The sequence below is a fragment of the Stegostoma tigrinum genome, chromosome 15 (genome assembly GCF_030684315.1).
Source record: "Stegostoma tigrinum isolate sSteTig4 chromosome 15, sSteTig4.hap1, whole genome shotgun sequence".
Lineage (NCBI taxonomy): Eukaryota > Metazoa > Chordata > Chondrichthyes > Orectolobiformes > Stegostomatidae > Stegostoma > Stegostoma tigrinum.
Window position 1 is genome coordinate 40,910,543 of NC_081368.1, and position 119,004 is coordinate 41,029,546.

The 119,004-nt window shown below is 41.0% G+C and overlaps 1 protein-coding gene across 2 annotated transcripts; it reads right to left on the reverse strand.

The window, feature by feature from the left end:
- Positions 1–2,149: 2,149 nt before the first annotated feature.
- On the reverse strand, positions 2,150–75,791 carry fhdc2 (FH2 domain containing 2). 2 transcript variants are annotated; one of them, XM_048545023.2, is made up of 13 exons: positions 75,538–75,791; positions 68,723–68,962; positions 64,402–65,037; positions 58,725–58,786; positions 54,211–54,313; positions 47,665–47,750; positions 37,482–37,582; positions 36,824–36,894; positions 33,347–33,454; positions 27,071–27,141; positions 23,842–23,959; positions 13,757–13,918; positions 2,150–4,419 (listed from the first exon to the last, which is right to left on the reverse strand). In XM_048545023.2, the coding sequence occupies exons 3-13, from the start codon at positions 64,837–64,839 to the stop codon at positions 3,118–3,120; spliced, it is 2,622 nt and encodes an 873-aa protein (XP_048400980.1). In that variant the 5' UTR covers positions 64,840–65,037; positions 68,723–68,962; positions 75,538–75,791; the 3' UTR covers positions 2,150–3,117. The 2 variants fall into 2 exon arrangements, with proteins under 2 accessions (XP_048400980.1, XP_048400981.1); XM_048545024.2 differs by lacking the exon at positions 68,723–68,962.
- Between the last annotated feature and the right edge of the window lie 43,213 nt (positions 75,792–119,004).

Genomic DNA, 119,004 nt, shown 5'->3' on the forward strand with positions numbered 1-119,004 from the left:
AATGTGGGGCTGGATGAACACAGCAGGCCAAGCAGCATCTCAGGAGCACAAAAGCTGACGTTTCGGGCCTAGACCCTTCATCAGAGAGGGGGATGGGGGGAGGGAACTGGAATAAATAGGGAGAGAGGGGGAGGCGGACCGAAGATGGAGAGTAAAGAAGATAGGTGGAGAAGGTGTGGGTGGGGAGGTAGGGAGGGGATAGGTCAGTCCAGGGAAGACGGACAGGTCAAGGAGGTGGGATGAGGTTAGTAGGTAGCTGGGGGTGCGGCTTGGGGTGGGAATAGTGTTTGCTTTCAGGGTGACCAGCTCCAGCAGAAAAGTTTTGGAGACACCTTGGCATGCTGATTTCTAAGAGTCAGGACAGGGCATGTCGCCCTGAGCCTGAAGGAATACAGGTGAGGGTGACTGTCGGGCAAATCTTTCAAAAACAAGATGGTTCCAATAAAATCTGAGTGTTGTTCACCCTGTTTATCCCTTTGCTTAAGGTCTTATCGTTGTGTCATCTGCGATAGGGCAAGGGTTAGGAGCATGTTAATCATCTGCACCAGTAAAATAAACTGCAGATTAATGTTAATGGCTTAGTTCAGAGATGTTCACAGTGTTTTATGAGAATTTATTGATATTTATAAATTTAATCCATTCAGCGTTGACTAAATATCTGTGATGATCTTTTACCTAGAAAGTTTCCAGAAAAGATATTTTTAGAAAAAATATCGATGGAATCGTTCATTGTTTTAAAATAACATTTAAAAAGGACTTACAAGAGTTTGCATCAATTGCAAACATATCAATTTTAATTTCTTTCGATAATAATAAATATTGGTCCATGTGACCTAGTGATACTTTATTTACAAGTTGGGCTAACGGGAAGAAGTTGACTTTCCTTTTGGCTTCTCGATAAGCAGAAGATCTGCAGCTAGAAGATAGTCAGCATTCAGTCTAAAAATATTTAAAACTTGAAGGGCTCCAGTGTGGTGAACTAAAGAGTTAGATATTTTACCATAAGCTGTCATCCCTAGATGTTAGTAGTTGATTAGTGAAAAGGAATGCTAGAGACACACAGAACACAGGATTTATAGAAGTGTCTCTTGCTAATGATGTTTGTTCTATGAAATTGAGGTCTGAAAGCTATTTTCAGGTAGGACTCCTGACCTACGCTGTACAAATAAAACACATTATGGAACTGGGCAGAACATAATGCTGAACATGCGAAAAGGAATTCTTATGGTTATGTCAGATGTATCTTTGTTATTATCAACTATTTAAAGTGAAATTTACCTCTCGATTTAAAGTATCATTTTCCCAATAAATCAATTAGTTTGCTTTGGTTCTGATTTATATTAAAGATTAAGTTGCAAAAAGTAATCTTGTTGATCACTTGGAGGGTCACTTCTAAATGCAATTATTTTGGTTTATGGTTCCTCATAAGGATCTATAGCAATAATTCTTTTCAAAAACTTCAGCCCTCACCTTAAATGTCCACTTTATTTCAAAAACAGCTGCTCAAGTGAACCTCTCTGTTATCATTCTTAGTGGTACCCTGTACATGCTGTAGAATACCCATTAAAGATAAAAGCATGTGTAAGGACTGATTGATAGGTTATCCATAAAAACTTATTTTTAAATTTGGGCAATAAAACACTAATTCTTAATACAATTTTTTCTGTTTTTTTTTTAAAGTGCATCTCTAGGTTTTAGAGATGTTTTCAATTTCCATGTCATAAGTCTGACTATGCACACAAGAGTCAGCATATAGCGGATGCCATTTAACTTGCACCACCACTTCAGCACCCTTCTTCCAAACTGCCCTAGATTCTTCCAAGGAGCCTTCTCTTCTTCCAAGGACCCTTTATCCAATCCCAACAAAAATGAAGGCTCTTTTCAATCAGCTCACACATGTAGTCTCATTTTATTCTGTGTCCAGCTGGAATTTTATTTTTTATTTTCTACTTGAAAATTCCATAGCATATTATATGTGCTATAATGTCTTGAACGAATTCTCTGGTCTTCCCAATATTCCAGCAAACAATGCTAATTTAGTGAATTCTTGGAATAAAGAAAATTTTAACAAGTTGTTCTTGTGTAAAAGTGTATGAAATTTTATTATGATTATGTTTTGCATTAACTAGTTGATTTATTGCCACACTGATGTATTGTTGCCTGTAATTTCCATCAGAACAGATCAAGTTCTGACGTTCTGATGAACTGCCGCAGACCTGAAGCATTTGTTTTATTTTTCTCTCCACAAATGCTGCATTGCTTGCAGAATACTTCCTGTCTTTTCTGTTTTTATTCTACAGCTCGATCCTAGCTGTGATAGCAGCTTAAAACAGGAATGTGGAGTATACAGGTTACCATTGTGTAGATTGGTGTGAATTCACTGCTAAAACTTGGTGGATAAAGCTCATTTTGAATTCCACTTCAATGTTTTTTAAAGCACCTGTGCATTCATCTCTGTCATTAAAGAATTCAACATTTAAAATTGGTAATGTCAAGAAATGTTGCAGAAATAGAGAACTGTTTGGGCTTAAAGTTGCATCAAGTTTAAACTGTGTGACTTGATGATCCAACAATTATTGAAATGTTTATGCTTTGTTGTGGTTAATTTCAGATTTAAAGCTTACAAAGCTATTAGACCAAGAGTTCAATCCTGAGAGTCAAAATTTTAAATGAAAACAGGAAGCGCCAGGCAGACTCATTTCCACATGCTCAAGCCAAACAACATTTCCCTTCCGGCTGAACCATTTAAATACATTTAACCTGTTTTTCTAAGATTAGAAAAATATTTACTCAATCCTGATCTGTACAAAGCAAAAGGAAATGAATAAAAGACTTGTTCACAGTTTCTAAAAGAGACCTTTCCTTTTTTTGTGTTCTTTTGAATAACATATCATTTTAATGACTCCCTTTTATTTTATTTCTTTTCTTCATTAAATCTAGTTACAAACAACATTGCGCAAAATCTCGTGACAAACATCACAAATATCCTTTATATCCAGTAAAAATATTTTGGCAGAAAATGTTATTCCTGATAATTGGACTGATTTAAAAGAAACTGCGTATCCATTGGGTCTCAACACTGTAGAACATTATTGCCAAACGAGTTGCCTGCTAGTATCATCGCCACACTGGTTGTCTGTTCAGTTTTAGAGACCTGCTGCGTTGACCCACACCTTTGCTTATGAGGGAATCAGTTTGGTGCTTTACCATAGTGTCTGTACCAGGGTTTGGCTTCTTTTGTTGCAGAGATTGTTTGGCATAAGAAATCCTGGAGCCTGATGTCACAATGTCTGATTTGCTTAAACTCTTGGGGCTGCTGACTGTAGACATTATAGTAAATGTTGACTGAGATGAACTGCACTTCACTTTTTGATTTTGGATAGATTTTCTGCTAGCTTTTGTTACTTGTTCAGATACCATGGGAGTCTCTTTTATCTCCTTTACTTTAGCTATTTGTTTACCTGATGTGATAGATTTCCTTTTTACTGGACTTAGCAAATTCCTATGTATTAAAGTCGGTGAGGGAGAGAGAGGTTTTTCAGATGTATGTGCTTTATGTAAAGATGATGCTGTTCTCTGGCCTTTCAGAGGTTGAATTGTCTGGATCTTTGAAGAGATGCTGCTTATTTTGCTTTTTCTGTTAGTAATTAAGTTCCTGCTTTCAACTTTGCTTAACTCCACAGTAGGTTTCTTGGCAAATTGATTCTTCTGATCAACTCTGGTCTCTCCAACACCAAAAGTCTTTTTAGAATTTGGAGAAGATTGGTTAAGTTGTTTCCTCTTTGAAGCTACATTTTGTTCCCCTCTTTGCTCCTCTCTCTTCCATTTTGAACAGTGAGTAGGAAGTGATTTCTTCAAGGGAAAATTTTCAGAGGACTTTAGGCTTTTGTTTGGAGTTCTGCATTCAGCTGTATGAATCAATTTTGGATATTCTTTGATAAGTGGAAGACTTTGTTGGGATTTTTCAAGTAATTGTGTGGGTTTTGCTGTTTCTTTGATAGTCTCAGCTTCCTGGTTGAGAGTATTTACCCCTTCTTTTAGAATGGGATATCCTACCTGCATAATACAGTGACTCAGCTGTTGCTTCAGAACCTTTTCAGACATATTTTGCATGAGATTTGCCTGTTCTTTTTCACTGAAGTCACTATTTAAATCATTTGTATCACAGTCTCGTTCTACCTCTGAAGGGTATGTTTTCCTTGCGCAATGTTCTTGAGAGAGAAAGTTAGGCTTATACGATCTGCGCACCCATCGTTTCATGTTGTAACTTTGTAGTTTTCTAGCAAGTGATATCTCTAGGTCATCTTGGCCAAGTTCGATTTCGATAGAGGAACAAGTAGCTATCGAATGCCGCTTCTCTACCATTTCCTTTTCTCTTTGTTGCCTCTTCTGTTCCTCAATTTCCCGAGTTGCATTCTCCTGACCAATAGAGAGATAAGGCTGACTGTTAATATGTGATGGACACTCTGTTTTTATTTCACTTTATTCCATGTACTACATTTAAGGTGGTAGCTCCTTCAATCCTCTCCATTTAATTCAAATTATTCCTAGTCACACCAGTGAACCACTCTGTAAGAACTTTGGTGTCAATCCTGTCAAGGCTCAACTCATCCCTTATTTGAATAGATACCACCCTGCCCTAAAACTGATCCCAATGGTCCACAAATCTGAAAGCCTCCCTCCTGCAGCATGCCCAAAGTCTTACAAAGATTCTCCCTATCTTCATTCTCTCTAGTGAGTGACATGGTAACGCCTTGATTAGCAACTTTGAAACTCCACCCTAGACCTATTGAAATGTTACAGCACAGAAAGCCTTACAATGCAGAAGGCCATTTGGCCTGTAGGTCTGTTCTGGCTGTCTGAAGGAGCAATTGACCTTCTATGCCCCAGTCTTCTCCATGTCGCCCTACACATTATTTCTTTTCAGATAATAATCTAACTCCCCATTGAAGTTAGATTGACCCTGTTCCACCACACTCTCAGGCAGTGATTCCTTACATTGTCTCATATTGTCATTGCTTCTTTTGGCAATTACTTTAAATCTGTGTCCTCTGATTCTCAATTGTCTAAATCTCCAATTTACCTGTGTAATTGAAGTTTTGCATTTCTGAAACCATTCTTGGGGGTTTTTTTGCACCTCATCTTGTGCTTTAATATTCTTCTCCAAGTGTGGTTCCCAGAACTGGGTGCAATACGTGGGTTGAGAACAAACCAATGTTTTACACTGGTTTAACATATTTTCTTTGCTCTTGCACTCTTTGCCATTGTCTTACCAGACCTAGGGCTGCCCTTTCATTACAGAGATTTAATCTGAGGCCCACCACAGTTCAGGCGAGGGCAGGTTGAGAAGGAGAGATCTTCATGGTGACCTCCAGTCAGTGTGGGAATTGAACACACACTCTGCATTGCAAATTAGCCATTCTGATTGCAGGATTCCAATGTCTGATTTTTCTATGTACCAATGCATACCACAATATCTGATTGACAGGCTCACTACTGCATCATATCTGCAACTCCTCTATGACGTCCTTCACCATGGCACCAGGGATGCAATAGACCATGTCGGACTCACTTTGACAGTTACAGAAATGTATGTTTCTCCAACAATAGAATCTCCTATAACAACTATATTTGTATGCTTTGATATTCCTCACTGTGCAGTTCCTTGCCCATTGGTGCCATGGCCTGGACCACATGTTTTCCAGTGTCATTACTCCTAGAAATCTCTAGTTACCAGCTTAAGAAATTGTACTCACTCCAAAGATACCCGCATTTCTGTCTCTTCCTACTGTTCCGGATGACAATCTAACTACTGTTCTGAACTCTCTTTGCCTGTGGAGTGATCCCCATCTTAAGTGTGTGGTCCAGGAAATTCTCAGCCATCTTGATGCTCCATAGTGAAACCAGATGCCCCTCATCTTGGAAACCTTAAGCTCAAATTCAAGTAGCTATGTACAGTACCTATGTGCATGAACATCCAAGACACAATTGGTGACCAGGATAACAAAGTGTGGGGCTGGATGAACACAGCAGGCCAAGCAGCATCTTAGGAGCATAAAGCTGACGTTTTGGGCCTAGACCCTTCATCAGACCCTTTCAGATGAAGGGTCTACGCCCGAAACGTCAGCTTTTGCGCTCCTAAGATGCTGCTGGGCCTGCTGTGTTCATCCAATCCCACACTTTGTTATCTTGGATTCTCCAGCATCTGCAGTTCTCATCATCTCTGATCACAATTGGTGACCAGAATTGCTTGCACTGCACAAATTGATCTTCTTTTTTCCTATCCAAGCAATTGGTAGTGAAGTCCAAGGTCTCCACAGTTGATGTTAGTTCTAACCTATTTCCAAGCTTCCCCAACACCCCCTCACCCTCTACTAATAACAACATCACACACCCCAGTTAATGCTGTTATCTCCAGCAGTTTATTATAGTATCCCAATTTCTCCTCTCTACCCCTTACATTACATGGAATCCATTCCCACCTAAAATAATTGCTTACACTTTACTTTTTCCTTTGGCATTCACTTAATCTTGGTCCGCTCTTCCGTCTCTACCACCAAAAGACACCAATCTCAACTTCCAATTGTTCTCAAGGAAAATGTTGCTTAGCCTTTACTCTTCTGTTATTGGGCTATACCTCTTCTGCAGCTCCACTTTCCATTCTAGAATTCCTATAGAAAGAGCCTATTGTTTTAAATTAATTTTTCTCAACTGTATAATGTGAGTAGGAAGTATTTATCTAGGAAGTATTTAGCTTCGTCGGAGGCTCACTGATGATGTTACCTAGAATGGTGACGAAACATCTGAAAACTAACCTTCCAGCTCAGCGAGCAAACTCACATCCAGTATTTATCTTAGTATAATTATTATCCATTGTTTGCGATGCAGGTCCAAACTGTAGCAGCAACAGGAGTTTATAATCTGCCATATGTTGACTTTTATCCGTAAATACGGGAACATGACCAGTCTGCAAAACACTAATTCAGGGCAGATCTTTGTTCCGAATAAATGTAACTTGAATTAGTATATTTTTCATCTTGGCAGATATGTCTCATTTTAAAGGGCATCATTAAACTCACATTTCGTACCAGGGAGGTAGGCTTGGGATAGAGTCAGGCTGACTAGAAGCAGACTGGTTGTGGCCATGGGAACAAATGAGTGCTGAGGCAGCTGTTTAGAAGCCCTGGCTCAGTCTGTGGCTCTTCATCATGATTGCTTTTGAGGCCACCAAGTTTTGAGGCTCTGTAGTCGTGTCCCTCCAAAACAGGTATACTGTTTTGGATACTGTTGGAGGAGATGGCTCACCAGGATAAGGAAGCAGCAGCCAGGTTCATGGTGCTGTGGCTAGCTCTGCTGCACAGCAGGCCAGGAAAAACAGTGGCAGATAGGGGATTAGGGGATGAGGCAATAGTGATAGGGGATTCAATTGTAAAGGGAATAGATAGTCATTTCTGTGGCTGTGAACAAAAGTCGAGGATGGTATGTTGCCTCCCTGGTGCAAGAATCATGGATGTCATTGAGCAGCTGCAGGACATTTTGGAGGGAGAGGGTGTGCAGCCATGTTGTGGTGCATACAGGCACCAATGATATAGGTAAAGAATGGGATGAGGTCCTACAAGCTGAATTTAGGGAGTGTGAAGTTAAAATAAAAAGTAGGACCTCAAAGGTAGTAATCTCAAGATAGCTATCAGCGACACGTGCTAGTTAAAATAGGAATAGCAGGACGGTAAGATGAATACATGGCTTGAAGGATAGTACAAGTGGGAGGGACACTGGGACACAGGCACCATTTCTTGGGGAGGTGGGACCAGTATAAACTGGACGGCCTGCACCTGGGCAGGACTGGAACCAATGTCTGAGGGGTCTGTTTGGTAGTGCTGTTGGGGCGGATTTAAACCAATATGGCACAGGGATGGGAAACAGGCAGGAAATAGGGGGGAAGTAAAGTGGGGCCAGAAACAAGAGACAGTAAAGGAAAAAAGTGAAAGTGGAAGGCAGAGAAACCAAAGACAAAAATCAAAAAGGGCCACATCACACCATGATTCTAAAAGGGCAATAAATGTCAAAAAAAAAAGGAGCCAAAGGCCCTTTGTCTTAATGCAAGGAGCATTTGTAATAAGGTGGTTTAATTAACTGCACAGACAGTTATGAATGGATAGGATGTAATTAGGACCATAGAAGCCTGGCTCTAGGGTGACCAAGGATGGAAACTCAATGTCCAGAATTATTCAATTTTCAGGAAAGGTTGACATAAAGGAAAGGGAGGTGGTACTGTTGCTGTTTAAGGAGGCAATTTACACAATATTAAGGGAGGATATTAGCCTGGATGATGTGGAATCTGTATAAGTGGAGCTGTAGAACACCAAAGGGAAAAAGACATTAGTGTGAGTTGTGTACAGACCACCAAACAGTAGTTGTGAGGTTGGCGATTGTCTCACACAGGAAATTAGAAATGCATGCAGTAAGGGTACAGCATTTATTATGGGTGACTTCAATTTACATATTGGTAGCAAATTGGTAGCATTGGAGGAGGATTTCTGGGAATGTATGAGGGATGGTTTCCTCAACGAATATGTTAAGGAACCAACTAGAGCGCAGGCCATCCTAGTCTGGGTATTGTGTAATAAGAGAGGATTAATTAGCAACTTTGTGGTGCGAGATCCTTTGGGGATGAGTGACCATAATATGGTAGAATACTTCATTAAGATGTAGAGTGACATGGTTATGTCTGAAACTAGGGTCCTGAACTTAAAGAGAGCTAACTTTGATGGTATCAGGCATGGATTGGCTAGGATAAGCTAGCCAAGGATGGCTTGGGGGTTGACAGTAGATAGGCAATGGCAGATATCTAAAGAACACATGGAGGAACTTCAAAAATTGTACATCCCTATCTTGCATAAGAGTAAAACAGGGAAGGTGGTTCAACCTTGGCTAACACGGGAAATCAGGGATTGTGTTAAGGCCAAAGAGGAGGTATATAAATCGGCCAGAAAAAGCAGCAAACCTGATGACTGGGAGAAATTTAAAACTCAGCAGTGGAGGGCAAAGGGTTTAATTTGGAAGGGGACAAATAGAATATGACAGTAAGCTTTCAGAAAACATAAAAAGCTGACTGCAAAATTTCTATCGATATGTGAAAAGAAAAGGACTGGTGAAGACAAATGTAGGTCCCTTGCAGTTAGCATCAGGTGAATTCAAAATGGACAACAAAGAGATGGCAAGCCAGTTGAACAAATACTTTGGATCTGTCTTTACTAAGGAGGACACAAAAAGCCTCAGAAAATGCTCGGGGATAGAGGGTCAAGCATGAAGGAGGAACTGAAGGAAATCCCTATTAGTCAAGAAATGTTACTGGGGAAATTGATGGGATTAAAACCCAGTAAGTTCCCAGGGCCTAATGCTCTGCATCCCAGAGTACTTAAGGAAGGCGCCTAGAAATAATGATGCTTTGGTGATCAATTTCTAGTATTCTGTAGTGTCTGGAAGAGCTCCAATGGACTGGAGGGTAGCTAATGTAATCTCACTCTTTAAAAATGGAGGAAGAGAGAAATTGGGGAATTACAGGCCGGTTAGCCTGACATCAGTGGTAGGGAAATACTGGAATTAATTATTAAGGATGTAATGACTGAATGTTTGGAAAGCAGTGACGGAATCAATCCGAGTCAACTAAAGGAATATCTGCTTGACAAATCTTCTGAAATTTTTTGAGAATGTGACCAGTAGAGTGGACAAAGGTGAATCAATAGATGTTGCACATCTGGACTTTCAAGAGGCTGTTGACAATGTTCCACACAAGAGACTAGTAAGGAAAATTAAAGCTAATGGTATTGGAGGTAATGTATTGATATAGATAGAGAACTGGTTGACAGACAGGAAGCAGAAATTTGGAATATACAGGTCCTTTTCAGAGTGGCAGGCAGTGACAAGTGGGGTACCGCAGGGCTTAGTGTTAGGATCCCAGATATTCACAATAAACATTAACAATTTGGACAAAGGAATTGAATGCAATGTCTCCAAATTCGCAGACAGCACTAAGCTGGGTGGCAGTGTCTGTGTGAGGAGGATTCTAAAAGGCTGAGGGTGATTCGGACAGACTGGCTGAGTGGGCAAATATTTTGCAAATTTGGATAAATGTGAGGTTATCTACTTTGATACTCTGAAAACAGGAAGGCAGATTATTATCTGAATGTTGGCAGTTTAGGAAAAATGAGGTGCAACGAGACCTGGGTGTCATGGTCTTTGAAAGCTGGCAGGCAGGTGCAGCAGGCAGTGAGGAAAGTTAATGGCATGCTGGCCTTCATAGTGAGATGACTTGAGTATCGGATTAAGGATGTCTTGTTGCAGTTATACGGGCCTTAGTGAGGACACACCTTAAGTATTCTGTATAATGTTGGTCTCCTAATCTGAGGAAGGACATTCTTGCTGTTGAGAAAGTCAAGCAAAAGGATTTCCAGGATGGTAGGACTGACATTTGAGGAAAGACTGTACCAACTAGGCTTGTACTTGCTGGAATTTGGAAAAATGAGGGGAGATCTCATAGAAACACATAAAATCCTGATGGGACTGGACAGGCTAAATGTGGGAATAACGTTCCCAATGTTGGGGAAGTCCAGATCTAGGGGTCACAGTCTAAGAATAAGGAGTAATGCCATTCAGGACTGAGATGAGGAGGAAATTCTTCATTCCGAGAGTTGTGAACCTGTTGAATTCTATTCCACAGGAAGCTGTTAGAGTAAGTTCATTAGATACATCCAAGAAGGAGCTGAACGTGACCCTTGTGGCTAAAGGGATCAAGGGATATGGAGAAAGTGAGAACGGGATACTGAGATTGCATGATCAGCCACAATCATATTGAATGGTGATGCAGGCTCAATGGGCAGAATGGTCTACTCATGCATTTGTTTTATATGTTTCTCTATTTTTCACACCTCTTCAGCTCCCCCTCCTACTCTCCATATCCCCATGCCAACTCAGGCTTCCTCATGCCCCTCGACATCATCTCCATTTCAACTCATACCTCTTGCAGGACACATCATACCCTCATGACACCTCAATAGCCAATTTCCTATCATCCACCACAGGCAGACTTCAGAAACTGTATGGTGACAAGAAAGAGACCTTCTAACAGTCTAATTCATTCTATTTTATACACATTTGAAACTGGAAAAATAAACACCCTGTCATATAAAAATATCAAAGGTTTTAAATCTTGTCAAATAATCTGTTGTTAAAAAAAACAAAGTTCTATTTCGCGACCATGTTAAAGACAGTTAATCTTTTAAACAAAATAAAAAGCAAAGAACTCCAAATGCTGTAAATCAAGAGCAAAAACAGAAGTTGCTGGAAAAGCTCAGCAGGTCTGGCAGCATCCATGAGGAGTAATCTGAGTTAACATTTCGAGTCCACAGTTCTGACGAAGTGTCACCGGACCTAAAACATTAACTGTGATTTCTCTTCACAGATGTTGCCAGACCTGCAATCTTTTAAATAGACTCTTTAAAGTGTCAATCAAAAACTGAACTCAGTCCCTCCCCACCAAGGTAGGTACATGACAATGCAGTACCCCCACCACACATACACACGCATAAACACACAACCATAATCACACATTGCAGACTGAGATAAGTGCTTCTGTTCTTTTTGAAATGCAAGCAAGCTGTGGTATCAGTCTTTGGGAAATGTCAAGAAGGAAAACTATTTAAATTGCAGGAACAGATGGCAATGGCAATGCCTGTGAATCACAGAAGTTCACAGAGGTTATTTTTAACATTCTGACAGCTTTAGCCTATTGTCTTCATTTTAAAGAGGTGGGGATTTATAGAAGCTTCAGATTACGAAATTTAAACAGACCTTATCTACACACATGCTTCTTTATAAATTCGTAATCAAGGCTGTAGATTAAGTTCTTGGAACAGTAAACTGGTCTATTTGAATTCCACAATAATTTCAAATGGTTCCTCTGAGTTTAGATTTCCTGCTTAGGTGACTCATTCTCCAACCTCTCCCTCAGCCATCAAAAATGGGATCTGTTGGTAACAGGAGCAGAACATCCACGCCTGGGTCTTGCCCACCATTTTTTAAAAGTCTTTTGGGTTTCACAAAAATATATTTCTCATAACATTATCCCTGAATTTGCTTGTACTACTACTCCAACTCAAGGCACTGCCATCGTGCCTGAAAACACTGTCAAATCATCAATGTTCTCCTCAGGAACAGAGAAGAGAAAGCCATGGCAGGTATTGGCTGTGGATATCGAACTTACATTTGGTCATTATTGAAGTCAAATGTATACCTGCATGTTCGTATGGAATTTCTATACCATGTAGTTAGTAGAGACAATGTCCCATTTAAAAAAGACACAATAAAGCTTGCTTTAAAATAGTGTATGGAAGAATACCAAACCTGCATGTGTTTGTGAATACGAGACAATAAAATGTGAGGCTGGATGAACACAGCAGGCCCAGCAGCATCTCAGGAGCACAAAAGCTGACGTTTCGGGCCTAGACCCTTCATCAGAGGTCTGATGAAGGGTCTAGGCCCAAAACGTCAGCTTTTGTGCTCCTGAGATGCTGCTGGGCCTTCTGTGTTCATCCAGCCTCACATTTTATTGTCTTGGATTCTCCAGCATCTGCAGTTCCCATTATCACTGTGTTTGTGAATATCACCAGTAAGGTATTATCAAGAAGGTAAAGAGATTTAATCAATACTGATAAGTACAAGGCCATGAATATACTTTGTCAACGTTTTTATTTCATGGAAAAATCACACTCCGGTCTGCTTTATTTTTATGTACATGTGCATTCAAGTTTACATATTAAAATTTTAAAACTTGTGTGGCAAAGGAAGATCGTTTGCTCATTAAACAGCAATTAGTCCCCAGCATTGTTATTAATCACTATCACTGGGTCTAAATTCTGGAACCCAACAGCACTGTGGGTCTATCTACACCAGTGGTTCAAGATGGCAGATCAAAATCAGATTCTCAAGGACAGCTACGCTTGCACAATAAATACTGGCAGAGCCAGAGCCATCCATATCCCAAGGCAGACATACAAATGTGCCAGAAGCCAATGCAATCAGTTCAACTTGTTTGGGACCAAACTTCCTTGTGTTGGATTGGAGGAAGTTTTGCTTCATTTCTCAGGTGGAATGTTAGTTCACACTCTACAAGGCAAGTGACAGCCAAAGGAGAAAACTCTTGATCAACATACTTATATTCTTAAATTAGTGGAAAGGTGATTTGTTTAAATATACAATCCTTTAAATCATTATATACAGCTGCATACAGTTTACAGTATCCTCGAGGAGACAATATGTACATGATCTCTGCAGGAACTTTCAGGTACATTTAGCTAAATAGAACATTACTCTCAAAATGGTGGATCTTAAATAGAACAGTCTCCACAAAAGACCGCACTAAATCCCCAGAAACATATTTTTAAGAACAAAATCATCCTTGTTCAAGAATGGAAGGGGTTGCTGGAGGTTCCAACAGATACTGGTAACTAGGCGCTGAAGAAATACCCACTATGCACTTGTAACAACCTGGTTTATGCATATGAGGCACTACCCCACTAACAGCACAAATTCTAATGGGGCCAACACTGGAGGGTGTCATCGTATAATCCTGGGGTGTCTCAGTTCACAGCAAAAAAGCCTTGTGTTCAAGAATATTGCTAATGATAAATATTGTCTGGCCAAGCTAGCACCAGAAATTAAATCTTGTCCCGAAAATATTTGGAATACTTCACTTTACCTGAATTGCTTTGAGGAATTTTTCACAGAAACTTTTGAGAACAGTGCAATATTCTTCCAGCTTAAGCTTTTCATCCTCACAGAAATATTCTACCAAAGACTGTCTCATTCTCTGGAAGAATTCCATTGTTTTCCATATTTCTTTCAGTTTTTCCTTTGCAGTCTATAAAGGGAAGGAAAAGACAAGATGTATCATAGAAAACTTCAACAGATTAACTATTTGCAACATCCAGTTTTTAATATTTTATTCTCATCCATTAACTTGCGCCTATTCTTTCCTATCTCCTGTAACTAATATGCATTGAGTGTATAGAGACTGCATCTGAGTATAAGTCAAGCTGAAATTTAGTTATTAAGGATGAAGTTACAGAGGTATATTTGTAACTTCAGAATTATGCATGAGCCCGATCTTTACTCACTCAAAACTGATTCAACTACAGAGTTTAAATTAGTATTCTGTTTTGACAGCAATCAGATACAGAATTAAGAGTCATTCAATAAACTGAATGGAGATGAAAAACCAACAAGGGGCAGATCTAAAACCAGACAGCAAAATTTAAAATAAGGGGGTTGCCACTTAGGTCAAAGGTAAGGAGAAATTATCTTACTGGAATTCTTTACCAGAGGGCTGTGGACGTTCAATCTTTTGAGTATGTTTAAGGTAGACAGTAATAGATTTTGATTGCCAGTGCTGCTCAGGGTTATGGAGATGGGGTGAGTAAAAGGAAATGCAGTGTTAAATCAGCCATGATTGTATTAAATGACAGGACAGGCAAGACAGGCTGAATGGCCTATTTCTGTTCTGATATTAATGTTCCTAAATCCATTAATCAATAGCATTATACAGCTTCAGGAGTTGTTATCCTTGACATTCCTTTTAATGTCTAAAATCAAGATTATTCATTTAGCTGTTAAGTCCCCACTGAGCCATCTAGCCATCAACCTCTCTCCCCAAAATCAACAGCCTTCCTGCCAAAGTATATACAAGTACACAAGATGGGGTCAACAGAATCTACAAAAATTGTTTAAATAGTTGAGGGCAGAGATGCAAGATACATAATAATGTACTCAGTGTTAATGGGAGCAATTAGTGCTGTGAAGCAGTCAAAGCTCAAATGGTAGAATACAAGTCAGGGTAAGTGCATCAAATTGTACAGCATTCATTTTTAAATGTGAGTGCTCTGCTTATTTCTGGTTGCCAGGAAACAAGATAGATATTCAGGCATGGTACTGAGAAGGACCATAAATTAAGTTAAATTCAAGCAGCAAAAGCCTGAAATAAAACAAAGAAGTATAGATGCTGGAGATCTGAAACAAGCAAAAACAGAAATCGCTGGAGAAACTCAGCAGGTCTGAAGTAATGTATGAAGAGAAAACAGCATTAATGTTTTGATTCCAGTCACCCTGTTTCAGTTTGATCCACTCCCACACTTCTGTCCTCACTTCTGCTCTCTCTTCCACAATCATAGGGTCTTCCTGGTCCTCACTTTCTACCCATCAGTCTCCACATCCAAAGGATCACAAGCCACCATTTTCGCCACCTCCAGTGGAATGCCACCACAAGATGCATATTCCGCTCTCCTCACTTGTTCGCATTTCACAAGCACTTTTCCTTTCAGGGCACCCTAATTAACTCCTCCAACACTCCCAGTATCTCTCCACACACCCAAGGCATCTTCCCATGCAATCACAGAAGGTGCAACACTAGCCCATTTACCTCCTCACTGCTCACTATCCCAAGTCCCAGAAGTACCTTCCAGTTGCAGTGATTTATCTGCAGTTCACTCAATCTGATCTACATTATTCATTGCTCATGTTATGGTCTCCTCTACACTTGGAGATGAAATGCAGACTCAGTGACCACTTTGCAGAACACCTACGTTCTGTATATAAAAATGACCCCAAGCTTCATTTGCCTGCCAATTCAATGTACCACTTTGTTCCCATGCCAATATCACCATCTTGGGCTTACTGCAATGGTCCAGCAAAGATCAATTCTTGAAGGAATAACACCTCATCTTCAGCTTGGGGACTTTCTAGCCTTCAGGTCTCAATATTATGTTTAACAATTTTAGAACATGACCACCTTATTCTATGTCCCTTACCCATGCCCACACCCCAGGTCCTGTCATGATGTGGATTGTTTTGAGTACATTCAACGCATTTTCACCTCCTCATAGCCCCCATTATCATGTATCTAGCTTCTTTTCTCCTCTGGCTTACTATCAACAACCCCTTTGTCTGCCCACCTTGTTTTAACTCTCTCTTTCTCTGGGGTCTATCTTCACCTATTTGCTCACATAGAACATAGAAAAGTACAGCACGGTACAGGACCTTCGGCCCACGATGTTGTGCCATGGAATAATCCTAATCCAAAAATTAAATAACCTAACCTACATTCCCCTCAATTCACTGCTGTCCATGTGCATGTCCAGCAGTTGCTTAAATGTCACTAATGACTCCGCTTCCATGACTACCACTGGCAAACTATTCCATGCGCTCACAACTCTCTGGGTGAAGAACCTCCCTCTGACGTCTCCTCTATACCTTGCTCCTAACACCTTAAAACTATGACCCCCTCATGGCAGTCAATCCTGCCCTGGGGAAAAGTCTCTGGCTATCGACTCTATCCATGCCTCTCATTACCTTGTACAGCTCGATCAGGTCACCTCTCTTCCTCCTTCTCTCCAGAGAGAAAAGTCCGAGCTCAGTCAACCTCTCCTCGTAAGACAAGCCCTCCAGTTCAGGCAGCATCCTGGTAAACCTCCTTTGCACCCTCTCCAAAGCCTCCACATCTTTCCTATAATAGGGCGACCAGAACTGGACACAATATTCCAAGGGTGGTGTCACCAGGGTTTTGTTGAGTTGCAGCATAACCTCGCGGCTCTTAAACTCGATCCCCCTGTTAATGAAAGCCAAAACACCATATGTTTTCTTAACAACCTTACCCACCTGGGTGGCAACTTTGAGGGAGCTATGCACTTGAACACCAAGATCCCACTGTTCCTCCACACTGCCGAGAATCCTGCCTTTAATCCTATATTCAGCATGTAAGTTCACCCTTCCAAAATGCATCACTTCACATTTTTCCAGGTTGAACTCCATGTGCCATTTCTCAGCCCAGCTCTGCATTCTGTCAATGTCTCACTGAAGCCTGCAATAGCCCTCGATACTATCAACGGCACCTCCAACCTTTGTGTCATCAGCAAACATACTAACCCAGCCCTCAACCTCCTCATCCAAGTCATTTATAAAAACTACAAAGAGCAGAGGCCCAAGAACAGAGCCCTGCGGGACACCACTCAGCACTGACCTCCAGGCAGAATACTTACCATCTACAACCACTCTCTGCCTCCTGTCTGCCAACCAATTCTGAATCCAGACAGCCAAATCACCCTGTATCCCATACCTCATGTGAATGAGCCTGCCGTGGGGAACCTTATCAAATGCCTTGCTGAAGTCCATGTACACCACATCCACTGCTCAACCCTCGTCAACCTGTCTCGTGACTTCCTCAAAGAGCTCAATAAGATTTGTAAGGCATGACCTGCCCCTCTCAAAGCCATGCAGACTCCCTTTAATCACGCTATGCTTTTCCAAATAGTCATAAATCCCATTCCTCAGAATTCTTTCCAAAACCTCACAGCTCTCATCATCAGCATAAATAATAAATACTACCACTTCCAAGCTACAAACTGTTCTGATGAATGGTCAATGGACTTGGAACATTAACTTTGTTAACTCTTCACAGCTGCTGCCAGATCTGCTGAGTTTCATCAGCAATGTCTGTGTTTGAGCAAAGGTCTGAGTTTTGAGGAAAGCTTCAAGAAACTTAGGCTTTTCAGCCTTGAAAGGAGGATTCTGAGTGCAGCATTGGTGCGCAAAATGGATTGTGTCTGATTAGGTGTTATTACACACAACTTCTGATAGTTTATTCCATTGATGGAAATACAGCTGTTTATCAGGCACTACCCACAGCAAACATCTATCACCAGATTTTTGAGGGGTATAAGGAATGTTGAAGGGAACTGAAAAGATGAGTTTGAAATATTGTCTGAAATTGAATTGTGGAGGGAGGAATCAGCAATGTAGGTCCAAATTAAAAAATGAGAAATTCCATACAAAGTGTTAAAAAAAATCTTTTGGATAAATTAATGTTGTCAAGAACCCTGGAATTATTTGAGAAGTAAATAGAGGCCTCAGGAGAGGAACAGTAAAGTTTATCCTCAATTGCAAACTAAGATGAGTACAACTGGGCTCAGCCTGAAATGTCAGCTTTCCTGCTCCTCTGATGCTGCTTGGCCTGCTGTGTTCATCCAGCGATACACCTTGCTATCTCATGAGTACAATTGTCTTTTGTTACTCATTTGTGAACTGTGTTCTCAAATTGCCCTATTCTATACTGATTCCCTTTGTCCACAACATTCTCATTTCTTTTAAATGACATAAATAACATGTAGCATTTATATTTAAGCTAAGACGCAAATTTAATCACAAGTAGAGTGAGACTCAGCAGTACTTAAAATACAATGGCTTGAATTTAAGCAAAAGCGTGAGAGAAGAGAGAAATAGAACCAAAAATATCAGGGATGAGAAATTCCACAGTTATAGGGCTCAAAACTTGATGTCAGATATTAAATCGTGGGATCAGCACAATAGATGGATTTCATTGGCTATCAACCTGCTGCTATGGTGATACAAGTCTTTTCTGATCTTAAAGGGGCTGTTTGGTATGCTGTCAGCTCTGTTGACAGCCTGCAAACAAGCAGGATTGCAAAACCCTAGGATGGTGGAAGTTAGGAGTAACAACATATGTTTCGAATCGTTTTGGCTATTTGCACGTTTACTTTGCCAGGATGATGTGGTAGTCAGTGTTCAATGGCCATCCCACGTTAAAATAATCCATAGAGAGACACGTTCCACCCCTCAAAATGAAGTTTGGGACTTGGGAACATCAGGACACTCTGGATGATCCCAGCAGCATCAGTCCTCAGCAGTGACATCAGAAGCATTGCCACACACAATTCTTTGTCAATGGACTCAAGGACTGTGAGGAAAGACCAACACAGTCAGTGCCTCACAGCCAGTCTAGTGATGCCCAACAAACAGGAACCACAGAATGTTTGTGTGCCTTGTCTGTTATTAAATCTATAATAAATTATACAGTCATAGAGTCACCAAGTTGTACAATATGGAAACAGACCCTTCAGTCCTACTTGTCCATGCCAACTAGCAATCCCAAATTAATCTAGTCCCATTTGCCAGCATTTGGCCCATACCTCTCTAAACCCTTCCTATTCAATATACCCACCAAGATGCATTTTAAATGTGGTAATTGTACCAATCGCCATCACTTCCAGGGTAGCTCATTCCATACATGCACCATCCTCTGCATGAAAATGTTGCCCTTAGGTCCCTTTTAAATCTTTCCCCTCTCACTTTAAACCTATGTCCTCGAGTTTTGCATTTCCCTACCTTCGGAAAAAGACCTTGATTATTCACCCTATTCATGCCCCTCATGATTTTATAAACTTCTACAAGGTCACCTCTCAGCCTCCAATGTGCCAAGGAAAATAACTCCAGCCTAATTAGCCTCTCACCAGAGATCACATCCTCCAACCCCAGATACATCCTTATCAATCTTTTCTGAACTCTTCCAAGTTTAACAATATCTTTTCTATAGCAAGGAGACCAGAATTGAATATGTGTATCCCAAAAGTGGCCTAAGCTATGTACTGTATAGCCATGACATCCCAACTCCTATATTCAATGCATTGCCCAGTAAAGGCAAGCATACTAAATATCATCTTCATTACCCTGTCTACCTGTTATTCCACTTTCAAGGAAGTATGAACCTGCACCCCAAGATCTCTTTGTTTGGCAACGTTCCCCAGAAACTTAACATTAAGGGTCCTAACTTGCCTTGCCAAAATGCAACAGCTCACATTTATCTAAATTAATGCAAAGGTAGTAGGAACTGCCGATGCTGGAGAATCTGAGATAACACGGTGTAGAGCTGGATGAACACAGCAGGCCAAGCAGAAGAAGGGTCTCGACCAGAAACGTCAGATTTCCTGCTCCTCTGATGCTGTTTGGCCTGCTGTGTTCATCCAGCTCTACACCTTGTCATCTAAATTAAACTCTGTCTGCCACTCCTTGGCCCATTAGACCATTTGTACTCTGAGATAACCTCCTTCACAGTCCGCTACTCCATCAATTTTGGCGTCATCTACCAATTTACAAACTATTCCTCCTACATTCGCATCCAAATCATTTATATGTGTGACAACAAGCAGTAGAGATCCAGCACCAATTCTTGCAGAACACTGCTGGTCACAGGCCTCCAGTTCGAAAAACATCCTTCTGCTACCATCCTCTGTCTTATACCTTCAAGCCAATTTGGTGCCCAAATGGCTATCTCTCCTTGGATTCCATGTGATCTAAACTTGCTAACCAGTCTAAAATATGTAACCTTATTGAATGCCTTGCTAAAGTCCATTTGGACAACGTCGGCTGTTCTGGCTGCATCAATCATTTTGTCACTTCTTCAGAAAAACTCAGTCAAGATGGTGTGACAATTTCCCATGCACAAGGCCACGCTGACTATCCCTAATCAGTCCTTGCCTTTCCAAATACATGTAAATCCTGCCTCTCAGAATGCTGTCCAACAACTTATCCACCACTGACATCAGGCTCACCAGTCTATAGTTCTCTGGCTTTATCTTACCACCTTTCTTAAATCATGGAAAAACATTAGCCACCCTTCAGTCTCTGGCACCTCACCTGTGGCTCAACAAGAGGCCCAGCAATCACTTCTTTAGCTTCTCACAAAATTCCAGCATACACCTGATCATGTCCCGGGATTTATCCACCTTTATGTATTTTGAAACGTCCGGTACCTCCTCCTCTGTAATATGGACACTTTTCAAGGTATCACTATTTTTTTCTCTCCAAGTTCCCTTACTTCCTTACCTTTCTCCACAATAAATACTGATATGAAATACTCATTTACTATCCCACCCATTTCCTGTAGTTCCATAAATGGACAACCTTGTTGATCTTTAAGGGGCCCTATTCTCTCCCTGCTGACTCCTTTGTGCTCAATGTATTTGTAGACTCTCTTTGGATTCTCCTTAAATCTACTTGCCAAAGCTACTTTATGTCCCTTTTTGCCCTCCTGATTTCCCTCTTGAGTATACTCTTAGTGCCCTGATAGTCCTCAAGGGAGTCACATAATCCCAGATGTCAATACCTGCCATTTGCCTCGTTTTTTTTGACCAGTGCTTCAATTTCTCTAGCCATCGTGCATTCCCTACACCTACCAGCCTTGTCCGACACACTAAGACGAATGTACTTACTCTGGACTCTCATTATCTCATTTCTGAAGGCCCCCCAACTTTACAACCATTCTTTTACCTGCGAATAGCCTCTCCCAACCAACTTTTGCAAGTTCCTGTCTAATACCATCAGAATTGGCCTTCCTTCAATTTATAACTAACTTTTGGATGAGGTCTATCCTTTTCCATAACTATTTCAACACTAAAAGAATTGCCATCACTGGCTCTAAAGTGCTCCCTCACTGAGCCCCAGTTATGGTGTGAAAACTATTTGTTCTCTATCAGGGAACAACATGGATGGTTTGATCAGAACTACCAGGAGATCAAGGACTTACTAAATCACAAGTGTAACGTGTTTTTGAACTGGAAACACCACCAATATTTAATTAAGGGAAAGAAAGTGGATCTACAAACGAATTAAGGCCCATGTCCAATCTGTGACCTAAAGAATGGGGTTGGGTGGAAAGAGTCTAGGAAATCCAATGACTCATCAGCCGCCGTCACATGGATTCATGTGTGGATTCATCAGTGCAATCAAAACTATTGATGGTTCAAGCATCCAAAGCCCTATTCCAGTGACAGCCAGGAACAAACTGGCGAGCATCAAGGACAGAGAGGCCATCAGTTTTGCTGAAAGAAGTGCTTAACTAACTTATGAGATCTCTTATGTGATTTAGATCTAGTGGGACTCTTTCACTGTCTCAAGTCTACATACCAGCAGCAACTACAGTGGCTTGGTGGCCCAGGTTCTAAAGAAAATTTTAACCAGTTGGCCAAGGCTTGCCTTTGTTTTGGGGTTTTGTAGTGGACTTCGAGTCCCTTTGTTCAGGATATGTCCTGCTTGAGGCTATGTATTTGAATTCACCCAAGTGGTGTTCCCAAGCTCAGATGGACTGACGAGAGTGTCCACTTCCATTGGCATACCCCATAACTGATACATGCCACATGCTGCATTTCCCAATGATAAAGCCAGTTTTAGTGCCTGCTTGAGGTCCACTTGGGTTTCAGCTAATAGCCAGCCTTGCATTGTTACATCATTAATTCCACATGCCAAACGGCCTCTCAGCATCTCATTAACTGGTAAACCAAAGTCACATTACCTCTGCCAGTCATCTTTAACTAATCAAAAATCCCAATATGGATTCCCCTGGTTTTCGAATTGCAAAGTAAAACTAATAGCATCTCAGAATTAGGGAGACTTGGGGACTGGAAAAAAGAGCAGTCCCAACTTTGAAGGAAGGCTTAAAAAAACAGCCTGCTCCTTCACTAGATTCCAACCTGTCCCGGTTCCTATTTGATTACAGGACCACTCTCACGTAACTATAGGGACAGATCCAGCAGAGTTGCTAACAGGGAGAAGACTCTGCTTCAGGTTAGATTTGATCTTCCTGGACTTGGGGTGGAGGGTGAAATGGCATCAGGGATGTCAATGCCGGACGTAAATCTCCACGAAGGGAGACAGGAAGTTTACTTGAGTGGATGACATTTGGTGTAGAAACCACAGGAATAGCCCTACACAGATTACAGACATGGTCAATGTGAGGTCAGGTCCTCAATGTATAAGATTCAAGTAGGTGTCGTGGTCATGAATAGGCATGTGGACCACATGAAAGCTGCAAACTTGTAAATGGTGCGAGAGTAAAACATGCTCAGCTCGTTGACTGCCTTTCCAACTGTTCCAGAACCAGTGGATTCTTCCTCTGTATCAAATGTTGAAGATACCTCAGAATCTGAAATGGACTTGACAGATGTTGCCAACCTTTTTGATGCTTTTGCTGCCTGAAGCAGGCACAAGTGGTGAGCTACCGTGCGTTACATGCTGCCTTCGTCAGAGGCAGAGTTGGAGGAACCTGACCCAATACGAAAATATCCCAAGAGGAGCTACAAAAAAAGAACTGGCCTATGCTCTTGGACTCAGGAGGGGAGGGATGTAATGATTGTAACGAAGTCAGCCAGGTGAACTTATAGAATGTGAGTTCCCTGATTGGGGTTGTCAAACTGGTCCAGTCAGGGACCCCTGGCTGACAGATATAAACAGGAGTTTCAGAGGTTCTGCTCACTCTGAGAGCAGGCTCTGAGGACGTTGGATCAGTGTCAAGGACTTTCCACATGTAAATAAAGGATGACTTAGTGACAGGATACCAGCCTCTGTGAAGTCATTTTAATAACCTTACCTTGTCCGGCCCATACACGGTTACAATCTCACAGTACGTTGGTTGATTTTTAATGCTCTAAAGATAAGGATTAGCAATAAATGCAAGCTACATCTCAAGACCAAATGAAAGAGGAAAAGAAAATCCATACCTATATAGTTGGGCAGGACTGGACCAGAATCTGTAACCAAATTTCTGGGGACATCTCAGACCTGTTAGAACAGGTTAAAATTGCTATGCTACTGAATTTAACGGCAGAAATCAACTTGTGAACCTGGATTGTTTACAGACTCTGGGACCCAATTGTTTCACTGTTTTAATCAAGAGCTTCTTCATATTCTGTTCAATATAAGCAAGTTAGAAATGAGAAAGGATAGCAAACACAGAGGTGCATCTCTCTGTCAAAAGTGATATCTTCATAATCTTAAATATTTTATTCATTAAGTGCTATAGAGCTATCAAGTCTTTGGTAAGGAGGCTTCTTTGCTCTCAATTTCAGCAATCTTCTGTTTTTAATGTCAACAATCCTTATGGAATTGAATGCAAGGGCTACAGCATTTACATCAAGTTGTACTAAAATCTTTAACCACTTTTACCTGTAAAAAGCGAGCCAACTGTGCTTCAAGCTCTGGATCTTCATTTAAATCTGTCTGCAGAGAGGCCACTCTTTTTGACAGCTTATTTAGTTCTTCCATTATACCATCTTCAGATAACCTGAGAGGTCAACAGTCAGAAATTACTTGATGAATGTCACTGATTATCCTCAGTTCCAAATTTGACTGTGCAATCAGTCATCTCAATCAATCCTGTAATATCTTCCAATCAAAGACAATACTAAATGTCGACATATCAATCATCATTTAATTAAAATTGTGCTGCAATATCTTTTAAAATGGAAGTGTTAACAAAGCTTCAAAATTTAAATAGTTTTGACAGCTAACCAGTTACATAGCACAATGATCATCTCTGCAATCACTAAACCAGTTTGAACCTGGATATAAATAATCTTTTTTTTTCATGCCTATTATCATCTTATAGAATTCACAGTCATAATTTATAGCTATAGTTTCCTCTGTTTACCTTTTTATTTAACAGTGCACTAATAAAAATTGTAGAGAAGTGTATTTTTTAAAAATATGGGAATATAATTTCATTAAAGCAGATTTTTGAAACTAATGGTCAATTATAAGATACTTACAATGGAGACTATTAAATGCTTCTTAATCCAGCATAAATATGCAAAAGTAAGTAAATCCAACTGTGAATTGCATTACCTAACATGAGGGATGGTCAAATTGCACAAGAACGTTTGATTATAATCTGTTTTACCAACGAGGTTGTAAACTGAGAGACAGGAAATAGGGGTAGAGAAAAGTATATGGTGGTTCTCCAGCAGTCAGCACGAGGACCACTGTTCTTCTTGATGTAAAATAATAATGTGGGCATACAGTGGTGAATTAAAAAAATTATTGTTAATACTCAACTTTGAAGTATTGTGAATACTGAGGAGGATAATGATCAAGCCTTCATGAAGAGGACTTTGAAAAGCCAGTGGAAAGGCATGTGGCACATGCAATTTAAGGTACAGCAATGTCACATGACACATTTTGGTATATAAGGGAGTCAATATAAATTACAAGGTATAATTCTGAAAGGGATGTAAAAGCTGAAAGACCTGGGGTATATGTGGACTCATGAAGACTGGGAAAATGGTGAACAGACCGTACAGATCTTGGATTTCACAAATATAAGAATTGGTGCATGGTTCACTGCTTTTTGTCATTTATACAAATGATTTGGATGTGAATACAAGCGGAATGGTTAGTAAGTTTGTGAATGACTGGAAAATAGGTGGTGAAGTGGGCAGTGAAGAAGGTTATCTCAAATGGCAAATGGACCTTGATCAGATGGGCCAATGGGCTGAGAACTGAGTAATGGAGTTTAATGTAGGTAAATATGAGGTGTTGCATTTTGGAAAGGCAAACCACGGCAGGACTTATTCACTTAATGGTAGGGTCCTGAGAACAAAGAGACCTTGGGGTGCAGGTTCATAGTTTCTTAAAGGTGGAGTCACAGGTAGACAGTGCAGTGAAAATGGCTTTTCGTACACTTTTCTTTCTTGGTTGGTGCATTGAGTATAGACTTGGGATGTCACGTTGTGGCTATACAGGACATTGGTTAGGCCACTTTTGCACTACTGAATTCAATTGTGGTCTCCCTGTTACAGAAATTTGACGTTAAATTTGAAAGGGTTCAGAAATGATTGATAAAGATGTTTCTGGGATTGGAGGATTTGAGCTCTAGAGAGAGGTTCATGAGGCTGGGCAAGGGGCACTGGACCTGAAATAGTAAATCTGATCTCTTCATAGGTGCTGGCAGACCTGTTGAGCTTTTCCAGAAATTTCTGTTGTTGTTTCTGATTTAAAGCATCCACAATTCTTTTGGTTTCTACTTAGGTTGAGGTTATTTTCCCTCATGTATTGGAGACTGAGAGGGGCCCTTATAGAGATTTATAAAATCATGAGGGGTGTGGATAGGGTGAACAGCCAGGGTCATTTGCCCAAGGTACGGAATCCAAAACGAGAAGGCATAGGTTTAAGGTGAGAAGGAAAAGTTTAGAAGGAACTTAACGAGGAACTTTTCCATGCAGAGATTGGTGTGTAAATGGAGTAAGCTTCCAGAGGAAGTGGGGGAGGCTGGTCCAATTATGATACTAAAAAGGCATCTTGATGGGTATCAGAATAGGAAGGGATTAGAGAGATATGGTCCAAATGGGGCTCAATTAATTTAGGATATCTGGTCAGCATGGACAGGTTAGACTGAAGGGTCTGTTTCTGTGCTGTACTACTCTATGACTCAATGACTTTATAAGCATTGCATACAAGGACAAGTTATAATGAACTATTGTGATCTACTAATTTGGCCTTTTGCAAAATATTGTGTGAAGTGTTGGGTGGCACGCTTTAGGAAAGACTTGAAGGTGTCAGAGATGGTACAGTAAAGAACTAGGAGAATGATTTTACAGACTATGGATTTCAGGTATGAGGATAGATTGGAGAAGGCAGAGCTGTTGTCCTTGTAGAAGAATGAGGGGAAATTTAATAGGAGGTGTTCCAAATTTTAAGGGATCTAGACAGTGTAGATAGAGAGAAACTATTCCTTTTGGTGATGGCTTGATAACTAGAATTAAAGTAATTTGGAAGAACAAACAAAGGTGAGAAGAAGAAATACTGAGTGGTTAGGGTTTGGAAATACTGTCAATGAGGGCAGGGGTTAAAATTAATTATGTTTTTCAAAAGGAAATTTAATAAACTGCAGACATGGAAATGACAGTGAAGTAAGGTTAACTGAATTTTTTTTGAAGACAGCCATGAGGACCAGCTGGGCTGAGTGACCTCCTTCTGTCCTTAACCCTTCGGTTTTTTTTGCACTGAACTTGTTCAAAATTCTGCTCTAAAGAAGCTTGGCCAAGATGCTATTGTGCTACATCCCTGAATATCCAAAGAAGACAACAATTGTGATGATATGCATAAAGACTTAACAGAATTAATGGAATCTTGTCATGAGGGCAAAAGAACGTTGAAATGACAAACAGCATGCAAACCATTCATATTCATATAAATGCCCATTTGTTGTTAATAAATGTAAGGTATTCCTTACTGTAAAGTAGGAACAAAAAGTCCTTTATAAACTTGAAGGTAACTAGTAGCTGTTAAAATATATGTTGGCATAGACAGACAGATGTTTGCAAGTATGTAAAAATTAATACTTGTCATAATTGTAGGGTTTTCTGCAGCGTGGAGAGGGAGAGACATATTATCCTACCTGGCAGCTGCTCCAATGTGTTCTAGTTTATCTGGGAAGGAAAGAAGCTTTTTATCCCTTTTTTCTGCTTCCTGTTAATAACATAAATACTAGTTTCAAACAATTAAATAAATTAGTTGCAATGGATTTATTTAAAGACAAATCTCAAATGTGCCGATGACCAAAATGACATACTCCTGCAAAATGCGATACCATAAAATGCTCATAAAGTTGATCAGCAAATTAACAACTGGTGTCAAATGATATTCACATCTAATAAAGGGATGACATTTCAGACTTGCTAAATCATGTAAAATCTAGGAGCTGCTTTCAGTACATTACTTGGATTTTTGCCTTTCAAAATAATTGGTACGTTATGCATTTTATCACATATGTATAGAAGGAGTTTTTTTTCTCTGACCTGGAATAACTTCTCACCACCAATATTTGGATCATAGTATGGAGATGAGCATGGAAAAGACTGCATTAAGAACTAAGTGAGGAGGAATGTTGCAATGGCAACTGAAAATGAAATTCTATGACAGCAAAGCATGGTGACATTGGCCAGCAGGGTATGAAAGGTAAAAAAGTACCAAACTTAATTTTAAAATTTATTTCCAGCTCTGTTCAGAACCTCTTGAGGAGACAGAAAGTGTAAATTATTTAAGATAGTGCTAACAACACCAATAATGTAGCATTACTATAAAGCTTTTAACATGCTCAGGTCTTAATTTACCCATCTGAAAAAGAAAACATTTCAAACAGATGTTAGAGTCAATCAAATTTATGCACCATCAAGGGGAATTTAAATAACGTATGCAAAAAGACAAAAAGGAGAGGAAAGTAGCCACTTGGATGGCACTTCTTCCAGAGATTTTTTTCACTATTTCATAAAAATATGCGAAACATTGAACAATATTGTTATCGGAACAACAACTTTTCCACAACTAAACATTGTCAAATGACATGAAACATCACGGAGGCCTGTACAAGTCACCCAGGGCTGTAAACAATTGCAGTAAAACGGTCAGGCATTAAAACATGATTTTTTTTTTGTTTATGATAACATCCTGCAATATCAGAGTTCAAACCTTAAAGTATATTTCTTCAGTATGAGCAAGTCAGTGACAGCTGCTTTTGATCAATTGTGAGTTTTTTTGTCAGTTTTAGCTGCAAATGAATATCATTGCGATGGCAATAATTTATTTTATTAATGGGAACGAGGTCTATAAAATATTCCCAATATAGCCCATTAATAAATTTATTGACATAAATTTATACAGATTAAAAGCTGGCAGCATTCTAAATATACCTGCTCACATGCCTTTTTACAGTTCTGAATTGCTTCCTCCCCCATCTGACACACAGCTCTGTCTGACTTCTTGCAACTTTTCCTGAAACTGGAATAGGATTTAAGAGATAAAGATGTTGAACGTAAATTGGAGGAAGTATTGAGGGTGGCATGGTTGCAGCATGTACTCTGGGTGGAGGATTTCAATGTCCACCACCAGGCATGACTTGGCGTAAAATTACCAATTGTGTTCTAAAGGTCCCAGCTACTAGACTGGCTATGTGACAGGTGCTGATGAACGAACAAGAGGGAAAAACATACATGACCTCATTTTCACCAATCTGCCAGTTTCAGGTGCATCTGTCCATGACAGTGTTGTTAAGAGTAACCATGGCATAGTCCTAAATTAAAATCCTGGAAGTCCCTCCATAATGGAATTGTGAGTCTGCTTATAGCACATGGACTGCAGTGGTTCAAGAAGGCAGCTCACCATCACCTTTTCAAGGCCGACTAGGGATGGGCAAGAAATGTTAGCCCAGCCAGTGACACTCACGTCCCATGAGTAAATAAATAAATAAAAATCACTGCCATGACTATGTAGCCTGTTAAGGAAGAGATATTACAGGTCAGAGAACTGCTGTCATGACCCCCTCCAACAGTACCCTTTGTACTCACGTATTTATCATCTCCCACTCTTATATGTGAATTGGGCCCCTTCACAATTATTATGCCCTCTTCATCCACAGCATCCAATCCTCACAGTTGACTTCCCTAGTATCCCTAACACAGCACACACTTCACCTTATGAAGGAGTAGTGCTTGGAAAGTTTGTGATTTCAGCCAGGACTATAACCTGGTATCATGTGACTTCTGACCTTGTCCAGCCCGGTCCAACACCACCACCTCCACATCATGAACACAACAGTGGCCCCTGATAACCTCCCTCTAGACTTTCAGTGAACAGAATCCCTGGACTGATATTGGTGCAACCCCTGGCTAACTTGGAAAGGCAGCCCTGACTGGCGAATGACCTGACCCCTTGAGTGATCTTTGTGCAGCATCCCAACCTACTTACTGCAAATCCCTGACTAAATGAATTGGGCCTGCAGGACTGACTATGGCCCATTCCTTGGACTGAAAAGACATAGATCCTTGGAACATGGACACCCAAAAGAAGCAACTAAATATTTCAAGTTCTTGAACTGATCTCATGGAATGTCTTTGTCCTACTATGCCCAAACTTGGCGTCGGAATTCAGTCTCCATTCACCTGGCTGAGGACTACTCCTCTTAGATTTTTAAACATGTCATATAGTTGAAGCACATGCAGTGTGTTTGCTGTGTAAACTGGAGGCATAGCTTGTAGCTGTAACATTGACATAGCATGGTGCATTACAGCAACATATCCACTGCTTGACCAAACACTGCTGGCAAACATGACAAGCTGCTTGATGTTATTTCTGCACTAAAAAGGAAGGCAAGACAGAAGTAACATCAGTCTGTAAGTTCCAAAAGAGATAACAAAGTGTCATAATGCACAGCAAAGCATGACAGCGTTGTTGTGAACATCCAAGCATGCGTAAAGTGAGTGAATAGTAAGAAAGCAAGTCAGGACCATTGAGATGCTCCTGGTTCATGCATGATTGATTGATTTTTTTAATCACGTGTACCTAAATACAATGAAAAGTCTTGTTTATGAGCAGCACTGGCAGATCATAGTTAACACGGGTGTAAGATCATAGGTTGAAAAAAATACTTAGACAGAGATATACAGCTTACATCGCATAGAGTGTGCATTAAGCAAGGTCAGCATTAACAAGATCAGCATAATTTGATGTTGGAGAGTCCATTCATCAGTCTAATAATGACCAGGAAGAAGCTGTTCTTGAATCTGCTGGTGTGTGTGTTCAAGAATCTGTAACTTCTGCCTGATGGAACAGGTTGTTAGGAAAGCATTACCAGGGTGAGATGGGTCTTTGATGATGGACCTTTTTGCAGCAACAAGCCATGTAAATGGAGTCCATAGATGGTGGGTTGGCTTCCATGATGATCTGGGCTGTGCACATAACTTTCTGTAGTTTCTTACGGTCCTGGGCACAGCAGTTGCATTACTAGACTGTTATGCACCCAGACAATAAGCTTTCAATGGTGCATCTATTGAAGTTGGTGGGGACATTGTGGACATGTTAACTTTCCTCAGCCACCCGAAAAAGAAGAGCTGTTGTGCCTTCTTGACTGTCACATCTGTATGGGAAGTCCAGGATAGGTTGTCAGTTATTGTTCATTCTTAGGAACTTGACTCTCTCCACACTCTCAACCTCAGTTCTGTAGCTGGGGGCGTGTTCCCCCCACTTCTTTCTGAAGTCAATGATCAGTTCTTTAGTTCTGCCAACGTTGAGAAAGATGTTGTTCACATTTCACTACATCACCAAGTCTATCTCCTTTCTGTATTCTGACTCACCATTGTTAGATATCTGTCCTACTGTGGTGGTATCATCAGCATTTGTTCAGCATTTGACAACACAGTTATGGGTGTACATGGAGTACAGCAGGGGGCAGACGCCTCAGCTTTGGGGTCTCCAGTGTTAAGTGTTGTCGTGGAGGAGGTGCAGGTGTCTATCTTCACTGATTGCAGTCTGTAGGTCAGAAAGCTGAGGATCCAGTTGAGGTGGAGCTGAGACCAAGATCTCAGAGTTTTGGGATCAAGCTGGTGGTGATAATGGTGTTGGAGGCGGAGCTGTAGTCAATGAGCAGGAATCTAACGTAGGTGTCCTTGTTGTTCAGATATTCCAGGAATGAGTGCAGGTGTTTTGTCTTTGCACAAGAAGTGCCTGGCAGCAGCATTACAATGAAACATGCCATGCATTCCAAAATGCAGCACTGCAGTGCAGAACTGTGCTCTAAGTCAGTTGGAGATTCACCACATGATGATGTGGTAAGTCTGGTGCGTGTCTGAGGCTCAGTTTCATGGTCAGGGAATGGGATGTTGCCTGTTGAGCATAACATGAGATGTTGTGATTGCTGTCCAAGCTGGAAGCCCAGAGGAACAAGCAGTGAGCTGGAGATGCTGGATAATTGCTCTGCTTTGATGTGGGGAGTTATTGTCCAGTTCCTCTCCAGAATGTGGAAGAATGGAAACTGCATGTATAAGAGCTGTGATTAGCTAGTAAGTACGTGTAACCTTTACTTATTCATGGGATGAGAGCCTCACTGTCTAGGCCAACATTAATTGCCCATCCTAAATACTTTCCTTCCGTCAAGGACATAAGCAAACCAGATGGGTTTTTTCAACAATCGACAACAGTTTCATGCTCATCACCAAAGTCTTAATTCCAACGTTGTACTGAATTCAAATTCTACCATCTATTGTGGCGAAATCCGACCCTGGGTCCCTGAATTTTACGTGGGTCTCTGGATTAACAGTCCAGCAATAATACCACTAGGCCATCATCATCCCTCTCTTGCAGATGGGTTTCTTGTACCTCAATAGCAAGGTTTCTATCTTGCCATTCAAAGTGTGGTTATAAAATTGGATTTTTTTCTCTCAATATCAAGAATCCCATTTTGCCAAACTTAGTATAGTTTCCTAACTGCTTCGCCACAGCCCATGTCACCCAGGGGCTAGGAAAATTCAGCCCACTGTTTCTTCGTTTATTGCAAGGAAACATGTTTTTCCTTACTGCAATGAGATGGAGGAAATATAAATGTAAAAGTGAGGGGAGTTAATCTACATAAGGGAAATACGAAGTCAGATAGCCAAGTTTAATGAATTGGGGAAAAAAATGAAATGGTGTGAATATGAAATTATAGCTAGTAGGAAGCAGTCAAGGCAGAAAAAAGTATGTAAATTGTACAATAGTAGACAGAACTTGAATGGTGTAGTATAACCAATAGTGTCTGGAGGGATAGCAAGTGGCAGTGGGAGAAGTGATGGAACAGAACCTCTGAGCAATACTCGCTACATTATCTCTAAAACCTTCACTGCGCAATACAACTTCCAAACAACAGGTATAGCCTTCAGACCAAACCAAATAAAATCTTCCATTCAAAGAAGACAGATACCAAGCAAAAGAGAACACAGAAACAAGCAAGAGTGAAATACATAGACAGAGAAATGGAAGCAAAATGTACAAACGCAAATAAAGAATGGACACTAAAGAATCAACAAGAATAAATGAGAGACATATGACAGCTTCACCTAATTAAGCACAATGATATGGCTAATGTGCTATAAACATATGAAAATTAAATTTGTTTGCAGTAACAAAGATAACTTGTGACTTAAGTCTTCCTAACTACTTAGGAAATGGCAGAGGTATTATCAGATGCCCCCAGTAGTTGGCTTTTGTTCCCTATTAGAAAGGAAGATATACATTTATGCAGTGCCTTTCATGATTTCAGGACCTCCCACAGTACTCTACAACCACTGAAATATTTTTAGAGTAGTCAGTATTTTAGTATAGGAAACAAGAAGACATGTTGCACACAAGAAGTTCACAAATAAAATTAAATAAGCTACTAAAGCATCTGTTTGAGGTTCTGGCTGAGGGATTATTTTTGGCCACACAAAACACAATGGGAGAAAAGCTCCATTAATCATTTTCAAGTCCTGCTATGGGATTTTTATAATTCATCTTCGAAAGCATTTTAGCATCTAAACTGCAAGGTATCACTTCTAACTGTGCAGCATTTCCCTAATATTGGATAGAAATAGCTATTTAACTCACAAGCTTAAGCCTCTCTAATCGACCTTGAAGACTAGGGCACTATCACTAAGTCACAGCTGGAAAAGTCACAAAATATTTATTAATATCATTCTTCTGTGTTACAAAATTAACTGCACCAAGCACAATGAATTTTATTATCCAAAGTGTTGCTTTCATTCCTGCTGTTAAAACTAGAACAGATCTAAACAGTTTCAGCTTATGAGAGAACAGTGAATTGAACAATATCCTGAAAATAGGGTCCAGAGGTCTCTTGACAGTTCCTTATGTTCAAATTACTCACCATTGCTACAAAGTGTATTAAGTTCACACCAGGTTTGTTTGCTTTAATGTCAGCAAGCTTCAATAGTGATGCAATCCGAAATCCTGCAGCATTTCCTGAATATCCTCCCTGCAAATGGAATAGTAACACAAGATAAATTTGCATGCTTATCCAGAGAGGTGTAACATGCTAATGATATTGATATAAATGCAGGTCCCTTCAAAAATCAACCAGAACAGCACCAGAGTTGATTGAGAAGAGATGACGCTCATTGGGCTTTTTATGTGAGAGCAGGGCTTTGAGGGATCTTGAGGTGCAGTGGTAATGTTCCTATCTTTGATCCAGGTGGCTTGGGTTCAAAATTCCACATGCAATAGCATATCAGAACAGGATAAGAAAATGTCTGGTAAGAAAATATGTCTGATGTGGAGGTGCCAGTGTTGGACTGGGGTGAACAAAGTCAGAAGTCACACAATAACAGGTTATAGTCTAATAGGTTTATTTGAATCACATGCTTTTGGAGCGCAGCTCCTTTGTCAGGTGGAGTGAGAAAGAAGAACACACACAGAATTTATAGGCAGAGAGATCAAAAGATCATACAGCTGGTGTGAGTGGAATGTTGAATAGTAAGTTTCTGCAGGTGACCAAGAGCATTAGACAGCGTGAGTAATGTGTGAACAACTGAATAACAAGCAAAGGGATGACTATAATACAATTAAATGAGACAGTGGGATAATTACAAAAAATTAAAAATTAACCAGTGCTGGAGACAAACTAAATGACTGGAAATAACATGGCAGGTAATAACAATTGCATGCTGAAGGTCTAACCAAAGTTATAAGTAATTTAAACTGTACAAACTAATTAAGGTAGAGAGATCATAACAATTTATCAAGGTGATGGTGTCAAAACAGGATAGTAAGGAAGGTTTTACCGATATATAAGTGTGGCTGGATCATATGTAGTGCAACATCAATGCAAGATCACAGTTGAGGTCGTCTCCATGGGTACTGATCTTGGCTATCAGTTTCTGCTCGGTGATTCTGCGTTGTTGTGTATCTTGAAGTCTGCCATGGAGGACATTTGCCCAAAGATCGGAGGCTGAATGTCCTTGACTGCAGAAATGTTCTCCGACTGGGAGGGAACATTGCTGTCTACCTTAATTAATTTGTACAGTTTTGGACTTCATGGTTATTGATGCAAATTACCTTCAATAGAAGATAAGTCTACAGCTCAATACCAAACATGTAAGGACAGGTTACCCCAGTTTTTGGGTACAAGAATTAGAAACATTCTTCAGGAATCAAACCATGGCACATTTTACTTCCTTCCTCATCTTATTTATTCCTGATTACTTACTTTAATTGGTTAATTTAGGGCTGGGCTTTAACAAAAAAACTGGGTATTTGAAACAAAGGCACGGTTTGTGAGGGTTTTTTTGACATGGTGGTTGTGTTGCTATAGGCTGGGTTCAAGTCCTACCCCTTCCAGAGTATCTTAAAACACATCTGAACAGGTTGATTTAAAAACAAACTACATTCTTTACTGCCAGCCCGACTGTTTATTCTGTGGTGTTGAGGTTACTATGAACCTTGTATTCTTTGGTTCTGGGAGATTACACTCCCTGTTCACCTTTTTAAAAATCTGTTGTTGTTCTTTTGGCTGCACTTCAGTCACCCGTTCCAGATCTTTGGTCAGACAGTGTGAAGGTATGTGGGCAATCTGGAGGGCGATTTTCTGCGCCTGCTTCTCAGTCTGGCTAACGTAGCCATCAACAGGCCCAGGCAGTGGGCTGTGGTGAGCTCATTATTCCTGATTGTCTGTCTCTCTTCCAAAGGTATATTTGTGCCTGAGTGTCCTTGAAGAAGAAGCACATGGTGTCTACTAGCTTTTACAGACAGGTGAGTACCATGGGGCCAAAAATGCACTAGTTTTCTGATTTAATTCTCACCATTGTTTTCCACACCTTTCTGTTCCTTTTGTTATTGTGAAACTCTGTGCGTTGGGCAGTGTTTGTAATTTGCTGTTTGTTAATTGGGTGATGAGATACCAGATTCATCAAAATAAAAAAGCTGAGCTCTTGGTGTTTGGAATTTGTAAAATGGTGATTAGAAAAATTGGCAGTGGGCATTTAAAATAAAAACACGAGCTGGCAGTGGCATTGTAGTAATCTCATTAGAAAAGTATTGCACAACTTTACACTAATATTCTGGGTTCTGGCTTCAAATCTCACCATGGGAGATGGTGATTTACCCCGGGACATGGAGGTGTGGTGATAATGTAACTGCAGATCCAGCCAGTGGGCTGTGGAGAAGGTTATAATTCCAGATTGCCAGCCTTTCTTCTGCAACTATGTTTGTACCTGGGTATGTTTGGTAATGGAGTACGCAGTGTCGGAGCAAGCAGTGTCCAAAAGTACCCTTGATGCTATTAGAGAGAAGTGGGCACGACAAGGGTTAGAATGCATTATTACCCGTGGGGAAGGTTACTGGACTCAAAACGTTAACTCTGTTTTCTCCATCACAGATGTTGCCAGACCTGCTGAGCTTTTCCAGAAACTTTGTTTTTGTTCCTGATTTACAGCATCTGCAGTTCTTTTGGTTTCTACTACCCCCTTCAAATCCATTTTGATTTAGATTCTTCCTCACTTTTTAAATTTTTGTTGTTATCACACTGCCCTTAAGTGGTAATGTCTGTAATTTGTAATTTATTAATTAGGAGATTAGATATATTGGTGGTGGGTGTTAAAAATAAAAAAAAATCTGTTCTTTAATTTGCTAATTGGGTTGATAGTTGAATTTCTTAAATATAAAACAAAAGGCTTTTGCTAAAGTTGCCATTAGCATGTTCAGGCAGATGGCCACAGATTTGGTCATAAGTCTCAACCGCCTATGTTCATACCCAGGTCTCCTTGGAGAGGGAGCACATGATGTCTATCAGCACCATGGAAACCTTTAGAAAGAAAAGGGCAGCAAGGAGGATAGGTGTATTATTTCTCTTACCAACTACATTTTGATTTAGCCTCCTCACTTGTGTACTACCCTTCTTGATTTTTAGTTAATGTTACATTGCCTTTGGTAACCAGTGTTCATAAGTTTTATGTTTATTAATTGGTTGATGGGTGATTTGATAGTGGGTTACTAAAACTTTATAGAAAGAGATAGGAGGAACTGCAGATGCTGGAGAATCTGAGATAACAAGGTGTAGAGCTGAATGAATACAGCAGGCCAAGCAGCATCGGAGGAGCAGGAAGGCTGACGTTTCGGGTCTAGATCGGAAGAAGGGTCTAGGCCCGAAACGTCAGCCTTCCTGCTCCTCTGATGCTGCTTGGCCTGCTGTATTCAGCCAGCTCTACACCTTGTTAACTCTTCGTAGAAAGAGCTGGGTTTTGGCTAAAATAATCATCAACAGGTCCAGGCAGCAGCTTGTGACAAAGTCATAAAAAAAACATGATCATGAATACAGTGTCGGTAGGTTTATTCTGTTCAAAATATTTACTGCATTCATGTGGTTTCCAGCTTTCAACACCAGTCTCAAGATAGCATGCAGCTCATCACAGTTCCGCAGTTCTGCAAGACAGCAAAAGATTTATGCACAGTTAAACTGTCTCCCACACTTGCAAAACTTACAGTACACCCACACCAACTTGCAATGGTAGCACATATATACAAATATTTTTGCAATGAGTGAGGAAAATGTCTAATTGGGCAAGACTAGTGCTAGGGATTCTGAAAATTTCAAGAAGGGGACTGATCTTCAAAGTGTAATCTGAGTTCCAAAATGCACAGTGGTAATCAAATTTCAAAATATAGTAAGTGGTTTTAAAGCATTTTGTGAAACCTTGAGGTCATTAAAAACACAATATAAACACAAATATTTTAAAATATTGAAGAATTTTACTTGTTTTACTTTAGTGTTCACTTGCTTTCTGAAGTGTTAGTATTTGTGTCTTAAGAGTTAAACATGTAAAGTCGCTTGGTTCAATGTTGAATTTCAATTGTTTGCATGCAAACTTACACATAAGGTATTAGTGGGTGGCTTACATAGTTCTGAACACAGCAAATGACATGGTAAATGTTGTTTATGATCTAAGTGTAGCTGACTTTGTGTTTACATTCACAGAAACACATCCACTAATTTTGTTTTAGGATCTTACCATGTGCAGCCTTTATCATTGTACAAACAGATGTCATAAGCGATTTTATTTGTGGTTCAAATTCGTCCTTAAGAATCATAGCTTCCAAATGCAAACAATAACTGCAAAATAAAACAATGTTATTCCCATGCATCAGGATCAGCAAAAGCTCCCTGAACAGCTAGCAACATGTCCATATTTTTTGCTTCTAGATACACAAGGAGAAGCATTTGGCAGAGCAATTGTTAAATGTTAGTCTTTGTTGTTAAATCTGTGTCATTATTTCAATAGCAATTGAACTGGTGCAAGTGGAGGGATACCTGACCCATTGACTTTCTTGGAATTGTTAAACCATGGAACAGTGACATGGATCCCACTATATTGATGAACTGCCACTGCTGCATTAAAGACATATGCAAAACTTTGGAACAATATTGCTGGGGATCAATTTCATAAAGCAAATACAGCACTTTGCATCTCTCGGGTTCCAGCTGGAACCGTCCAATAAAGTTAAATCGCCTGGTGCTATCGTGCTAATGACATCAAGTCATACACTCTGCACTAGGTAAAGGACATCAATTATATAATATAGAAATTCGGCGTCAGTTTACTTTTTATCACACTAATATAGAACTAGTTGTCCTCCCATTAGATTTCTTCACTAGACGCAATGAAAATTTTAATCTTAACATCAACATTATTGAATGTGCTCTCATCATACACAGGATTGGATTGTGGATCACAGAAAATATTTTTTAGAGCAACTATATTATGCTACTAAAATAGGTAAAGCGTACACATCCAATCAAAACATCAGACTATTGCCAGTTTCGCTTTTGTTTCTTAAATATTTAACAGTAAATACAGCCAGATGATATTATGACCACAACATTGTGTTCCACTGATACTTTCTGCCTTCTGGGATGGCAGTAAAATGTGGTAAACATTACTCATTAGAAAGTGTTTTTTTTGTCAAATGAGGTTAATCAATTGGTAAAAGGATGTGCAAACTCATAGTTAGCAGCATTTATAAGGAACTCATATTGGTTATGGAAACTACTGTCAAAAAGTTTGAGAAAAAGATATGGGTAAGAGTGTTCTCACATCAAGGATCTTGATGGTGGACTGCAAGGGCATAGTACTTCTGCTCCAAGGTGGAGTAGCTGTAGATGGCTTTATGACCAGGTGAAATAGGTTGAATTGGCCCCTCTTTTTAACTCCCATGATCAGGTGGATCAAATACTTTACTTCATTTTAGCATACAGCTATATCACACTTCAATTAAAAGTAGTACCATTCAAAATTAAGGAACCAATGACAAGGTTTTCTTGAGTGAAAGAACAGGGAATTCTATGTATATAAATCCTGACAAAAACATAATAAAATTCAACACTGAACACATGCAAATATAGGGAAAAATTTTTAAAAGGGATGAAGGTTTCTTCCAATAAGACAGTAAAGAACATGCAGTTTAAAAAGATCTTAGAGTCCCTGAGTTGTTAAAACTGAAATTGAGACCTGGGCAGTTTACTTGATATTCTTGGCAATAGTGAAAATTGCAGAAACTTTGAGTTATCAGTAAATGGGTCTTTTTCCAATTTGCTTTATCATAGGTGCGTATTTTGAGACGAAGACATAGAGAGAGAGAAAGATAATCTTGCAGGTCTTGCTGTTACAAATCAATTTTCCTTCTCCCTCTGCTCAAAATCTGTTTGTGGTAAGCAGTTCATTTGTGTATTCCTGTGTCTGGCATCATATTCATTTCGAGCTGAATAATCTGCACGTGTCTTCCACCCAATAAGTGTAACTTTCAGAAAGAGGTAAGCAGAAAATAGGAGAGAATGGTTCCTTCATGCCTGAATGAGTTTCAGTGCCTTTGGATAAATTGTCAATTTTGACTCAGACTGTGCTTAACTCACTTTAGTTTCATGAGTTCAACTCAACCTGGTCAAGTAACCACTGTTGCCGTCTGTGTTTTCATCATTTTTAAAACCCATTACATTTCATGAAGATCCCAGATATTAAAATCAGACATTGGATGTTGAAAATTGATTGTTCACATTTTACCATGACAAAGGGAAATCACACAGTGGCCGACCAATTAGGTAAGCAGAGGTAACGAACCCAGCAAATCATGAAACAGGGACAGACATAAAATCACCAACCCTGCCATTACCTCACCCGAGGCTGAATGTCTGGACGACATATTTCAGTGTGTGCTATGAACGCCAAAATGTCTCTACATAGATGTCTGCCTGTGCATATGCAGATACCACCACTGACACTTGGCATCTGCAACATTTGCCTAGGCTATGAATAAGCAAGAAGGTTCTGGCAGATTGCAGCAATCACAAGATGAGTTCCCCATGTGGAAAAACTCGATTCCATATTAGGTTCATCATCAGGAGGAAGGTGCATAAGACCATAACACCATAAGGCATAGGACCAGAAATTAGGCCATTTGGCCCATCAAGTCTGCTCTGCCATTCAATCATGGCTGATAAGTTTCCCAGATAATAAAATGTGAGGCTGGATGAACACAGTAGGCCAAGCAGCATCTCAGGAGCACAAAAGCTGACGTTTCGGGCCTAGACCCTTCATCAGAGAGGGGGATGGGGGGAGGGAACTGGAATAAATAGGGAGAGAGGGGGAGGCGGACCGAAGATGGAGAGTAAAGAAGATAGGTGGAGAGAGTGTAGGTGGGGAGGTAGGGAGGGGATAGGTCAGTCCAGGGAAGACGGACAGGTCAAGGAGGTGGGATGAGGTTAGTAGGTAGATGGGGGTGTGGCTTGGGGTGGGAGGAAGGGATGGGTGAGAGGAAGAACCGGTTAGGGAGGCAGAGACAGGTTGGACTGGTTTTGGGATGCAGTAGGTGGGGGGGAAGAGCTGGGCTGGTTGTGTAGTGCAGTGGGGGGAGGGGATGAACTGGGCTGGTTTAGGGATGCAGTAGGGGAAGGGGAGATTTTGAAACTGGTGAAGTCCACATTGATACCATATGGCTGCAGGGTTCCCAGGCGGAATATGAGTTGCTGTTCCTGCAACCTTCGGGTGGCATCATTGTGGCAGTGCAGGAGGCCCATGATGGACATGTCCTCTAGAGAATGGGAGGGGGAGTGGAAATGGTTTGCGACTGGGAGGTGCAGTTGTTTGTTGCGAACTGAGCGGAGGTGTTCTGCAAAGCGGTCCCCAAGCCTCCGCTTGGTTTCCCCAATGTAGAGGAAGCCGCACCGGGTACAGTGGATGCAGTATACCAGGGAACCCTATTGCATCTCCCTATTTATTCCAGTTCCCTCCCCCCATCCCCCTCTCTGATGAAGGGTCTAGGCCCGAAACGTCAGCTTTTGTGCTCCTGAGATGCTGCTTGGCCTGCTGTGTTCATCCAGCCTCACATTTTATTATCTTGGAATCTCCAGCATCTGCAGTTCCTATTATCTTTGATAAGTTTCCCAACCCATTCTGCTGCTTTCTCCCCCTAATCCTTGATCCCCTTAACAATAAAGAACCTATCTATCTCTATCTTAAATATATTCAATGACCTGACCTCCACCACTATTTGTGGCACTGAATTCCGTGGATTCACCACTCTCTGGCTAAAAAAGTTTCTCCTCATCGCCGATCTAAAAGATCTTTCCTTTACTCTAAGTTTGTACCCTCTGGGTCTCGACTCTCCTATCAATGGAAACATCTCCCCAATATCCACTCTGTCCAGGCTGTTCAGTATTCCAAAAGTTTCAATTAGATCCCCCCCTCACCTTCTAAACTCCATTGAGTATAGAACTGGAGTCCTCAAACGTTCCTCATATGTTAAGCCTTTCATTCATGGAATCATTCTTGTGAACCTCAGCTGGACCCGCTCCAGGGCCAGTACATCCTTCCCGAGATATGGGGCCCAAAATTCCTTACAATACTGTAAATGTGATCTGACCAGAGCTTTAAAAAGCCTCAGTAGTACATCCCTGCTTTTATACTCTAGTTGTCACTAAATAAATGCTAACATTATATTTGCCTTCCTAACTACCAACTCAACCTGCAAGTTTACCTTAACAGAATCATGGACTAGAACTCCTAAGTCTCTTTGCACTTCATATTTCTGAATTTTCTCCCCATTTAGCAAATAGTCCATGCTTCTATTCTTACCACCAAAGTGCATGACCTCACACTTTCCCATGTTGTATTCCACCTGCCACTTCTTTGCCTACTCTCCTAACTTGTCAAAATCCTTCTGCAGTGTCCTTGCCTCCTCAATACTACATGTCCCCCCACCTACCTTTGTATCATCTGCAAACCTAGCCAGAACGCCCTCATTTCCTCCATCTAGATCATTGATGTGTAAAATGAAAAGTTGTAGAATGATTGCTGGTACAGACAAGGGGACTGGGTGCTTCTACCTCTTCCACAATGATTGAGGAGAATTTACTCGGTGAGTGGAAGATGTTTGAAACAGATGGGAACTGATGTATCAGTACCCAAATAAGTGAGAAAACAGCAGTCTACTTTCAGCAGCACAACATGCGAGTCTGGCAACAGATGGACTCAGAGAACACTACTGACTTGGCGAAAATACTTGAAGGACAAAGGGAAAGAAAATGGTCTTCAGCAAATAGTCAAATTGTAGCCAGCTTCTTCTAAAATGCACCAGGTATATTATCACCGCTAAAGCATAGAACAGACTGCAGGTGAGTGAGGTATGAAATCCAGTTGGGGGAAACCTCATCTCCTGCAATCATCCAACAGTTATGGGGTTCTTGCAAGCTATGCAGAAGGGCATGGGAACTGAAGGGAGGATGAGCAAATTGACCACTGCATCTTGGTACAGGGAGCTATTCATGTGGTGGAAGGAAATCAGAATGCAATTGTGGTAGGGGGCAGTATAATTAAAGGCAAAAATAGAGAGTGCTGTGGAGACAAAACAGGTGTGGCAGCCTGAGTAAACAGAAAATTAGAGTCAATAGTCTTCAGTCCAATGACCAGCTAAATGCCTGTTACTGGAAAATGTTAGAGTCTATTATACAGGATACAATAGTAGACCATTTAGAAATGCATAATATGACCAAGCTGAGTCAGTACGGCTTCATGAAGGGGAAATCATGCCTGACAAATTTATTAGAATGCTTTGAGGAGGTAACAAGCAAGATGCATAAAGGCGAAGCAGCGCATGTAATATATTAAGGTACCACACATTAGGCTACTTAATAAGATAACAGCCCATGAGGCTTTAGTTTCAGAGATAGTATATAAGCACCAATAGAGGATTGGCTAACTAACAGAAAACTGTAAGTTGGGATAAGGGAGGTATTTTCAGGAAAGGCAACCTGTAACTCATGAACTGCCATGGTGATAAGTGCTGGGACCAAAACGATTTGCAGAATATATCAATGACTTGGACGAAGAATGTGAATGGATGATAGCCAAGTTTGCAGATAATACAAAAATAGGTGGGAAGGCAAGTAGTGTGGTTGATGCAAAAAGTATGTGCAGTGATATAGATACATTGAGTGAGTAAGCAAAAACTTGGCAGATGGAATTTAATGTTAAGAAACTTTGGCATGAAGAATAGAGGAGGTGAATATTATTTAAATGGGAGGAAGTTTACAGAAACAGAAGGATTTGGGAATCCTCATCCATAAATCACAAAAAGTTATCATCCAAGTTCAGTGGGTAATAGGGAAGGCAAATGAAATGTTAGCTTTTAGGTCAAATGAATGGAATATAAAAGTAGGGATGTTTTGCTTAAACCACACAGGGCACTAGTCAGACTGCAAATGGAACACTTTGAACAGTTTTGGGCCTCTTATCTAAGGAAAGTTATCCTTGTCTTGGAAGTAGTACAGAGCAGGTTCACTAAGTTAATGCCAGGTATGGAGGGACTATCTTAAGAGGACAGGTTGAGAGATCAGGCCTATTACTACTGGAATGTGGAAGAATAAGAGGCAACCTATTGAAACATATAAGATTCTTAAAAGGCCTTGACAGGGTAGAAAGATTGTTTCCCCTATGGGAGTCTAAGACTAGAGGACATAATCTCAGAATAAGGTGTTGCACATTTAAGACAGAGATGAGGAGAAATTTCTTCTCTCACAAGATTGTGAATCTGTAGAGTTCTTTACCACAGAGGGTTATTGAGACTGGGTTATTCTATTCAAGGCTGAGATAGACAGATTTTTAATCAGTAAAGTAATCAAGGTTTGTAGGGAGAAAGCAGGAAAGAGGAGTTGAGGATTATCAGATCAGGCATGGTCTGATTGAATGGCAGAGCAGTCTCAGTGAGCTGAATGGCATGGTTCTGCTCCTTGTGTTTTATGGTTTATAATCCAGGGGAAAATGAGAAGGTACCCACTAAACAGAAAACAATTAATAAAGAAAATAGCAGCGAAGAAATAAAAAGTTGTCAATACTAAAATTTGAACAGCTTTTTGCTTTCAACAAAATTGAACCCACAATAAAATGATCCTTGATCCATAGCTGGGCACATTCTCAATAGAGGGAATTTCAAATTAGTATAATAACTACATTATGTAGACGCTCAATTTCACTTGAATTTAAGATTTATTAAGCTCCTGCTATCACAATCATAATAAAGGCATCCAGTAGATATTTCACTTGATCTGTGTATGCAAAGTATAGAATTCACAGTTTATTTAAATAGCACCTGTAGTGTATATAATGAGGTCAGCCAGGTGGGCCTCACAGAATATCTGTTCCCATCCAGCCATATCAGTTTGGCTAGATTTGAGGGATTTGTAATCTCTGGATTCTTCTTCTTCCTCTTCCCCGCCACCATTACCAATCCTCAGCCCCTCACCAGAACATAAAACACAGAACATTACAGCACAGTACAGGCCCTTTGGCCCTCGATGTTGCGCTGACCTGGGAAACCAATCTGAAGCCCATCTAATCTACACTGTTCCATTATCATCCGTATGTTTATCCAATGACCATTTAAATACCCTTAAAGTTGGCGAGTCTACTACTGTTGCAGACAGGGCATTCCACACCCTTACTATTCTCTGAGTAAAGAACCTACGTCTGACATCTGTGCTACATCTATCACCTCTCAGTTTAAAGCTATGTCCCCTAGTACTAGCCATCACCATCTGAGGAAAAAGGCTCTCACTGTCCACCCTATCTAATCCTCTGGTCATCTTGAAGGTGCTATTCTTCCAGTTTTCAGATGGCATCATAATTCCTGCCCTTACTCCCACCTATCCACAGTTAAGTCCAACAGGAAGGCTAACTTCCCTGTTTCACGCCATCTTGAACCATTCAGTGGTCTGAATGCATGTGATTCCCATTTGCTGCAGATTTAATTTCATAGGTACAATTTAATTTACTGAAGTTGTGCTTTCATAGATGTGCATGGCATGCTATAGTCTTAAAAAGTGGCTCCTATGCTTGTTGCCAGAAAGCATGCTCTGTTCTCAATTGCTAACTAATAATTAACTTCCATCCTGCCGTTGGGGATCTGACATTTTAGTTCTGTTCCACATTCCTGTGAGTTTCACCACAACCCACACATTTTGAAAATGCCTCACCAGCAACAAACAGCAAAGAGAAATAACAGTTAGTCAGTGGTGATTATAAAGTCATACAGCACAGAAACAAACCCTTCAGCCCAACTCATCCATGCCAACACGATTTCCTAAACTGAGCTAGTCCCATTTGCCTGCATTTGACCCATTTCCCTGTAAACCTTTCCTATCCATGTGCCCGTCCAAATGTCTTTTAAATGTTGTAATCATACTTTTCTCAACCACTTCCTCTGGCAGATTGTTCCATACACATACCGCCCTCTGTGGGAGAAAAAGTTGCCCCTCAGGTCCCTCTTAAACCTTTCCCCTCTCATCTTAAAACTATGCTCCCTAGTTTTGGGCTCCTATACCCTGGGGAAAAGACCTTGGCTATTCACCTTATCTATGCCTTTCATGATTTTATAAACCTCCATAACGTCATCCTACACTCCAGGGAAAAGCACGCCAACCCATCCAGCCTCTCCTTATTACTCAAACCCTCCAGTCTCCATAAAATCCTTGTAAATCATTTTGCAGTCTTTCCAGTTTTAATGACATCCTTCCTGTAGCTGGGTGATCAGAATTGTGTTCAGTACTCCAAATGCGGTCTGACCAATATGTTGTACAGCAATAACACAACATTCCAACTCCTGTACACAATGCTCTGACCGATGAAGACAAGTCTGCCAAATGCCTTCTTCATCACTCTGCCTACCTGTAATGTCACTTTCAAAGAACGATGTACCTGCACCCCTAGGTCTTTCTGTTCACACAGCCCAGGGCCCTACCATTAACTGTGTAAGTCACGCTATGGTTTGTCTTACAAAATGCAACACTGCTCATTTATCTAAATTAAAGCCCATCTGTCATTCCTTGGCCTAGTGGCCAGATAATTAAGGTCCTGCTGTTCTCTTAAATAACCTTTTTCACTGCCCACTGTAACAATTTTAGTGTCATCCACAAACATATTAACCAGGCCGCCTATATTCTCATCTCAATTGTTCATATAAATGACAAACAACAATGGACCAGCACCAATCCTTGCAGCACACCGGTAGTCACAGGCCTCCAATCTAAACAACAGCCCTCTATCATTGCACTCTGTCATATCACTACACCCAACATCAAGCCAATTTTGTATCCAATTGGTTGAAGGATTTGCTAAAGTCCAGAACATCTGCTATTCCGCCTTCACCTGTCTTCTTGGTCACCTCTTCTAAAACCTCAATCAAGTTTGTGAGACATGACTTCCCACACACAAAGTCATGCTGACTATTCCTAATCCATCCTCGCCTTTCCAAATGCATTTACATCCTGTCTCTCAGAATCCCTTCCAACAACTTACCCACTCTTGCTGGATACACTCCGTTTTGGGAGTACAAAGGACAGTGTTGTGGAATTAACTTGGCTTGGGGAAGAAAGGATAGTGAGGACAGAGAAAATGGTTCATGATGTAAAAGAGGAATTGAGAACTGTCCTTTTCCCTTCATGATTACATTGTGGTGTAGGCCAAAAAGAAAATTTATGGTGGTCAATTCACATCTGATACATTTGAAGAAACATCAAAATGCTTTGGTGTAGTGGGCTCTCGGTGTCCTTATGTATGAGTTGCAGAAAGCCTGTAAGCAGATAAAAAGGAAGGTAAATGAAATTTTGATATTTATTGCCAAACAAATGGAGTATAAAAGTAGGAATGTGTTGTTCCATTATACAAGGCATTGGTGAGACTGAATCTAGAGTACTGCAGATTTAACACAATGTAGAGCTGAAGGAACACAACAGGCCAGGCAGCATCAGAGGAGCGGGAAAGTTGACATTTCGGGTCTGGACCCTTCTTCAGCATCCCACTGTGAAGCTCCAGCATCATTAGTCCTTATAATCCGTGTACTGCAGACAGTTTTGGTCCCTTTACTTGAGGAAGGATGTAACACAATGAATACAGTTCAGAGAAGGTTCATTCCAGAGATGAAAACCTTGTCTCATCTGGAGAGATAGAGCAGGTTAGATCTACGAAAGTAGTGTGTATACTTGCTAGAGCTTAGGAGGGAGAGAAGAGATCTAATTGAGGTAAATAAGATGCTGAAGGAGCTTAATAAAGTAAAGCAGATTTTTCCCCTTGTAAGGCAATCTAGATCAAGAAGTCACAGTTATGGGCAAAGAGGTGGCTGATTTAAAACAGAGATGAAGGGCAGTTGCTTCTCTCAAACGGTCATGAATCTGTACAATTTACTATCCCTGAGTGCAGTGGATGCTGCAACACAGGATAAATTTAAGGAGTAAATAGACAGATTTTCAGTTGAATGGAGAGTTGTGAAAGTTAGTTTTTAGTTACAAAATGTTATGGGGAGTGTGCAGTAAAGTGGAATTGAAGCTGAGATGACATCAGCCATGATTATGTCATATGGTGGAGAAGGCTACTCTGCTGCTAACGGATGTAGTCTTATATTCTGACAGTGGGCTACCAGTTATTCATGTCTGAGTTCAGAGGTCACAAGTTAAGATAGTCAAGGATGATATCTCAATGGGGCCTGGTGCACAAATAATTGCTGTGTAAATGTAGTCTTTCCCCCAAAGTTCCTCTCTTGCATGTATCCTTCAAGTGCAATCTACTGAAAATTTCCAATAAATCCACTAATAATATTTGAAACGATACAGTCCTTAACTGCTTGATTCCTTAAATACTGCTATTGTCCTACCTTGGAACTTTCACCAGGAGCAGCATAAAGAGATCTGCCTCAGACAGTTTACTCTGGTCTCCTTCAAACCTTTTTAGGCGCTTTACCTGAAACAGCATAATAAACTGTAATAAAGCTAGTGAATCTACTGTGATATTGTTCACATACTTTGGCACTTTGGATGTAGTACCTGATGTTTGTTGTGTTCCTGTTGCAGTCTAATATTAGCAGCACTTCACGCATCACCATATTAAAAAAATGTGAAGCAATATACCACTTGACATTTCCTGATACCTCCTGCTTAAAATCTAAAAGGTTAAAATAATCATGAAGCTCTGCTTTTAGGGTTTGTATTCATACTGGAAATCAAGATCAAATGAGCTTTTGGGCTTTTGGTCCAAGGGGGACTTCTGTCCTCCCTAAACTCACCTTAGGACACCTGCATGATCACATCCACAGTGAAGTGGTTGACCTTAGCTGCCCTCTGAAATGGCCAATGCATTCAATTCCAGAGCAACTTTGAATGGACAATAAATGCTGGCCTAGCCAGCAAAACATACATGCCATAGTAATTTTAAAAAAACTAACCTAAAGTATATATACAGCATACCTTACCCTAAAACACAAACCACACAGAATCGTTTGCATTATCATTCATTTGTATCTTTAGAAAGTCTAAGATCACTAACTTGACATTTTTCCCAAAACCTCTTCTCCTCAATTATTTACATTTTATTTAATTGTTTTCTCTCTCATATTTATTTTTCAGTATTTGCTTAAAATCCAAATACTTCACTCATTTACCTATCCTTAATTTTGACTTTATTTTTTCAGTTATTTAATATTTAACATTTTCTTGTATTAATTTATCATTTAAAGTTGTTGATCCTTCTGAAGGTCTTACTAGTGTGGAATTGCACAGGGATGTTGTTACCCATTATCAAGTCTCCAATGATTGATATCTGGACAGAATTTAATAATAATGCTTTAGGCAATAAGCAAAAGAAATTCCATTCATTGCCCTGAATTCTTCCATTTTTGTCAACTGTTTCATGCATATGAGATGGTGTGAAAGAGGAAACCCTATCTATTTTAGTTTGCTGATGACACTCCGTAAATCCGATGGTCAGAGTACACACCTAGTTTTGGCGCTCCACTGGCATGTTATAAAACTCTTGAATGTGCAGAATTTGTCCACTGCAGCTTGTTATCTGCATGATACACATCGAGATGAAATTTCCAATTCAAGCCTTAATATTTCATCTACCTGGGAAGCTGTCCCACAAATATTTCTAGTATTAAATAAATTTCAGTTAGAAGTTTATTTTTCAAGCTGTATAATCTTTTGTGCTAAGTTATAATAGTTGAGAAAGCTAGTCACGCCATATATGGGCAAGTGGGTGATACAGGGATCATTGGGGAAGTGGCAAACAGAATTTGGCACTGTGGCATCAAAGGTAGCCCCCAAGGTAAATGATTAATGGGGATTGGATAAAGGGGGTGAGTATGGGGTGGGGGGCAACTGGAAGGTAGGGTGGCCATGTATGGGAAAGTAGAAATAGCCACAAGGAAAACAGTACCTGTTGAGGGTGATGTAAAAGATGACAACAGATGGGTTATTGGCCCTTGTCCTTTAGTTTTGAGGTTGTGAGGAGCAATTGGAAAAATCCAGTTTCACATTCAAGCAGGTATATTTCAAAGCCTTATGTGGAACAGAGGTAGGCCATTCAGCCCATCATACCTTTCCATCATTCTAGATCATGGCTGATCATCTCCTCAATGCTATTTTCCCACGCTATCTCAATATCCCATAGTGTCATTGGTCTCCAGAAACTATCCTTTTGTGCTATGCTCAATGATTGAGCTTCTATAGGCCCCTGAAGTCGTGAATTACAAAGGTTCACTACTTTCTGACTGAAGAAATTCTTTCTCATCTCAGTCATAAATGGCCTACCCCTTATTCTGAAACTAGATTTACCAGCCAGGAGAAGCATTCTGTCCACATGCACCTGTCATGTGCAATAAGAAAATTAGTGAGTTTTAATGTGATCATATCTCAATGTTTGAAACTTTGCAGAACATAGGCCCAGCTTCAAACTCTCCTCATAAGGCAATCTGTTGAATCTCCACTGCACTCCCTCAATGGCAAATATGCCTTTTCTTTGATAATGAGACAAAAACGCCATTTGTGGTCTCACAAAGGGCTTTATACAGTTGCAGCAAGTTAGTTTTGCATTCAAATCTCTTTGCGGTGAATGCCAGCATATTATTTGCCTTCCTAATTGTTTGCTGCACCTGTATCTTCTGTGTCTCATGAATAAAGAGACCAATATCTCTTTTTATGTTAATACATCACAACCTTTCACCATTCTCCAGTACTCCATATTTCTATTTTTCTATCAGAGTGGATAACTTCACACCTATTTACATGACATTCGATCTACCATGTTCTAGCCCATTCACTTAACCTGTTTAAATCTCCCTTTGAAGCCTCTTGCATCCTCCTCAAAACTAACATTTGTGCCATCTGCAAATCTGGAAATACTGAATTCTGACACTTACATCTACATTTGAAATGTCATAACATTTAAGGCTGTCAGCCAAATGCTGGAAAATGAGAATTGTGTAGATTTAGAGTAGTCTTTGTTGGTTCAAACTCAATGGGCTGAAGGGCCTCTTCTGTACTGTATAATTCTATGATTACATTTGGTCCTCACATCGTAATCACGTACATTGGTTATTATTACTATTTTCTGAGGATCTGGTTGTCCTTTATAATAGATTCTTACATATCCCCTGGAAGTGACATCAAACTAACAGGCCCGTGCTTCCCTATTTTCTTTCTCCCTCCTTTTTTAAATAATGGGGTTACAGTTGCTACTTTCCAGTCTGAAGGAAGCTTACCAGAAGCTACAGAATTTTGAATATAACCAATGCATCCACAATCCTTAGACCAGCTCTTTCAGCACTTTCGGATGATGCTGACCTTGTACAGATCATTTATTAGCCTTCATGCCTGTTAATTTTTGGAGTACTACTTTTTATTAATAATTTTTTTTCCAGTTCCTCATTTTCGCAACTCTCTTTGCTCTCCAGGATTTCTGGGAGATTTTCTGCGTCATCTTCTGTGATGACAGACGCAGACTAATTCCTTAGTTAGTCTGCCATCTCTCTATTCTCTACTACAAATTCTCCTCTCCCCTCCTGCAATGGACAAAATGTATTCTTGCTAATCAGATTAAGTCAAAAATATTCTAATTGCAACAAAAATAATTTCTACACTTCTTGCATTTTTAAGGGAAAATGAAATTATGAGCACTGAATGCACAGAATTTCACCAGACTCTGCACCAAGGTTCAATGCCATGGAATGGTTTCTCACTGAATTCTCTATCTATACCAATCACAATTAGAGAGTAAGGCTTTAACCAATCAACTGTCACTTGGGACAAGGGCTTTCTTAAGGAACCGAGTCATTGCCTCCAGAACATTTTCCAACTACTAAGTGAAACTGAATTATGTGAAGAAAAAAAAATCGTGTATCGAGTGAGGGGTGAAAGCAGTTTCAATGAGAAATTTACTTTTTGTACTTATATTCTGTAGCATTCTTTTTCTGTAGTAAAATAGAATAAAACAGGATTCTGTGATTGGAGATAATGGGAACTGCAGATGCTGGAGAATTCCAAGATAATAAAATGTGAGGCTGGATGAACACAGCAGGCCAAGCAGCATCTCAGGAGCACAAAAGCTGACGTTTCGGGCCTAGACCCTTCATCAGAGAGGGGGATGGGGAGAGGGAACTGGAATAAATAAGGAGAGAGGGGGAGGCGGACCGAAGATGGAGAGTAAAGAAGATAGGTGGAGAGAGTATAGGTGGGGAGGTAGGGAGGGGATAGGTCAGTCCAGGGAAGACGGACAAGTCGAGGAGGTGGGATGAGGTTAGTAGGTAGATGGGGGTGCGGCTTCGGGTGGGAGGAAGGGATGGGTGAGAGGAAGAACCGGTTAGGGAGGCAGAGACAGGTTGGACTGATTTTGGGATGCAGTGGGTGGGGGGGAAGAGCTGGGCTGGTTGTGTGGTGCAGTGGGGGGAGGGGACGAACTGGGCTGGTTTAGGGATGCAGTAGGGGAAGGGGAGATTTTGAAACTGGTGAAGTCCACATTGATACCATATGGCTGCAGGGTTCCCAGGCGGAATATGAGTTGCTGTTCCTGCAACCTTCGGGTGGCATCATTGTGGCAGTGCAGGAGGCCCATGATGGACATGTCATCTAGAGAATGGGAGAGGGAGTGGAAATGGTTTGCGACTGGGAGGTGCAGTTGTTTGTTGCGAACTGAGCGGAGGTGTTCTGCAAAGCGGTCCCCAAGCCTCCGCTTGGTTTCCCCAATGTAGAGGAAGCTGTACCGGGTACAGTGGATGCAGTATACCACATTGGCAGATGTGCAGGTGAACCTCTGCTTAATGTGGAATGTCATCTTGGGGCCTGGGATAGGGGTGAGGGAGGAGGTGTGGGGGCAAGTGTAGCATTTCCTGCGGTTGCAGGGGAAGGTGCCGGGTGTGGTGGGGTTGGAGGGCAGTGTGGAGCGAACAAGGGAGTCACGGAGAGAGTGGTCTCTCCGGAAAGCAGACAGGGGTGGGGATGGAAAAATGTCTTGGGTGGTGGGGTCGGATTGTAAATGGCGGAAGTGTCGGAGGATGTTGCGTTGTATCCGGAGGTTGGTCGGGTGGCGTGTGAGAACGAGGGGGATCCTCTTAGGGCGGTTGTGGCGGGGGCGGGGTGTGAGGGATGTGTTGCGGGAAATACGGGAGACGCGGTCAAGGGCGTTCTCGATGACTGTGGGGGGAAAGTTGCGGTCCTTAAAGAACTTGGACATCTGGGATGTGCGGGAGTGGAATGTCTTATCGTGGGAGCAGATGCGGCGGAGGCGGAGGAATTGGGAATAGGGGATGGAATTTTTGCAGGAGGGTGGGTGGGAGGAGGTGTATTCTAGGTAGCTGTGGGAGTCGGTGGGCTTGAAATGGACATCAGTTACAAGCTGGTTGCCTGAGATGGAGACTGAGAGGTCCAGGAAGGTGAGGGATGTCCTGGAGATGGCCCAGGTGAACTGAAGGTTGGGGTGGAAGGTGTTGGTGAAGTGGATGAACTGTTCGAGCTCCTCTGGGGAGCAAGAGGCATCACCTGCACATCTGCCAATGTGGTATACTGCATCCACTGTACCCGGTGTGGCTTCCTCTACATTGGGGAAACCAAGCGGAGGCTTGGGGACCGCTTTGCAGAACACCTCCGCTCAGTTCGCAACAAACAACTGCACCTCCCAGTCGCAAACCATTTCCATTCCCCCTCCCATTCTCTAGATGACATGTCCATCATGGGCCTCCTGCACTGCCACAATGATGCCACCCGAAGGTTGCAGGAACAGCAACTCATATTCCGCCTGGGAACTCTGCAGCCATATGGTATCAATGTGGACTTCACCAGTTTCAAAATCTCCCCTTCCCCTACTGCATCCCTAAACCAGCTCAGTTCGTCCCCTCCCCCCACTGCACCACACAACCAGCCCAGCTCTTCCCCCCCACCCACTGCATCCCAAAACCAGTCCAACCTGTCTCTGCCTCCCTAACCGGTTCTTCCTCTCACCCATCCCTTCCTCCCACCCCAAGCCGCACCCCCATCTACCTACGAACCTCATCCCACCTCCTTGACCTGTCCGTCTTCCCTGGACTGACCTATCCCCTCCCTACCTCCCCACCTATACTCTCTCCACCTATCTTCTTTACTCTCCATCTTCGGTCCGCCTCCCCCTCTCTCCCTATTTATTCCAGTTCCCTCTCCCCATCCCCCTCTCTGATGAAGGGTCTAGGCCCGAAACGTCAGCTTTTGTGCTCCTGAGATGCTGCTTGGCCTGCTGTGTTCATCCAGCCTCACATTTCTGTGATTGGAGTCCAGCTGTCGCATCAGATGAAGAATCACAATTGTTACAAGATGCTTTTCCTTTTGCTTGTTCTTAGATTTGAGCATCACAGGCAAGACCTGCATTTATTGACCATCCCTAATTGACCTTAAGAAGATAGTGACGAAGTATCTTCTTGAATTGTTGCAATTCATGTCTTATACGAAAATGCACAGCAATTTTCTCTGTGGTGGACTGTACAACCTAGTGGCTTAATTTGACAATTAAGAGGGTATTTAAGAATAAAGCATATTACTGACATAGATTTGTTTGGAAAAGTAAGGATGGCAAACTTGCTCCCCTGAAGGATACTAGTGAATCAAATAATTTTTTATGACAATCATGACAATTAATGAAACTTTAATTTTAATCTAGACTATTACTTAATTAAATTTAAGCCACCTCAAATGCATTGAAATTATATCTCCAAAAATTCATCCAGCTTTCCCAGTTACCAAATTGGTAAAATTACCACAATGCCACCGTCCCCTGTAAAAGAACTCACTGCAACTAAAGCACATAGACTGGTAGAAGTAGATTTTAGTTCTGATTTTTGTAAGTACAAAACACGCTTGTGAGATTTCAGTCTTGCAATACTACTTACAACCGATAAACTTACCTCTTCACTTTCTGGCAGTAGTTTCAGCAACTTAGTCAATTCTTCAGCACCATATCCTTCAGCAGTTCCTTGTTTGATATCTTCTACAATTTCCCACACCGATCTTAGAAGGTAATATTGCTCAAACTTAGTACAACACTATTTAAACAGTGTCTGCTTTTAAAAAAATGTGATGCAAAAGTCATCCTGATCCACTTCTCATGACCTGCTTCAGTGGCACAACTAACACCAGAAGTCTTCAGTTTTACTCAAATTCAGTATAACATTATTTAAACAGTGACTGTTTTACTAAAAAAAAGTGATGTAAAAGTCGTTCTGAACCAATTCTCAGTTCTACCGGTTTTTAATTCATTCCTAATTAGTCTAACCTCCATTCTTGAAGCTTTCAGCAAACTATGTCCTTTCTCATCAAATAAATTTACATTTGTCTTGTAACTCAAGGCAAGTTTTAACTCTTATTAATAACTAGTAGTTCAGTTGGGCAATCTTTTTAAAACAATTCAAACAAAAAAAATCAGATACATGATGAAAATTTAAAACAAACATAGGTAACGCTGGAAATATGCATCACCTCTGTCAAGCAAAGAGACAAAACATTTCCGGTGGATTCCTCTGATTTATCATTACAATGAAAATAAGCAACAGCATTTACCGGGTTTTTTTTTACACTCGCTGAAGCAGCTATTGTCTCCTCCTGCGAAATGGTTGTGAAAAATTTTAATGGGGATAAGCATCCAATGTATTAGTAAAGAAAATATTTTTGAAATTCTAATTCATTGAAGTCAACATTTTCATCTTGACACAGGTAGCAGTGAGAAACTGGGCTCGTGGAACCCATCTTTTTGGGTGTTACGTGTGCCCTTGCAGCTCCAAAGTGGTACCCATGACATATGCACACAAGTAGGAAGAATCACACTCGATGCCTACTGGCATAGGCGTTAGTGTATACAGCAAGCAGATTAAGGTATCAAACAACATGAGATTTAATGACAGTGTTTCCGCTTTGAAACTCAAGATTCTAACCATCACTCACCTTGCGCAACTTGTTCAGTATCATTGGCCTGCTGTCACACAGTGTTGCTTAAAGTAATCATTAACCTTGTGCAAATGTATTGCTAGCTGATTTCTTCTGGATGCTTCAATGGGCAGAATTTTCTGCTTTCTATGGTGGCATTGTAAAAACTGATGGGACTCCGTCCCCACTGCAAACAGGAATGGTCATTGGATGTTGTGCCTAACAGACATTTCAGTGGGTTCAGGCAGCCTACTGCGTGTTTCCTGAGGGGCTGGGAATGCAGGCCAGCTTGAATACCAGTGAAGAATCTGGCAATTATCACTCAGGCTTTAATGTCAGGAATTGTCGCCATCTAGTTTCTATCCACTGCCTGGGAAAATAGCAAACTACACAAAAACAAGATGTGATTAGGTCATAATGAAATGGTAAAGCTTGTGAATAGGCTTCTCGCCATTCACTCGTGAGATTCCCATCTTGCTGTTAAAACCTTGAATGTAAAATTGGACTTTTTGCTTATTTTTCTAGTCTCACCATATTTTATTGACTGATTCATAATTGCCCGTGTTGTTGAGGAGATCGGAAAATTTTTATAAAAAAACATATCTATTAGAATTATTTATAATAGAATTAATCAAACTACTGACCTACTTATGAGCTTTATATTGCTCACCACAATCTTCACAATCTACCTGATTCCAGCACTTACAATAACAACTGTCCTCCATAATCATAGCATATTGTTACGTTTATCCAAGAAAAAACACTTGTTCTTTACAATGATATCTTGTGTCCTTCATTTCCTGAGGATATCCTAAAATATTTCACAACTAATTAATAACTTTTGATAAATTATTTTATTATCAAATGCATAAGCCACATGACACATCAAGTTCCCATAAACTGTACTGAGCTAAATCAGAGTAGGATGACAGACAAACATTATTTAGATTACCAGCAGATCTGCTCTGCTTTTCTTCAAATTCAGGACCTCCTAAACACAACTGAACAGATGGAAAAAATTACAGTTTAATGGGCTGAATCTTGAGAATTTTTTTGGCTGTGGCTATTTCATCGAATTTCATCATGGGTTTCGTTTCAAAAGACCAAGTGAGTTTTCTTGCTGCTTTTATCAAACTTGCCTCATTAACTACCCTGTCCCTGTGGCAACCTCTTGCCTGATTCTCACCCCATTTTACAATTCCTGGAAGAACTTGCTACTTATAGAACATCCCATAAAGGAACTGCATCCCTGGCACTTACCTCATATGGTCTGCATCATGATAAGCATTGTCAATCTGAAAACTAACCTGCTCAATGATGGAAACTCTTTCTGAAGGTATCAGACAGGGGAAACTAGCATTGTGATTCTCTGACAGGGACCTGGACCATCTTGGTTGTTGGAATGGTCAGAGGATAGTGTCCTCTTCCCAGCAGAGCAGCAAAGGAAGTAAAACCACCAGATCCTGGCAGCCTGGTCTAAGGTCACCACCCAAAGGTGTGCTGTTTCCACAGTCCAATGGAACAGCTGGCAGCGTAGGAAGATTCATGACTTTCTCTGTTCCACCAGGATGAATGCCACATTCTTCTCTGTGTACCTCACACTCACTCCATCTCTGTCACTGCGTCCAATTCCCACCAAGGTCCATGCTCTGCTACTCTTGCTATTGCATACACCAAATTCCTGCACTCGCTCACATTCCTTAACTTCCAAAAGCAGTAAACCCTCATAGCTTCAGTGCGGCTTACTCTCTTACTCCCTGCACTGGCACTAACAGCTATGTCAGCCACTTACACCTCACTCGATCCCTTCCTTGCATTACAGGATAAAGCGGCACAAAATAGGCTAGAAAGAGCCACAATGGGTGGACACATGCTCAACAAGGTTCCTCACCCCTTACAAGAGGGTGTTCCAGCCCTCATAGGAAAATACAGGACCACTCCTCTGGGAATGCCGAAATATCCATGCCCCCCCACACCGGCAATTGAGTAAGTACTACTCTTTATTCTACTGCATCTTTCACTTTCACCCCACTGTTCGTACCATTATAGCACTTCTAACCATTGATTATGATGCCTTGTTTCCTGCAGGTGCTGGTTGGATTGCCACTGACGGGATGTTGCACCAGAGGTGGCCTACTTGACCTCTGAGGAAGAGAGTTCTGAGGTCTTGGAGGAAGCATTGGCCAGGCTACCCGCTGCACCCTCCACAGCTCAGATACTGGCCTTTTGGTGGGAAGTATTAGGTGCAGAATATTAGGGAGCAAAGGCAGTGAACACCTTACTGTGACAACTCCACATCTAACTAAGGAAGAAATATTCCACTTACACCTCACTTGATCCCTTCTTTCCATTACAGTATAAAGCAGCACAAAATAGGGCAAAAATAGCCACGATGGGTGAGGCATGCCCAATATTAGGTTCCTCACCCCTTACTAGAGAGAATTCTAGCCCTCACAGGAAAATATAGAAGACTGCCAGAGATCTGGTATCTGTAGAGCCCAGGCAGGATAGGACCATGTGGGGTTGGCAATCAGGGACTGCATTGGAATACATAAGGAGGTACTGGTGCAGCATGCGAGTAAGTTGGAAATAATGGCCTCACAGACCAGAGGCTACCGGAATTCAGATCTGCTAATAAGGACTCAGCTGTGTCAGGCATGCAATTGTCTTGCTGCTTCTGTAAACAAGTTGATGGCTGCCATGGTGAGCCACATTCAGCACTCTCATGGTCTGCAGGATATGCCCACAGATTTATATGCCTATTATTGGTCCTCATGACGGAAAGGATGGCAACAGGAGGTCAGGTTGTCTCTCGAGGAATGCCTTCCTCACTGGGAGTCAGGGTGGTGCCATGAGGCACTCAGCTAGAGGAGGAATCACACTGAGGCTCCTCTTGTGTCTCCTCTCAGCACATTCGACAGGTGGCCTGGTACTCAACTTCTACCCTGCCTGCTCTCCATCGTACCCAACAACCCCCCACCCCCACCCCACAACAATGTGTAAAAGATCAAGGCAAGGAGTGTCCACTTGCCTCAGGTAAGGAGACTCTCAGCATGTGTGAAGTGTTGAGACACAAATACCCCTGAGGTAAACTGTCCAAACAGTTTTGAGCAGGCTCTTTCCAACCCAGCTATGAAATCTGGGACTACACAGAAATATAGCTGGAAGAAAAGGAAAAAAACTGAGTGTAACTTGCACTAGCAAAAAAATGTAAGATTCAGCCCATAGAATCTGGTTACAGTAGGGTAGATCACTCATGAGGACTTACTCTCTTTCCAACAAGAAATACTAATTGTAGGAGGCTTTTATGTAGTACAGTACATCCCCAACTACATACTGTACCCAAATGTAATGTGCAAAAGATTTGTTTTTCATTCATCAGAATGTTTACCTCGAAAAAATGTTAATGAAAAACACCACAATGATTTTTTGAAGATTTCACAAAATATTGAAGTTAGTGTCTGTCAACTATTAGAACTAAAATTTGACTGCACTGTACCTTTTAAACTGTTTAAGAAATATTCCCACATTCATGCTTCGTCTAGAATCCAGGAGAGATATCTACAAAGAGAGATGAAGAAATCCAATGGTCACACTGAGGGATGCTACTGAGGAGTGGAAGAATTTGTGAGGATTATTCTGAAAATAAGAAACAGGAAGAGAATAAACAACAGAAAGAAAACAGGTTAAAGAAATACATAAATTAAAGAACAGAAAAAGAGAAAGGGAAACCAAATCTCATTGCTGTTAATGGGACCTTGCTGATGAAAGAATAATTGCTGATTCCAAATTTCATTGAAGTATTGCTGCTTCAATTGGCACAGTACTGAGTTACCCGCAGAGTTGAAGCATAGAAGCTACAGCTGGCCACTTTCCTCGTGGCTGTGTATTAAAGCAATGGGCATAGAGCACATGCAAACCTTGAATCTGTTCACAGATATTTAAAGGGCAAGATTGTGTGTCGCTGACAGGCAGGATGATGTATTCCTGACACATAACAATTCTCGGGAATTTGGGGCATAAAGGGAAAGAGTGACCCTAAGGAAACTCTTACAGTACACAGCACTCGAGAGACAGCAAATTTGGCAAGGTACAACTGAGCAGACCAGTGGGAAAACTTGCAAAGGAGCAGTCCAGTGTTATCTTCACTCAATCCAGAAGCTGAACTCCTGCAGTGGTGTCAGGATTCAAAGTGACATGGGGCAGGTGGAAACTGCTGAATGTGTAAGTACAAATGGCAAGGAATTGTACCATTATTATTGCTTATAATTTGTAAAGTCTTTTTTTTTGGTTTATAGTTTGAAAAAGCTACATTCCATTTTAATATATCCAGTAAGGAGGAAAGATTCTAAGAGAGGGATAAACCGACCATGGCCAACCAAGGACGTTAATGAGAATAAAGTCGAAAGAGTCAATAAGGAGGCTAAAGTCAATGATAGCCCCAAAAACTGGGATAAAGAAGGCAAAGAAAATAAAACATCAGGGCTAACCAATGAGGAATATGAAAACGGACAAGAAGAGCTTGTTTAAATGTATACAAAAAAAGGAAGAGGTCCAAATGAATAAAGGCCCCTGAGGAGACAGCGGTGAAATATGTATATTGTAGAAATTGCAGGGGAATTAAACAGATATTTTGTATTAGTCTTTACACTGCAAGATACTTTGAACATTTTTACTATAGAATACAGGGGAACAATTAAGTTCAATCATCATCATTAGAAATGTAGTATTAGACAAATTAATGTAGCTAAAGGCAGATAAGTCCCCTAGACCTGATAGCTAGCATCTTAGGATCCTAAAAGAAATAGCTGCAGAGATGGTGGGTGCTTTGACTGTAATTTTCCAAAAATCCTTGGATCTTGAAGAAGTACCAGAGGATTAGAAAACTGCCAATATGACACCCCAATTCAAAATGGGAGGGAGGCCAGAAGTGGGTAATTTTAGACTGATCGGCCTCACATCTACTGTTGGAATCAAATATTTAGTAATATTTGAGAATTAAGGAAGTAATAGCAGGATATTTGGAAAATCATGTTCTAATAAAGCACAGTTGGCCTGGTTTCATGAAAGGGAAATCTTATCTGGTTAATTTTTCTGAGTTTTCAAGGAAGTCTCAACTACCGTGGACAGAGAGGAACCAGTAAATGTGTTGTATTACAGCTTCCAGAAAGCATTCAACAAGGTATCTCATAAAATGTTTACTCATAAAAGCCTATCGTGTTGTAGATAATATATTAGTATGAATCGGCTAATAGATTATGACTTAAATAGAAACAACCTTCAATGTTACCAGGAAAAGGTACGAGATTGGCACTAAGGTAAAATGTTCAGAGGGAGATGCAGACACAGTAAAGTCATAGATTCATTGACTCATACACCACAGGAAAAGGCCCTTTGGCCCATCAGATCTGCACCATCATAACTACCACTAAAGATGTTCCAATCCTAATTTTGCACACTTTCCCATGTCCTGGAATTTCATGATATTTCAGGTACTTATTTAAATATTTTTTAAAGGTTGTGAGGTTTCCGGCCTCCACTACCTTCCCAGGCAGTACATTCCAGATTCCCACCACCAACTGAATGAAAAAATTTTCTTTAGCAGATCTCCTCTATATCTCCTCCCCCTTACCCTAAAACTAAAGCCTCTTGTGATTGACTCCTTAACTCGGGGGAAAATCTGGTCTCTATTCACCCCTGTCCAGAATCTTATACATCTCAGTCTTGTCTCCCTTCAGTGTTCTCTGCTCTAAAGAAAACAATCCAAGCCTACCTCAGCTGTCCAAAAAGCCTAATTTCTCCATCCCAGAAAACATTCTGGCGAACCTCCTCTGTAACCATCTGGTGCTATCGCGTCCTTTCTGTAGTGAGGTGACCAGATCAATACCTCAGCTGTGGCCTAATCAACAGTTTATATACAACTCCAACGTTACCTGCTTGCTATTAAACTCGATGCCGTGACAAATGAAACCAAGTGTCCATATGTCTTTTTAATGATTCTATTCATGTACTTGGCTGACTTCAGGGATCTGTGAATAATTACCCAAGATCCCTCTAGTCCTCTAAGCTATCCGGTGTCCTGCCATTCATTAAATACTCCCTCATCTTGTTTGTTTTTCCAAAGTGCATCACCTCACACTTATTACGGTTAAATATCCTGCCAGTGGTCTGCCCATCTGACAAACCCATTTTTATCTTCTTGTAGCCTATAACCATCTTCTTCACTATTAATTACTCTACCAATCTTGGTGTCATCTGTAAATTTGCTTAACATTCCCCCAACATTTTCATCCATATCATTTAGGTATATAACAAACAAAAAGCATTCTAGTACTGATCAAAACCAAAAGAACTGTGGATGCTGTCAATCAGGAATGAAAACAAAGTTACTGGAAAAGCTCAGCAGGTCTGGCAGCATCTGTGAAGTTAGCGACAGCGTTGATGTTTCAGGTCTGGTGCCCCTTTCTCAGATGTTCTGAGGAAGGGTCACTGGACCCAAAACATTAACTCTGTTTTTAACTTCACAGATGCTGCCAGACCTGCTGAGCTTTTCCAGTAACTTTGTTTTCGTTCCTAATACTGATCCTTGTGTCCTATGACTAAGTCAGTTTCTGATCCATCTCAACAAGTTTCCCTCAATTCTATGTGCATTAACCTTCTCAATCAGTCTCCCATGCGGGACTTTGTTAAAAACTTTGCTAAAATCCATATAAACAACGTCAATTGAATTTCCCTCATCCACATGCTTGATCACATTTCCAAAAATTTCTAACAAATTTATTAGGCATGCTCTCCCTCTGACAAAGCCATGCTGACTATCTCTAATTAACCCATGTCTTTCCAAGTCAGTATTAATTTGCTCCTTCAGAATTTTCTGCAATAGTTTCCCAACGTGAGACTGACCAGTCGGTGATTTCCTGGTTCATCTCTACCATCCTAATTGAAAAGTAGAACCACTTTAGCTATTTTTCAATTCTCTGGCACATCCCTCAGAGGTGGAATTAAAAATTTGTTTCAGCGCCTCTGCAATTTTCTGTCTCACCTCCAACAGCAGCCTGGGATGCAATTCATCCAAGCTAAGGGACTAGTCCATTTTTAAGCCTGATAGAGCCTCCAATACCTCCCCATTTCCTATGTCAAACTGTGTAATTTCCTTATAGTCCCTTTTCCTGAACTCCATATCTGTGTTCTCCTTTTCCACTCACAGGTTGCCCTCTTGATCCCTAATGGGGCCTCTTATAATACCTGTTTCCCTGTTTAACTTTGTCCCTTTAATGTGGAGGTGCCAGTGTTGGACTGGGGTGGACAAAGTCAGAAGTCACATGACACCAGGTTACAGTCCAACAAGTTTATTCGAAATCACAAGCTTTCGGAGCATGTGATTTCAAACCTTGTTGGGCTGTAACCTTGTGTTGTGTGACTTCTGACTTCATCTCTTTAATGTCATTATAAGATATTTTAGGATTCACTCTAATCCTGTTTGCAAGTCCTTTTTGATGCCCCCTTTTAGCTCTTCTAATTGCTTTCTTAAGCTCCCCCCTGCACTTCCTATATTTTTCTACGGCCACAGTTGAATTCTCCCCTTGGACTTGCTGAAAGCCTTCCTCCTCTTCACCATCCAGTTCTGAATTGTCTTAGACATCCAGGGTTCTCTGAACTCATGGCTCCTACATTTCCCTCTGATGGGTACATATTGGACCTATACTCTCCCCAGCTCATTTTCTGAATGCACACCAATACCCTACTGTAGACATACCTGCAACTTCTCAGTCAACATTGGCCATTTCCGGCCTTATTTTGATAAAATCTGCCTTCCCCAAATCCAAAGCCATCTTTTTCAGACCATCATTTTACTTGTCCAGAACAAATTTGAGCCACTCCATGTTATGGTCGCTATCACTAAACTATTTCCCCACTGCCACATTGAACACATGTCTGGCTTCTTTCCCCAGAACCAGATGCAGCACTGCGCTGGCCCTTCTTGGGCCTTCTGCGTATTGATACAAAACATTTCCCTGATACATTTCAAGATATCCACCCCATCTCAACCCTTAACACTACGATTATCTCAATTTACGTTGGGAAGTTGAAATCCCTGAGTATAATTACTTTTACACACCTTTGTGAACTGTTTGCACATATATTCCTCTATTTTCTGCTGGCTCTTTAGGGGCTTCCAATACACTCCCAGTAAAGTGGCTGTCCCCTAACATTCCTAAGTTCTACCCACAAAGCCTTGAAGACCATTTCAGATATCATCTCTTCTTATTGAAATAATTGACTCCTTAATTAATAGTGGTACACCACCACCCATTTCACACCCTCCTCTGTCTCGCCCAAAATCCTATACTCCAGAACGATAAGTTGCCAGTCTGGCCCTTCTCTCAACCATGTTTCTGAGATGACAACAATATCATTAAAGACCATCTAGTCCTGCTGTAATCTCTTGACAATCAACACTGCTGAACTCACTGTAACTTGCTTCCTTTGCTGTCCTGAATTATCTCCTTCCACACTGTAAATTTGTGATTCTGTGAAAATAATAACATTTTTTATCTCCTGTACAACTAAAAATATTACTTCTGCAATTTAAAAATCAAATACGACTATTGTTTCCCACCCACTGTCTTGGAGTTCTTTTCATGAGGTTTTCTTATTCATTCTTAGAATGAGGATGTCACTGACTAGGCCAGCATTTGTTGACCATTCCTAATTGCCCAGAGGGCAGTTAAGAGTCAACCACATTGATATGGATCTGGAGACACATATAGGTCAGTATGGCAGTTTCCTTTCCTAAAGGGAATTAGTGGACCAGATGGGCTTTTCCCAACAGTCGACAATGGATTCATAAATCTAGATATTTATTGAATTCAAATTCCAGCATGGTCCATGGCGGGATTTGAACCTAGGTCCCCAGAACATGACCTTGAGTCTCTGGATCAACAGTAACACTGCTAGGCAATTGCCTCCCTTCACTGAGAGTATTAAAATAAGCATCTTCAAAACAGAACAGGAAAAGAACAGGAGAAAAGGGTAACATCAGAAGAAAGTAGAATAACACCAAAAATACGAAAGCCATCTATTCAAAGGTAATCTTCTAATTTAGGCTGTCAGGCACAAGCAGTGAATTCCACCCACAGTCTAATACACAAACTATTTCACTCAAACTAACTTACTCTTTCACCAGTGGAATCTTGGCAATTGTGTTTAAATCTTCTCCAGTGCTTTCGTTCATGGCCCGAAACTTTCTCCACCTGTTCGAATAGCTTCTCCATGATTAAAGTGTCTAGCTGAAAATCATCATCATACTTGTCCGTTGTCCAGATGTTGTCTTTTCCCAAGATCCTGTCTTTTGGAATAGTGATCCAGTTCACTTTTTTGAATTTGGATTTCTGAAGGCTTGGAGAAGACGGTGACTGAAACGGTGATGATGGCAGTGGTGGTACTGGTGGTGGTGGTGGTGGTGGTAGCACCATTGGGTGGTCTTCATTTCGTGATGGAGCAGTACTGACGTTGTGGATTGAAGGAAACGGTGTTGAAGGAGAGAGAGGGGAAGGTGTGGAAAGTTCAATCGATTCAGCATATTTGGTTGCCACTGTCATTTCCATAATCATCTCTTTATCACCATTTGGTCAGAAGCACCAATGACAATGTCCATCATCAGGATGCAAATTAGTCAGTATACTGATATGCAAGACTCCATTATCATTCTATGTGTAGAAAACCTTAACGTTTACAGTTTCCCAGTTGTCACATGAATTTCCTCATTTAATGTGATGATCGATACTTAATTGATGATTGAAACTTCCATCCTTCAAGAAGGGAAAAGACAGATTACCAACAAAGTATTCAGCTTCCTCAGATTTAAGTTATTGTTCAATACTTGATATCCAAAATAGATATATCTGAAAAATTAGGTTTTAAAAGAAATGTAACTGTTTTGTTTGGACATTTGCGTGCTACAAATTAGTCTGTCATTTAAAGGGGGAACAGAGTGAAAATTTGTACAATTGATCCAGAGAGCACAGGAAGACACATTCAGTTCTACATATGTTAGTATAGAAGATGCGGCGTTCACAAGTGGAAAGAAGGAGTAAACAAATTACAATAAAATAAAATACTGCAGTTGCTGAAGATTTGAAATAAACACAGAAAGTGCTGGTGAAACTTGGCAGTCTCTGTGAAAAGTCGACCAGGGTTAATACTTTGAATCAGATGACTGTTTTTTGGAATAGCTCAGGTCCAAAAAGAATTATTGGGCTAGAAATATTACCTGTTTCTCTCTCTACAGTTGCTGCTGTGTTTCTCTCACAATTTCTATTTTTAGTTATGTACATATACTGCTTCTGTTTCAAATTGATAACATGGGTGACAACTATTCTCTGGGTTGTTCCGTCGGATATTGTCTTGACCAACCAGAATGAACTTGCCTGGTTTTAAATATAAACGCAGCTTGGCAGTTAATTGTCAATCATTATTAAGTGGTGCATTCTCTGTTGTAAACCTCAACCAATCACAATCCATGTGTTAATCATTCAGAGCTCTCCTCTCAGAGTATAATGCTGTCAATTCTACACTTTGGAGCTTCTTCTGAATTCTTCTTCAGAAAAGATGAGTACAAGGTTGAAAGCTTTGTCAAAGCATGTCTTTTGTCAAGAATATTCAAGTTCTGTACTACCAAATGACTATTAAAAACTAATGATTGTATAACTTACTTAGCTGATAAAAAAACTATCACAAATATTTCAAAGTATAATTTCCTGGAATGGGGATGCAGAACCTTATTCTCCAAAAAGACCAGGTGACAAAACTTTGAATGTCCTTTCAATAAATGCCAAGGTAACAGGGTTGCTGGGCCATGTTAGACAGTACCAAGGTGCTAAGCATTACTCAAAGGGTTCAGTTTTTTGAGTGAAAGCCTTTACTGTTCATGATAATTAATGGGTTAACATTTGTTAACTTGTGCATTGTGGGTATTTTGTAAATTGCTTCCTGCTTTGTGAGAATCCATAATTTGTACAGCTAGATACCATTTTTTGGTTCCATGACTAAAGATTTATATTGTGTAGTCCTCCACAATTGAAAATGGAAACAAATGAAGAACAATTCCTGACTAATGCGGCATTTCTCACTTAATCCTGCCTGGAAGCACTAAGTAGCAAAGAATTTTAAGGCATGATTAGTATGTACAATACAAATACACAAACTTGTATCTATGCAATACCTTTAAACTTAGTAAACACTCTGGAGGGGTGCAAACAAATCTGACACTGAGCCATACCAGGAGATACCAGGAAAGATGACACAAACCTGGTTAAAACAGATAGTTTTAAGCAGTGCTTTAAATGCAACAGAGAGAAAGAGACTAGAAGAGGTTTAAGAAAGCAATTCTAGAGTATGAGGGTCTTGACAACTAAAGTCATAGCTGTTTCTGGCGCAGCAGTTAAAATTAATATTTAACAGGCAACAATTGGAGGGGTACAGATATCCTGGAGAACTACAGAGTTGGAGGAGATTACAGAGACATGGAGGGGCAAGACAATGGAGGGATTTGAAAACAAGAGTGAGAATTTTAAAATCAAGGAGTATGTGATCATTGGCCATCTCAGCTGGCTATCTTAAACATTGCAACCTTCTAGTTTTCTATGTGAGCTCTCACTAATGGAGTGAATTTTAATTCTCAAAGGACCATTATTTTTGTTTGATTAGATTAGATTAGATTAGATTCCCTACAGTGTGGAAACAGGCCCTTCGGCCCAACAAGTCCACACTGCCCCTTCAAGCATCCCACCCAGACCCATCCCCCTATAACCCACACTCCCCTGAACACTACAGGCAATTTAGCATGGCCGATCCACCAAGCGTGCACATCTTTGGATTGTGGGAGGAAACCGGAGCACCTGGGGGAAACCCACGCAGATACAGGGAGAATTGGCAAACTCCACACAGACAGTCTGGAATCGAACCTGGGTCCCTGGCACTGTGAGGCTACAGTGCTAACCACTGAGCCACTGTGCCGCCCAGTTTCATTCAATGTCTCAACCTTCAATGCCTCCAATGGTCAAATTCTGGTACTCAAAACTTTGTTCCTATAAGCCTAAGGGACCAACTTGTACTCACTAAGAATTGCCACCTCTGCCATTTCATAAGTTATATTTCATAAGCTTCCTCAGTTTGGAAGTCATTAATTTTATAGGTTCTGCCTGTCAATCTTTTTTGCATCGGCAGTATAGTTTTCATTCAGCAACCTCCTCTGCTTAGTTAGCTTTACAAAAATAAAGATGAAGGATGCCTCAGCAACTGATTCATCAAATTTTGGGAGGGTTTGCACGAATATAAACAGTTCTCCACTGGCTCTTGGATTAGACTCAGATCTTTCCTCACCAGAATATTCCCTGGCATCAGATCATTTCTTTCATATATCCAACCTTTTAGGTATTTTCCTAATCAGTGCTCAGTGATGTTACTATGAACTTCTAGAGCAGGTAGGATGTGAATCTGGGTTTCCTAGCTCAGAGGCAGGGACACTACCAATGAGACACAAGCGCTCTTAAGGTCCAATCTTTCAAGCTGGTATTCTCGCTGTCATTTTCCCTCAATTCAAATTCTAGCTCTATCCTCTAAAATTACATCTTTTCCCTCACCTCTCTCTGATATGTTCTTTCCTCTTCTTTCTTGCTTTGTCTGAAGCATATGCCTTCCATGTTGAAGTTTACTATGATTTCTAAATCTATTTCTGGTTTACTTAGATTAACTTGTAGTTGAATTCTCACTAACTGAACTGAATCACCATCTGAATTACTTTGCCCGTCCTCCAATTTTAGATTTTGTCCTATTACCTCAAAAACATTTGCTTTGCTAGACCATGATTTTAATTCTAACTTCAATACATCTTTCAATTCAACTAGCCTTTTTTTTAAATCACTCATGTTTAAATCTTACATCACCAAAGTCTTATCAATTGCTTAAGCCATTTTGATTTAACAATGCACAGGAAACATGGTGTCTTTCCTTTTATCCTTTCTAATTAGAAGTTTATGCTAACACCTGGAAGGACAGGTCAGCAAATACATGGGAACACTACTCCCTCCAAGTTCTCTTCCAAGCCACTTGAGCTAGCCAAGAAGACTCCTATGCAACCTTCTTTTGCCACCATGTGTGGTCTATGTCAACAAAACTAAATTAAAACACAATAAACAGGATATACATGAAACACAACTTAGGACAAAATCTTAGAGGAGCCTGAATGAAATGGGCTATGAGAAATAGTCCAGAGAGATCTATCTTGCTGTCAGGAACATCTTGCTGCACATTTTAACTAAGGTCTGGACATAAATATGAGATTCCTGCCAGATAGCAGTGAGTTGCCTATTAAAGGGGTTAGTTTATTAATGACCTTATTACCTCACCTCATTATTATGCAGCTTCACATCCTACCACATCACTGTGAGTCAACAAGATGCTAAGAATTCTCAACATCGAAGTCAGAGTGGATACCTGGTGACGTCGGTTTGCCATTTGCTCCAAAGGATATCCAAAGGACAGGCACAAATTTCCCAGGGCAAGCGGCACAGGCACTGGGAACATGCACTCACATCAACGGCATGATCATAGGCATCCGACACGTGCCAGCAACTGAGAACCCTCATGGTACATCTACATTCCATTTATACATTGCTCATGCCCCTGTTTCCTAGTTGAAACCACAAAGATCATAGAGATGTTCCAGGGTTTTGACTGTAGCACAAAAACACAGAAAGAATGTTTGACTTCATTATTGACTCTGCAAACAACATTCTGATCATTCAAAGTCAGCATGCTAAACAGGAATGGACTTTTTCAGCACCAACTCCCAATACCTTTCGTTACTTTTTATTGTATGAGGTCAGGTCAATTTAAAGGACGAACAATTCGAGAAATAAACAGTTTTTTTCTTACTTTTTTTGGCTAAGTGTCAGTTTTGTTAAATTTCATGGGTGGTTTCTCCCCGAGGCAAGATCTCACACTGTATCTTATCAAACTCACTTCATTAACTACATATCCCACCCTAAGGCGCTGCTCTAGCCCAATTCTAAACATTACAGAGAGATCTAATTTAAAAAATGGTAGAACAGTTCAGTTTGTTGCATGTTAAAAATGTGTCTTGGTGCATTCTCATTTTGGATTTGCAAGGAACCTTTTTGAATTCAATCATCTGTCAACACTAACTGTTGCACCCTCACTATTTTCACACTGAAGATGTTGCTTTGTCTTAGAATAGAATCATAGAATCCCTACTGTGCAGAAAGAGGTCATTTGGCCCATCAAGTCTGTACTGACCTTCCAAAAAGCATCCCACTCAGACCCAGCCCCTGCCTGTCCCCTTAATCCTGTTTTTACATGGCTCATCAACCTAGCCTGCACATCCCTGGACACTATGGGCAATTTTGCATGGCCAGTCAGCCTAATTTGCAGATCCTTGGACTGCAGGAGAAAACCCAAACAGACACGGGGAGAACGTACAAACTCCACACAGACAGTCACTCAAGGCTGGAATCAAACCTAAGTCCCTGACACTGTGAGGCAGCAGAGCTAACCACTGAGCTAACGTGTCACCCGAAATTAAATTAAATTCGTCCAATCAGCCAACACATCAGGTGAACTCTTCGAGCCCAGGTTCTTTGGCATAGTGACTCTCCTTTCCTGCTAGATTGGATTGGTGATGGGAGCATTCTCTGTTTGGGCAGCATTGAATCATGTTAGCAAGAACTTCGTTAACATCAGGATTGGCAGCTATTCTCACCATCCTCCTTACCAGAGTGAATTCCTGCTTGTCAAACTGTTCTAAGAGTTTTACCTTGTGCTTCAGAATGGTGACAAACTTCATGGTATAATTTCCTACTTCTCCACGTGTCTGCTTCTCCTTTCTCACGAAAGTTTCCCACCCGCAGCATCAATACCATTTTGTTACTGATCAACAGAGAGTTTGGCCTTACAGCTTTCAAGGTTTCACAGAGAGAGCTCAATGTTCTCTGATGGCTTGCCTGTGATTAAATACAGGACCCTGGCAAAACTCTGCTTCAGCTGGTTGGCACAATTACATGACAAGCTAATGTGGGTGCAGCTAATATAGAGCTACCAGTTTGGGACTTCGATTTATTATGAAAATCTTGCCAGTGTATTTTCTATTCTGCCTATGGGAATAGCTGACAACTTTGCCAGAATCTGAGTTTCTGGATGTCCAATTTTAACTCATCACAATTTCACTATTCCAGGAAAAGGATGATATGCCACATTCTATGGGAGAAAATTTTGTTTATATTGTGTTGCTGCAGACTTAAAGTTGATTCACCACAGCAGGCATAGACCACTACCTGGCTGCACTCTTCACTGCTATCATTGAAGAACACACAAATAGAGATTTGTGCTGCTGACTGCTCATAGCAAATCTATACATGTCCAAATAGCAGAGCAAATAAATTTTCCCTCTGTGAGTCTCTAATTAGGCTATGTCATCCTCTTACTATTCTCCATTGTAAAACAGATGTGTGTCACTAGTAGCACAATGATGTAACATAATTAGATCTTCAAAGAGTACAAACGAGGTTCACACAAAAGAAGAATTCGTGGAGTTGGGGCAACATATTAGCATGGATAGAAAATTAGTTGATGGAAAGGAAACAAAGCATACGGATAAAAATGTTTCAGAGCTAGTAGGAACAGCATATGCTGGAGAATCTGAGATAACCAAGGGGTAGCGCTGGATGAACGCAGAAATGAAGGGTTTGAACAAGGGTCTAGGCCCAAAACGTCAGCCTTCCTGCTCCTCTGATGCTGTTTGGCTGCCGTGTTCATCCCGCTCTACACCTTGTTATGTCTATATGGATAAAAGTAGCATGTCCAAGTTGACAGGCTGTTATGAATGAAGTGCCATGAGGATCAGTGCTGGGGCATCATCTAAGTACACTGTATAATAATAACTGAGACACTTAGAATGATTGATCTAAATTTCCAATGATGCAGAGGTGGATGAAAATGTGAACTGTGAAGAGGACATGAAGAAGCTGCAAAGAGATAAGGAAAGTTTAAGTGAGTGGGTGAAATGATGGCATCCAGATTATAATGATAGGAAGTGTGCCAACCACTTCGGTAGTAAGAATAAAAGACCAGAATATTTTTAAAAGTGTCAAACTTGTATATAATTATGTTCATAGGAATCAGACATATTCATACAAGAATCACAGAACATTAACATGCACGCAGAAAGAAATTCTTAAAGATACAAAAACAAAGCTGCTGGAAAACTCAGCAGGTCTGGCAGCATCTGTGGAGAAGCAAACAGAGTTAATGTTTCATTTCTGAGGAACGGTCACCATACACGAAACGCTAACTCTGTTTTTTCCTCCACAGACGCTGCTAGACCTGCTGAGCTTTACCAGCAACTTTGTTTTTGTTCCCGATTTACAGCATCTGCAGTTCTTTTGGTTCTTACTAAAGTTACCTTTAATCCAGCTCCTTATTAAGAAATGTCACAGACAATCAAGAATTGAAACAATGCGCTAAAATTTATTGCATTTTGCATCCAAAATAAGACCCCTCAAGTAAGCAAGTTAAGCCTCACAACTTAATTTGGCCATTATCCAATAAATGGTGGAATTTGCCCAGGATTCCAACAACAGTGGCTGACTCTGGAAGTGTCCAAGGTTTGATTCTTGTGCAGTGTTGTTCTTCGAAGTTCTGCTACTAAATTGTTCTAATCTTGGATTCTGATAAAATTTTCTCTCTTTCAAGTTTGTGGCGTAACACTATTGATAATTCAATAGATTACTTCATGTCCAACATGGTTTAAACTTTTGGAGACCTTAAGTCTGTAGCTTGTCTTCTAATCAGAAGTGGTTCCCCTGTACCTTGTCACATTCAAAGACAGCTGTCTGTCTAAAACACAGCTTTTCCTGGAATTAAGGACAACACTGTATGGAGGTGGAGGAACACAGCAGGCCAGGCAGCATCAGAGAAGTAGGAAAGTTAATGTTTTGGATTGGTACCTTTCTGAAGGACCCTTTTTTTCCCTGAAGAAGGGTCCTAACCCAAAATGTCATCTTTCCTGATCCTGTGATGCTGCCTGGCCTGCTGCTCCATACTGTGTTGTTTCTGACTCCAGCAGTTCTTGCTATCTCTCATCCTGTCATTAAACCCTTTACTTCAGGGCATTTCTTCTTCAAGCTGACTTAATTGTCCATTTGTCATGTGGGAGCATGTTATCAAGCAGCGTTATCACCTCTCTCCAGGTAACTGCTTGTTTATTTTGCCTCTTCCTAAACATATATAATTAGCATGGTGTTTTTATTCCTTTACAACAGCTTCTCCTTGTCTCTTTCATCTTGAGAAACAATTTATTCCAGAAGGTGTTATTGTTGATTTTTTTCGATCCATTTAAGTTATTAAATTCTAAAGTTTACATTGTCACAAATTGAATGTTGACTGTTATTGAAAGGGACAGGAGTACAAAAAATAATGACAGCATACTTATGTAGTACAGAGCTTTAGTGAAGCGATACTTGGAGTATATCATGCTGTTTTGCTATCTATACTTAAGGAAGGACTGCAAAGGTCCTTTGGATTGGTTCCTGGGATGAAAGGATTATCTTATGATGAATGGAGGTAATTCAGGAGGCACAGCAGAAGTGCATCCCAAGGAAGCAAAACATATTAAGGGGAGGACAAAGCAACCATAGCTGACAGTGCAAGTCACTGACAGCATAAGAGCAAAAGAGAATGCATACAATGCGGTCAGCGTAAATGGGAAGCTAGAGGATTGGGAAACCTTTAAAAACCAGCAGGAGATAACTAAAAAAAAACAATATGGTGGGAGTAGATGAAACACGAGAGTAAGCTAGCAAATAAATTAAAGAGTTTTTTCAGATAAATAAAAGACAAAAGAGGCTAGCGTGGAGATTGGAGTTTTAAAAATGAGGCTGGAAAAGTACTAATAGAGAACAAAGAAATGGCAGAGAAACGGAATAGGTACTTTCCATCCCTTTTCATACCAGAAGGCACCAGCACATACCAGAACTTCAAAAGGGTCAGGGGAAAGAGGTATTAGAAGCGGACATCACTAAGGACAAAGCACCAGGGAAGCTAATGGATCTGAAGGTATTTAAACCATCTGGGCCAGATGAACTACTCCCTACAGTTCTGATGGAGATAGCTGAGGAGATTATGGAGGAATTGGTGTGATCTTTCAGGAATTACTGGATTCAGGAAGGGACCCAGAGGACTGGAAAATAGCTAATGTAACCCCCTCTTCCAGAAAGGAGGGAGGCAAAGGACAGGAACTATAGGCTGGTCAACCCGATCACAGTTATTGGAAGATTTTAGAGTCCATGATTACAGATAAGATTGTGAGGCACATGGAATTGCATCCAAAATAGGGCTGAGTTAGCATGGTTTCATCAAGAAGAGGTCTCTGAATGATAAAGGGGCAGGGATAAATCTGTTAGAATTCTTTGAGGAGGTAATGAGCAAGTTAGACAAAGGAGGGTCAGTGTACATGATCTATTTGGATTTCCAGACAGCCTTTGACAAGGAGGCACTCAGGAGGCTACTAAGTAAGATAAAAGCCCATGGTATTAGGGGTAAGATATTGGCAAGGAAAGAAGATTGGTTGACTGGCAGAAAGCAGAAAGTAGGGGGAAAGGGATTTTTTCAGGGTGGCAGTCAGTTAGTAGTGGAGTTTCACAGGTGTCTATGGCGGGGTCTCAACTATTCACATTATACATGAGCAACCTGGATGAATAGCTGACAGCATTGTCGCTACTTTTGCAGAAGACTCAAAGATAGGGGGAAGGAAAGTAATGTCGAGGAAACAGGAGACTGCAGAAGTACTTGGGCAGGCTAAGAGAATGTCAAATGGAATACAATGTGGAAAAATACAAGTTTATGCACAGAAGTTGATGGAAAAGCTCAGCAGGTCTGGCAGCAACTGTGACAGAAAAAAAGAGTTAACGTTTTGGGTCCGGTTACCCTTCCTCAGTCAAAGATTTGTGAATCTTTGAAATTTTATATTCCACAGGATATGAAATCTGGATACTCAAGTGGATACATATTCAAGACTTTTTTTGTCTCTCAGGGAAACAAGAAATATGGGAGTAAGTGGAATTGAGTCAAAGGGCCCTAGTGATTGTACAGAATGGTGCTGCAGGCTCAACGGGCCAGAGGTCTGCTGCTGCTTCTGTTCTTACGCGGACCTGGGTACAATTTCATTACCCTGTAGATGCAGGTGACAACTGACAACATATATCATACAGTTACTAATGTCTATGGGAAAGTAAGATGATTATGTTAATAATCAACAATGGAGTACAAATCTCAGGCTGGAGGCCGCCAGAGAGATTCATCTGGCAGCACAAAATTCCATATTTTTGATGCATTTTTCTTTCGCCTTTTGTTCCATCTCCCACAGCAGCAGTCTATGATTTTAATTTCCGGTACAAAACAGGACAAAGGAGAGACGGACTGGATATTTCAGTTGCCAATAAAACAATCAAATACACTCAATTAGATTTCGCTATCGGTTTCTTGAAGCGTTCCCGAATTATTTCACCGGGTTATCAATTTATTCTTCTTTCAGCCAAATAACAGTCCTTCTGGGTCTGAGTTAGCCTGCGATTCCGAAAGGGGACAAATGTTTACATACTTATGTTTAAAACATTTTCAAACAACAAAGAAATCAGGGAACTCAGCACACTGGGAATCAAATCTGGAATATTCCCGTCCGTGTGGCTGCATGTTGGTCAAAGGTAGCTTTGCCAATGCCGTACACAGTAAACCTAAAATAACAAACAGATAAAATATTGCCACAAAATGTTTAACACAACGCACTGTTAAGGAACACTCTAGAAAGCGAGAACAATAAATCGGTCTAAAAATAAACTCGATTTCAACGTTAAAGGTTATCAGCAAACTGCAGTATAATTCTGGAGCTGGGTGAGAGTGAAATCACCCTGCGAATTGGTAATCCCGGTGACTAATTCTGCAACAGAAAAAACAAGAAATAAAACGCCCAGAACTGATATTTTCAGCGCGCGGAGTTTTCTGAATGTTTTGGGTTTATCCTGGAGCTTGGACCGAACCCGAGCACCAGACGGTCGCTTTCCGCCCCAATGGGAGATTGGCATGAATGAATCTCCTATTCTCTCCAGGAATCCGATTGGATTGCATTTATTTCCCAAATAAACTCCAGATTTTCAAAACTGTAACACCCCTCCACCCTCCCGCTCCCCCCCCCCCACAACATTTCAGAAACTTTTCTCGAATTGTGATTAAATTCTTACCAGCTGGAATCGCTCTTCACTTCTCTCCCAATTCACACTCCTTTCTTCACCCACCCGGGTCTTATCCCCTTCCCTTTTATTAGATGTTACGTTTCAGTTTTAAAAGCTTGAGTCGGCGAGAAGTTGGTTTTGGGGATACAAATGAACAGAACAGCTGCAGCGGCCACACTGGGCTCGGCAGTGGGAGTGTCCCCTATAAGGTGGGTCAGTGACGGAGTACAATTCCTCGGAGACCTGGCGCGACACAAGTCGCTGTGGGATTTCACCCGTGTGAGTTCACAACCATTATGAGTAAGGTATGTGAGTGGAGTACTGAGTAACGGCCATCGTCAGTCCTTTGAGCTAGTGAAGAATAAACAGTAAACGTTTCAACTAATGCCAGGCTTTCGAACCCCGCACAGTTGAATGGAAATGGCGAAGAGTTTCAACACATAACGCTCTAACTTTGGAAGATATTAAGAGTGTTCTATACTATTTGTTATGGGGACAATACTATTACGTTATGATGGAAGTACTTTACGTTGCTTTATTAATGTTTTTGTCAGTACCAAAGTGCAGCTTTGAGATATCCTGCCGGAGTAGAGCGAATGTTCGTGAGGTGATGGATGATGCGCTCCAAAATGGATTGAATGAGACAAAAAAAATGGGTCGCGCAACATTGCTGCTCGAAGGGTGCAAACGTATCGCCTTCTCGGACTAGATCGATTTATAAATGATCAATACAACTTTTCTGTGTAATCTTGGTGGAGCATTGAAGAAAATGTAACACCACCGCCCTTCGCACGCTGCTGTAAATACATCGGCATGCTAAACATTCTTCCAGGACATACAATGTGTGTCTGTTAAACATTAAATGGGACAAATGACGAGTTCTGAGTAGAAATCCAAATTTCTTAATCTGTACATGCAAATCCTGTACGCTTAGATGGAGGACTTTGTCTCACAAGCTTTAGCTTCCATCCACCTGTTAGTGTTATATTTACTTACAGCACAAATATCTACAGATAACATCAGCTAATGAGTACATACAAGGCGGCACTACCAACGCCATGTGTAGAAATTAATTAAAACACAGTTGAAAGAATCATTTACTGGAGTGTTTCAGAGTAACACGTTTTTTCCCTTTAATTTTTAGAATAGCTAGGCTAAGAAACGGTTACGCGCAGCACGTCAACCGTCTAGCGTCATGCATTCCTACATGTGCAGGATAAATATATTGCCGGAAGTAACTTCAAAAGCCGCAGGTCGGATAAACTGCTGAAACAAAACACGGACAAAGAGGATCAGAGATAATGGGAACTGCAGATGCTGGAGAATTCCAAGATAATAAAATGTGAGGCTGGATGAACACAGCAGGACAAGCAGCATCTCAGGAGCACAAAAGCTGACGTTTCGGGCCTAGACCCTTCATCAGAGAGGGGGATGGGGGGAGGGAACTGGAATAAATAGGGAGAGAGGGGGAGGCGGACCGAAGATGGAGAGTAAAGAAGATAGGTGGAGAGAGTATAGGTGGGGAGGTAGGGAGGGGATAGGTCAGTCCAGGGAAGACGGACAGGTCCAGGAGGTGGGATGAGGTTAGTAGGTAGCTGGGGGTGCGGCTTGGGGTGGGAGGAAGGGATGGGTGAGAGGAAGAACCGGTTAGGGAGGCAGAGACAGGTTGGACTGGTTTTGGGATGCAGTGGGTGGGGGGGAAGAGCTGGGCTGGTTGTGTGGTGCAGTGGGGGGAGGGGACGAACTAGGCTGGTTTAGGGATGCAGTGGGGGAAGGGGAGATTTTGAAACTGGTGAAGTCCACATTGATACCATACGGCTGCAGGGTTCCCAGGCGGAATATGAGTTGCTGTTCCTGCAACCTTCGGGTGGCATCATTGTGGCACTGCAGGAGGCCCATGATGGACATGTCATCTAGAGAATGGGAGGGGGAGTGGAAATGGTTTGCGACTGGGAGGTGCAGTTGTTTGTTGCGAACTGAGCGGAGGTGTTCTGCAAAGCGGTCTCCAAGCCTCCGCTTGGTTTCCCCAATGTAGAGGAAGCCGCACCGGGTACAATGGATGCAGTATACCACATTGGCAGATGTGCAGGTGAACCTCTGCTTAATGTGAAATGTCATCTTGGGGCCTGCGATAGGGGTGAGGGAGGAGGTGTGGGGGCAAGTGTAGCATTTCCTGCGGTTGCAGGGGAAGGTGCCGGGTGTGGTGGGGTTGGAGGGCAGTGTGGAGCGAACAAGGGAGTCACGGAGAGAGTGGTCTCTCCGGAAAGCAGACATCCCCTCCCCTGTCTGCTTTCCGGAGAGACCACTCTCTCCGTGACTCCCTTGCCTCCGCTTGGTTTCCCCAATACACCTCCTCCCACCCACCCTCCTGCAAAAATTCCATCCCCTATTCCCAATTCCTCCGCCTCTGCCGCATCTGCTCCCACGATGAGGCATTCCACTCCCGCACATCCCAGATGTCCAAGTTCTTCAAGGACCGCAACTTTCCCCCCACAGTGGTCGAGAACGCCCTTGACCGCGTCTCCCGCATTTCCTGCAACACATCCCTCACACCCAGCCCCTGCCACAACCGCCCCAAGAGGATCCCCCTCGTTCTCACACACCACCCCACAAACCTCCGGATACAACGCATCATCCTCCGACACTTCCGCCATCTACAATCCGACCCCACCACCCAAGACATTTTTCCATCCCCACCCCTGTCTGCGTTCCGGAGAGACCACTCTCTCCATCTCTCCCTTGTTCGCTCCACACTGCCCTCCAACCCCACCACACCCATCACCTTCCCCTGCAACCGCAGGAAATGCTACACTTGCCCCCACACCTCCTCCCTCACCCCTATCGCAGGCCCCAAGATGACATTTCACATTAAGCAGAGGTTCACCTGCACATCTGCCAATGTGGTATACTGCATCCATTGTACCCGGTGCGGCTTCCTCTACATTGGGGAAACCAAGCGGAGGCTTGGAGACCGCTTTGCAGAACACCTCCGCTCAGTTCGCAACAAACAACTGCACCTCCCAGTCGCAAACCATTTCCACTCCCCCTCCCATTCTCTAGATGACATGTCCATCATGGGCCTCCTGCACTGCCACAATGATGCCACCCGAAGGTTGCAGGAACAGCAACTCACATTCCGCCTGGGAACCCTGCAGCCATATGGTATCAATGTGGACTTCACCAGTTTCAAAATCTCCCCTTCCCCTACTGCATCCCTAAACCAGCCTAGTTCGTCCCCTCCCCCCACTGCACCACACAACCAGCCCAGCTCTTCCCCCCCACCCACTGCATCCCAAAACCAGTCCAACCTGTCTCTGCCTCCCTAACCGGTTCTTCCTCTCACCCATCCCTTCCTCCCACCCCAAGCCGCACCTCCATTTCCTACCTACTAACCTCATCCCACCTCCTTGACCTGTCCGTCTTCCCTGGACTGTCCTATCCCCTCCCTACCTCCCCACCTATACTCTCTCCACCTATCTTCTTTACTCTCCATCTTCGGTCCGCCTCCCCCTCTCTCCCTATTTATTCCAGCTCCCTCTCCCCATCCCCCTCTCTGATGAAGGGTCTAGGCCCGAAACGTCAGCTTTTGTACTCCTGAGATGCTGCTTGTCCTGCTGTGTTCATCCAGCCTCACATTTTATTATCACGGACAAAGAGGAGGTCATTTACGCCGTAACCTCATCACTCCCCTAGCCCTTTGCTGGGGTCAAAGTCTTCCTCCGTATTATAACTTGGTGCCATGACTACGGGTTAGAATCCATAATACAGTGGATCTTTTTAACTTATGCTGCCGAAATGTGTTTTTAAAAGAAGGCTAATACAGCCAAAAATGTCCATGAATATAAAATAAATTGTTGTCTAGAGAAACACACGCAATGTTAGAAGGGCACTTCAATTAACAACCCCCCGAAAGGGGAAAAGGTAAGTTAAAACTGACCGCATTGTGATCTTTTGTGACTATTAACTATTCCCTGCAGATTGTGTTCCCAACTGCGCAGAGGTTTTTGTTTTTATACAACACTCAAGGACAGGGGCAAATGAGTTGGTTTTAAACTGGAGTGTGCTAGTGAGCCTGAATGTTTCCATGTATGCCAATGGGCTGAAATACATGTGTATACTATGTATATGTATACTATATATCCTAGGGTTAAGTATTAGCATATTATGACAGTCACAGTCAAAAAGCTATCCCCTATGCTTCAGCAAAGGGACTGTCTCAATCTGAATGTTAGCAGCTGACTAGATAGTACACCAGAATAAAAAATTGCACGACCAAAAAGAGTGTTGCCTCATCCGGAATGCTGGAATTCAGTGATGGTTGAAAGGAATCAGTACAGAAGAATCTCAAGCAACCCGCAAATCTAAAAAAAATTACATTAACTGTTCAACTATCAACATCAATGTTGTTGCTAAACTTCACCGGACAACATTCAATTATCTGTTCCTCATGAATAAGAGAGACTAATAAAAAGTTCTTTTTTCAAAACTTAGTTTTATTTTTGAACTCACCTCTCATTTCTAAACTGTGTACATATATGCATTACTAATTCTTCTTGCATTTAGTAATTAATAAACTCGGTCTTTGTGGACCTGAAATAGCCTGGTTAAATTAGTTCCTTCTAAAACATAAATTCTTTTGCGTCTGGGAGAAAAATAGTCACAAGGAAAGATATTTAAATTAACTTTGTTGTGACCAATCAAGGGGACAGGTGATTAGAGAAAAGGAGCTAATTCATCACTAATAACTTGGGAACTTAACTGTTTTGGGGTATCTCATCCTGAATAGTAACAAATTGGGAAACTCCCCCAGAATCGGGGTGTAACTCAGGGTCTAAATAGCTTGGATTCATATCCTTTGCCATACTGGAGAATTAGCCACCTCACAGCACTTCATTGCAATGAGCAATCTGTCCATATACAAACTGTGGGCATGCTGAAGGAATGCCAGCAGCCATTCATGTCGTTCCCTCCTCCCATTGTGAGATCTCTTGAAGAGCAAATGCAAGACGCAGAAGGACAAACCATGCATGTTCAAGAAGGAGATGGATCGGGTTAAAATGCATCTTGTGATGGGCGGAAATTTGAATTGCCTGAAACTGTAATGCACCCTGCCGGATTTTCTTCACTACAAGAACCATGAAGACTATTATGAAGAAATGATGAATCATGGGTTTGGACAAATAAGTGAGTTCAGTTGAATGAATGTTCTGGTAGGACAGGGTAGTGGGTACATGTGAAATGATGATTCTGTTTTTGGAAGTATAATACATTCTTTCTGACTGAGTTTGACAACTAATTTGTTTAACTTAAAGATAGCCTCTTCATTTCCCACTCACGTTTCAGCCTTTCTTATCCTTCTTGCTGTATTGATATTCTCTTCTGTAGTGAAAAAGTACTGAACACAGTAGACTATAATTAACATAGCATCTTGGCTTGATTGTACTGGAGTACTTAGGACTTAGGATTTTTTGTAAAACAAGAACTGCACACAGTTTCATTGATTCCTGTTGTTAGTCTCTTTCGCTTTCTCTTCCCCTGGGATTGAAGCTGAATTTTTTTTTACAAACCTTTGGTAAATATTTACCTTTACCAAATTAATCTTTACACCAAGTAATACAGAGTTACTACTTAATTTTGTTGTCAAATGAAGAGTTTGATTACAAAAAGGAAATGCTCTATAAAAGAAAAAGTTCTAAACATGCATTTTAAATCCATTCCTTTAGATTGCCTGGAATATAAACTGTTAGGAATTGCAACTTATGTTTCATATTCATTTTTGCTGCAGAAGAAACTGTTCAGATTTGTTTGAGGTTGCCATTGTTACAAAGGTTCTTCATGCATAAAATTGCTCAGAAAACATACATTTTTAAAGACTGTGAAAAACATATTTCTTTCAGGTTTTATGTAAATACCTGGAGTGATTTCTTCAAAAGAAAAGAGGTTATTTAAAGTTCACTGTGGACATTGCAGAATTTTTTTTGAACAAGCCCTCCTGTAAACCACATGAATGGTCATAAGTGAGAGATAATGGGAACTGCAGATGCTGGAGAATCCAAGATAATAAAATGTGAGGCTGGATGAACACAGCATAAGTGTTTGCTTTGCTATAGACCCCTGCAGGAGCTATTTGAAAATTATCTGGTTAAGTTAGAGGAAAGCATGCAAAGAAGAACAAGCTGAATTGGAAGAAAGCTTGCTAACGTGAACCAGCCCAGTTGAACTCTCATATTTCCAAAAAAGACCCTGTTTTTGAGTTCAGGACAAAACTTCTTTGTTTCTTTGAAAAAATAATTAGAGAAACTGTAGTCATTGTAACAAGGCCAGCCAAGTGGACCTCATAGAATATGAGTTCCCTGATTAGGGCTGTGAATCTGGTTCAAGCAGGGAAATCTGGCTGAAAGAGAGGAAAAAAAAACATGGGAATGTCTGACATCTTGTTCACTGTGACAGCTGGCTCTGACGGACCTGGATCAGTGTCAATGACTCTCCACAATGCGGAGGTGCTGATGTTGGACTGGGGCGGATAAGGTCAGAAGTCACACAATGCCAAGTTACAGTCCAACAAGCATTTTTGAAATCATAATCTTTCAGAGTGCTGCTCCTTTGCAGCAGATGAAAAGCAATGAATAATTCTCATGACAGTTTGTGAATCTGCAGCTTTTTCAGTTATTAGGAACTTTACTTCCTCTGAATTCAAGAGTTGACAGATTTAGTTAAGGACTATTATGACCTGAAGCCTCTTCTAATTCTGAGATGCTATCAATTCTGCTTGGCAACTTGAGAACCACGGGTATCTGTATCAGGATTTTTGATGAGGCTAAGACGACGGGCAGAGGCATGTCCCTTAATGAGATGCTGAATGGCCATTGGTATGAGGGATTAATGAAAGAACCATGCAAAATTGCTTACTTGTTGAAGCTGAATTGGATTTCAAACAAGCTCTACAACTGGCTTTGTCATTGCAAAATGTGGTAAATAAAGCATATGAGTTGCAGGGTATTCTAACAGAACTGGACACCCTCACCAGGCTGATTGAGCTTGGGGAACACCTCACAAAGAAGCAGCACTCTGAAAACTCAGGATTTCAAGTAAACCCGTTGGACTATACCCTGGTGTCCTGTGACTTCTGACCTTAGGTTTACTCAAGAGCTCAGCTAGACTGAGAATTTATACCAGGAAACCAGGACTGTGCTTAACAAACCTGTTAGAATTCTTTGAGAAGGTAATGAGCAAATGATCAAGTGAGAAGGTAATGAGCAATGAAAAGAGGACCGGTGGACCTGATCTTGGATTTCCAGAAAGTACCTCAAAGGAGACTGTTAAATAAGATAACAGCCCACAGCGTGAGGGTGAATTACTGGCATGGATAGAAGATTGGCTGACTGGTGGAAGGTAGAAAGTCAGGATAAGGGGGTCTTTTTCAGCATAGCAGCCAGTGACTAATGAAGTTCTGCAAGGTGCATGTTGGCACCATACTATTCATGTTATACATAATTCTAGCAAGAAAGATTGATGGCATTGAAACTCAGCAAAGCTTCTTAGCCCTACCATTACAATACTCTGCACTTAACTTCATCAGCACTTGTCAGCTCAATGCGTCACCTTGTCTTATCCTCTTGAAGTTTATCACTATCCTCTTCACAGTTCACAACACTCCCATGTTTCTGCAAATATTTGAAACTGTCATAAATATCTATCAAGAAAATGTTGTCTTCACATCAACTCTCAGCAATCCCACTACAAACATTCCTCCAATCTGAAAAGGTGTTCACCACTTTCTGTCTTCACCACTGTCCCTTTTATTCCAAGGGCTTCAAGTTGGCTCAGAAGCACATTATCAAACATCTTTTGGAAGGACATGTATTCTACATCAAGTCTATTACTCCCATTCTCCCTCTCTGATATCTCATTAAATAGTTAAACATGATTTGCCTTCAACAAATTATGCTGGCTTCCTTTTAACTAATCCATACTTGTTCAGTGAGTGCTAATTTTGCTTTGGCTTATTGCTTCTATATGTTTTCCCAGTGCCAAACTTATACTGTAGTTGCTAGATTTACCAGTAAGACATTATTTGAACCAGCCAAGGATGTAGAATTTTAAATTCTCCAGTTCTCAGCCCTTTGAAAGATTTTGCCATTTCTGTCCTTACTTCACTGTGTATCTTTGGATGCATTTGATCAATCCCGAAAATGACATTGCATTTCTAATTTGTGTCATATCAAATCAGAAATGAAGTAATTGGGGTTGTACATTGCAGACCGATGGACAGAAAACTCACCATGAGTCTTACAAGTTAAATTTAAAAGAGCACACATTGAAGGAGAATGTATTAGTCACACAGGGAATACAGTGATTTGGAAACAGGTACAAAATGAAACCTTTTTCATTTGTGATGTGTGTTTTGTTTGCTTATAGGTGAGCTCGGAGTCACAGTGGTGGGAACATGGGAAACCACATGCATTCTTTGACAGGTCACCTGCATGCTAAGCTTCTTCTGAGACTTTTTCTTGATGTACAACTCCTAGGTTTGAATATATACTGCCACTGACAATTTGCCCCTGGATAACAATCATCTTCAATACCCAATTTTGTTTGCAACAAAGAAATACAAAGAAAGTAAAAATATTGAGAGTTTTATCTGCCTGGACAAGCTTTTTGACAGGCTTAAAGTTAGAATTTAGGAATAAATTTATGCTATTTTGTTTAAGCCAAGCAAATTGGCCACTAACACGGGGACTTATTGAACGTTCACTTTTCTTTTATTATTAGACAAAGGTAGGTTGAGCTGATTGAACTGTAATTCCAATAATTTTTGTTTTGTATGTTCACTTGCTGGTGACTCAAAGCAGCTTAAAGATTCCTGTCTGACCTTGTCTCACCAATTGTTTTCTCAATTTGTTTTTGAAAAGCTTTGAACTGCATGTGTGGTGATCCATGACTCAGTCTACAGTTCAGATCACAACGACTTTGAGTTATGCTCCTAAATTATATGTAGCTTTTAGGCTGAACAGGGATAGTCCAAAGTGTAAGATGTTCATAACTGCTTGGAGGAGTGACTGACTTTGAGAGGAAGGCCAAGGAAAAATCCAAATTTGTAACCTTCCATATTAAAATTTTCCTTTAAGTACCCACCTCTTTATTTGCATTCTGTTAGGATGGTCTGACCACATGAACTGATGTTTTCAAGGAAAGCATTCAAAATATTTAAATGACCTAGTCCAAGGAACTACAGAATTGATATTTTTGCGACTAGCTCTTCAAACACAAGAATAGGAAGAAGAAAACGCCAAAGAATCAATTGTGCTCCGAAGATGCTGCTTGGCCTGCTGTGTTCGTGCAGCTCCACACTTTGTTATCTTGGACTGTATTTTATGTCCTTATTAAATCAACTTTGTCCACTTGCAACTGAATCAGTAATAATGGTATTTTTGATAGGTTAACTTAGGATAGTGCTCATTGTAGACAAATTAGAGTATTCTGTCAGAGTGTAAACAGGAAGTTTATTTTCATTTTTATTCAACTTTGTTTGTAATTGTCTCATCAAATTACTTTTCCTTACTCAAGATGATGCTTCATGTCGTTCTAACATGCCCAAATTTATGGTCCTCCGCTCTAGTTTCTTAAAAAAAGTAGATTAGATTCCCTACAGTGTGGAAACAGGCCCTTCGGCCCAACAAGTCCACATCGCCCCCTTGAATCATCGCAGCCAGACTCATCCCCCTATAACCCATACACCCCTGAACACTACGGGCAATTTAGCATGGCTGATCCACCTAGCCTGCACATCTTTGGACTGTGGGAGGAAACCGGAGCACCCGGCGGAAACCCACGCAGACACGGGGAGAATGTGCAAACTCCGCACAGACAGTCGACCGAGGCTGGAATCGAACCCGGGTCCCTGGCGTTGTGAGGCTGCAGTGCTAACCACTGAGTCACCATGCCGCTGTGTCTGTAACTCTATTATACACATTTTAAAATTAATAAATAATATTTTATGATTTCTATGCTTGAAAATATCTGCCAATATTTCCAAGCCTACAATGGTCAATGAATGGTGTTGGAATCAAAAATAGGAAAACAACTAATTTGTGCATGCATACGGCATGGGAGAAAGCCTTTGTGTCCATCTATACAATTTGCTGTTTCCTCACAGAATAAGGAAACCAACTGTGTTCAGATTAACTGGCGATTTTACTCAGCTTTGACCCTATGTTACAGCTCATTAGGAGCAACATTAATGCTTGTAGTTTTGTTGTTCAGAGTGACGTGCAAGATGTGGTTTTCACAAATGCTTTTACATTGTGTCACAGCCAGAAAACAAGTGAAAAGAATAAGAGAAAGAGTTCATTGGAGGTTGGCATAGTATGAATGCTTTTTTTGCAAGCAAGCACAGTTTCCTGCTGGGCTTTATTCATGGCCTCTGGCCTTTCAGAATCACAAGTTTTAGTAAGATAATCTTCTCCTCAACTTCTTTGCAAGTAACAGTAAATGCCTGCACTTAGATGAAAGAAACACAGTCTATAGCCATTAACATAAATACTAAAATGTTTTCAATTTTAGTAGCCACAGTTTTGTGAATTTATTTATGATTTGATTAATTGTAATATGTTTAACATATACAGAATTTCAATTTCTACTGGTTGGAAAGAGATATCCATATTATGGAGTTTTGAAGCCTAAGGCTTACATTTCTAAACTATGCTAATATTTGAGCACACATAGTGAGCACATTGACTATGCATGAGACTTATTAAGACCCCATAATTGAATCAAATTAGAATATCCAGCCGGATTGTCTGGAAATGTTTCTAATTGCTTAATAATCTCAAGGGAGGTCTAATTATATCTTTTCCCATGAATATATAACGTCATCAAGTATGATCACCTGGTCTTCCTGTTAATGGTACCCAAAGAATAAGCCATTGAGGACAACATTATACTTGTAATTTGAGCCACACACCAGAACTAACTACGGCAATGTAGTAGTTGGTGAGCTCTAAAAACGCTGTGCTTTCCATGCTTAGGATACAGAAGAGATAGCCAGGGATAGGATATATATATTGAACGTGATCTTCAAAAAATCCATACCAAGGAATTGAAAGAACAAAAGTAAGATGACCAATCAAGGAAAGATGGATAGAAAGAAGGGAACGAGGGAACCACAGGTCTGTGAACCTGGCATCAGTTCTTGGGAAAATGTTGGAATCCATTGTTAAAGAAATATTAACAAAACACTTGGGAAAACCACAAAATGACCAGGTAGAGTCAACATGGTTTTAAAAAAGTGAAATTGCATCTGAAATATATTAGAGTTCTTTGAGGATGTAACCAACAGGATAGATAAAGGAGAATCAGTGAATGAGCTAAATTGTTCTTTCCAATAGGAATTTGAGGAAGTGCCACACAAGTTCATTGAGTTGGAGTAGAATATCAGCAAAGAATGATGTTTGGTTAAAGTACACGCATAAAATGGGGCATTTTCAGTTGGCATGTTGTAATTAGTGGAATGCCCTAGGGATAAGTTCTGGAGCCACAGTTATTATAATACATACTAATGACTTAGAAGAAAATACTGAAAGTAATGTAACGAAGTATGCTGACAATAAAAAATTAGGTGTTTGAGTAGCCTGTAAGAAGGATACAAAGAGGTTTCAAAGTGACAAAGGAGGTTTAATGGAAGTGCAGTGAGGTGGCAGAGGATATATAAGAGACAATTTGAGATTATTCACTTTCAGAAGAAGAATGAAGTATCAGGTCTTCTGACTGTTCCTCAGCTAAATTTGAAACCCAGTCTGAGGATTTCCCATTAATTTCCAGCTGTCACTAATCAGATCAGATCTCTCTCTCTCTCTCTCTCTCACACACACACACACACACACACACACACACACACACACACACACACGTCAACTTGTTGAGTGAATTTGTATTTGCAGATAGACTCTATTTTGTTCAGAAAGCACACAATTTACAGACCATAAGTCAATGTGACATTTTATAAATTCCTACTTTAGAAATAATACCAGTCTGACTCCAAACCAAAACACAAACTGATTCTAGAACAAAGCCGCACACCTAACAGGCATTATCTGACCTGAAATGTCACCTCTTCTTTACACTGATAATGCTTTAGTTCTCTCAGGACAGTGGCTTGAAAGGAATTTGGGGATTTACATTCACATATTAATCAATTAAAACCTTCTAACCAATTAAAGATTGAAAAGCATCTTAGGGCTGTTTAATGCATCCTCATCAGTGGTGTGACTCTTTGATCTTTTCCTTCTAAATTCTGTGTCTGTTACTACCTCTCTCTCAAACCTGAAGAAGGAGCAAGGCTCCGAAGGCTTGTGTTTTCAAATAAACCTGTTGGACCATAACTTGGTGTTGTATGATTTCTGACTTCAGGAATGGCTTGTACAATAGGACTTGATTTCTAGCACTCTCCTTACGCTGGAGGCATAACACTATAATTTACAATGATGGTTTTCCAATAGTCCTCATGATGTAGCTACTCCCACATAGTTGTTAGATAGAGTTTCCATGACCTTGACCTAGGGATGATGAGAGAACAACAATACAGTTCCATGTTGGAATGGGATGGTGGCTTGAAGGGGAACTTGCAAGTGCTGCTGTTTGTTTTGTCATGTGTATGCAGTCTAATTAATTAGACTTCTAAATACTGCTTCTTGAGTCCAAAGCACTTTTTGTGAGAATTCATTATTTAAAGCTTTGTATGTATACAAATTCTTTTAACACTCTGATAGAGCTTCTGCTCCTTTCTATTTCTCTCTATACATTCTGCTGTAGTACCTCACTACTCTACAGTATTCACTTGTGGCTGTTGCCCTTATTTTTCTAGGTGGTAGATATCATGAGATTGGAAACTGCTATTGAAGAAGCTTTGTTAAATTGCTACAGCACATCTTGTAGGTCATACACACAGTAGCTAAAGCATACTGTTAGTGAATGTGGTGAGTGTTTAAAGGATTGGAAGGAGTGCCACTCAGCATAGTGTTTTGCCAAGGATGGTTTCAAGCCATTTTGAATTTGTGGGAGTTGCACTCATCCAAACAATTGAAGACAACTCTATCACACTCATAGAGATAACAAGGCGTAGAGCTGAATGGACACAGCAGGCCAAGCGGCATCAGAGGAGCAAGAAAGCTGATGTTTTGGGTCTGGCATCCACCTTCCTGCTCCTCTGATGCTGCTTGGCTTTCTGTGTTCATCCAGCTCTATGCCTTGTTATCTCAGATTCTCCAGCATCGGCAGTTCCCACTATCTCTCCACCACACTCCTGACTGCTAGAAAGGGTTTAGGATTCTTTTTTAACAATGTTCATTTATAGGATGAAGGTGTTGCTGACTGGGCCTGCATTTATTGCCAATCCCTAATTGCTCAGAGGGAAATTGAGTGTCAACCACATTGCTGTAGGTCTAGAGACATATGTAGGCCAGACCAGGTGGTAAGGATGGCAGTTTCCTTCCCGAAAGGGCATTAGTGAACCAGATGGATTTTTACATCAATTGTCAAGGTCATCATTAGACTCTTAATTCCAGGCTTTTATTGAATTCAAATTCCACCATCTGGTGGAGTGGGATTTGAACTTGGTTTTCGGAACATTACCTAGGTCTCTGGATTAACCATCTAGCCGTTAGGATATCACTTCCCCTCAGGGATTGAGCAGGTGAATTAGTCATCACAGACAGCTGTAAAAATATTCATGATCCTGCCTCCACCACTTGCTTGGGAAGAAAGTTACACAGACACTTGACCCTCTGAAAGAATGAATTTCTCTTCAACTCAAGTTTAAATGGGATGTCCTTATTTTTAAACTCTGATTCCTGGTTCTAAGCTTTTCTACAAGTGGAAATTTTTTTTCAGCATTCACCCTATCAAGGTCATTCAGAATCTTACATGTTTTGGTAAGATTATTTCTTATCAACTCCAATGGACACAAGCCCAATCTATTCAATCTTTCCTCCTAAGATAACCCCTTTAACCCAATGGTTGTGGTATGATACCTTGCATCTTTATGGGGTTGTATCTTAAACTGCAGTCAGTCATTATCTATCTAAACAGGACATGATATAGAACATAGAACAATACAGCGCAGAACAGGCCCTTCGGCCCTCGATGTTGCGCCGACCTGTGAACTAATCTAAGCCCATCCCCCTACACTACCCCATCATCATCCATATGCTTATCCAAGGACTGTTTAAATGCCCCTAATGTGCCCCAGAATATATTTCACGCAGGACTTGTTAGGCAGTTGAAAACAGAAATGATAGCAGTAAGTATTACACACAGATTTACCAGGAAGCTATCCCTATATAGTCCTGTTTTCAAGTAAAGACCCACATAATTGTTTCACCAATCCTTGTGTGTGATTGGTACGGTTAAATCCAAGGGAATGCAAGACCAGGAATCAGCCAAGTGAATTCTCTCTGAACTCTTACAAACATAATTATGTCTTTCTTAAACAAGAAGACTAAAATTATTCACGTTACTCTGGATGCAGTCTCTGTACAACTGTAGCAACTGCTTTTAAATTCCATTCCTTCTGCCAGAAACAACATTCATTTTGTCTTCCTAATGGCTGAAGAATCAAGAATGAAGCAACAGTAAAACTGTTTGCCATCTGCATGTATACATTGAATTGAATTGAATTAGCTTTATTGTCATATGTACTCAGATGAGTACAGTGAAAAGTTTGTAAGTTGTCACTAACAGTGCCATCTTAGATACAAATGTACAATCCTTAGTTACAGTATAGAGAAACGAAGAAAAAAGTTACATTACAGCGATACACAATATGACCATAGGTCAGAAAAAACAAGAGGCAAAGTTAAAATGACAAACATCACAGCGTCCCTCCAAAGGTTAATCCAATTGTTAGTACAGAAATCTTTTCAAAGATTTCAAGAACCTATTCCACTGCTTCTAGTACATTTCCAATCCTCCAATAAACCAAAGTTTCCAACAATGAGATGATGACATGACTTGTCTGCACATTTGTCTCTTCAGGCTCACATATAGCCTGCACAAATGCTGCAAAGGCCATGTGGCTATCATTTATTAAAAAGCATGGTGTCCCTAACATTATTTCTTGTCAACACAAAGTTCTCCTTGCTAACCAAAAGTGGAAAAATCAATTATGCAATTATTTTGTTTCTTAGCACAATCACTGGGCTAGTTGTGTATCTGGGAAAGGTGCCTGATATCCAGCAATTCTTGAATTCTGTTAGTTTGTCTCCGAAAGTGGTCAATTTTAGGCTGCTGCTATTTTCCAGGGATAAAGACAGCCTAATCCTGACCTGTTGCTGACACATGTTAAGGAGTGCAAAATGGTGATTCCTTCCTGTCTAGTCTCGAGTTTCATGTCATCATACTTACTGATTTAGGGCATGGTCCTTAGTAATGAGGGAGCTGCAGAGACTAGCATGAGTACATTTACTGGGCTTATGCGGAGAAATCATCCATGAAATTCACCAAAATTGACACAACCAACTTCGTGTAAAATTCAACGCCAGGTGTCAATGTTTTAAAAATAAAGGTTTGGCCGTTTATGACAGAGAAACAAAGACTTCTTTCCCTGGGGGGTTATGAGTCTTTAGAATGCTCATCCTCCAAAAGGTAGGGGCAGCAGAGTCTTGACTATTTTAAGGCAGAGATAGGAAGATTCTCATAACTAGGAGGTGAACATTTTTTCATGGCCAGGTGGGAATGAGTAATCAGATCAAGCAGAGCAGGCTGAAGAATCTGAGTGGCCCTACTGCTGTTCCTAATTCATGTATTTGTTTACAAGGTAGTTGGGACATTTCCAATTCCATTCTGATTTAGAGCCCTGGCCGTCTCCCTACCTCTCCCTCACCTTTGATGGTTTGTATTGCCCTTAACAGGCTTCGCACATAGATTGTTCAATTGGAAAACATGTGATTTACTGGTGATGGTTAATAGATGGATAAAAATACCACAGATAATTGGTGATGGAGAAAACAAACTGTTCAATTGTGTAACAGCACTCCTGGACAAAAGAAAAAAATAAAGAATTTAAGTGGCTTCCTCCTCAAGTAGAGCCAGAGTACACAAAACTGTTGCTCCCCATCAATTTGCAGATATCTACCGACTACAATAATGTGCATTCTTCTATTAGAATTATTAATTGTGACTGACAGTATGAAATCTTCCTACTCCCATGTGCTCTGCATGTGCTGTGAAGAAAGAAAGTCATAACATACAGGTACCGATCATTCCCAAACTATCAAATCATCAATTGTGTTGCCTTTTACAAGTGGAAATGAAGCTGGCAAAATGAAAAATACTGTTGTGGGGACCAAAGCTATTTCAGGAAGGAAATCTGTCATCCTTACCTAGTCTGGTCAATAGGTAACTCCAGTCTCAAAGCAACGTGCTGACTTTTTTTTAACTGTCTTTTGAGATAGCCTACTGCATTTCCACTGCACTACAAGAATTTAAATTTTCTAATGACGGTGTTCTAGGTCTGATTATCTTCAGCTGTTTCATTAATGATTTTCCTTCCATCATTGGACATAACATTGTAACCCTTCTGATTTCAATGTAATCTATGTCTAATCTATGTCTAATATCTAATTGATGTAAGACTTTCAACACAGAACATTACAGTGTAGTACAAGCCCTTCGGCCCTCGATGTTGTGCCAACCTGTGAAACCAATCTGAAGTCCATCTAACCTACACTATTCCATTATCATTCAAATGTTTATCCAATGACTATTTAAATGCCCTTCAGACTTAAATTGCGTATTAACAAATAGCATTCATACTACACAAGTACAAGGTTTCTGACATTTCAAACAAGGGGGAATGTAACTATCAACCTTTGAGGCAATGACAATACCATCACTGAATCACTCAAAACATCCTGGGTGTTATCATTAGCAAGAAACTTAAGCAAAACTGTTTAAGTACTGTGCGTACAAGAGCAGGTCAATGGGTGGATATTCTCTGGTAAGTGATTCAATTCCTAACTACCAAAAGCCTATCAATCATCCACAAGATGCAAATCATGAGTGTGATGGAATACCGCTCATTTGTTTGCATGAGTACAGCTCCAAGGACACTCAAGAACTTGACGCCATCCAGGACAAGCAGCCCATATGATTGGTGTATATTCACAATCTCTCTCTCCACCATTGATATTCAGTAGTAACTGCTGTACCACCTACAGGATGCACTGCAGAAACACACCTAAGGACATGACACAACATCTTCCAAACCCGTGACCAATTCCATCTAAAAGGGCAAGAATAGCAAAAACATGGAAAAACCAACACTTGCAAGCTCCGCTCCAAGCTGCTCACCAACTGGTTTGCAAGTATATCACCTTTCCTTCAATGTCACTGGATCAAGATCCTGGAAGCTGATCCCTTAAAGTATTGTAGACGTACCCACACAAGTGACTGCAGTGGTTGAAGTTGACAGCTGACCAACATCTTCTTAAAAGCAATTAGAGATGGGAAATAAATGTTGGTCCAAACATCAAAGCATCATGTCCCTGAATGAAAATAAGGTCTATTCTGAATCATTCCCATTTAGTTTTGTGGTAGTGCCCTTGAACATGCCACAGTGTATCCTTTGTATGACATAATTTTGTCTCCACAGGGATTATACAGTGGTAACACAGTGTGGAGATGGAGGAACACAGCAGGCCAGGCAACATCTGAGCAGCAGGAAAGGTGACGTTTTGGGTTGGGACCCTTCTTCAGAAAAAGGGTCCTGACCTGAAATGTCAGCTTTCCTGCTCCTCTGATGCTGCCTGGCCTGCTGTGTTCCTCCAGCTCCACACTGTGTTATCTCTGACTCTAGCATCTTACTATTATTACAGTTCTTACTATCTCTGATGATACAATGGCGTTGTGTTTTTTCACTAACATTTATTTGCACAAAGTGAAATATCAATGATCAGATACATGCTCAGAAGCAATATCTCTTAGGCCACACCATTTATTAGAATTGTAAATTTACAAGACTTACTTGTTGTACGTTAAATACTAACAGTAAAAAGCAGAGGTAATCAGGCTAAATTCCAGACAGTATTCCTATCCTTTAGGTCCCTGATCTAGAATGCCATGGCTGAGAGTTGTTCCTAGATTCTGAGTCCCTGATCCAGAGTTGTCCTTCTTATGAGTGTTGCTACTAGGTTCTCACTGTCACTATGCTAGCTCCTTATTTTTAAACCATCTGATACTTACTTTGTGTCCCTGCAGGTGTCTCTGGTCACATAGTATTGACTGATCAACTCTGTGGATAATTTGAACAAACCACTACTTGATCCAATTACCTCCCTAAAGAGTATTGTATATTTCTTCATCTAATCGCTTGCCTGTCATGAGTATTGCGTTACGTCATCTTATCTTGTGCTTGTAGCTGTATCCTTATTTGACATCTCCATTACATTCTAGTCTAGGTTAAGCTAAACTATTGACTTAAACTCTTGGTTCCTCCAATGTGTGCTGGCTAATTTGGTCAAGCTAGAATTATATTTTCCTATTGGTGCACTACTGTGGTCACGCCTGTCACTACTGTCATGGAAAGATGCATTTGTCATAGTTAGATTGGTGAGCACCATGCCTGGTAGGATTTCCTTTTATAGGGTCACGGAGCACTGAAACAGACCCTTTGGTCCTACCAGTCCATGCCGAACATAATCTCAAATTAAACTGGCCTCACCTGCGTGCTTCTGGCCCATATCCCTCCAAACCTTTCCTATTCATGTACTCATAAAAGTCTTTTAAACATAACCGTATCCACATCCACCATTTCCTCAGGAAGTTCATTCCATACATGAATGATCCCCCAAGTAAAAAAATGGTCTCGCATATCTTTTTTAAGTCTGTCTCTTCTCACCTTGAAAATGAGCCCGTAGTCTTGAAATCCCCCTTCCTTGGGAAAAAATAACTGCCATTAACTCTATCCACATCCCTCATTATTTTATAAACTTCTATAACATTGCTTGTCAACTTCCTACACTCCACTGAGAAAAGTCCTAGCCTACTCAGCCTTTCTTCATAACTCAAACCTTCCATATCCATCAACATCCTTGTAAATCTCTTCTGAAACACAGTCCGGCAGCTATGTTCTTCAGAACTTGTGCTACAGCGCCACTCCCAGTGATGAACAATTAAGTCCTAAATCAGAATACAATCTGTGTATTTGTCACTTGCATGCTTCCACCAAGCGGTGTAGAACATGGAGGATTACTGATTCATCAGCTGAGAGAGAATGGCAGGTGGTAATCAATAAGAAGTTTCTCCATCATATTTGATCTAATGTGACAAGACTTCATGGTGTCCAGAGTTGAATGGTTTATAGAGCAGCCTGTTTTGAATCTTCGGTATAGTAATTATAGATTCCATTCAAACATATACTAGGTAATAAACTTTGCCGAGAATATCTTCTCCAGACATACAAAAGATTCAGCACAGTTTATAATTCTGAAATTAATGTAGGGACCCCTTCTTATTACAATCTCAGCCTTGGGTTTGTTGGTTTCTGTGGCACCTTGACGTGCAATTTTCTCATGGTCTGTGTAGCAATGGATAATTAGTAAATCTTACATTGTTAGCTAGGTTCCCACAGGAATAGAAATATACCCTATTTTTCCTACGATTTTGGTTACACTTTGCATAATGCTTCAAGAAACTAATCATAGTTACCCTTGTCTTTTGTAAGTTATTAATGCGTATTTAAATATCAAGCTTAATCAATTGTCTAACAGCACAGCCAATAATATACAACTGTGCCCCACCTTAGATGGGTCTGTTCTGCTGGTGGGACAGGACATATGTAGATGTGGTGATGGTGGATTTGTGAGAGATTTTAGACATTACTTAAGAGAAATTTGCAGCATCAAGAGGTCTGTGTGTGCCATTTTTTCTTCCAATGCCTAATTTGATATCAGCTATCCATCCATTGGACTTTTTTATTTAACAGTTTGGTATAACTCAATGGCTTGCTGAAGGCACTTAAGAGACAACCACATTGCTGTGGGTCTGCTGTTTATAATGCCATTTGTCACCTTTTTTAAACCCCTTGCTAAGAAGCCCATGAGCGATCATGGGAAGATACACACTACTTCACAAAATGCATATCCTCCAACAAAATTTCTATTGCCATCATCAAAATATGGAGTGAGAACAAAACACTGCAGATGCCAGAAATCTGAAATGTAAACAGAAAAATGGTGGAGAAACTCAGCAGCTCGGGTATCATCTGTAGAGAAAGAACAAAATTGACATTTTGACCAATATAAGTTCTTCATAATTTTAAAATATGAAGCTCTGCCTCAGATACCTCTGCTAAATAACAATGCCCATTTAATTGTTACAAACAGGACATACATGTCCCTTTGTTGGTCACACACTCAGACTCAGGTGGTACTGTGCACAGTACAATGATGAAAAGTTTCTCATCATTAAAATAAATGATTTTGAGAGAGGTGCTTTTAGCTCCAAGTTCTAACTGTTAGTGACAGAGAGAAAGACAGAGCATGCTCTGGAACTAGTAGAACCCTTTAGCATATTGATATACAGAGGGATCTGGGTGTGCGGGTCTACAGATCGCTGAAGGTGGCAGTGCAGGAGGTAAGGTAGTAAAAAAGGCCTATAGCATGCTTGCCTTCATTGTAGGGGGCATTGAGTATAAGATTAAACAAGTTATGTTACAGCTTTACAGAACTTGAGTTAGGCCACAATTGGAATATTGCATACAGTTCTGATCACCTCAGTACAAAAAGAATGTGGATGCTTTGAAGGTGGGAAGGAAAAGGTTTACCAGGATGTTGCCTGGTATGGGAGATTTTAGCTATGAAGAAAGGTTGGGTAGACGAGGTTTGTTTTCACTGGAATGCAAGAGGTTTAAGGATGACCTGATAGAAGTTTACAAGATAGTGAATGGCACAGATAGAGTGGAAAGTATGTGGCTTTTTCCCAGGGTAGAGTGGTCAGTTACTAGGGGACGCAGGTTCAAGGTACCAAAAGGAAGTTTAAAAGAGATGTGCGAGGCAAGGTTTTCACAAAAATGGTGGTAAGTGCCTGGAACACGCTGCTAGAGGAGGTGGTAGCAGCATTCAAGAAACATCTGGACAAATACACGAATAGGAAGGGAATAGAGGAATGCAGATCCTGTAAGTGAAAACAGTTTTAATATGGAAGGGCAAAATTTGACGGCACAGATTTGGAGGGCTGAAGGGCCTGTTCCTGTATTGTTCTTTGGTCTTTATTCAAAACATCTCCAGCAGTTGCTCACAGCTTTAAGGTGAGCATTGAAAAATATCCAGCAGCTCAGTCCAGAGGCTGATGCTAGGTGACAGTGGCAATAGATACATTAGGGTTTTCAGGTCTGTCTATCAACAAGCAATAAAACTCCATTCTTATCTTATATCCCATAAATTTGTGTGTTCCCACGACAGAATATACAACTAAACATATTTCATATAAAATATATCTTCCAAAGCTGAGAAAAATAACCTCAGAAAAAAAATGTACTATAACAGCAGTACAAATAATTTGCTGTACAAATCTACTTTCAAATGTAACTTGAAATTCTACAGCTCAGAAATTACAGGTGTTCTTTGGATGCCAGAGTCAGCATCAAATAAGTCAGTATAGAAGGCCCACTTGGCTAGAAAGTTGTAAATTCAGGCCTTCTGCAGATAACTTCTTAGGCTCATAAATGTTCCCTTAAGTTGTCTGAGCATCTTTTAGATTAAGAATGCCTGGATGTAAGATTAGCACCCTCTTCTGTTCAGGCTAGATTCTTATGTTTTTCACACGTGAATTTCTTCCGTAAACTCATTGACAGCAAAGTTCTTATTAAATGAGACAATTCTTGGTTTGTACCATAAACGTACCTTCTTTACAATAAGATAATGAACTTATAAGTAGTAGCTCTATTCAAATTTGTCTATTTCCATCAAAGAATTTGTCAGATTGATGGCAAAACATAAAAGTTATGAGTTAATGTTTCAGCTGAGACGGTAACCCTGTTTTTCCCCCACAGATGCTGCCAGACCTGGTGAGCTTTTACAGCAACTTTGTTTTTGTTTCTGATTTACAGCATCTGCAGTTCTTTCGGTTTTTATAAAATTTATGAATACATTGTACTGCCCCACTTGAGTGTATTTTTTTTGATTCGTTTGTAGGATGTGTATCCCTGACAAGGCCAGCATTTGCTGTCAACCCTCTTTTGTTTATTCATTCATGGGATGTGTTCTGTGTTGTCTGTTTTCAGTGTTTATTGCCCATCCCTATTTGCCCTTGAGCAAGTGTTAATGATCTGCCTTCTTGGACCATGGCAGTCTGTGCACTGCAGGTAGACCCACAGTGCTGTTTTGGAGTAAGTTCTGAGATTTTGACCTAGCAACACTAAACAAGTGCTGATACGTTTCCAAGTCAGGATGCTGAGTGGCTTGGAGGGGAACTTACAGGTAGTGATGTTCACATGCATCTGCTGCTCTTGTCCTTTTTGATGGATGTGGTAGTGGGTTTGGAGTTGCTGTCTATGGCACCTTGATGAATTTCTGCAGTGCATCTTGTTGACAGTACACACTGCTGCTATAGAGCATCGGAGGTGTATGAATTAGTTACTTGTGGATGTGCTGCTGATCAGGCAGGCTGCTTTGTCTTAGATGGTGTCAAATTTCATGAGTGTTGTTAGAACTTGTGTCTTATAGATGATTGACAGGTTTTGGAGAGTTAATAAGCCACTTGCCATAGAGTTTCCAGCCTATGACTTTCTCATGTAGCCACTTGATTTATGTTGCTGGTTTGCTTATGCCACCTTCTAGACCAACACTTCTGATATATCTCTCCTTTATCTTTACTGAGGACTTCCCTTCACCATTGTAAACATCTCTCTTGACCACATCTTCTCAATTTATTGCACTTTTGTGATTTATCCTTTCTCCAACTTCCTGGAATCATGACAGAACTCTTCTCCTTATTTTCCACCGCACAAACCTCCATGGATCATTTATTACTACCTCTAACATGATTCCACCAACCTTTGCTTCTAACCCCTACCACCATTCCGCAGGGACCGTACCCTCTATAACAAATTGGTTCTTTCCCCTGTCTTCCTACAGTATCTTTTCATGCCAGCACAGGAGATGTAGCCAGTGCCATTTTATCTCCTCCCTTCTCACCAACCAGAACTTAAACTTCTCAGAAGTTAGGCAATAATTTTCTTACACTTCTTTCATCTTAGTACAGTGTATTTGCTGCTCATTATGCGGTCTCCTCTATATACATGAGAACAAACCTAAAGTGGTTGGTGGGCTGCTTTGCTGCAGTCAATCCATAAGTGTCACTCTAAACTTTCAGATGTCAGTTATTTTCATTGTCAGTTACACTCATACTCTGATCTCTCTTTCAGCCTCCTGTACACTTCCCAAAATACTCAGTGTAAGCTTGAACAGCACCTCAAATTTGGACTAGCATTTCATACAATTGGCATTCAACAATTTCAGCTGATAATTGGTGACCCCATTTTTTCAGATCCCAGGTGTTGCTGATAATTCTGCTTTAAAAATTACGCCTCCTCTACATCTCTCTGGCTTTTTTGCATGATCCATTACCACCTTCTTTCAGTTTGCACCATCATCAGTTTTGTAATTTCATGCTGCCTGCCTTCACACTATCACAGACATTATCTTTTGACTTTCCACCTTTCTTGTACTTACCAAAACTTGTTACAGGTCGAACATGTGCAATTCTGTAGGGTGAAACATTAATTTTTTCTCTCTCCATAGTTGTTACTTGACCTGCTCAGAATTTCTATGATTTCCTGGTTTATTTCAGATGCCAGCACCCATATCTAGCTTTTGTATTCATTAGAAACTGAAAGTCTTGCATTTCCATAGCATTCTTAATATCCACTTGATATTTTAATGCCAACACTCTATGGAATCACTGTAGTAATATAGGAAATATAACAGTCATTACAAATACATAAATTGCCCCAAACAGCAAGATACTAATAACCAGATTGTCTGCATTTTCTGATGTTGATTGCAAGTTAAACATTAATCAATACACAGGTCCTACCTTGCTTTTCTTTCCACTCATGCAGGCAGATGTGGCCTGAGTTTAATGTCCCATCCAAAGGGCAGCACCTTGCTTCTTTAGTACTGTTCAGGATAGTCATCCTTGATTTTGCAATCAAGACCTGGAGTAGGACTTGAATGCGAGATCAAGAGAGGCTAAAACACTACTCACTGAGCCACAACTGACATTTAACATATTATATACCTAATGTCTCAAATCGTCTGCTTTTCACTTCAATAAAGTGTTTTTTTTTAAATGAATAAAACTGATGTTGTAATTTTGAAATCAAAAGACTCTTCGGAAAATGAGATGGTGGTTGGGGTATCAGACATTATCTGAACATAAATCAAACTAAATTACTTCCTATGTATAAAATTAGGTGGTTTGGGTATTTGAGACCAAGCTGTTAATTGTTCCCTGAACCCCTGAGCACCCAGTAGAACTTACTGTTGAGTCTTTTTGTTTTCGTGTTCTTTGGGAAAACACAAAATTTAGATTAACTATATAAAAACTTGCAGCAAGGCCAATATGTTATACCCGAGCTGTGATGCCCAGATAACAAAGTGTGGAGCTGGATGAACACAGCAGGCCAAGCAGCATCTCAGGAGCACAAAAGCTGACGTTTCGGGCCTAGATCCTTCATCAGCCATGTTCACAGTTCATAAGGGGTGATCTAACTGAAGCTCCTCAAAGCTAAAGCATGGCTTCATCACTTGTACTTTGGCCTTTAGATATTCCATCAGTCTTTCTGATTATTTTCTGCACCTGTCAATGGCACTTTAATGGTCTGTGCACACGGACACAAAGTATTTCCAAATCTCTGCAGTTTCTAGTTTTTCATTATTTCATGGTTAAGCGCCCATGAATGCTATGTTTTAGTTAGAAGAATTAAGCCGACAAACAGAGATTAAAAACAAAGTGCAAACAGGAGTAAATTCCAGAAATAGTGATTTGGAGCCAGAAGTGAAAGACTAAGAGACATACATGGGAAGATGAAGCAGAACAGAAGTTGGATAAAGAAAGACTACAGTTGTGAATTGAGTGAATGGATACCATGGTCACCTCAGAAACTGACAGTAATTACAATGACTATACACCCTGCTGACAGTATAAAATTGAAACTGTAAAGCTCTGTGTCCATATGCTGCAAGACCTGGACAACATCCAGGCTTGGGTTGATAAATGGCAAGGAACATTTGCATCAGGCAAATCAAAGGCAATGACCATGTCCATGTCCAACAAGACAGAATCTAACCATTGCCTTTTGATACTCAATTTTATCAGCATTGCTGAACCCACTATTATCAACTGTTGGGGTTACCATTATCCAGAAACTGAACTGGACCAGCCATATAAATACAGTAGCTCCAAGAGCAGGTCAAAGGCTAGTAACTCACCACTGTCTTCTGAGTGCCTGTACACCATCTACTGTTCACAAGTTAGGAGTGTGGTGGAATATTCCCCACTTGCCTGGATGAATGCAGCCTCCAAAAACATTCAAAAAACTTGATACCATTTGGGCCAATGCATTCTGCTTGGATGGTACCCCATCCACCACCTTCAACACTCACTACTCCATCATTATTGTGCAGTGGCAGTAGTGTGTACACGCTGCAAACCACACAGCAATTATTTACCGAGACTCTTTCAACATCACCTTCTAAGTCGTACCTCTCACATCAAGAAGGGTAAGGACAGTAGATACGTAGGTACACCGCCACCTGCAAACTCCCCTCCAAGCTACAGATCATCCTGACTTGGAACTATATTGCTATCCCTTCACTGTCACTGGGTAAATATCCTGAATTCCTTTCATAAGCACTGTGGGTGTATCTATGCATCAAGGACTATAGTGGTTGAAGAAGGTGGCTCCCAATCACCTACTCTAGGGAAATTAGGGACGGGCAATAAATACTAGCCTAACAAGCAAGACGCACATCCCATGAACAAATAAATCACTGAGGCTTTAAGGCAAGCCCAGAATTGGATGGCCAGCATTCTCACCTGAAACAGGAGAAGACGACTTGAATATTTAAATTGGTTGTAGGGTTTGAATGCTGTCTTTCAGTAGCAATAGGAGGTGCATGCCAATATATATTTCACACATGGATACAAGACACGAAGTGACTTACCTTTAAGGTTAGGGGTTGTTTCAATAGATTTTGTCATAAGGAGGGAATGGCAGGGTATGGGAATAGTGCAGGAAAGTCATGCTAAAGGTAGATCAGCTAAAATCTTGTTGAATGATGAAGCAAGATGGAAGGGTCGAATGGCTGATTCTTGCTCTTATTTATTATGTTCACAACATGGTCACTGAAAATGAATGTATATTAGGATACAAAACACTCCATAAATTTCTGAAGAAGGGTCTCGGCCCGAAACATCAGCTTTCCTGCTCCTCTGATGCTGCTTGGCCTGCTGTGTTCATCCAGCTCTACACCTCATCATTCCATGATCCACAACTGACCATTTAGTGTGTTGCCCTGATTGGCCTTTCCTCCCTGTCTTTTATTGTCTTCTTCCAGCCTGGCTTTCATGTGGAATTGCCATACTTTCTGTTCTTTTAATTCCGTGAACTGTCCATAACATCATTCAGTATTCCTGACAAAGTATTTTGCAAATAATGTCCAAACCCCAAAATGATTCAGGTTTCTTGTTGATGTGGGTGGTCTACCATCACTTCCTAATGCTTTCCCATGGCCTCCCTGACCTGGATCCTAATATTTCTATAGATTTAATTGGGCTGGCCTTTCTTGACTGGGGAGATTTACAGCAAACTTCCTTTTTCCCTCGATTAACAAGATTATCTGCATCCTGTACGTGTCCAAGTGAATGTTGAACATTTTTGACTGTTAATGAATTTTTTTATCGTTCAGTTAAAAAAACGTATAGTAGATTGAATGTAATTATAAAGTTTATACCATGAGATAACTATATCTAATGATAGGATACAGAAAATTCCAGTGGAGTAGATGATGTCATGCTGAAACTAACAAACTTTTCCTACTGCTGATATGCTTTTCATCTTCTATCAAAAATAAAGTCTGTTCAGATGGAAGGGTGACATCATCTGCAGTGGTTGATAATTTATTCTTCCAAATTACTCATTAAGTCAGGAAGTACCTTGATGGTTATTCAGAACTTGACAATGACATTTAGCAGTTAATTACTGAAAAGCAGTTCAAATAATTAGTGTTTATATGCTGACTGCAAAGAGCTTTTAGAGCTTTTAGATTTTGAGTTCATTAACAATGCTGCAAAAATACTTACAGCTTATGAGTGAGTAGTTAGAACTGATTTTAGGAGTCAGATGAAGGTTGGTAGAGAGGCATTGTGAACAGACTGTTTTGTGCATTTCACTGATTAGGAACAAGGAAACCTTCTGAACATAGCTGACAGTCTTACCAATTAAAAAAGGCTATACTATGTAGTATCATTAGTAATATTAAAATTCAGATCAGGGAGGCCATGTGAAAGCTGTTGGAAATAATGTTAAATCAATGGGTGTACTATTTTCAACGCTCAAGGCAAAACTATCCTATGAAATTATTGTATTGTTCACTTAAATTTTCAACTGAGAGAATTTTTAAAAGAATTTAGTCAATTTTACTAATGACAGACTGGGTAGTTGCCCGGACTTTACAGAGTAGCAAAATTATTTCATGATAGAATACATCTACAGGTTCATTATAGCAGAAACAACATTGAATCCTAAATTTAGAATACTTGGATAATGTTATCTGTATGTGGGTTCGTGAAGGTTAATTATGAGATAACAATCTTATAATGACTCTTTTTACAGTGTGTCCCTAGCAAAGGTCCTGAATTTGTTATGGTTCCTAAATTGTTATGCTTTGGGTTGAGGATGGATGAATTCTCAGCCCCTCCCTCTCAGTTAATCGCAACAAGGAAAGGATTCCTTCTTTTGAAGATACCTTTTCCCAGACCAGTTAATCATTGTTTTAAAAGGAGGCCATTTAATCAGCCTTTCTTGAGTTAAAGAGAAAGTGAGTTTATCAGCTACTAAATTTTGAGAAAAGACAATAAAGCATAACACACATACACACAGATGAGAAGTGAGAGGTCAGTCCAAAAAGTAGAAGTCAAAAGAAAAGTTTTTGGCTCGTCTATGATGAATAGATTATGAAATGCTGTGGCCATTAAAGTAGATAATTCCAGGAGCACTGATTTTGGTAGTTGAGTGGTTGTTTGGATTTTCTTGGTTCTATCATTGGCAGAAAGATGTTTTTCGAGTTTCCTTAGCTTATTAGTTTCCAAAATTTCAGTAAGGCATACTTCAATGAGACAAAAACTTCATGGCAGACCCATTTTTGATCAGCTGAACTGAATGCTTATAAACATCATATTTACTTGCATTATTGTACCATGGTAGAAATGCAGACGACGTTTCGGGCCTAGAATTTTTCTGATGAAGGGTCTAGGCCCAAAACGTCAGCTTTTGTGCTCCTAAGATGTTGCTTGGCCTGCTGTGTTCATCCAACTCCACACTTTGGCATCTCAATGATAGCTGTTTTCTGTTTTAAAGTGCATTCACCAACATTTCTCAGCAGGCTCAATGTACAGTGTCTGCCTCCACCTTTGTTCATGTAATTTGGCATTGGCAAAACACAATTTTCACATTATCATGGCTGACCTTGAATTAATTCATAATACACTTCACAGTTTCACCACTATACATTGGAGCACATGGAAATCTTACATTTCAATGTTCCTGCCAGGTCACTTTGTGTGCAGAAATGCACATGCAAATGATGCATCTGCTCAGGATGCATTTCATTGGCTCTCAGTTAATTTTCTTATCTCCCACATGGAATCGCAACATTTCTAACCTGCCGTGCTTTTAAGTGCATTGGCACTTCAATAATTACTACAATTCTCAGTTTACATTGATTTTTAACACTGACAGAAAGTTGACATGGCTGGTAGTACTGTATTATCATATCACAGAATCCCTACAGTGCATAAATGGCCACTCAGCCCATTGCATCTCATCAACTCTCCAAGAAGCATCCCACCCAGACACAGCCCCCTACTCTATCCCCATAACCCTGCATTTTCCTTAGCTAATCCACCTAACCTGCATATCAGTAGATGCTATGGGACAAGTTAGCACGGCCAATCCACTTAAACTGCATATCGATGGAGTGTGCGAGGAAACTGCAGCACCCAAAGGAGAACGTGCAAACTCCATACAGATGGTCACCCAAGTCTGGATTTGAGCCTGGGTCCCTGGTACTGTGAGGCAGCAGTGCAAACCACTGAGCCACCATGCCACCAAGTCAAGATGTGTACAGGTTGCTGTATGGCAACAGGATACATTAATGTCACATAATATGCTAGCAACTTATGCAGCAAACACACTTAATGTTCTTCAATCAAATGGTCGTGACTGAAAGTAAAAGGTAATCGGTCCTTGATGAATTGCCATCGCACTCAGCCAAGGGACTGGTCTGATCTCAGTCTAAGGAGCTGGCCACAATCAGTCAAGCATTTGGTCTGATCAGGGTCCAATTAGTTTTTGGTTTACAGTTGGTTCAGTCTGGGTGCCATCGAAACATCAGTTTGGGGCTGGGCTATCCTCAGTCAGGGCTGTCCTCACAAGTCTGTCTTGAGGGTGGGCTATGGTCATTGCTGGAGGTTTGAAAATGAACAATCAAGAGGCTCTTTCAGGGACTGTCTGTTGAGTCTTGGGGAAAGGGGAATGTTGAAGTCTGGAACGAGATTCAGTCGACTGGGTAGCTGAGGGAATTATTACTATGAAGGGGACACTCAAGGTAGAAAGGTGGGAGTTCCTAGGGCATAGGAGGGGATAAGTTAATGTGGGTGAGGGTGTTCTCACCAGTCACTATGGCTCTTGCTTCAATATGGGAATAGTGGCCAGCTAACAAGGCTTGGCAATTTGCAAAGCCATTGGCTCGGGGACTAAATATGGAGAATTCACTGTAATAGTAAAAGGGCAGAATGGAAATGGGGAGGCAGAAAGGTCATAGGGGACACAGGGATAGTAACACAAAAGGGAAAATGAAGGATGAAGGAATAATTGTTAGTCTCAGAGGACTCTGCAACTCACTGAAGGATACAGAGCTGAAATGTTGTCATCTTTGCCTCAAATTCAACAGCAAGATTGGCAAATAAATATCCCAGGATATAGATGCTTCAGGTGGGATAGAGAGGGGGATAAAGGGGTAGAAGAGTTGCATTACTGGTCAAAGAGGATATCACAGCTGTGCTGAAGGAGGGCACTATGGAGAACTCAGGCAGTGAAGCATTATGCACAGAGCTCAGAAATAGAAAAGGCGCAGTAACAATGTTGGGGCTGGACTACAGCCTCCCAACTCCAAGCGTGAGATAGAGGTACAAATATGTAGACAGATTATGGAAAGATGTAGGAGCAACAGGATGGTGGTGATGGGATATTTTAATTTTGCCAACATTGACAGGGATTCACTTAGTGTTAGGAGTTTGGATAGAGCAGAATTTGTAAGGAGCATCCGGGAGGGTTTTCTAGAGCAGTATGTAAATAATCCAACTTGGGAAGGGGCCATACTGGGCCTGGAGTTGGGGAATGAGCCTGGCCAGATGATTAAAGTTTCAGTAGGGGATTACTTTGGGAAGAGTGATCACAATTCTGTAAGTTTTAGAATACTGATGGACAAAGATGAGAGTGGTCTTAATGGGGGGGAGGCCAACTATAGCAAAATTTGACAGAAGCTGGGGAATGTGGATTGGGAGCAGCTGTTTGAGGGTAAATCCACATTTGATACCTGGCAAAATTTTAAAGAGAGGTTGATTAGATTGCAGGACAACATGTCCTTGTGAAAATGAGGGATAGAAAGGGCAAGATTAGGGAAACCATGGATGACAGGTGAAATTGTGAGACTAGAAAAGAGGAAAAAGGAAGCATACATAAGGTCTAGGTGAATGAAAACAGACAAAACTTTGTAAGAATATCAAGAAAGTAGGAGCAATCTGAAGCAAGGAATTAAGAGGGCTAAAAGGGGTCATGAAATATCTTTAGCGAACAGGGTTAAGGAAAATCCCAAAGCCTTTTATTCATTCATAAGGAGCAAGATGGTAACTAGAGAAAGGGTTGGCCCACTCAAGGACAAAAGAAGGAAGCTATGTGAGGAGTCAGAGAAAATAAGTGAGATTCTTAATGAGTACTTTGCGTTGTCATTCACTGAGGAGAGGGACATGATGGATATTGAGGTTAGGGATAGATGTTTGATTACTCTAGGTCAAGTCAGCATAAGGAGGGGGCAAGTGTTGGGTATTCTAAAAGGCATTAGGGTGGACAAGTCCCCAGGTCCGGATGGGACCTATTCCAGGTTTCTGAGGGAAGCGAGAGAGGAAATAGCTGGGGCCTTAACAGATATCTTTGCAGCATCCTTGAGCATGGGTGAGGTCCCAGAAGACTGGAGAATTGCTAATGTTGTCCCCTTGTTTAAGAAGGGTAGCAAGGATAATCAAGGAAATTATAGATGGGTGAGCCTGACGTCAGAGGTAAGGAAGCTCCTGGAAAAGATACGGAGGGATAGGATCTATTTACATTTGGAAGAAAATGGGCTCATTCGTGATAGGCAGCATGGTTTTGAGCAGGGAAGGTCATGTCTTACCAACTTGATAGACTTCTTTGAGGAAGTGACAAAGTTGATAGATGAGGGAAGGGCTATAGATGTCATATATGTGGACTTCAGTAAGGTGTTTGATAAGCTTCCCCAAGGTAGGCTGATGGAGAAAGTGAAGTCGCATGGGTCCAGGGTGTACTAGCTAGATGGATAGAGAACTTACTGGACAACAAGAGACAGAGAGTTGTAGTGGAAGGGAGTTTCTCAAATTGGAGAACTGTGACCAGTGGTATTCCACAGGGATCCGTGCTGGGACCACTGTTGTTTGTGATATACATAAATGATCTGGAGGAAGGTACAGATGGTCTGATTAGCAAGTTTGCAGATGACAGTAAGATTGGTGGAGTAGCAGAAAGTGAAGGGGACTGTCGGAGAATGCACCACAATAAAGATAGATTGGAGAGTTAGACAGGGAAACAGCAGATGGAGTTCAATCCAGGCAAATGCAAAGAGATGCATTTTGGAAGATCCAATGCAAGAGCGAACTATACGGTTAATGGAAAAGACCTGGGGAAAACTGATGCACAGAGAGATCTGGGTGTTCAAGTCCATTGTACCCTGAAGGTGGCAACACAGGTCAACAGAGTGGTCAAGAAGGCATACGGCATGCTTTCATTCATCAGACAGGGTATTGAGTACAAGAGTTGGCAGTTCATGTTACAGTTGTATAAGACTTTGGTTTGACCACATTTGGAATACTGCGTATAGTTCTGGTCACCATATTACCTAAAGGATGTGGATGCTTTGGACAGGGTGCAGAGGAGGTTCACCAGGATGTTGTCTGGTATGGGGGGCGCTAGCTATGAAGAGAGGTTGAGTAGATTAGGATTATTTACATTAGAAAGATGGAGGTTGAGGAGTGGACCTGATTGATGTCTACAAAATCATGAGAGGTATAGACAGGGTGGATAGCAAGAAGCTTTTTCCCCAGGGTGGGGACTCAATTACTAGGGGTCATGATTTCAAGGTGAGAGAGGAAAAGTTTAAGGGAGATATACGTGGAAAGTTCTTTACACAGAGGGTGGTGGGTGCCTGGAATGCATTGCCAGCGGAGGTGGTAGAGGCGGGCATGATAGCATCATTTAAAATGTATCTAGACAGATACATGAATGGGCAGGGAGCAGAGGGATTCAGATCCTTGTAAAATAGGTGACAGGTTTAGATAGAGGATCTGGATTGGCACATGCTTGGAGGGCCGAAGGGCCTGTTCCTGTGCTATAATTTTCTTTGTTCTTTGTTCTCGTTCAGCACTTTAAAGGGACAATATAGTTGTCAATGTATACAGCATGGGTGACATAAGTTACTGTTTTTCTCTTTGAAAGTGGAGTGCATTGTTTTGCCTGTTTGGCCCTGCCATGGGTAACTGAATTAATCATCTATGCACTGGATCTGTAATGGCACCCATCTGCCATGAAATTAGATCTCACTGAAAAGTAATTCTTTTGGCAACAATCAATATTACAAATTATGGTTTGAAGAAATCAAGATCATTCCAAATTTTGCATAAATTGGGGCTCAGTCATGTCAGATTTGTAAATCCATGAAGACTTCAACTGAAGAGTCTTATCTGGCTTTGCCATTACTACATTCATGTCTGACACTGGGCAACACATTGCTTTGGAGCTTCCACATTCTCACAGCTCACTGTAATATTGCAACAACACGGGTTGTGAAGTTAAAGGACAGCTGTTTTTGGGAGAGGGTGTTATTGTGGTCAATACGTGTCTGAACTTAACTTACCCAATTGATCTGCAGTGTCTATCTGCATAAACTTATCTCGCTTAGAGCTCCATATGGAGCCATGACATAGGCTTCCTTACAAAGGTGAAATCTTTGTCACATTGAGGCTAACACATCTCAACTCATTATGATTAATGAGAGGGTCAAGAATACTATTACTGAAATATTGTTCTAACTCCGACATTCCCCAAAGAATATCTGATCACTCATATGAGATTAGTACTTGAAAATTTTTTTGTGGTGTTGCTGTCCTTGAGATGAGAGTGTTGCACAAGAAATCAATTATGTTTTCACAAAACCAAGCAATTTCCAGCAACTGCCATGCAGCCTCTAGACGAAAACACACAAAGTGAAGATCCCCAAAGCAGGTGGTACAGAATGACCAGATTTCAAATCAACCAGTTTCCCTGACATTATTATAGCTGTTGGAAAAGCAGTGCAGGCAGAGATTAAAGATTGCCTTAGCCATCTTCACCAAAATGTCACCTCTGCTATTTATGTGCATTCAGTAAGATGTTCTGAGGAGTTGGGATTGCAATAGCACTCTTGCAAGATGAAGATGAATTTATTGACTGGAAGGAACATCACATAGACCATGACAGATTAATGCATTGTGGGAGTAATAAGACAAACAAAACTTAATTGCTATCTGCTTCCAAGACGTTTGAATTTGGTTAAGACATCATTCAGATTTGTACATTTTTATTGCTGCAGAGTCTGCTTACTGACAAAAACAAATGTAGCATTTTAAAGATAACAATGTGTGGAACTGGAGGAACACAGCTGGCCAGGCAACATCAGAGTAATGGGAAAGTTAATGTTTCGGGTCCCAACCTGAAGGCACATAAATAGCAGTCATTCAGGCAGGATCATAATATTGAATTACACTCAGCCATGTTAGCTCTTGAAGTTTCAATTATGATCCTGTATTTGAGAGCTGCATCCTGATTTCTCCTGTTGTCAGTTTCAGGTCGAGAAGCATCCTGAAGCATATCCTTTTGACCCTCCCATCATCATTCAGTTTTCAGCATCAATGATTTCTCAAACACTGCTGAATGAGCATGTAATACTTTAGTGTACTGCACTCCAATGTCTAAACTAACAGAGACAAATCTGTCCTCATTAAAGTGTGAAGTCTTGGCTGCATTCATGAACATAAGGGTTAAAGGATCTCTGACAGCTGTTACTATCCAGGATGCTTCCAGAAATGAGCTATACTTCACCAATATAACATCTATCAATCTTGGAATATACCACTCTCCTTACCACTGTGACATGGTAGCCACTTGACCAAGTCCTGGCACTAAAATGACAATCAATCAAATATGTGATGATTTAAAGTACATATATATTAACAGATGTTAAAGAGTCTTTACAACAATGTGTCACTCATGCTACCTATATGCACTCAGAGCATTTTTCCCTCCCCCCCTCCCACTAGGTCAATGTGCAATCCAGGGTCTGCAGCTGGGCAAGTGGGGGAGTGGAGCCTTCTTTGTAATGGAGTCTGTTGATCCAGAAGATCTGGACAGTTCAACAGGGGTTCATTGTGGATAATGGGTCTAGATTTGCTGAAAATGACTTTTCCAGATGCAGGTTTGTCCAGTGCAGATGCAATTTCTGCAGGTTTGGGCATCACAGGCAGGGTGGACGTGGAAGGGCCTGGTGTCAGTTTCTGACAGGAAAATTCTGGGGGCCAGTATGTGGTATCTTGTCCATCTGGGTGCCAGCTAGCATCATCCTGTCTCCTTGAGAGAAAGGGATACTTGGGCTGAGGGTGAGGTCCCTGGTCTCTCTTTTTCCTTGCAGTTGATGCTGAGTACCAGTAGCTAAAGCAATAGAATGCAGGACTGTGTGCATTTCCAGCAGCCACTGAACATTCTGCTGGACTTGGCTTTCCATCATAGCTGCTAAACATTCCATGGAGACTGAGATACACACATGTTGGATCCAGTGTGTTACTGATTATGTTGATGAAGTTCTTCAAATCTAGATCCAACTTACTGAGTGTCTCTAATAAATTTGCCTGCTGCTCCTGCACGAAATTATCAATGGCCGACATCGTGCAATAATTTTTTAACTGAGCACGAGTAGGTAACTGGTTTCTAGCTGTCCTTTGAGAGTCAGTGACCTCGGCATTTCTTCCTTGATGTTCCAGTGATGTGCTCACTGAATTGTGTTCTTTACTCAAATCTAAGAAGAAAAATCATCAAGATGAAAGTCTCTGAAGTGGTTGAGGCACTGGAGAAAAATTGCCAGTGCATCCTGTGAGGATTTAATGGTTACTTCTTCAGATCTGGATGAGTTGCTATGAGTTGGGCTCTTTGGAATGGAGATAATGTGCATGCTGATGGTGCCTGCATGAGATAAACGAAGCCATTAAGTGGGCACTAGGGTGCAATCTTGAGCAAATTTAGAATTAAATTAACATTGGTTAATGGGAGAGTGATAAATCATAGTATAGTGACATTTACTGGGTTGGTTGGATGTGGAGATTGCAGCATTCCCACGGGTGTCAAAACTCTAACTTTTAAGGTTCTTGACCTTATAAGGAATGAGGAGCTAAAAGTTGGCCAACCTGCCACAGGAAATATGGAGGGCGGAATGATGGGTAATTTAAGATTTGAAGTGCGTGAGAGCCCTTGAGTGGAGATGCTGCACACAATAGTGAGAGTCGTAGTCCATTAGCCTTGGTGATGTTATCATGCAGTGGCAGAATGACTGTGAAGCAACAGAGAAAAGATAAAGGCATCCACCTTTGCATAGCACATAAAATCATTGACCTTCTTCATGTACTGCTGAGCATTCAATTTTGTCCAAGAAATGCAAGTCACTATCAGTGTTTAGGCTGGCTGACTCTGGTGGCATGGCCTCCTTTGCTGATCCACAGGAAAGAGGATACCCCTCCTTTCTGCTAAACTGACCACTGTCATTTCCAGGTCCCTATCAGTGGAGCAGGGCGTCAGCTTTGGTGCTGCAACACAGTCTGATGGTGAGTTCCGGGCATGCAGCGTCTGAAGTGATGTACGTTTGGGGTCTAAATATGGTGTCACCCTTGTGAATGGTGAATTGTCCTGGCAGTGAGCACACTTCCGTAGGACCAAGATATATTATTAATAAGGTGAGTAGCAGAAGATAGGTACTGTGAGCTAAGATGAGACTGGTGTCAGGAAACCCTCCAAATAACTGATTAGGGATAGTCAGCACGGTTTTGTGAAGGGAAGGTCGTGCCTCACAAACCTTAATGAGTTCTTTGAGAAGGTGGCCACACAGGTAGTGAGAGTAAACCGGTTGATGTGGTGTATATGGATTTCAGCAAGGCGTTCGATAAGGTTCCCCACAATAGGCTATTGTACAAAATGCGGAGGAATGGAATTGTGGGAGATATAGCAGTTTGGATCGGAAATTGGCTTGCTGAAAGAAGACAGAGGGTGGTGGTTGATGGGAGATGTTCATCCTGGAGACCAGTTACTAGTGGTGTACCGCAAGGGTCGGTGTTGGGTCCACTGCTGTTTGTCATTTTTATAAATGACCTGGATGAGGGCGTAGAAGGATGGGTTAGTAAATTTGCAGACGACACTAAGGTCGGTGGAGTTGTGGATAGTGACGAAGGATGCTGTAGGTTGCAGAGACATAGATAAGCTGCAGAGCTGGGCTGAGAGGTGGCAAATGGAGTTTAATGCAGGCAAGTGTGAGGTGATGCACTTTGGTAGGAGTAACCAGAAGGCAAAATACAGGGCTAATGGTAAGATTCTTAGTAGTGTAGATGAGCAGAGAGATCTCGGTGTCCATGTACACAGATCTTTGAAAGTTGCCACCCAGGTTGACAGGGCTGTTAAGAAGGCATACAGTGTTTTAGCTTTTATTAATAGAGGGATCGAGTTCTGGAACCAAGAGGCTATGGTGAAGCTGTACAAAACTCTGGTGCGGCCGCACTTGGAGTATTGTGTACAGTTCTTGTCACCGCATTATAAGAAGGATGTGGAAGCTTTGGAAAGGGTGCAGAGGAGATTTACTAGGATGTTGCCTGGTCTGGAGGGAAGGTCTTACGAGGAAAGGCTGAGGGACTTGAGGCTGTTTTCATTAGAGAGAAGAAGGTTGAGAGGTGACTTAATTGAAACATATAAAATAATCAGAGGGTTAGATAGGGTGGATAGGGAGAGCCTTTTTCCTAGGATGGTGACGGCGAGCACGAGGGGGCATAGCTTTAAATTGAGGGGTGAAAGATATAGGACAGATGTCAGAGGTAGTTTCTTTACTCAGAGAGTAGTAAGGGAATGGAACGCTCTGCCTGCAACAGTAGTAGATTCGCCAACTTTAGGTACGTTTAAGTCGTCATTTGATAAGCATATGGACGTACATGGAATAGTGTAGGTTGGATGGGCTTCAGATCGGTATGACAGGTCGGCACAACATCAAGGGCCGAAGGGCCTGTACTGTGCTGTAATGTTCTATGTTCTATAACATTTAACCTAACAATGGAAAAAAAAGCCCTTTATTTCTTTATTTCTGCGCATTTAGCGGTGTCTGGTGGAACTTCTCTGTTATGCCATTCTCACAGCACACTTTAGCCCATTGGAACTTGAATTACAAGACGGCATGCTAGTACAAAGAGGCCAGAGGTTGTAATTGGTTTTAAGTCACTATCTTGTGAATAACCTGGAAGGGTAAAACACAAATGTCTCTTTCATCCAGAGCTGCCTTTCTTTCAACTGATAGCATGCCTGCATTTTTGGACATCATCCACAGTAAACACGGTTGAGATTTTTATAAATGGCATTTCTGCCTTTGAATTGCTGCTGTCTAATCAACTCCAAAATTCCTGTTAGGACTCAGTGTAATCCACACAGGGATTTTAAAAGTCTCTGAATTAGCTTTCTCAGCTATCTTTTGGCTAGCATTTCCTTTTTTAGCGAGTTTTGAGAAGATTTGTAGCTCAGGTTGAGGTTCTGGATGTGAGTTTGCTCGCTGAGCTGGAAGGTTAGTTTTCAGACGTTTCGTCACCATTCTAGGTAACATCATCAGTGAGCCTCCGACGAAGTGCTGGTGTTATGTCCCGCTTTCAATTTATCTGGTTAGGTTTTTTTGGGTTGGTGATGTCATTTCCTGTTCTTTTTCTCAGGGGATGGTAGATTGGCTCCAAATCAATGTGTTTGTTGATGGCGTTCCGGTTGGAATGCCATGCTTCTAGGAATTCTCGTGCATGCCTCTGTTTGGCTTGTCCTAGGATGGATGTGTTGTCTCAATCAAAGTGGTGTCCTTCCTCATGTGTATGTAAGGATACGAGTGATAGTGGGTCATGTCGTTTTGTGGCTAGTTGATGTTAGTGTATCCTGGTGGCTAGCTTCCTGCCAGTTTGTCCAATGTAGTGTTTGTCACAGTTCTTGCAAGGTATTTTGTAGATGACGTTCATTTTGCTTGTTGTCTGTATAGGGTCTTTTAAGTTCATTAGCTGCTGTTTTAGTGTGTTGGTGGGTTTGTGGGCTACCCTGATGCCAAGAGGTCCGAGTAGTCTGGCAGTCATTTCGGAAATGTCTTTGATGTAGGGGAGAGTGGTTATGGTTTCTGAGCCCGTTTTGTCTGTTTGTTTGGGTTTGTGGCTGAGAAATCGGCGGACTGTGTTCATTGGGTACCCATTCTTTATAAATGTGCTGTATAGGTGATTTTCTTCTGCTCTTCGTAGTTCCTCTGTGCTGCAGTGTGTGGTGGCTCATTGGAATAATGTTCTAATGCAGCTTCGTTTGTGGGTGTTGGGATGGTTGCTCCTGTAGTTCAGTATTTGGTCCGTATGTGTTGTTTTCCTGTAGACGCTGGTTTGAAGTTCCCCATTGGCTGTTCGCTCTACTGTGACATCTAGGATTGGCAGTTTGTTGTTGTTTTCCTCCTCTTTTGTGAATGTTATGCCAGTAAAGGGTATTATTGATGGTCTTGAAGGTTTCCTCTAATTTGTTTTGTTTAGTGATGACAAAGGTGTCATCCACATAGCGGACCCAAAGTTTGGGTTGGATGATTGGCAGAGCTGTTTGTTCGAGTCTCTGCATTACTGCCTCTGCTAAGAACCCTGATATCGGAGATCCCATGGGTGTACCGTTGGTTTGTCTGTAGGTTTTGTTATTGAAAGTGAAGTGGGTGGTGAGGCATAGGTCCACTAGCTTGATGATGTTGTCCTTGCTGTTGAGGTTATCCTACCTGCAGACAAAGGACGCTTGACAGTCATCTTAAACCGAACAGACTACATTGAGAAAGCGAACGCACTGCTTGCAGATACCTACACTTACCAACAGGTGGCGACAGACCCGACCCCACAACTAGAAAACCGAATCACAGCCTTACTCAAAAAACTTCAAAAATCTGGAGAATTAAACAAGAGAGACTTCCAAAAAATGAAACCAGATGGATCCAACACACCACGCTTCTACGGACTACCAAAAATTCACAAACCAGAAGCCCCCCTCAGGCCCATTGTGTCACTACCTGGAACACCAACCTACAGATTGGCCGAGGAACTACACCAAAGACTAAAACACCTAGTAGAAGATTCACACCACTCCATTCGCTCCACCCTAGAATTCCTGAACACCATCAAAGACACCAAGATAGAAGAGGATGAAATAATGGTCTCCTTTGATGTAACAGCCCTGTTCACATCCATCAACATCAACCTGGCCAAAGAAACACTGATGACACTATTAGAAGAACTGAAGACACATACACCAGACACCACCAACCTCATCAGCAAGGACAACATCATCAAGCTAGTGGACCTATGCCTCACCACCCACTTCACTTTCAATAACAAAACCTACAGACAAACCAATGGTACACCCATGGGATCTCCGATATCAGGGTTCTTAGCAGAGGCAGTAATGCAGAGACTCAAACAAACAGCTCTGCCAATCATCCAACCCAAACTTTGGGTCCGCTACGTGGATGACACCTTTGTCATCACTAAACAAAACAAATTAGAGGAAACCTTCAAGACCATCAATAATACCCTTTACTGGCATAACATTCACAAAAGAGGAGGAAAACAACAACAAACTGCCAATCCTAGACGTCACAGTAGAGCAAACAGCCAATGGGGAACTTCAAACCAGAGTCTACAGGAAAACAACACATACGGACCAAACACTGAACTACAGCAGCAACCATCCCAACACCCACAAACGAAGCTGCATTAGAACATTATTCCAACGAGCCACCACACACTGCAGCACAGAGGAACTACGCAGAGCAGAGGAAAATCACCTATACAGCGTATTCAAAAAGAATGGGTTCCCTATGAACACAGTCCGCCGATTTCTCAGCAATAAACCCAAACAAACAGACAAAACGGGCTCAGAAACCATAACCACTCTCCCCACATCAAAGACATTTCCGAAATGACTGCCAGACTACTCGGACCCCTTGGCATCAGGGTAGCCCACAAACCCACCAACACACTAAAACAGCAGCTAATGAACTTAAAAGACCCTATACAGACAACAAATAAAACGAACGTCATCTACAAAATACCTTGCAAGAACTGCGACAAACACTACATTGGACAAACTGGCAGGAAGCTAGCCACCAGGATACATGAACATCAACTAGCCACAAAACGACATGACCCACTATCACTCGTATCCTTACATACAGATAAGGAAGGACACCACTTTGATTGAGACAACACATCCATCCTAGGACAAGCCAAACAGAGACATGCACGAGAATTCCTAGAAGCATGGCATTCCAACCGGAATTCCATCAACAAACATATTGACTTGGAGCCAATCTACCATCCCCTGAGAAAAAGAACAGGAAATGACATCACCAACCCAAGGAAACCTAACCAGATAAATAGAAAGCCGGACATAACACCAGCACTTCGTCGGAGGCTCACTGATGATGTTAACTAGAATGGTGACGAAACGTCTGAAAACTAACCTTCCAGCTCAGAGAGCAAACTCACATCCATTTCCTTTTTTAATATATGCTTTGTACTAGAAGTTCAAAATGTCTAATTAATTTGAGGTTAGGATTCACTTTCATGACATTTATGATTATTTATTATGAGAACTGATTCTGAATTACCTTGTAATAAAGAGTACTATTTCATAAAGTATGTGGCAAGTAAACCCATTTACAATCTGACAATTCTCATAGTGGAATCACAGAGTCTTTGAAGCCTACAATATAGAAAAGGCCCTTCGACCTATCAAGTCTAGGGTATTTAGGTTAGGTGGATTAGACATGGGAAATACAAGGTAGAGGAATGGGGCTGGGTGGGATGTTCTTTGGAGCAGCAGTATGAACTGACAACAAGACTCTGAGACCACTCAGAATCATGGTAGTCCACGAGCCCACAGCCATTCTCTGACAAACACTTACAAGGATTAAAGACCCCATTCCCACAACACGCAGAACCAACGTGGTTTAAAAAATGCCATGCAACAACTGCCACAAACATTACACTGGACAGATAGGAAGGAAACTAGCCACCAGAAAACATGAACATCGACTAGCAGCAAAACGGCACGATGAACTCTCCTTGATATCGATACACTCAGACAATGAAGGCCATCGGGTTAACTGGGACAAGGTAACCACAACAGCCCAAGCCAAACATAGACACTCAAGGGAATTCCTCGAGGCATGGTGCTCCATCCATAATGCAATCAACAAACACGTAGGATAGGACCCCATATACAAACCCATACAGATCAAAACCAGAACTGTCACTACTCACCATAACGGACCAGACAGTGTAAATTCCAAGCAGAGTAGAAAAATATCACTTCATTGGAGGCTCCACTGATGATGTCACCTAGCATGGTGATGTAACGTCTGAACAAAAACAAGCCAGCTCGGCGAGCAGTCAACAGGCTTATCCACAACCTGCAGTACAGATCTTTGTCTAAACTTTAAACGCAAATATTGACATTGAGATCAAGATATAATTTTCCATTTTCGGATTTAGTCCCCAAGTGCGAGAGTGTCTGGGAGGGAAACTTTCAACCTCCAGAGGAAAGAAAGCTCATTATAGTTTCTGACAATCAGGTAGCTGATAGGTTATCAGCAGACTTTCCACTGGAATTATAATCTTAGAACAGGAAGTCCTATTTACGTGAAACTGTTGGCCAATCAGAGGCAGATGCAGTGCCATAGTGGATGTATTGGCTGTTGTGGGGACAGCAACATCACTGCACCCTCCTCTCCCTGCTGTCACCCCCCTGATGGCAGTGAAGGTTCTAAGTCATGGGCAGGGTGGGGCATGCAGGAGTTTTGGAAGTGAGGGCAGGCTGTCAGCAGCCACCCCTTTCTTTAGGTCAAGTCCCTTGGCTCTGAATGAATTAGTGCAGATGATGGACTCACTGCACCAAACTGACAGCCTGCTGATATTGTTTACCAGCTGGGTCAGTTAATTTTTCTTTGCCCTACCTGTAGTTCAAGTAATTGCAGCCTTGGCTGAATGGGGCTCCTAATTGAATGTTAACTGTCCATTGAGGACCTCAACTGGTGGCAGGCCAGGAGAGCTGTGCTTGAGCTTTCTCACCCAGAACTTAATTTCAGTGTCTCCACGATGCCAACTTTTCTAATTATCTTCCCTTCCAGCAACTTTCTCCACTGCTGTGCAGGAGTAGAACATTTCACCCATGTGCTCAATGACACATGGTTCAGTGGTAGAATTCTTATTTCTATTATAATGTTATTTATTCACTTCCCACAACTGAAGCTTGAAGACATCAGCCTGGCACTTTACGTGTATTACAGATGGAGTGTTTCACTGTTGGGATGTCATCTTTCAGACAGACAAATAAACCAAGGCCCCATCATTCTCTCACAAGGATGCAAGTAAAACAAAAAAATCCCATGACAAGATTGAAAGAACAGAGGAAGTTTACCAGCATCCTGGAAAATATCATTTAACAAAATACATAATTGATCGTAATTCACACAGTAGAAACAGACCGTTCCATCCAACCACTCCATGCAGAACATAATCCAAAATTAAACT

What these genes read in the sequence shown, in the direction of transcription:
- fhdc2 (XM_048545024.2), bottom strand. Translation starts at nt 64,839, where the DNA reads ATGATTATGGAAATGACAGTGGCAACCAAATATGCTGAATCGATTGAA. An exon ending in AAGATTCCACTGGTGAAAGA is followed by an intron (nt 58,787 to 64,401) that starts GTAAGTTAGTTT and finishes CTCTCTTTGTAG; the next exon opens with ATATCTCTCCTGGATTCTAG. An exon ending in AGTTGGCTCGCTTTTTACAG is followed by an intron (nt 13,919 to 23,841) that starts GTAAAAGTGGTT and finishes TTCCCTTTATAG; the next exon opens with ACTGCAAAGGAAAAACTGAA.